Source organism: Amphiura filiformis, chromosome 19, assembly GCF_039555335.1.
Source record: "Amphiura filiformis chromosome 19, Afil_fr2py, whole genome shotgun sequence".
NCBI lineage: Eukaryota > Metazoa > Echinodermata > Ophiuroidea > Amphilepidida > Amphiuridae > Amphiura > Amphiura filiformis.
Genome location: NC_092646.1, coordinates 55,036,946 through 55,162,312, shown reverse-complemented (window position 1 = coordinate 55,162,312; position 125,367 = coordinate 55,036,946). Strand labels below are relative to the sequence as shown.

Here is a 125,367-nt window from a genome sequence, read left to right as displayed (position 1 = left end):
CAATAGGCAATTCCAGTTGAATTGCATACACCCCCTAAATCAATCTTCCACACAGGGTGTGTAGATTTCAAATGGCGTCGCCCATTCAGGTAACCGTATTTTGAAATACTGGCAGTCAACAATGACAACTGTCAACCATCTGTTTGGTTGACGTGTGTCGCCGCATCTATGTTGATCGTTGCTAGAGGGTGTGCATTATAAAATAGTTGTTGAATTTGTTGTTATTTGGGCAATGCTATTAAACATGGTATCCTAGCGGATAGACTCGATGCATATCACCCATGTAGATGAAAAAAGTGTACCTCCAAACTATTATCACTGCATGCACTTGCCGAATTTTGATTTTAATGTGTGTTGGTGTGATTGTAATGCATTGTGGTGATTACACGGGCTACTAAGCAAAACATCTGTAAACTTTTGCTCATGCATGCGTGTGGCTGCAGATTATCGCTTGGTTTCAGGCCCTTACCGAAAATATGTCTTGAGGTACACTTATTGGTCCCCAAATATGACAATCCAGGATGGTTTTTTTCCCATAGCATGATGTATGGCTAGTCTAATTTGTTTGTCAATTACGTGTGTCACCTATTGTCCACATGTATCTGATTGGAGGAATTAGGTTTTACTGCAATTTTAAAATGAATTTTAAAGACTTTTATATGAATGGCTAATATATGTAATGAGTACAGTATGTGTAAGTATATTGAAAATGTGTTACAGTGTGTAATACATGTGTTGATCTCTCGGTAGCCTTCCGTTGGATTTTAGTAATATAACTTATAATACTGCAAAATGTAAAAGGGTTTTATTAATATTCTAACCGTTGTATAATTGTATATAACATTGTTATTGCAACAAACACCAAAAGAAAGAAATGATTACTAAAATAAGTATGATTACTGAATAGGATGCAACTTGCTAGACTTGAGTCCAGTCCTCGTTTACGGAGTTGGGGTTTAGGGTTGGGGTAGAGCAGTCTTGTAATAAGACTATAGAGTTGCATCCTATGCGGTAATCGCTCCCCAATATATGATATTGACTGTATGAATGGTAATGTCAAAATGGGCTGTTCCAGTTGAAATCCATACACCTACTATGGAAGACATGACCTTACTCTTCCACACAGGGAGTTTGAATTGTAAATTGGATTACCATTTGAAATCTACACCTCATATGTGTGGGAGATTAAGGTCATACATGTATCTTCTGGGGTGTATGGATTTCAACTGGAATATGCCAGTTGCGACCCATCAAGTCAAATCATGTAGGCCTATATGTTCAAATTCTTAATTAACCATTTTGTTTTAAATAACATCTCACTCATCGCTGTTTGATGTCGATTATTGATTTTATATGTGACAACTAGACAAATTTTTTATGATTATTTTTATTCTTTCATACATAAACTGGGCTCAAAAGAAACTTATAATTTTTCACAGGGTCATATCTTCAAAATCTGTTAATCAAAACGAACCAAAATTGCACAAACAGGATTATTTCAATACTCTACTCTAAATGACATGTCAATATCCAAACGGTTGCCTTACTGACACAACTGAAAAATGCACTGGCATGGAACCGCTGTATCACATGTCACAGCCTGGGAGTTTCGGCAACAAAGAGTTTAAGGCATGTGAAGAAGTCAAAACAAATGAAGGTATTTGTAAGATAGTGTTGGGGCGCACGGGGCGTATGTGTCCATGTTCGCCTAGCTATATCGCGGTCTGTTTATGTTTGTTAGGTAGGAGTGTTATTTTTATGAGGCAATCCTGAGACAGGAAAGTCCACATTACTTGTACACAGTTGCTTTACACACATGCACATCAAAATGGGCTGTGACATGTGGTCCAGGAAGCTGTTCCATGTCATGTGCATTTTGTGGTTGTGTCAGTTGGGCAATTGCTTGGTTACTGACATGTGTGTTGAGGAGTGCATTGAAGTAATCCTGTGTGTAATCATGCGTGTATATTGAGGGGGGTGGCTTTAGGGGCGTGAGCCCCCTGAAGTAAAAGCAGGGGGCGACAAAAAGGAAAGGGCAGCAGAAGAGAAGAAGGGGCAGCAAAAGGAATTATTAAAGAAAAATTGTAAACAATGTTTAAAAATTGTGAAACAAATGGAAATAATTGCCCATCCTAATTTGACTTTTAAAACATTTAGCAGACTTCTACAGCCTATTAGAGTTTAGATAAATGTTGCTGTGGCCATATTTTGCATATCTGAAGGTCCCAGTTGAAATCCTACACTGTTTATGGAAGACATGACCTGTAATCTCCCACACAGGGGGTTGTCGATTTCAAATGATGTCACACATTCAGGTAACCCCATTTGAAATTCACACTCTCTGAGTGGAAGATTAAGGTCATGTCGTCCATAGGGGGTGTATGGATTTCAACTGGAATAGCCCAACAGCCTTTCTCAACAGCTTCAATTATAGCTGTTGAGGAAGGCATTCATTTTGTCTGTCCCAGGAGCAAATTCCACATCCAAAATGACGGGCAGATGCCTGGCTGGCTAGATAAGACACTCTGTATTTTCAGCTATGCATTGCTGTGTCAAACTATTGTATTCTGTTATGTTGCACAAATTTGCAGAGTTGTAACGAGTCAAGTCATTTCATGGTTGAGTCGAGTCATTTCTTGCAATATCTCGAGTCGAGTCGAGTCAAATGACTCTAGTCACTGTACATGTACAATCTCTATGGGGAAAATTTGAAAATCCGAGTCGAGACATTTCATTTTTGAAAAGTCAAGTCTCGAGTCATGACACATTACAAGTCTGAAAATTTGCAATATAATTCACAAAATACCTCATTCATTTGCTATATAATGTCAAAATGTCATTAATAGCCTAGTGGCTGTCAGTTTCTTTGGAAGAGGGATCCTTAAATTTTGATCCACTCTTAGTTTCGTTACAGGTGGGAAGGGAGGGGGCCGGCTATGAAACCAAACTAGTTACACAACAAGATTCTTATTTCAGCCACCTGCACAGGTACACCTTTGCCATGGTACCGGACTGGTGCACACAAAGTACCTACATAGTACCATAGTGCTACTGCACAGGACCTACCAGCAGTAGTAATGCACTGGTGTACTGCACAGTACCAGCCTTGGCGGAGGTGTACCTGTGCAGACGACCCTAATAGGAATCTTGTAATGAAGGTTTGAAACATCTGTTCTTGGCTTTTTATTTCCAGACACAAGAAATAATTTCTTGCATCCTTCATCCTCGATTAGATATTTATAATCAACATGTTCCTAATGTGCCAACCCGGCCAAGTGCTTACTGCTTATTATTAAGTGAAATTGGTTTTAACTGATGAAAATATAGTAGAATTTTAAAATGTTTGTTTTAATTGTTGTTAAAGACTGTATAAATGTTGTGTTTGAACATTAAAAAATGTTTTTACAATAAAATAAAATCATGTCTGTCATTTTGTGTCCTTCATATCTTGTACAATCGGTCATTTCAAATGTTTAGTTATAGTTTTGGTTTTGGTCACATGGTTTCCTATTATCCTGCCTAACCTCTTGACTCACAAGATATTTAACTCATTGTTTCTACCTTTTGTTAAAAACTGAACATTTGTGTCAGGTACTTTCGGTTTTCGTTTCAGTTTCTTATATAAAAAGTGGTGTGAAGAAGAAAATTATTTAATTTGAAGTTACCTACTCTAAGTATACAAAAGAAATGTTTAAATTTCGCAGTGCAATATTCACGAGGAGAGAAATCGAGCATGATAATCTACATTGAAAGACGTGGTTTACAAAATCGAATAAGCCTAGGCTATTTCACCTGTGAAAAAATATAGACCATCGAAATATTTGCATTCGACATTACAAAAGCGGCGACTAAGTTGTTATAAACAAAATCCATGTCCTTAATCCCATGTACCAGAATCAATGGAAGGCTATTATATATATATGACTTCCAATATAAGCTAATGACTTTTACTGAAGCAATTTTTACTGGAAATTAAAATTAAACAAGAGAGTGTGTGGGGGGATGTAAGGGCAGGGAGAAAGGGAAACAGATGGGAGAGAGCATTGGAAGGGAAGGGGGAGGAGAGCTTGAGATAGAGGAGATCGAATGATGTATTCTTAAAGTGTATGTGGCTGGGAGGAAAAGTCGACGATCAATTGAAAATTTTGACCTTTCATATTGAAGATATGGATTTTTCCCAAAAAGGCCTAATTTTTGGTGTTTTGGGAAAAAATCCATATCTTCAATAATGAAAGATTAAAATGTTCAATTGATCGTCGGCTTTTCATCCCACCTACATACACTTTAAGTATAATTCATCAGATTTATAAAGTTTACTTCGAGTTCTGTTATATATCAAAAATATCAATTTTTAATCATTTGCCATAAAATGTGTATTACATTGCAAATGTCAAAAAATCAAAATTATTTGATATCAGAAAAGGACATTCTTCGTATTCAGAATGCAATTCAATATGTCTGATGTGCTCTAATGTCCCACAATAAATACTGTCCAAACCCCACCCCTTAAGGGATGTATGCTGATCTGAAGGAAAAAGCCTGAAAAGTGTGTGAATCTGGGCCAAAAGCCTCCAAAACGGGCTGAAAATAAAGAAAAGTGCAGGAATTAGGACTTCATGAAAGCAGGAATTCCTGCAAAAATCCCTGAAACTCCCCCAACCTTTAGCTAAAAGGAAATTGGCACAAAATGTTTAAAATCAAGGTTGTGGCAAGTGTGGCAGGAAAATGCACAAATCTTGTGTGGTATAGGAAATACTGTTTGCCATCAAGTGTGCAGATCTGTCATTGTTTTTTTCATGTCTGATAAATCATAAAATAAAGAAAAATAAACTAATCACCATAGAATTTAAATTTTGCCAAATATTCATTGATGAATACTTTTTTCATCAAATATTTGCTAAAAGACAACGGCTTGAAACATTGAATAATGAATACTTCTTAAAAATATTTGATATCAAATTCAAATAAAAATAAACCAAACTGGGAGATAGCAAATCAATCGCTCCTGGAAGTTGTACATTAATTATTGATGGCATATTTAATATTGTTGCATAAGTAGTCACTGACAATCCAATAAATTTGTATGAGATACAACTTCCTCAGGGGGCAACTTGGGAATTATGTAACTAATAGGTTGCAGAAATTGAGACCACACGCCCCTCGGAAAAGTATTTTCAGGTGGAATCTGGAGTAAAGAATAGATGTCGATGTATTGTAAATTCAACGCTTCCTGGATCCTTTTTTCAGGGCTCCTATCCCTCGGAACCACCAGGCTGGGTACACACCTGTGCATTTGTCGGAAAAGTAAAAACTATTGTTCAATAGAAGCAACAAAAAACACCCATGTTCTACGGGCGGAGGGACCTTTCAAGTAGGGTTGAGTGGTCAGGCAGGTTTTTTTTATTAGCAAAATAACTCTAAAAATCACCAAAATCTATAGGCCTAAATAAATAACATTTTTTTTCAGTCAAAATAAATGTTCTTTTTGCCCCAACCAGCTGAATTTACATGCATAACAATTTAAAAAAACCCAGAAAATCTGGGTCATTCAGGCCCATTAGCCTTTTTGAGATATGGCGGACAAAATAGGATGGCGCTGCACGAAGTGGGTAAAGTCTTTTGAATTTGCCGGGTTTTACCCAGATTGAAGACTGCCCTCCTTTTGTGTACACCATACTTTGAAAATGCTAATAGAACTTTTTTTTAAATATTTATAATAATAATAGTAGGGATGCCCACTGTCCATACAGTTTCCACTAGAACGATTTTTCATTTACTGTGTGCGTGCACTCACACACGTATTGTCTATGGAGAAACTGATCGATACAAGAAATCCCAGGCCTGTTAAATGGCGTACATACTTGTTTTTGATCCAAATGTAGGCCTATATCAGGGTGTTTCAAGAAATTCATAAAAAAAAAAAAAAAACATTAACCAAACTTTTTCCTGATTGGTCAGTAAATAGAGAGGACCTTCCTCCATGCAGAGATCAACTTTTTTTTATGAAAAATTTAATGAGATGAGAACTACAACAGGTTGAAGTGACACCATTCCGTGCATCAGGTGTTCAAACGCACGCAATTATTTCCGAATTTGGAGTGAATCAGACAAGCAAACTTACATAGTCATAAAATGTAACTATTTTTGAAGACAAAATGTACAGGATGTTAAGAAATTTAAGAATGTGTATTGCTCAATGTATTAAAGATAACCTTTGAGTTGGAGCAAATTTCTCAAAATTGGTAGTGATTAATATTACCAAACTTATGTCATGATGAAATATAATAATTTTTGAAGATAAAATGTGCTGACCGTAAAAGATTGAACAATGTTTAAGACTACCGCCATTCATTTGAAATAATGCACTTATTGTTCATCTCCTCTATGGAGATATTTTCCATGGCGACCATCTATGATCATGCTTGCGGTTTCACCAAACAAACCATGGGTTTTGAGGTCTTATATTTTTTGTTGTATGTCAACAAAATCGATTAAATTTTCAGGATGATCTTATTTTCATGTTGTTATAAGCAAATATAATGTTCCAGATAAAGCTAGTTAATAAATACATTAAGAAAAAGTACCTTAAAATTGCACTTTCTGTTAGTAATCCTTTTTGGACTTTAACTTTTTAACATGTTCTAGCAGCCCTATATAAAACCGTAACACTCAAAAGGCCATATCTCTGGAATGAAACGTCCGATTAAGATTATTTAAACGCCAAAACGTTTCTTTCATCAATTCCAAGCCAATAAGTTAGGTCTGAATCAATTTAAAAGTACTTCAATTTTTAGTGGACATGCCTAATAATAGAAGACTGAAAAAAAAGTATCTTACACTCTCAATATATTCTTACTGTTCAAGTAACTTATTTATTCAAAATCTGTACAAAGTACATACATAGTATATAATTATATTCCACGTAGATAAAAAAGGTTTTCTTCACAATTAGCCCTTCCCTCCCAAAAAAGGGTATGATTAACGAATAGGGTGCAACTTGCTAGACTTGAGTCCAGGCCTCGTTTACGGAGTTTATGGTTTATGGTTGGGGTAGGGAAGACTTGTAATAAGACTAGTCGAGTTGGACCCTATTTGGCAATCGCTCCCAAAAAAGTAAAACAATGTCATATTGGCATCACAGGTTGGAACAATTAAGGTAGGTGGGTCAAAGGTTAAATATTTGTTATTTGACATATTTTAATGCCACAAAAACACCCAAATTGTGTGATTTTGGGTGCATAAGTTCTCAAAATACACCCCAAATTTACCATTTTTCCTGACCTTAATTATTTTTTCCTCCCAAAAATTAAGGTACATAGGTCAAGTTCCACCGATACAACACTTTTTTTTTTGGTTAGCCTTAATTGTGACACTGAAAAAATTATTTAAAAACATAACATGATTTTAATAAGCTGTGATCGAGCAAAATGAGTCGAATAAATTGTACAAAATTAGGTGGTTTTTTTCATTGACCAATTACTGAGTGCCACACCTAAAAATCCCATTAAAAATTGGCCTTGTGGTTCTGGAGATCTATCTGTATGTGATGCAATCAAGCAAAATCAGTCGGAACTCTGCAATCCTAGTGAGATATATGGGCCAAATAATTAGACTTCTCCGTAGTCACCACTTGCCCATTTTGCATACTCTGGCTATTACATTTAAGCATAAAATGCTGACTTGTATTAATTTGTGTGCAATTGGTAGATTTTCACATCTGATATTTTCAGTCACTGTACTCCCTCTGTTTGTTAGCTTCCCAAGTGGACTACTTACTTGCAGTTATGATTCTTAACACGGGACTCTATGGAGAGTTAGGCCAATTTCTGGCTTAACTAAAATTGGCCATGATGCAATGCATCTTTAAATGCATCTGGCTTGTGATTGGTCGCCCAGATCTCGCTATGGTTTAAATCTTCCGGGCACGTGCTATTACCATTAAATACATCGTACACAGCAATCTATGGAATTTGCGGCACGTTTGATCCGGCGCGAAAATTAAATTCTCAGTGGTGTGTATGGACGTACATTTAGTGCGTCTTACTACCATGCTTGGTACTTGCCGTCAAATTGGATTGATAAACAAGTATGATTGACAGTGTTTTAGAGACCAAAGTCCTGGAGTAAAGTTCTGCTTAAAAGTCAAAAGTACATAGTCAGATTTTTTACTCGGGCTTTCGCGATCAATAAACTGGTAGAGTCCAAAATCAGAATTGTTCAATGTTAATAAGTAAGCAATTATAATTATGCAAGATATGTTGCATTCCATATAACTTTTATTGTCACTAATCATCTAATTATATAAACTCTTTATGACCATTTTACTATTGAACACTTTAATTCTAATAAACATCAGTATAATTTTGAGTTCAACCGAATGCGTTCATCATGATTAATAATAACATATTTTTTTTTATCAAAATTCGACTATGGCATAGTCTACCAAATAATGTGCGTAGGGTGGGAAAATCAAAATTGCCTTTTTTTGCAAAAATGAAAGGGAAAAACCTTCTTTCACATGAAAATATTTGTTGATGAAATTACGAAGAGAAAATGTTAAAAAAGTGACTTTTTTTACCCCATATGAAATTATTCCAAACCCAGCTCGGATTAAGCGTTTAAATGCCAAATTTCGTAGGCATATCTTAAACTACAGGTATCATTGCTAGATGTACATGTATTTTAGGTGTGACTCAATTAAAGTACTCCAACTTTAAACTTGATTTTCTTTGTTTCTTTGTTTATAAAGTATGTACTGGCGTTCAAATTGTAACTTTGTAAGCAAAGGTCGTACTGACATGTGATTTTCACTAATGTGGAGCTTTGAATACGCTGAAAATGAAAATGTAAGAATCCAAATATGACCTGTGCCTACTTCAGACTGATTTTGCTTTATGATCGCATCACATATAAAGAATTCAGATGCAAAAACCGTTTTTAAGAGCATAGGAGAAATGTAAGTATAGAATGGGCGATACACAAAAATATTTCTGATACCCATCTTCCAAAAACCTGTAGTTTTCACTCAAATCAAAGAATCCATAATGATCTGCAACACAATCCATGTTAAAAAAAAAGTATAGAAAATAGACTGTCACAAAAAATTGCAAGAAAATATAGAAGAAAATAATATTTGTTTAATATTGCAATTCGAACCTTTTTTGGGAGAAAAATCACGCATTTGGAAAAAAATGTGCCAATTGCACATATTTTCAAAAACTGGAGTGTGTATTTTGGCTCCCCAAAATCGTGCATTTTCCCTATGCTAGAGAAATGCAATCAAAAATTTGAACACCCTCCATCCTTAACAAAACCAGTTTCATTCATATCAACTTATCATGCTGTGACATGAATTTGTTTGATCTAATAGACTATTCCATTTTAAATCCACACTACCCCTGTGGAAGATTTTGTCCACAGGGGAGAATGAATATCAAATGGAATTAGCACATTAACTAGTCTCCTCCGCAGCCAGTTTGGTTACGCTCCCTCCACACAAACAGTCTACCAATGACCACATTTACGCCGTTTCTGATTAGCTAAGAGGGCGACAATGCAAAGAACCTGATCAGAAACGATGCATTCGGGAACTTGATTGCCAGTGGGTTGAACTCCTGGCTGAATAGATGTACGCAAGCAGCACGTGCTGGATGACATCATGGGAAAAGTGCTAGCCAATCAAAAAGAATTTGTTCGTTATCATTGGCAGACTGATTGTGTGGAGGGAGCAGAACCAAACTGGCTGCTCTGGAGACTACACATTAACCAACTCTCTTGCTCATCCTCTAGCTCTCTCTCTCTCTATGGAAGATTCAAGTTAAAATCTTTTTCAGAGGGTCTATGAAATTCAAACAGAACTGCCTGATGTGTTCATTCTATTTGAAATTTATACTCCCCCTGTGGAAGATATTTCCAAAATCTTCTACACGGGTAGTGTGGAAGAGTCAAATTAAAATCTTGGGTGTATGAAATTCAAATGGAACTTGTTCATTTCATTTGAAATTCATACTCCCCTTGTGGAAGATATAAAATCTTCTACATGGGTAGTGTGGAGCCAAATCAGTTTGATGTCACAGATGAAATTAAGATACATGCCAAAATGGCAAGAAAAAGTAGTAAACATGCAAATATTTGTCACAAAAATGATCATCATTCTGCATTAAATTGGACATGCTAGGCCCATGAGGTGTTAAAACATAAGTTCATCCAATAAGAAAAGTACTCAAATGTCACAATTTTTGACACAATTTGATGAATGAATGAAATTAAGTCATATTTATGTTGTTTGTGATATTTATGTTCTTCAATTGTGCAACGTTAGGCTGGTTCCAACCACTCAAGACAAATATCGATTCAAAAGGTTGATTGAACAAAGTGTCTTCCAATAAGTGGATCCTGGGTTACTCTTAGTTTGACCGAAATTACCGTCATTGCATATCCTGGAACAACCCTTACCATTCTTCAGACAGGAGCGCGTACAGTACGCTCTGCTGATCATGTTTGTGAGGTGCAAACTGATGTGCTGCTCGCACCCTGCATATTGTATTGAGGAAAAGAATATCGGGAATCTACATATTCCAATTCCAATCTAGGGCACTGCTCTTCCATTAAGTGCAAAGTTACTGGTTCCGTAATGTTCTACTGACGGCCAACTGGCCACAACTGTAGCTGCCATGTTTCCAATTCAATATAGCTGACAAAGCTGATGAATAACTCTACAGTGGCCCATGACTGAGCACTGTTCTAGCTTCCATAGTGCAAAGCTACTGATTCTGAGCTGCTCTACTAACAGCCAAGGCCATCCAACTCTAATTGCCATGTTTCCAATTCAATATACCTAGACAATACCTTTATGGCCATCATGACTGAACACAGCTCTTCCATTAAGTGCAAAGTTAGTAGTTCTCAGCTGTGACGGCCAGCCGGCCGGCCACTCAACTGTATTATGTAATTGCCATGTTTCCAATTCGATATAGCTAAAACAAGCCGATGAATATCTCTATGGAGGTTATGCCTGAGTTACTGGTTCTGAGCTGTGATGGCCACCTGGCTACTCAACTGTAATTGTCATGTTTTGTGTATCATCTCCTTCATATCTTTGAGACTGATATCCTGAGACAGACTGAGTGCATGGTCCATGGCATGCAGGTTCACTAACATTTTGGTGATGGATTTTATGCCCATTCTGAAAGAATAAAGAAAAGAATAATGTGTTAACACAAACTACTGTACTGATTTCATTTGAGGGAAGAGAGTGCAGTATATAGTGTTATGCATGGAGTCTTTAGCTAGATGCTTCCACTGGAGCTCTAAATAATAGGGACATGTCTCAACTCTACAGAACTGGAGCAAAATGCAACTGGGTGGGAGTAATATTAAGAACCATAGTATGTTTTTCCTCAGGTTCTGAAGCACCAAACAAACCAAATAAACTACTGTACTGATTTCATTTGAGGGAAGAGAGTGCAGTATATAGTGTTATGCATTGAGTCTTTAGCTAGATGCTTCCACTGGAGCTCTAAATAATAGGGACATGTCTTAACTCTACAGAACTGGAGCAAAATGCAACTGGGTAGGAGTAATATTAAGAACCATAGTATGTTTTTCCTCAGGTTCTGAAGCACCAAACAAACATAAGTGGACTATCATCAGTGAATAATCCCATCCCTACACTGAGAAACCTAATTTAAAAGAATTACGACATGCACTCAAAGATGCTACAACAATTGCAAATTTATTTGAACTTATCAAGATCCAGATTCCATTATTGAGCTATTTCAGTTGAAATCCATTTCAAATGGAGTCACCCATTCAAGTTATTTGAAATTAACACTCCCTGTGTGGGAGCTTACAGTAATGTCTTCCATATAAGGGGGGGGGGGGGTAAGGATTTCAATTTGAATAGCTCATTAGCATGGCTGAACTCTTAGCAGCTATCAGCAGCCCATGTTCTTAATTCCCCTACAAATTTTAACACAATAGCATTCAAGTACCGCAAGTTAAAGCCACCCAAGATACCGTAAAGATTCGTCTAATGGCGCATGAGCTATCTTGATGTAACTGGATTTTTAGGCACATACCTGGACTTATAGGCACAAACTAAAAGTTCCCTCCTGTAAAAATCCCACTAGCAAATAAGGGCACAGACCCTTAATTCTTGTCGAGATTTTCCAAGGGAGCTCTCTATTTTGTATGTGAACTTTACCCTAAGGCAAGGAGCCCATGTGTGCCATAAAGCGAATCTTTGCGGTAGTATGTGGGTAAATCCATATGAAATCAAGGAGGCGCCCCACCTGACCCCCTCAGATTTGCTTATATTTTAGTCATATGTTGTACCTGTAAAAATATTAAAAACCTGCAAATTTGAGGTCTGTAGCTCTTACGGATTTTCTGTGGCAGCCATTTAAAGTTGGAGTAGGGGGTCTAAATTTGGACCCAAAAGTTACCCTTTAAATAAATTTCATCTTTGGGAGTATGTGCCTTCTTTATAAAAAGAGAGAGGGGTCTGAAACTTTGTATACACACTAACTGCATGCCCAATTTGTCCAAAAATAAAAAATAAAAAAATTCTGTAATTGCGCGTTGTGTCACTGGTCATTAAATATACAAGAAAAAATGCAATGTTTTGTAAACTGGCAAGTTTAGCCCCCCTAAATTCACATTTTTTGTCAGATTAATTATTTTTTGTTATCACTGATGCTATATATAGGATAAATACAATGCATATACGTCAACAATGTGATTCTCTGTGTAAATTTAGCGGGACAAATTTAGGTCCTAGTCTGATTGCCACTGTACACAAATTTGAGGATGGACTTCAATCTCCAGTAGATCTTTTCACTGATCAAATTATATTTACTACAGCTAGTCAGAGAAGATATTAAACTTTCCATAATGCATTTCTCCTATTTCTGTACTGATTTGCTATCTAGTGCAACATGGGGTCAATCAATAGTGATGAAATGTACCTCAATGAACAGAGCACATCCAACTAGTTCTTGAAAAATATGTTCATTTCCATGTTAAGCCAGTCTATTCTCAAAATGAAAACAAAGGGAACCTGTACAGAGTAAAGGGATTGTCATTTGATGAAATGGGTGATGTATCATGTTGCAAAGGATTCTGGGAAGGGTAAGATGTCTCTGAGAGCTAGTTACTTACTTAGCTCTTCTCCTATCCAGATCTGCAGTTGATGATTTCAGTACAACTTGATTGAGTGTGGTTGCAGCATGTACAAGATATCTACAGAATGGTTCTAGTTGTCTGATGGTGGAATCCCCTTCTAAGTCTTTGAACCAGCCAGTCGGGAAAGTTGACACAATCTACAAAAAATCAAAATATTCAAGATAATTACTGCTTGAAACATTTAACATTGGGCTATTCCAGATGTATTCCGCACCCCCCCCCACCCCCTATGGAAGACACTTCCGAATTCGGGCTAAATTGACAGCCGAATTCACATGTCAGGAAAACCCCATGGAAGACCCTGCGAATTGTGGTAATATGGCCAGCCGGAATTCAAGTAAATGTAAATGTCTTCCATAGGGTTCCAGCTGGAATTAGAACATTTTTTCAGTTTCCAGCCAGAATTCAAGTAAATTGTAAATGGCCCATTTCACGGTTAGGCGCCACTTTTTGATTTTCAACGTATCTGGCCTGGTGTGTAAAAAATAATGGGGTTACAGAATTGACTGTTGGTGATTTTTCATTGTCTCTGTATAGCCTACCTCCACTAGCTTAATCGGCCTTTCTGCTTTTATCTTTCCGGGCGCACAGGGGAAAAAAAAAAAAAAAAACCACATTTTACTAGCAACCTAAAACAGACATTTATTTTCCAATGCTGCCACTTTTAACTATGTTGAGCCTACCAGCTGCTTTTGTTGTTTTTATGTAATGAACAAGTTGCACTATACAGCCATACATGAACAAAGTATTAGTTGTCAGTTAAACTAGCATGAGAACCATTTAAATTTCTGAATTCGGATGTGACATTTTCCGTTCACATCTATGTACCTTATTCAATGTGGAATAGATCGACTAATACTTTACATGAATGGCAAACTAGTGTGTTTTAGTAAAGTTCAGAGTCTTGTTACTATTTGTTGAACAAATTACACTTGTTGCTCTTAATACGTAGATACAGCGATATTTTGAATTTTTGCCAACAAATTCCGTTCACAATTTTGTCACATCCGATTAATTTTCCAAATAGTATAATTTATTAACAAATAAGTGGCAGAATTTGTTCTCCTTAATTTTAAAAATCTCCTGCTATGAGCTATCTAATGACACCATTTAATGAAAACTCCTTCATCAACTTAGCTTGCAGATGTCATTTCAAAGTTTCCGTTCACATGTGTCACATCCATGGTACCTGACTACCTGTCACATCCAAAATAGTTTCTTCAAAGAACTAAGACAGGAATGGGACTAGGATGCCAGTTTGAAGTTATTTCATTACAAGTTTGTGGGGGATCAAAAGGCACAATAAGTTTTTAATTCAGCATGCCTTCTTTAATTGTGACAGGAGATTCAAAAAGCTTCAATTTCCGCTCACATGTCACATCCTCAAAATTAGTAGTTTTAGGCCAAAATACTTAAACAACATGATATTTGACTTTCTAAAATACGTTTATTATTTCATACATGTCACATATGATTATTTCATGGCTTTGTTGTTGTCTTTTAGGGGACAGTTTTGTATACAATTTACAGAAGCGGATGTGACATTTTCAATTGTGAACGGAATATTTCAGTATTATAAACATTTTGCTTGGCAAAAATATAAAGGGTCAGGAAAAACATTTTAGCATTGCTCAATTCAATAGTATCTTTAAAAATATATGTGTTAGAAGTGCTTTAAAGCTTATATTTTGACAAGCAAACTGTTTATAATAATGAAATATTCTGTTCACAATTAAAAATGTCACATCCACCTCTATAAATTGTAAACAATGTTTTAAAATGAACACTAACACAGGTTAATATGTTTCAATATATCCCATTTAATTTACTGAGTGTGTGAAAACTCTTTGAATCATTATTTTCTGAAACATACTCTGCTTTACAATGTGTGGTTTCCGTTCACATTGACATCAGTCACATCCAAAATTGCACAAACATAAGAATCTTGAATTTGACCTGTGCTTTCAAACTGGCTGATATTATTTGTGAACATTACCCATATTATGACCATCAAAGCTGTGAAATATCAGAGTCATTCATTGATTATTAAAATTGTTGAGTAAACCTATTCATGTCAATTTCCCTTTTTTACCACAAAAATTACATGTAAGTGCCATAAATTTGTCATTACACAACAAAATTTGCCCAAATTTGGTCAGAAGAGAGCCTATGACATACTTGTTTATTTTAAATATCTATTATATATGTATTGACAGTAAAAGTATAAATATTCACTACTCAATATTTATCAAATTTGTTAAAAAATTACATAACATGAGATAATAAATTATAATTTTCTTCAAGAAGTAGAGGGATTTCAGCTGGGAACTGTTATTTTTATGAACATCTGGTCTTATGTGGAAAAGAAAACCCCAATTAAATGAAATTTAATCCATTTTGAAAATTTCAAGTTTTTTTCACCAAAAGTGGCGCCTAACCGTGAAATGGGCCAAATGTCATTCATAGGTTAATCGAGATGGCGACCATAAGTAAAGATCCTGCCGGAATTGGAGCATTTTTGACCATTTTCCAGCCGGAATATTAAGAAATATGAATGTCTTCCATAGGCACATCATGGCCTTTCACAATCCCCACTCTTGTTTTTTTGTTAATTTTAGCAGCCAGAATTTCACCTAATCTCAATGTCTTCCATACCCTCCAGCCGAATCTGTGTTAAAATGACTGCTGGAATTCTAGACACATCTCAATTCCAGCTGGAATTGTATTAGAGAATAAACGATAGGAATTTTTATTTTGCCTATCCTCTACCGTGTGATACACGACATGCAGGTCCAATATTTTGAGTAGTGGATGCCGGCGCAGCAGGTATCCACTACGATAAAAATATTGGACCTGCCTGTCGTCTATCATAGGTAGGGGATAGGCAAAATAAATATTCCTATCGTTTATTCTCATTCTTAGTCAGTTAAATATTATCTTAATAACTGTAAACTATTTTTTAAAGCAAAAATTAAGTTACCGTCATAAAAACTCCCCTTTTTTTAAACTTTTTTAAACTTGTTTACAACTTCACATCTTTTTTATGCAGACACTGCTAGCGCCAGCGTGCAGTATTCCGCACTGCGTCTCACGCATACAACGCGATACATACGCCAAGCACCTCTATGAGCGTGTTACGCATTATCAACACTCATGATGACGTGGGGTCGTCTACAGCCTGATAGACGACACCCAAAATCATGCGATTGTCCAATCAGATTATGTGTCTACTAATAGACCACTCCCACTGACTAAGAATTTTTTTTAAATGTCTTCCATAGGGGGGGGGGGGGGGCGGAATACATCTGGAATAGCACATTGCTCATAGTATCATAGTAGACATACTATTCACTAATTATGGGATAGGTTTTCAGTAAGTTTTTAGTGGGTTCGCTGTCCCACGGCGAACCCGCTAGAAACTAAATGCTATTCACTATTATACCAGACATTCTTTGGTTTTTTATGCCCTTGTACATTGTATAAGAAAAAAGTAAAATAATGAAATTGTTTTTTAAAAGTCAATTGATCAATTAATTTAGCACAGCTCAAACAGTAACATTGAATGCAAATGCATAAATCCAGTTTTTACACAATAATCCTCATAGGCTATCTTAATCTAATTGTCGTCTCAAAGCCCTTCACAAGTTGAAAACCTAATGCGGAATGCTTTTTTTTTAAAGTTTTTTTTTACTTCATTTTATTTTTTTTATCTGTAGGACAAGCTTTTTGCCAAGAATAGACCACCTTTTCATCTGTCAAGGTTTCCTTGTGGTCAAGATGAAGAATTTTATTATGATTTACAATTTAGGCTATTTTAACATCTGACGATGTCAGACGAGATATTTTTATGTGTTGATTTGGCGCAGGGGCTTCTACTTATGCATGCGGGGTCTTTAAGACGAACTTTTATATAAAGATGGCCTTATTAGTAATTGATACTAAGGTACGAGAGCGTCATGTGAGAACATCACACCTGTGCGCCGTAAGAGGGTGTCTGGTAACTTTTCAAAATGAAGCCCCAATTGAAGCCATTTTTACCATATTATTGGTTATTGTAATACCAAAATGTAGATTTTATTGAAATCGGCAAAGCTGGAATGTTGCCGCCGACGCTTAAGGGCGTACTACACCCATATATTGGTTTGATTGGTCTAAAAAAATATTTTTTCATTTATAGCTAGGCGATATATGCACGGATCATGTGAAATTAAAAAAATTATGAAAAAACATCGTTTTTCACCTATTTGTCTTAAAAGTTGATTGGTTGATAAGGACGCTTATTCATCCCTTTTTAAGGGATTTTTTATTTAGCGAGAGTACGTAGTCAATCTTCATAGGGATGGCGATACCAGCTTTTGGTACCCATTGTCGAACTAGAGCAGTCAGGGGGTTTGGGTCGAATTTGTAGAAAAAATAAAACAAAATGAAAAAAAAATGGTCATGGAGCGCGCTTATTGCGACGCGGGGGTTGTCTGATGGGAGGTGTTCCCCCCTCAGAAAAAAAAAAAACGTGGGCAAAATGATCTAATTGAAGCGATTTGGTGGACAATTTTGGCACTATTATGCCAAGGCCTATAAACTAGTGTAAAATTTTAGTTTGGCGGCCGAAAATTTGTGAGAGCCTTTCGTGGACAAGTTTCAATTCCCTATTATCGTAGGCCTATAAATTGTTTTAAACATAAATCGGCCCGAAAGCAGAAGCGAAAATGGCCACTTGTATATCGATTACGCAGGGGAGGGTAAAATGAAGACTGAATTGAAGTGATTTGGTGGACCATTTTGGTACTAGTGTGTAAAATTTAAAATGATGGTCCATGAAACCTTCCTTGGACAAGTTTTCCCTGTAAGCCTATACCGCAAATTGGGCTTAAATTTGCAAATGTTGGAAGAAGAGCGAAAATGATCATATGTTTATCCACTACATGAGAAGGAGTCTGAGGGGATGTTCCCCCTGAGAAGTTTGACAAATTTGCAAAATGAAGGTCGAATTGAAGCCATTCGATGCATTGTTTTTACACTACTATTTGAATTTTGCTTTAAACAGAAAAAGGGCCCGAAATCAATTTGCAAAACTTGAGATTGGCAATTACTAAAGCATGCATAAATCGATGAAGTCGTTATGGAGTCCGTCTTAATTTTTGACTTTGGTGGCAAAATGTGAGGGGCCCTGCATATCGGCGGACCCGCAGTAATTTTCACGTGCTTTTAGGACGAGGACCCGCCTTCAAGCAATGCCTAGTCGCTACTTCCAATCGTCCCGACTGTGCGGTTATTTACACATGGGCCTACTCAATTACGTGCAATTTAGTTTCTCTCCTCCTTTCCTCCATTTTCTTCTCTTTTTCTCCTTTCTTCCCTTCTCTTCTCTTTATTTATTTATTGGGGGCGTCAGCCACCTGAATCAGCACTTAATTGAGTCCATGTGTAGGCCTATGTTGGGGATTGGAGGGGGTACTGAGGCCTACCACATCTAATAACGAACTTACTTACTCTTTGTGGGATTTCGAATCGCAACACAGGTAATAATAAAACCAGTAGCAAACTTCACTTTACCAACAAGATACAACAACTTTACAACTTTCTTTTTAATTAATGAAACAAAGCTTATTTTTGACTCAGAGTTTAAATTTAAGATGCTAGCGAAGTCAATAACTTTGCACATTCTTCGGGTTCCTTTGTTTCCACTCATGTTAAAAGAAGACATAAAACCTGATGATCAGCTGACTCTTTCTGTTGACAATTTAAGTTTAAAACATTATTAACACAATTTTTGTGTTGAAATTAATTGTAAAGGGTACATGCCACCAAATAGCTTTCCATAGACTTTACGTGCAAAATAGGGGTCACGTTTTTAGGCTATAAGTCGAGTTAGGCCTTACTTTGAAATATATATTTGATATCATCTTAATCAGAACAAAATTCTGCATAACATATCTGAAAATGACACCATATTTTAGGTCTACTTTTTGAGAAAAATAGCGCTATATAAAAAGGCCCGATTTTCCCGTGTTTACGTCCGACTGCTAACCGCGTTTTGACCTCGTGTGTTCATGCGCTCATCATCGTAAAAATCAGTCAAATTTTCGCGGTTTCTGTTCAAATTAGTAGAGATCACATTCACAAGTTCTAGCAAAACACGATTTGCAACATTAAAATTGTTAATATTGTACCGATTTTGCACAATTTTTATGCAAAGTTGGGACTATAGTCGTGATAAACTTTTACCGAAAACCGCTTCACACGCGGATTTAGTGGCATGCACCCTTGAAGAGGCTAAAACATTGTTTTAGGCCTTGAAAATGATTTTGTTATCTTTTTCACTACATTTTAAATTAATTGTAAGAAATTTTGGGTTATTTTCTTTCATACTTTAGACAGGGTGTCGATTTCAAGCACAAGCATGATAGCCGACAATTGCCATTTTTCGTCATTTTGATGCACATGAATGCACAATGGTTGCTGATTTGCTATTTTCATGAAGATATTATTTGATGTTAAGAGTAAACGTTCTTTGAACATCTTTTACAAGTGCATAACTTCAAAATTAAAACATTCTCAGTACCTGCAGAATATTTAAAAAGACAAGAAATGTCAATCAAGTAGGCCTACCCCCCCTCCAGCGTCACTTTTAACCCGCTTTTGTCCAAAAAGCAAATGTAATGAATGGCTATTTGAAATTGAATATTAATATAAATTAAACTTTGAATGTTATAACAATTTAAAATACTGGACAGTGGTATAAATAAAGCAAACTAGAAACTTAAATATCTTAAATCTAATATTTTATGTAATTTTATTAAAATTGAAGGCCAAAACTTGAATTTAAATGACAAAAAATTGGTTAAAAATAACAATGAAATTGAAAAACTTCTTTGTAATTTAAACACCAATAAACAATGTTTTTAATATTTTGAAACTCTTCTTAATTCATATCAAAAGGTTTCAAACTTCTACCAAAATCGGAACTTTCATTAAATTGGAAATAAAAGTAGGCCTATTCATGCAAACGCACATACAGCGAAAAACCTGGCGGCGTCCATAAACGCGCTTGTTGATGTCCCTCCTCTTTTCTTCTCGTGCATTTTAAAAAGATAAAGACGCGCTGAAAACGCATGGAATTGCTCCTTAAAGGGTACATGCCACCAAATAGCTTTCCATAGACTTTACGTGCAAAATAGGGGTCACGCTTTTAGGCTATAAGTCGAAGTTACGCCTTACTTTGAAATATATATTTGATATCATCTTAATCAGAACAAAATTCTGCATAACATATCTGAAAATGACACCATATTTTAGGTCTACTTTTTGAGAAAAAATAGCGCTATATAAAGAGGCCCTATTTTCCCGTGTTTACGTCCGACTGCCGCGTTTTGACCTCGGGTGTTCATGCGCTCATCATCGTAAACACCACTCATTTTCTGTTCAAATTAGTAGAGATCACATTCACAAGTTCTAGCAAAACACGATTTGCAACATTAAAATTGTTAATATTGTACCGATTTTGCACAATTTTTATGCAAAGTTGGGACTATAGTCGTGATAAACTTTTACCGAAACCGCTTCACAGGCGGATTTAGTGGCATGCACCCTAAACATTAAACAAAACCAATACATTGGCTATAGTTTCAAATCTTTCATAACATATAACCGTGGTGTTTGTAAAATATTTTGTAAAAGATTTGCAATTAGGCCAACTTTGATTGGATTCGAACATTGCAACTTTACAATGCTCAAGAACACGAAAACTTCCGGTGTGTGAAACATTGTTAAAAATTGTATGAAATGAGGATTCCTAGCGTAAACTAGTTTCTATACACTTTTAAATGTGAATGATAGGAGGTCTGTAGGCTAAAGGGGCCCATAAAATTTTTGTGATGAATTTTTTTGCTTCAGCCCCCCCAGCAAGTGTTTGTGAACGGTCGACGGTCCCTATAGGCCTACCACACACAATTTATTGGCTACCTGAAGTCGCTAATAGAGAATGAAAGATTTTTATTTAATATTTGTTTTCAATTTTCAATAATTATTTTTGTTTTCAATAGGCCTACGCTCCATAAAAATAAAAGTATTGTATCGAAATTGACCGATACCAAAATGGTATCGAATCGCCCACCGCTAGAAAAACCAAATCATGGCGTCTGTACAAAAATGTATGCGGAAGTCTTTCGGCAAGCAATTATACAGTGAGTTTCATGGATTTATACTGGATTTATAATGGATTTTCTTAAAGTGGAATGATTTCAGCATGCGGTACAGGTAAGTGACGAAACTGTTAATACACGTGAACTAGTAGGGTGTCCCATTTAGCTGTTATCATTGTGAACATACCGATTCACATTACAAATGCATTATAAATCATGTTTTGTAAGCTTCCCGTATTTCCTCAGAAAACTGAGCAAAAATTCACCTAATACTGAAAACCAAGGCATTTACTGTTCTTTAATTTCAACCTTATCAAACCTGAAACAAATATGCTGCCTTGCGAACACAAATTTTGCATATCATTGTCAACTAAAAGGGGGGGAAATACGTTTAATTTCATTGATAACATGAAATTGATGCATATTAATGTTTTCAAAGCTGTGCATAATTAATTAATTTCCCCCAAAAAATAATTTTTATACTTTTAGCGCCTGTCACAAATGCTTAACAAGTGTGAGTGATTGGATTAACGGTATCAATTCTGAAATTCTAAAGAAACTCGATTTTGTGAATCGAGGTCTATGTACCTCTTCCGAGCTTCTACCTTTAAAAGCATGTAAGCTACATTGATACCGATGCCACCAATAGAACGAGAAGATTTGCCCCTTCATTTTGCATACCACTTTGACCAATTTTTTTCTCATTTCTCCACAAAATGCAGAAAACCCGCAAAAAAATCCAATGGGTGTAGTACCCCCTTAAAGACTTGGTAGTTCCATACCCGCTAACTTCAAAAGTAGAAATCACATTTTACACATCCAACTTGTCCAAAAATCAGCAGTAATTCAAGCAATATTTTTACCTCTAGCAAAAACAATGATCAGCATAAATTCAAGCAATATTTTTACCTCTAGCAAAAACAATGATCAGCATAAATTCAAGCAATATTTTTACCACTAGCAAAAACAATGATCAGCATAAATTCAAGCAATATTTTTACCTCTAGCAAAAACAATGATCAGCATAAATTCAAGCAATATTTTTACCTCTAGCAAAAACAATGATCAGCATAAATTCAAGCAATATTTTCACCTCTAGCAAAAACAATGATCAGCATAAATTCAAGCAATATTTTCACCTCTAGCAAAGACTAGCTTACCATTTGTGCTTTGCCTATACTGTCATCATTAACATGTGAATTCTGCAGTGATAATAAGAGATATCTATTGAGTAGACCATCTAATGCTAGCTCTCTCAGCGGGTCACCTGCTACAATACCATGCCACAGTAACAGGTTACCTAATAACTGTAAAAGGAAAGAGCAAAAAAATTAGTTATTTTTTCTCATCATTATTTTCAGATTAACACAGCATGCTATTTTTTTTAGAAATATAAAGTACCTTAAGGTCCTTAAGGGTTGGGGTATGAACGTTTGGACAGTATTTATTTTACGACATTAGAGCACATCAGACATATCGAATTGCATTCTGAATACGAAGAATGTAATTCTGATACCAAATAATTTTGATTTTTTGAAATTCGCAATTTAATGCACATTTTATGGCAAATCATTAAAATTGATATTTTTGATATTTAACAGTACTTGAAGTAAACTTTATAAATCTGATGATTTATACTTAAAGTGTATGTAGGTGGGATGAAAAGCCGACGATCAATTGAAAATTTTGACCTTCAGTATTGGAGATATGGATTTTTTCCCCAAAACACAAAAAAAAATAGGTCTTTTAGGAAAAAATCCATATCTTCAATATGAAAGGTCAAAATTTTCAATTGACCGTCGGCTTTTCCTCCCTGCTACATACACTTTAAGAATATATCATTAGATTTATATAATTTACTTCGAGGACTGTTATATATCAAAATTTGAAAATATCAAATTTTTATAATTTGTCATAAAATTTGTATTATATTGTGATTTTCAAAAATGAAAATTATTTGATATCAGAAAGACATGCTTCAGATTCAGAATGCAATTCGATAGGTCTGAGGTGCTCTCATGTCCCACAAAAATACTGTCGAAACGCAATAAACGCTCATTTTAGATCCCTTAAGTTATTTCATGTACCATATATTTCTAAACAAATAACAAAGTTATGCTGCAAGCTTTTTGGATAACTTCATTATCATGTTATTGCGGCATTTTGCCATGCTTTAAAAAATTGCACAGATAGAATTTTAATTTCCACAGATGAATTTAAAGCCAAAAAAAATATTAATTTATTGGGCCAAAGCCAGGCTAAGCCCAATAGTGCACAGAGGCTACTAAATTTAAGGGATGTCATCCGGATATGACGGGACAGGGATATTGGAAGAGGTCCATCTGATTTTAGATGCAGGAGGAAAACTGGAGCACCCGGAGAAAAACCTGCGAGGACGAGCATGGATCGGCAACCAAACTCACATGTGGCACCGTGGGGAATTGAACCCCGGCCACAGTGGTGAGAAACGAGTGAGAAGACCACCACACTAACCCGCCCTCCCACAAACTATCTAATGTAACCAACCGACTGCATAAGTGTTTTACATGTTGCCAACATTGAAACAAATGAAAAAGTATGTGATATCACATACCCCGGGCAGAGGAGGCTTAAAGGCATTCCTACAATGCACTATGATTGGGAAATTTGATCAATATAACCTAATTTTAAAGGCAAAGTCCCCATGACCACACACACAAAATGGTTATTTTAAAATTGCAGCCAACGAGCTAATAGTTGAGACTTAATCAAATTAAATTGGATTTTCTTATAGCAAACATTCTTAATGTCCCACTACATTTATTTTATTCATAAGTCTCAATGTTTTGAATGTTAAATAAAAGGAAGAAACACCAGATATTTACACACAATCCCAATACAAGGTATGGTCAACTGTGCCACATGTGTACAAAAGCCAGACATACCAAGGTCAGAAACCTCATTGGGTTATGGGAATGTCTTTATACATCCTCTGGACCCTGGGTATGTGTTTCACAGACGGGTCTGTGAATTCACAGTAAGAGTCTGGCATGTGAAATCACAGCACCCCAAATTGATAGTAAGTGATAAGTGAAGTACCCCTCTACAACCCATGCATTTTGCTTTCTCATAATTGCCTTATAAACTCACCTTTACACAGCACCAAAACTGTCTCTGTAGAAATATGTACGGTCCTAGAGATTTGTTTTCTACCATTCTGTAATTTAACAAAAATATAAAGTAAAAAAAGACTTACATTAGGGATGAAATCAAAATTCAACCAGCGGTTGACCGGCAGTTTCGTCCGGTTGCCAATGTTTAGAACAATAGCATCCGGACGGAACCGGCAGTCAACTGTCCATCGAGTTTTGATTTCATCCCTTCCCATTTATTTTAAATGGGAAACAGTTTCACCCATGAGGCCAAAGGGCCATAAGTCAAAAAAGGGTTCAAGTTGGGGTTTATGGCATTTTAGGTTAGGATTAAGGTTAGTGAGAAGGTTAGGGTTAGTGTTAGAGATAGGGGTCAGAGTAGGATTAGAGTCAGGGTTGTTTAGGTTTAGGGTTAGGTTTAGAGCATAAGTTGTAGGTTAGGCTAGGGTGAGGTTATGGTTATGGTAATGATTAGGGCATATAACTAAGTTATTGGGTTTGTTTTTCGGACTGATGACCAGGGTGCGACGATTTTCGCGGCGCTAAATTTTACTTTCTCCGCACAATGTCATTTGCTCCACGCAATTCACTAAGAAATGTGAAAAAAAATGGTCTGTTGTTTGTCTGTATTGAAATGTTAGCCTTGTTTGAAGCGTCACAGTCATGTAACCATTTGCTAATCTGTCTCGTACCAGTGTTGCTTACTTTCGCGTATTTACCAGGGCAGGACATCATCAGGGCTCAGTTGTCAAGGGAAGCCACAGTAACATTGGGCTATTCCAGTTGAAATCCATAAACCCCCTATGGAAGACATGACCTTAATCTCCCACACAGGGAGTGTGAATTTCAAATGGGGTTACCATAAATGGGTGACTAAAATTTTAAATCAACACCCCCTGTGTGGGAGATTAAGGTCATGTCTTCCATAGGGGGTGTATGGATTTCAACTGGAATAGCCCATTTCTCCTGGTACGCAACATTTTGGTCCATGTGTGTTCAGTGGTGAAAAAATAAACACTTTTCATTTTTTTGTCAAGCATATCTAGGCATTAATAGCTGATATCTGGGAGACAACACTGACAAACTTCAGTCTGATACAAGTAACCTGGTGGAGGGGGTCACGTAGATAGCTGGTCGGGCATTTCCTACAGGACAGGCAAGTGTAACCAACAATTGGATGTATAACCCAAATTGTGGGTCATCTGCCCGGTCTTTTCCAGATGAGCCACAGGGAGAGCAGATTCAAGTTTTTTGGTCCTGCAGAGATTTGAACCCTGAACCTCTCGCACCAAATGCAAAGAAATTAACCAGTATACCACGCCACTCTAACACTTGGCAGTCTTAAAGACCTGCATCAAAACTGACATTACCTGAAAGCATGCAAATATTGCCCATAATGAAATTTAATTTTGCACACTGCAATATTGGTAGATTTCTGCCAGGTAATCCAGATAGCCTGCCTTGTACGAGCTATCTGGTGGGGTCGTAGGTACGCTAGATTTTGATTTGCCATTCATAAGTGGTGGATTTTCCGTAGCATTAACTATGCACAGGGCTATATATAGCTCTAATAAGCTAATCTCTTTAAGGGGGTACTAAACCCCTGCCCAATTTTGTGCCTATTTTTGCATTTTTCTCAAAAATTATAGCGCATGGGGACAAATAAGATATGTAGGCCTATATTATAGGGGCAAGGACTACAACTACTGCGCTGGAAATTTTATTTCAGCACAGACAACAGTTGTGGAGTTACAGTCAAAAATAAGGGAAAACCAATATTTGATCAATAAATCAATAACTACTTGCTTTGAGTTGCTGAATTGTGGGTCATCTGCCCGGCCTTTTCCAGATGAGCCACAGGGAGAGCAGAATTGATAGTTGTAGTCCTTTCCCCTATAATATACATATCTTGTCACCAATGTGCTATAATGTTTTAGAAAAATGGAAAAATAGGCACAAAATTGGCCAGGGCTGTAGTACCCCCTTAACCCAAACAACCTTTAACTTCACTTACGATTTAGGAAAGAGAGGCATGAAGACGTCATCGTCTAAGGTCTTTCTCATGCGTAACACAAGAGCTTCCAGTAGACCCTGTCAGAAAAACATAAAGATAAGAACAGATGAATCTTGCAAAAATAGAACAGATGAGGAACATTATTGAAGAGGTTCATCAGATCTGTTAATTAATCAGTTATATAGAGTTCTTTGTCAAGACCACAGGAAAAAACTTTTTTTGCCAACTATTTTGCCAAAAATAGTCTAGTAGACTAAATAGTCAATTGAAATCCTGGTAATATCACATTTGCAGTGGATTTTGGGAAGTCCTTCATTCATCCTTATTACCTATTTCATACATGAGAAAAAAATCCTGTACGTTTTGCTATTTTTAAAGCAAAATATTCACTAAAAATGTCGGAACTTAAGAGCAAATATAAATATGTATACCTCTATTTCAAAGAATATAAATCAATCCTACATGACGTGAACGCATTAGAAAACATGGTTGTAATAAGAGCGTAAGGCTCTCACCATTTCCTGGGTACCCGAGTTCCCTCCCGTTCTTGGCCTATCCAGGTCAAAATTCCAGTAAGGTTAACTAAATTTTTTTTTTTTGGTTTCCAACCTTGAATAACAAAGAATTTAGGGTCTATAACTTCTAAAAATGTTTTTTTGGGTGATGAGAAGGAAAGAACAGTATTTACCAACCCAAAGTGTTATAATTAAACAAGCAACAAATAAACACAAATCCCGACCGGCACAACCAAACTTGAAAAAAAAAAGCATGGGAATGTGCGGGCATGGCATTCGAAACCATAACCTTGCAATCTCTAGACATACAGATGCCCAATCCATTAGGCTACCAGCTCCTTTTTCGGGTACCCGAATTCCCGCCCCGAAAATTCAATCTCGTACCAAGTACATAATTACCCGTTAGATGAGAGCCTCATCATAAGAGAGTATAAATCTCTAAAATATTACCTGTGTGTTTTTGTTGAGTGCTGATACTGTTGGGTAGTCTTCAGCAAGTTTGTGTACTAGCGTGACTAATCTGTGTGTTTGCGATGCCGACACCGGATCCCAAACATTCTCTACAAGATCTATAAGAGAGGAGAAAACATTCATGTCAAGTTGTAAATTGTGAAGGAAAAAAAGATACAATTGCATGGACAAAACTTCAAGAAATATATTTGCATGAAAATGCCCTTACAAAAATTAATGCAATTTTGTAGTGATGTTACTTTTACGCATTATTAGCGATAATTTGTATCGCCACTACGCCACCATTTTGGATTAGAAAACAAAAAATCATGATAAAAATAGAGCATCATGCAACAATTAAGAAGTAAACAGAAAGCCAGTTAAATTTCACTGATTTGTAAGTTTACAAACCAATTCATTCATTCAAAATGTGCCTTTGATAAACACCCTTTCAATGCCCCAGGCTTTTATTACAGAAAATAAGGTACCATATAAATAACATTCAAATGAAAGAATACAAGTTCTCCCTTTCTTCTGGCAACTAATCAAGCACCTCAGGCTCTTTCAAAATTAGAATTCAATTCCACTGATGTGGACTTGTTTTACTGATGTGGACATGTTTGACCATTTCAGTGCACTTCTAGTATAAAATTTTGGAGATACTGCAGTGGTGAATCAATAATAAATAACCGTATTATAATAGACTTCTTCGCACACTTACATGACAGCTTAGGAATCAACACCTTCTCAACAAGACTGGGTAGGAGTTTAACATCAGGGTCCTCTGGGTCTAACCCATCCATATCCTGGAATCCATAGAACAACAATGACTCGTACCATGGCATGTCTTCTAACTCTGGGCAGTTGGACTGTCAAAGAATAAAATCACAAGATTTATTGTAGGAAAAGTCTCGGAAATACATACAATAGAACTGTGGCACATTTTGCCAATGCACAACATATAAACCATTTAGCAACAATCAGTTTTTTTTTCAAAATGAAAAAATTCTCAATATTGATGAATATTTTAGGGTGGTTTGGTTTGGCATATCATTGATATTCCCTATTCTGGATGCAAATTATCGACCTCTAAGACCTATTTTGATTGGTTACATATTGAGCCAATCACAGCTATGATCAGAAGGGCTGAAGGGGATTAAGCTTTTAATTGCTAAGAGATATAGCTCTATTTTGATTGGTTACCGAGATGATTATATCATCTAATTAACCAATCAGGTGCACTGTAAGAATGTTGCAACTTACTTGTAATGGGTTCCAGTCTAACAACTGCAGCCGTACAAACGGAGCAAACAGTTTGGGTAAACACAGCCCAATGTAGGCATCGTTGTAACTCTCTCCTTGCAGTGTCTTCCACTTCTGAAAGCGTGATTGGATGAGAGACAGGGAATGGAAATCTTCCACTACTTCTTCAAATACATTGGCAGATTCTGACATGATACGATCTGTGTGAAAACAAAATGCGAGAGGCATGTTACGTTGCATGTGCCTTAAACAAAGTTTGCATATTCCCCGATGTTTGTTATCCTCAAGACAGTGATATCAGTGTTTGATTCAGTGGGCATAGTTTGTATTTTTCAGCTCGCAATATGAATTCCCCCTCATGTTTGGTATTTGTCACTGAGGTGACCACACAAACAGGCAGTATGTGACCCAGATGGGTCAATGAGTTACATAGCTACATCCTATATAGTGCATTTGACTTTCTCCGGACAGTGACAATGCAATGTGCATAGTATTTTTAAATAGGCATGTTGACTGAAAAAAAAATCGGTGTGCCTACACATGCACGATCAAAGGCGTGCATCTGTACAAGCATGAACTGCAGCAAACTGCTAATGTCTCTCTCACAGGTAAGCCAAATGGACAACTATAATGAACCATCATCCAAGACATTATGGTTGGAACATCTTGGCAGTGTCACCACATGGGGTATGGCACAGGGCAATGTTTGACTTATGAAATATTACCATGATTGCTATGGTTAAAAAAAGGCATTGAAATACTATATACCATATATTCTCTCTAATTAAATGTCCCCCTGTAATAAACGCCCCATCAAATTCTTCCAAGGTCCCATACAATACCCGTATTTTCAATCATCGCCTGCCAATTTTACTTAAATCCATGTGGCTCGCCATTGTTATTGACGGCTGCGCCATTGTTATTGACAGTGTTTGTGAAGTACTTGTAGAAATACTGTTTGTTTGTGGAGCCCTGCAGCGCTGCCAAATGGTAACTAGCAATGCTTTTAATGGTAATTATTTAAAAAAAGACCATCAACTATGCCAAAAAAAAAAATGGTTTGTTTGCCCTTTCCAAAAAAAAAAAAAAATCACTATAATCTTGGGTCGCGTTTTATTTTATTTTTCCTTTTATAACCTCAAAAAATTGCAAAAAGAAAATCATTAAAAAATAATTTATACTTTTATAAATTTATACTTAAAGATACTTTTGAGCGTTTTGAAACCAGACTTTGGCAAATGATACCTCATGTCATGATTATGTTTCCATGACTGTTCTCATTTTTTTCTTTGTTTCTGTTTTGTAAAAAAATAAATACAAAATTCAACCTACTGACCCTCCTGATTTTTTTTCATGAAAGGGCAAACAAACAATTAATTTTTCTTGGCCTTATTACCCCCCTTTTGAAAATACAACCCCCAGGGCGTTAATTAGAGCGAAATCTGCAAATACGTTATTTATTGCCATTTCAATGCCATCTTGGGTGATCAATCACACTGGAATTGTTTGCACACTTCTGATAAGTCCATCTGAAAACCAACTTGATGGAGCTGCTTTAAAGCTGGAGTCATGCTGTGGAACTTTCTAGTGCAAGTGACACTTCTGACTGCTGTGTTCTGAGCACACTGCAGAAGTCGTTAATTGTAAATACAGATTCAGTTGTCTTTCAAGTTGTTTCTTACCTCTTTCTGTTGTAAATCTTTGGAGTTGACTCTCAATGAGTTCATCATCGCTAGACATGCCCTCGTAGTGAGTTTTGTCTTGTTTGCGGCCTTCTCTAGCACGCCGCCTTCTTGCCCTGAAATGAACATATAAATTATCAGAATAATTTGATTGTTTCTTTTAACAAATACCAACTGATTCTTATAAAATCAAAGATAATCAAAATTACACGCTGCTTTGTTCCAGATGAAAAATAATTATGCTAACTTTGTTTTGGCACCACAGGCAAATTTGCTTGGAATTGACCGTCGATGATGATCTGATAATTATTAATTAATGAACTATTGTCTAATTAATCAAACATTAATGGTAAAATGCTATTGGTCAATACATTACACATATATAACATTAAATTTTGTCATAGTTAACAATAACAACATTCTATTGATCAATATTTCATAAATGATAAGGGTCAGCTATGCCTTGACAGTTGATTGTAACTTTGTTCATGGTTCAAGAACCACTACATCATGGCCGTCCTATAATTTTGCTCTAATTTTAATCTCTTGGCCACTCTCCTCTGTGTAGTATCATCCAGTATACATCCACTTTATGTTTCTGTTAAAAATGTTGATCCCACGCTATCCCTTTGCCTACTTAGTGTTATAATGAGTTCTTGTTGTGCCAATTCAAGTACCACTACATCAAGGGCCACCCACCTTCTTGCTTCTCTCTCAGCCGCTCTCCTCTGCGTAGCATTATCCAGCATTTTTCTGCCTCTGTCAGTGTCCAAATTTGGTGCAGCCGCCGCCCTCATCATTGCGCCGGTGAACTCTGCCGACTGGTCTCGGATGTCAGCTTGCCTCCTTTCCACGAGTTGCTGGGCTCTGTTCTTCAATAACAGGTGCATAGATGCTTCCAGGGTATTGACAAGAGGTACCTAAATTGGAAGCAAGGGATATACAAATGCGAGTGTTAGCCATGGACAGTTCATAGGTAGGGGTGATTCAATAATTTCAATGTTAAAAAATGGGAACAAAAACTTTCTTTTGGGACAAAATATAAAACAGGAGTTGAACAAAGTCTTTTCCCAGATCAGCCAGATAGGTAATGTAACCGACAATGTATCTACTCTTCTAACACTGACATCAATAAATCACCACTGGAGATATATGGGTGTTTTTTTTATTCAGACACATAGTAGATAGTACACATTTCAAGAGATGGTATTTTTCTTCATAAGTGTTTATAAACACTTCTCCGAGGGAACAAAATTTGTTCTCTCCTGTATGTTCAATGAAAGAAAAAAATATTATATTTATGAAAATTAAAATGCAAAATAAAAAAAAAACTGAGAAACTTTTCTGATCTTGATTTGAAATGGTCTATTCTAAAACTTTTATATAATGTAAATAAAATATTAATTGCACTACTGGGTGACTCTAAATAGCCAAACATGAATCAGAATTATTATTTCTTCATATTGAAGGGGGTATAATATGAGCTTACACTGGATAGGAAAGATATGGACATACAAATAAGAAACATACACTACATGTCTGGTGCTATTTCAACACTAAAAATCTAACACTGGCACATATGTGGGTTTACTCGCTAACTCTAGCTTCAAATTTGTACACGATAGCTGGCATTCAAGGCTAGAGTCCAAAGCTATTGTTTTTTGGTAGATCAGCGTTGTAATTTTTTGCAACGGATGTTAAATATTTTGTTGATGTTTAAATTTGGATGATAGTTATTTATAATCAACTGTTGCTTATTTAGAATAATCTAAAATCGAGTTGAAGTACAATTTGAACAACATTTTTTTCAAATTCCTGTCGGCTGTGTTTACTGCCATTGCTTTACACAGTGTCATGCTTCACCAAATTCTATTCGATTTTGATAGCTTTCTTTGGACTCTAGCCTCGAATGTGAAGCTATCGGTGAGCAAATTTGAATCTAGAATTCTCGAGTAAACATGGGTACACTTGTGTGCACCCCATACATGTGCATTGACACACACATGTACAAAAGTATGTACAATCAAGCACAAGAAAATTTTTAAAAATAACAGTATATTATTTGCACACGCACACAGAGGTGCTCACACTCTCACAACATCATATACATTTGCAAGAATGCATACATTCACAAGAACACACACATATACCCATACAGAGAGAGACATCACACCACGCCCACACATCCAAACCACTCACACCCATACAGACACCAAGACGCAGGTCAAGCAAGAGGGGGTTGCGACTTCCGACAACCGGCCGCACCCCCTCAATAACACGCACCTTTTCATTGAGACATTCGACCAAGTCTCTAACATACCCCCTCATCTCTTGATAGAAGCCATATTGGCTTGACACGCCCCCTGGGTGTCCTTCAGATTGATATTGGAACTCGCCGACGACCGCAGCCGATCATCCATACTGTCGTGTTCCCGCTCGTGAGCCCTGTGCACCTCTTGGATCGACTCCAACCTGTAGTTTGTGCAAAACATTCACAGAAAATATTACGCTAGAGAGTTCTCGTCAAGAAACTACTTTCACCCTATGAAGGAGACTTTTTGATATACATGTAGTTGAAAGTTCATCATTAAAACACCAGGTTGGACCAAATAGATTCTTCTTCTGATGATGACGATCCCCATCTTTGGTGGAGTGACGAATAAACTGTAGAGAAACATCGGGGTAGTTATCGTCTGCTTTTTGTACTGTTTGTTTTCACTTTATCCCGGCAATGGTAACCATGGTAACATCTGACTTGCCAGAGTCCTGTGAGAAGTGAAAATATTTAGCACTATAGTTACAAGATATTTAAAGAAAATAAGAGACACACCATTGTACCAACATTGGGTTTATATTAACCAAAAAGTTTCCAACTTGAAGCATTTCAGTTGCGCAAATTTGTATAAGTTTCCAAATTTTGATCAATCAAAAGTTCTCTCATGTTATTGCACTGTCAAAATGTACATACAATTTTCGGGGAAATTAAAATTGAAACAAAATGGCATTCCAGAAGCTATTATGTAAAGTAGTGCTTGTCATCAAATATGTATACATGAAACTTGGGAGTACTGAATGAAGCCAATATCTTTGCAACACATTTAATGCTCATTTTAATGCATTTATCATGCTGATTCCGGAAAAGGTTGTGAAAAGTTTTAAAATATTTTCTCAAAATATCAAGAGCTATCTTATGAACTACTGAACCAATACTAGGCTTGTTTGTATTCATTTGAATGCATTTTTCATGCTGATTCCACATATGGTCATGAAAAAATACATTTCTGAATTAACAAAAATTTGAAACATGTCGCCTGCAGTCGACACCCACATGAAGAGAGTTAAGTCAGCATAATTGTAGCACATCAGTACAAAGTAATGAAAGCTGACAACATGTTTAATTCAACTCTGAAGTAAAAGCCTATACTATGAGAAGTATGAGAAAAGAAAGTAAACCAATCCAATGAAAATGTGACTTACCTTTCAGCCAATTTCTTTTTCACCTGTTCCATATTAACAGTAGGCAAAACTGTTGGCACCGAGGTTGCCGACGGTGCCTGCATCATAGCCTCCCCCTCCCCCCTACCCACATTATAACCCCCACCCACGGGTAGAGCTGACACTGAGGTGGCATAGCCATACTCTGGTGCTTGGGATTGTCCATAGAGGTACTGTTGATAGTCGTATGAGGACTCCTGAGCTGATGAGGTGCCGCTGGCTGGGGCCTGGAGGAATGAAGAAAGAAAGGATTTGCGTAACAAAGTGCATTGACATTTGAAGCACAGTACTTTGGCATGTGGTCATCAGCACAATGAGTTGAGTTGTAATGATATAAAAGTCACAATGATTCTGCCTTAAATATGAGAAAAATGATGGATTTAATATTACAGAAAAGAGAAATTTTGAATTTGCATCTTCATTCATAAAAAAAACACCGCTATCCACTAGAAACACTGTAAACATGTCAGAAGTACATTATCAACATTTTGTGAAGTAGCAAAATTTGACATGTGTGTACATTGACAGTACAAGCAACATACAATGTTTTCAGTACAGCACTGTAAGGCAGAGGTTTCAAGCACCAAGACTCAAAATTGTCCGCTTTCAACTCCAAGACCTACCATATAGTACCAAAGATAGGATCACTTATCATAAAATTCATGGAAAGTAACAATGTGACTAATAATCCTACAACTGCATCCACTGTTTTGACAAATCCAAAATATCTGTGTTTTTTATCTTTGAAAACCAAACATTTCATCCTAATATACTCAGAGAAGAATATAAACCATACTACCTTCCTGCCCAGCCAGCCATTTTAGGACCATCACATCTCGGCTACATACCCAAACAAATTAATCTGTCCTACCTGTGCTACGCTCACAGTCCCTTTTTGATCTGTTCTTGTTCCCATCGTAACATCTCTTCATCGTGTTCACCATCACCTTCGCTGGCCTCGTCAGATTCCTGGGCTTCTGAAAGATGAGGGAGAGATGGCCTGTGTAAGAGCTTGCTTAGAGGTTTCATTGAATTTTCTTACTATACACAATTTAAATATGTGAAGACTGCATTTTTAGGGAAATAAATTCATAAATTAGTGCAGAAATATATTCAAAACACATTTAATTAAAAAGGGGTTTAAATGTGTAGCTTTTTTTTTACTATGGAATTTTAACTGTAAATAATTGTGCTGATATGATTGCAGCCTGCTTTCAATCGAGAATTCCTTTCTTACAAAATCGCAGTCATGTTCTCTAAAATTTCAGTTCCCCTACTTTAGATGAAAAATCTGCTTTAGATGAAAAGATGCTTGTACAGTCGTCACTTCCATTTTAAAACTTTTCGCCCCCTTGCGATGGGCAAGAAATGAAACAAAACTTCATTTCCTTGACCGGGGATTGAACCCGGGACCTCCCGTGTACAAGGCGGGTGCTCTACCAATTGAGCTATCAAGGACTTGGGTACTAAGGAACTATTTCATAGCCTGCAAGTATGCATTGAATCTAACAATTTCGTGGTAACATTTGACCACTCAAGTGTTGTTTGTAATTCTCTTCAAATCTCTCGATGACTTGGTGTCCCAGCTCTGCCAGAGACCCCATACATACTTCGATCCAATGCTTCTCTAACGCGTTGTCGGTTGGTTGTATGCTTGACGGTGAAACTCATGCGCTCCTCGTCATCGCCGCTGTCGCTACCACTCCGGTCGTTGTCATCTTCGCGCACCATCCGTGAATTCTCGCTCTCGAATCGTTTGGTGTCGCCCAAGGATGTAGTCGCCCATCTCGCGTGCTTTCGTTGTCTCACGTTTCCTCGCAGCGTGAATCATAGCTGCATCAGGAATCACCCCTGTTGGATAATGTAAAACAAAACAATTACTGATGTGTCAATTTCCTGATTTCATAAGTTTGTTAAAATTTTATCCAAACAAGAATTTAAAATCAAATTTTGATTGTTCCTTTTCCATACTGTAGCTTGATCAAATGAGATCATGAAGCCTTTGGTTGCCAACTTAGTTTATGAATGTTTTACCTGGAGCCGACTTCGGAACCTCTCCACCAAGCATGTCTCTTCTTGATAGATAGCCAGGTTTATAGCATCACTGGTCGGCACCAGTCACAACAAATCAGGCTTACCAACCAGCACACAAGGGAATTTGAGGTGTTACTGACTGACACAAAATTGAGCATAGGTACATTTTGTTCCTCAATACAGCTGCAAATGCCTGAAATATGCCTCAAATGATTCAATTGTTTTCAACTGGCACTAAACTTTAGGCTGGCTATAACACTACAGAAAGCTGATGAATATCTTGCCCAGAACAAGACTTGGGATTGGGAACTGCTTAGTTGGGGATGTAAAAAGGCTTAGTTGGGGATAGAAAAAGGCCTAGCTAGCCCCCTCTGGGATTATTGACGATATTTTTTAAGTGCTAAGTGTTTCAATTTCAAGATTTGACATGTTCCCAAAATTAAAAAGTGTCTAAAATGGGTGTAAGGATGGATTAAACCTCATGACAGCTAGCTAGCTCCTGCATATCATCTTGTTCCATACTCATTAGCCTTCTTGAGATATGGCGGACACAATAGGATGGCGCTGCACGAAGTGGGTAAAGCCTTTTTAATTTGCCGGTTTTTACCCAGATTGAATACTGCCCTCCTATTGTGTGCACCATACTTTGAAAAAGGCTAGAATTGTGTCAGGTGTGTGACCAGATTGAATCATAGGATATAATTACTGGATCAATGAATCATATGAATGTCTTACCTGGTGCCAGACTCGGGAACTTCTCTCCAGCTAACTCCTGTTTATCATCTTGTTCCATACTCATTGCTTCAGCTGCTTGACCAGATAGAATCATAGATATGTGTTTCTCTGATCCTTTCTGTGGCTTCAGGCTGGGCTTCTTCGACTCCTTCTCTTCAATTTTCACCCCTAGATACAACGTAACAAGTTAAAGTAAATAATATCACCCTTGCAAACACTAGATGTGACCTGCTACTTACTGAAATGAGCATAATATGCTCATTTTGTTATGAAATCGTAAGTTGGTAGTTTTGAGACATCCTGACTTGAACAGGTGAGTGTGAAACAAAGAACACCAATGCAGCAGGCAAGATATCTCGAAAATACCAACTTGCAACTTTACTCTCATATCGGTAAAAATAGGACGAAATGCAAAAATATGATTTACTTACTTCTTTAAATAACAAAATAATATTGATTGATTTCAAACCCAAAAGTGAGATGTATTTTGCATGATTTTCCACCGATTTTAAGCTTATCTCAGATTTTTTTTGAAAAGTGTAATGGACATCAAAAAAATGGGAGTGACTGCCGAATAGGATGCAACTCTAACTAGTCTTATTACAAGACCCTACCCCAACCCTAAACCCTAACCCTAAACTCCGTAAACAAGGACTGGACTCAAGTCTAGCAAATTGCACCCTATTAGGTAATTGTACCAAAAAACGCAATAGACTTCAAAACAACACAATTTTCTGTGCACATAACATGATCGTGCGAAAATCCGAGCCTTGCACTTTGACCTCAGTATAGTGACCATGAACACCACCAATACAGTGTTCCCATATAGTGCAGCTATGACAAAGTTTTAGTTGAACTGTAGGGGTTCATATTAGGCAAATTTGAACCAAAAGTCTTGGCTGACACACAGATACATGGATGGACATTCACACATGACTCATAGGTTTATCCTTCAGACAACCTAAAAAATAAACACAAGTTCAAGTTTCACTTTATTTACCTGCGCCCTGTGTTGCAGGAACACTCTGAGGAAGTTGGTCATCTTTCTTCAGCTGCTTTTGGCGTTCTCTAGCCTTTTTGGCCATCTTTTGCTATGACTTGATTTCTTGATTTGGAATACTTCACCTTCACCTGTTGGTAGGAGACAAGTACAGAATTAATAATAGCTCTACCTCAACATTGGAGAATTGGACTTTCAACAACTCTTTACACAGGGAGCCAAATATTATCGGTAATAAATCTACACTTCTACTGTAGCCAAGGCTTATATTAACCAGGCACCCAGGCTTTTTTTACCCCATGGTTGCCCAGTTTTGGCTCCTGGTGCATCCAATATTTTACACTACAAACTATAGGACCAGGAGCCATCTTTGGGACCAGGAGCTCATTTTAGCTCCTGGTCCAGGCATACTTAATATAAGGCCTGACTGTAGCGTATACCGTACGCGAACACAAGTTAATGGAAGCGTGCATATGCATTACGCGTATCCAGGGTTTTCCTCCCAGCATAATGTTTGCATCGTAAAAACTGCTATGCACTATTTGTTTTGTATAGCAATTCTCAAATGTGCGTAGCAGTTTTTTGTATGCACTAAAATTACGGTACATATTGTATTAAAGATTCTCAATTTAAGTACCGTACCCAAAATAATGTGTCTGTGTCCATGCTGTGTCCTTTCTTGAGATAATTTCAATTTAACAATAAAAAACATTGATTGCATAAATTGCTCACGGGCCGAAGATTTAATCCCCATGAAAACACTCACGAAAACGAAAACACAACCAGCTCTCTTCTACCGATTAATTAATACTAGCTAATAAAAAGTTTCTAACCAATACAGAGATTGGATCATCTGCAATCTACAACATGATAATCAGCCAAATGTGAGCCAATCACATTCTGGCTTTTATATAACACAAAGGCATTTATGTCATCAGGGAAATTTTTTCAGGGTGCACACAACCAAATGTCTACATTTACTTTTAATTGCAACTACCTACCATGTGGCGTAATATGCCAAACGTGAAGAGATTTTAGTGTTGAGCTACCTGTAGTATGAATTCAAAATGGCGCTGCACACAAACCACGATATATTTATCGTAATTATCGTGACATTTCAAGCTCAATTTACAGCAGTACTGATTATTTAACCTATTCCCCTGCGCAACCACACAGTGCGCTCTGTAAAACACAGTTTTTAAATTGTTACTATTTTTTGGGGATCCCAAATTGAAAACCGTCTTACATAGTCTAGATGTATGTTGCGAGCGCAGCGAGCATGAAAATTTAAGCGTTTCCGTACTGTTTTCCCAAGCCATTTTAGAGCGTTTTATTAAAAAGGCGCCCCATGAATGCGTTCCAAAAATCGCTTGGGGGGGAATTGCTTGCCCCCCCCCCCCCCAATTTTACCCTCCCCCAGGGCTCATAATTATTGCACAGCCCCTAAGGTGTAGGCCTATCGGCGGTGGGGGTCATAAATTTTTTGTTGCCGAAAAAAGGGGGGTCGTAATTTCATTGTCACCGACTTTTTTAAATTTCGGACCACCCTCCTTCCGAAAGCAGAAAAAACGTTGTGTTGGATCTAATACAAAATTTGTATTTTATGAACCGACATATTGTCATGGGAAGTTATTTTTTATTTTGTTATTTTGTATTTTAATCAGTAGGCCTATTGGACTATTTTCGAAGTTTAGAACTTCGGATCATCTACCCATTGCCATTTGACCGTGGACAGGTACATGTAGGGGCCTACCCATTTCTAAGGATTTTCAAAATATAGACCCATGTCTAAAGTTTTCTTTGAAGCCTATAGACCCATTTTCCCCGAAAAGATCGAGATTTACGGTACGGGGGTTTAACGGACCCATAAGGATTTTCAGCAAAAATAGGGACCCATGTCTATAAAGATTATTTGCAAAAGCCCAATCCCTGTATGCATTTGGCAGTATGGGATTTCCCCCCCTGCCGGAGGCAATAGGCATGCCCATGTCATTGAATAATGATCAATAGACCTACAACAATATTTGGCTGATCATTTATAATAATCATTTTTGTGAGCCCCGGGTTTCAGTAAATCTAATACGGCTCATATATCTTCCATAATATGTTTTCACAGCACTTCTTGCATGCCCGGACTGCATGCAAAACAAAACACTGTACTGCAAGTTACCGGGCCCTGCTGGGCGCCCGGTTTAATATCTCGATTCCCGTTCGTACATCCCGTTTTGCTATTATGCCCAATTTGACGAGTTTGCCGGACTGACGTTCTAATCGGAAACGCTTCAACTTGAGAGTTAGTCTCCTTCACAATCGGTTTATGCTGTGGTTTACGTCGTTCTAAACACACGTCGTTCGTCCTAACAACATGCAGTCTGGACTCGAAACTAAGATAGTAGTTGGTGCATACCATGGAGCTTTATATAAAATGGACCTCACGCATTACAATCGGAGTTTGTTTTCATTAGCAACGGGAGACAAAATAGGGGGAAATTACACATTGGCACTTTTTTTTCAGGATTCATGTTATTTTATGAAGGATATATATACATGTCTTCTTGTCAAAAATAAAATAAAAAAATTTCCCTACTACATGTATGTCAAGGTCATGACCCAAGAGAATGTACCCTTAATAATAGCTTGAATTGATGGTTTATACAGTTATTACACTGGTCACTGGAACCGGAACTACTGCCAGCATATTTTGCAAGCAAAGACCTTTCCCACTCACATTCAACCTGCGACCCTGCGTCACGCGATGCTATGCAGATTGATCGGTCAATGACGTGCTGGTGACATGTTTCAATTTGGCCAATCGCGTGGAACAAAACTTCATGGTTTGGACTTTGGACTTTGGTTGCCAAATTCGAAACCGTGTCAACATGACATGATGTAGGTAACCTAGGCAAACCTTAGTTAACACATTTACTAGTCAGCTTAATTCGCCGAGACCGGGCCCCAACACAATGCATATTTACATAGAAATTTGAATTTTTTTTAGAGAATAGGTGGGTGAAGGAAACCTACATAAATATGTTTTCTATACTTCACTTGACCCAAATATATGAATTTTTATGGTGATAATCAAGTCGCACATGGAATTTTAGAGGGATTTTGATAGCAGTTCCATTAAAAAAGCTGCTATCGCCATGAGACTAAGATCTAGAAACACCCCGAAATGCCGTTTTGGGGAATTTTGCTAGCTGAATCTTTTTGATGAAAGTCAATCTTTGACAAGATGTAACTTTGCTACGGAAAGTGCTATGAAAAAAAGGTTGTCAGTTTTGGCTTAGTTTACTCAAGGCCAGGGCTTTAATTTGATATATAAAATGATGCAATTTGATGGCAAATTTGAATTCACCTAGCATACCTACATGATTCATGTTGTTTTTTTGCATGGAGTTTTTTAATCACTAGGAATCACCTACCATCATCATGCTCATCATGGTCAAAACTAAGAAGTGTCTTTCCCTTTTCACCACTAGATTTCTTATCTCCATTCCCAGTTTCTTTATTTTTCTCTTTCTTCTTTTTCTTTTTCTCCGATCGTTCTTTCTGCATATCGCGTATTTGGGCATGATAATCGAGCTCCAAGAACGGAATCAAATCAGATTTTTCGGGCTCTTCATCACTCTCAGCCCTTTTCCTGAGGTTTCTGCTTTTCTTCATCATTTTGCCTTCCCTCTTATTACCGATCAGAGGCAAATATTTGGATTGTTTTGACACCTTTTCCGACGGTGCAAAACATGTTGGATGAAAAAAAAATCGCAATTGATCAATTTTAGAGTTTCTAGTTCATTTTAGCCATTCTTGTAAGTTATTTTTTACCTGTGAAAACATTCATTCAAAACTAATTTCACAGGAAACAATAATAAAATAAATATTTACATTGTTTAGATAGATATTTAACTGCAAAATCATGTAATAAATGATTAATGAACAATAACACAAAAACAATTTTAATATAATGTTTACACTTTTTAAAATACCTCTTAGTCTCGTTATGGTATTTCTTGTTGCTCTATCATACCAGATGCACTGTGAGAAATAGCAACTGAAAATGAGGGACGCACCATGCACCATCCAGGGGTCTGTTTGTTTGTTTTTATTGTCGCGCCATCTGAGCAACAACAAAATTGCTCTACCTTTAAGGGATCTAAAATGAGCGTTTATTGCGTTTCGACAGTATTTTTGTGGGACATGAGAGCACCTCAGACCTATCAATTGCATTCTGAATACGAAGCATGTCTTTCTGATATCAAATAATTTTCATTTTTGAAAATCACAATATAATACAAAATTTTATGACAAATTATAAAAATTTAATATTTTTCAAATTTTGATATATAACAGTCCTCGAAGTAAATTATATAAATCTAATGATATATTCTTAAAGTGTATGTAGCAGGAGGAAAAAGCCGACGGTCAATTGAAAATTTTGACCTTTCATATTGAAGATATGGATTTTTTCCCAAAAGACCTAATTTTTTTTTAGTTTTGGGGAAAAAATCCATATCTTCAATACGAAAGGTCAAAATTTTAAATTGATCGTCGGCTTTTCATCCCACCTACATACATTTTAAGTATAAATATTCAGATTTATTAAGTTTACTTCAAGTACTGTTAAATATCAAAAATATCAATTTTAATGATTTGCCATAAAATGTGTATTAAATTGCAATTTCAAAAATCAAAATTATTTGATATCAGAATGACATTCTTCGTATTCAGAATGCAATTCGATATATCTGATGTGCTCTAATGTCCCAAAATAAATACTGTCCAAACGTTCATACCCCACCCCTTAAGACCTAAAAAAAATAAAAATTTGCTCAACTCGACGGACCAGAAAAAAATAGGCATGGGCATTATGGAGGGGGGGCAAAAGTTTATCTTCAAATGGGGGGGTCAGAAAAGTTTTAACCAACATCAACATTGATTTATAAAAATCGCCCGCTTCGCGCGCATTTAAATATAGGCCTATTGATAATTGAGAATTATATTATGAAAGTCCCGCGTTTAGGCCTATAAGGTACCAAATTTAACCTTTGATTTTAACCAAATTGGTACCGGTATAGCTCATAGCATTCATGCAAAAAAACTCCGCACACATAAATTATTACAGCAACATTACATACTGCAGTTACTGTCCGTTTTCCTATACACAATACACAGTGCTCTTTCCCATTGACGCGTGACCTTTACAAATAGCCTTACGTTAACAGTATGGGGATATGACTAGTTAACGTCGCTGTGTGAAAAATAACCGGCCAATATTAAAAGTACTCTTCTAAAGTTCTAGAAAATATAGTTTTTTAACATGTCCTAAATTTTTAGCTAATTTAGATGTTTGGAAATATTCGTACTTTGGTGTTTTAGTTAATGTTATAGGTAATAGTACATTGCCTAGTTAACGTCGCTGTGTGAAAAATAACCGGCCAATATTAAAAGTACTCTTCTAAAATTCTAGACAATATAGTTTTGTAACATGTCCTAAATTTTTAGCTAATTTAGGTGTTTGGAGAGGGTCGTACTTTTGTGTTTTAGGAAGGACATGTAAACGACAGATAACACCAAAAATGTGAAGAAATTATTTCCGAACCGTGTTAAGTCAACAATCATTATGTTGCTCATTTTCAAGAATGCTGGTTTACAAAAAGCACGCCATTGTCTGATTTCGTGAACAAAGCCACACATACCATTGTTTCCTTTCGTTTCCTTTATAATCGGTTACCCAACTGAAGCTATGAATACCAGCTTTATTGCGATATCGCACATGAAAAGAGACACTTGTAGGCTACTTGTGCACAACCAGAGAAGATCCGATTTAATCAGTTGAGCTGTTTCAATGAGTGTTATCTTGGTTTAATAGCTTTTAATGGGGTTAAGTCCTGCAAAGGTCGAGATGAATTCTACTGTAGACATGACTGCATCATGTCCTGCCAGCAATGTTTATGATTTTAATGCTACGCTACAATTTGTTCAATTTTTTTCGTTTATTTATTTATTTATTTATTTATTTATTTATTTATTTATTTATTTATTTATTTTTGTTTATTTATGTAAATAATTTGATATATTTGAAAGAGGTATTTGAGCAATTGAAATTTTGATTTTATAATCCTATGGGGTTATTTTGAACCCCAACCCCTCCCAAATTGCCAAACGCACAACACCTATGAGTTTGCATCATACTTGTCATCATCATAAAAAAAAACAAAAAACATTCTATGTATACCTGACGCCGGCAACTACACTACAATACAAAAAAAAATAGTATCACATCTTTCCTGCCCCGGGTTTCCTGCTCAATCAATATATTATAATACTTGCAAATAGATCATAGTTTACTAATCTAATTCTGTAATATAGACCTGTTATACGCTGGCGAAGTTACGTAATTAATCGGATTAATTACCATAGCAATATGTGAAAACAATTTTGAACATATCGCGCTGCACTACAAGCAGATTACACTCATCACCTGTGTATGTCAGCAATCATAGATTGAATACAATACTGGTCTTTTCAAAGATACTAATCTTACAGGTGCAAGTGTACAGTATGATATGGTTCAATGCAGAGGTATCGCGTGAACGTATCAGTGCAGCGCGGTATATTCAAAAATTGTTTTCACCTATATTGCTATGGTAGTTAATCCGATTATTATGTAACTTCGCCAGCGTATATCACCTGTAATATAGGTGACTATTGTTTACATGGTTTGTTATGGTAAGGATTAGTGTCCGATCTCTGTAATGTAATGTAAATGAAGCATATTGATATGCAGGAAGAATCGATCAGGGCGCTATCTGTTAGGGAAAGATAAACACTATTCAAAATATCAATAGACAAGAAGAAAGGGATGTAGAGATTTGTAATTGAGTCATGCATGATTTAACAGAAGGTTCTTTCCAAAACCCAAACGTAATGTGAATCCAAGAAATACGTAGCTTTGCAATATAATTTAATTCTTATTTCCAAATACGACAACTCAATTGCTAATATTTAAAAGTAGTCCACTTGCCCATATTGTGCGTCTGGCTATTACATTATGCAGAGAACTCTGATTTGTATTAATTTGTGTACAATTGATAGATTTTCGCATTTGATCTTTCCAGTCACCGTACCCTTTCACAGTGTCATTATAATTAAGAAGCAGTTGCCTTATCAGAGCCTTTAATAGTGAAAACTTTATTGCACCACTTATTAATTTAGACAATACAGACAGTATATTATGGATATCATATACATTCTTATTCCAAATAGGAAATGTAAGATTGGTTGAATTTGCACTATATTTCTTATATATTTTAAATGCGTCTAAAAAGTACACTGCAAATAATTATTACTCAACTGTTGAGTAAAAAGGGAACATACCAACACAACGAGTGAATTGAACACAATGTTGATTAGATTGTACTCATGGTAAAAATATAATCAATATTGCATTCTATTTGACTCATTTTGTTGCTCATTTCCCTTTACTCAACATTGAGTAGTTTTACTTTTTATTTAGAGTGTAGGTATACCGTTCCGACCATGTTTTACTTGGAATGCTTTTGCAAATAGTGTCTTCCATGCAAATAGAGCATGTCTTTAACATTAGAAAACTTTAAAAAATAGAAACATGTGTCTACGCTGAAGACACAAAGTAAGACACTTAGAACACAAGATCAAGACTTGTCTAAAAACCTCTTTCAAATGACACGTCCTGTACATTTTAGATGTGTCTCGGATGTACTGGAGGGCATTGTTGTGTGAGATGTCTTTTATATAGACGTTTATTTTTTTTCATGTCTGAAAACCGGTTTCACATGCCATGTCCTATATTGGGCTATTCCAGAAAATAGGTGCACACCCCCTATAGAGGAGTAAATTTTCAATGAAAGAAATGTCCGGATTTCCAAGTCTGCTTTCTAAAAACGACTGGATTTCCAGTTGCCAATGTCACTGGAAAAAGCTTGGAAATCCAATCAAATGAAGGAAAAATCACGGAAATGTTGAAAATGAGCTCTCAAATTGAGGATTTCTGATTTTAAACTATTTTTCTGCCGGATTTTTTTGCCTTTGAGTACTTTAAAAGTCTGGATTTCCAACAGTCACGACTGGACAAAAGTCCGGATATCCGAACTCCTCTATAGGGGTGTGCATCTATTTTCTGAATAGCCCATTGTGTCTTCTGATACACGTTTATATTTATGTTGGTAAGTGGTGGAGACATGTCTAAACGCAAGACACCATAAGAATTGTTTGTGTTTATCAATCGGTCGCATAATTCCCTATTTGTTCCATTACAAAAACATGGTGCTGCAATTCAGTAGACAATAGAAAACTAGAGATATAATTATACCAAATTAATTAACCTTTTCGGCAAATCCCATAATTCCTTGCCGTTAGACCCGAGATGTCGTCATTTGACGTCACGCCGACTTGCAAACGATGTCTATCCGCAAGAAATTACGGGATTTACCGAAAAGGTCAATTGATTACAGAAATTTAGTAATTACCTAAATATTCATCAGTAGAGAGGTTGGGATTTCCAAACGCCGTGACAAGACCAGATGATAATCTCGGTTCCAGTAAGGAGCATAATTCAGCTTGGAACCGAGGTTATGTGTACACACGTATGAACGCCAAATAAACTCACGGGCCTCGCAGGACTCAAGGAACATCGCAATCTCTTTACTATCTAGCAATATACACTATACGGCAAGTATATTTTAGTTTTCAGTATATAAATCGTGTCCATATTGTTAAACGTAGTATAAATGAACTATCTATGAAAGCCCGGTATGAAAGACAATCCGATCACCCACACAAAATGTCTGAATAGCACCGCGACGTGTTTAACTTTACACTACCAATCTATACAACTATAATAACACTGTTTAGCGGGGTAGTATGAGACCACCATGGGTGAAGTGAGAGTTGGGGTTAAGGTACCGAGTCTGATCGAATGACACTGGCTGTTTTTGACAGTTTTCAAGTGGACTTTCATATTTTCACTTCAATGGGGACGTTCGGAACCCTAAACCCACACATCCCGTGCACATTACGTGACCCAATCTGATCCAACTAAACCTCAGGAGGCAATTTTAAAAATTTATTCAATATCATCATCATTTACATAGCAACCAATATGCTCGTGCTGTAACCGTACATCCCTGACCAGTGCTAATGTAATTGGTTACAAAATTATGAACTTTTACAATGCAAAAATTGCTTATTGTTTGTATTAATCTATGGTTTTTCGCTCATATGTTTGCATGTATCTCAATTTGACAAATTGTTACCTTTGGTCTGATTGGATCAGATCGTGTCACCTATGACGCTACACCCACTAGCATTGCTGCTATAATAATGTATTAAAAAGAGTTTTAATAAATGCTATATTGATCCACCAGAATGCATGGGTAGGCCGGGAGTGTCCCAACCCACCCTCATGTCCATATGATGATACGCCACTGGCACAGCATCGCCTTTATACAACCAAAAAATGTATCATCAAGAGTCAAAATATTAAAATGGTTCTACTGGAGCATCCTTTGTGAAATGCAAAGCTAATCTCTCAAACTGTGGTGACGGATTCTCTATTACAGGCGCTGACAGCATAACATGGATAAACTTAGCATCGCCTTCACCAATGTCCACCTGTAATGAATAACAGAATAGCTACAACAATGAATATTAGGGTAAAATTATGAAAACAGTCTATTTTGGATACCCTTATTCAATTATCAATCAACATTAAACAAACAATCACTTATCAATCAATTATCTTGATCAGGGAATGCTTTACACTAGCTGTAGTCCCGGGGCAGTACAATGCGAGACACACGCAGCTTCAAATTGCGAGCGTTCGCTCAAACGCGTTTCAAGCCACACGCAACAGCTGTCTCGACACATTGACTTCACATACTGCAGTTACTGTCCGTTTTCCGATACACAATACACAGTGCTCTCACCATTGACGCGCGACCTTTACAAATAGTGTATGTTAGAAGTATATTGCATTTGCCTAGTTAACATCACTGTGTGAAAAATAACCGGCCAATATTTAAACTATTCTCCAAACTTCTAGTAAATATATTTCTCTAACATGACCTAAAATTACAACTAGGTTAGATGTTCAGAAATAGTCGCACTTTCTTAGAATATGAGTGAGGGCAAAGCATAGCTAGCTCATAGCTAGCCAACTCCCCGTGTTAATTGAATGGAGATTTGACCGAAAATATTGAGCTATATTGGTAACGGACCGCTCCGTTCTGACGGATGCCACAAAAAAACGGTACAAGCTACATTTAAACTATTCTATGAAATTCTAGAAAATATAGTTTTGTAACATGTCCTAAATTTTTAGCTAATTTAGGTGTTTTAGGAAGGATATGTAAACGACAGATAACACCAAAAATATGAAGAAATTATTTCCAAACCGTGTTAAGTCAACAATCATTATGTTGCTCATTTTCAAGAATGATGGTTAACAAAAAGCAGGGCATTGTCTCATTTCGTGAACAAAGGTCCACATACCATTGGTTCCTTGCGTTTCCTTTATAATCAGTTACCCAACTGAAGCTGTATTATAGCACCTCATAGCGATACCGCACATATAAAACAGACACATGTGCACAACCAGAGAAGATCCGATTTAATCAGTTGAGCTGTTTCAATGAGTGTTATCTTGGTTTAATAGCTTTTAATGGGGTTTAAGTCCTGCAAAGGTCGAGATGAATTCTACTGTAGACATGACTGCATCATGACCCAATCGCCAAGACGAAATATAGCATTGTGCAATCAGCATGCAATGACATTGCACGTCCACCGGGTGCTACAGGTATATGATTTTTCACCCGATGTACCGTACCAGCCTAAGAAATTATGATTTAAATTACTCTTTGAGATTCGGGCAAAGATTTGGGCAAAGTGGCATAATAAATTTAGAGAGCGCAAAAATCCGGAGTCATATCGGGAATTGAACCCCGACCGGGCCTCACGATTGTCATTAAAGGCACTACCTTGACAACGTAGAGCTGTTACGTGAATATTTGAAATAGACTGATACCGGATGGGTAGTTTTTAGCTTGATAATTATGCTTATGAAGTGACCTTTGCCCTGTGAATAAGCATGATGGTCTCAACTTTTCCTCCGTAAGCAGTTATATTAATTTCTCGAGATTGTCTACGTGTAACACGGGTGATAGAATGCAGTTTAAAATACCCTCCAAGGCCGCATCATCTCACATTTTAGGTGAGATGGAGCCGACGGGAACCCAGCTATGGCTGCCATTCAGGTGTAGGAATGCGTGAAATTGGATTCGTCTATAGTTGGTCCATATTTTCGCGAGGGACATAGGAGCTAAATTGTTTCTTTAAACTTCATAGCCGGGCTTCATAGAAAACAAATCAACTAAGAAAACGAATCTTTGCTCTCACTGTCACGGAATTGCTATAGATGAACCTACGAATATTCGGATAATCTATTATACTAAAATAATGAGCGAAGTCTGCCTGTGGGGGTGTGTGTGTGGGGTGTGTGTGTGGGGGGGGTCTGTCTGTCTGTCCGGCTATGCGTTTCGCCGCGCTGTGACGCAACGACTCTATTTCGGATATGGATAGGTATCGGGTAAAACACTGTTGACCGGGTGGTTTCGAAGGGCCCCCTCAAGGTAAAGGTCATCTGTGGGGGAAATTTTAAATGATTGCCTCTTAAGTGGATAACATGAATCAGTCAAGAGCATAAGTCAAGTGCATAAAAAGAAGTAGATGTGGCCACATACTGCAGTTACTGTCCGTTTTCCTATACACAATACACAGTGCTCTCACCATTGACGCGTGACCCCTACAAATGATCTACGTTGGAAGAATGGGCACTTGCCTAGTTAACATCACTGTGTGAAAAATAACCAGCCAATATGTTAGCTATTCTCCAAACTTCTAGCAAATATATTTCTCTAACATGACCTAAAATTACAGCTAGGTTAGATGTTCAGAAATAGTCGCACTTTTGTAAAATATGAGTGAGGGCAAGGCATAGCTAGCCAACTCCCCGTGTTAATTGAATGGAGATTTGACCGAAAATATTGGTATCGGACCGCTCACTTCTGAAGGATGCCACAAAAAACGGTACAAGCTACATTTTAACTATTCTCTGGCAATCATTATGATGAGTTTCTTATATAGTATGCCGAAATTGGGTACTGTAGGTGATTGACAAATGGTCGCACTTTTCTGATAAATAAGTGACAGTGAACATGAAATATCAGCGCCCATAAACCCAAGTTAGTAGCTAGTTAGTGGAGGCCGTCACGGACTGATTATTGATTATTGAAGTGCCTTATTAATAGATACGCACGATTTAGGGCAAGAAAAACAAACCGGGACACTTTTGGAGATCATCATCATCATCATCATCATCATCATCATCATCATCATCATCATCATCGACATCATCATCATCATCACTTTCTACATTTTTCTAAACAACATAGGGCCTACCGTTTTAATAAGATTTTTTCTTGAAATGCATGTAACTATAATTATTGTTTAGAGCGTGATGAAATAAAACATCACGATTTTCATCACAAAACAAATATAATGCATAAGAAATCGTTTGTTTTAGAGCGTGATGATGAAATAAAACATCACGATTTTCATCCCGAAACAAAGTAATACATAAGAAATCAATTTTTCGTGAGTGATGAAATAAAACATCAAAATTGTCATCACGAAACAAAGTAATACATGAGAAATCGTTTGTTTTAAAGCGTGATGAAATAAAACATCACGATTTTCATCACAAAACAAAGTAATAGGCCTACAAAAGAAATACATTTTTCAAGAGTGATTGAATAAAACATCACGATTTTCATCACGGAACAAAGTAATACATAAGACATCGTTTGTTTGATTGCAATCAACCGCGACAGTTCGTCTCACACACATAACAATGCACTGCGATCAAATAGGTTGATGACAACATTTGATTGAATGGACTGCACTGCGCCATGATTACGTGCACCGGTTCAAATCCTTTGTTTGGAGCCAATCAATAATTTCACGTACAGCCTCTATGCAAATTAGAGTTTACACACGCTGCAGCTGGGGTAATCGACCGAAGCTTGTTGCCGTTAGTGATCGAATGCATGAGCTTATTTGCTTTACTGAATCGATTTACTGGATTAATTTCCTGTTAACTGGGTTTAATGCCACAAAGGTCGAATCGCCTTTGCCATGGACCATGACTGCATCATGATCTGCCCCAAGCTGTCAGAGATTTGTGTGAACAGTGAACACCTCGCGCAATGTCTACCCAGAATTCATTGCTGCAAATTATTTTTGAATTTCAAACTTGTCCGATTGGGCTTAAACTTGGTGGATGGAATCCTTGATACGAGGGGAATATGTGCGCGAAACAAAATAGAGGTCAGCCAAGGTCAAAGGTCATAGATGGGCTAAATTCAAACTTCGCCCGATTGGTCTTAAACTTGGTGAATGGAATCCTTCATATGAGGAGAGCACATAAATAAACCAATCGAGGTCATCCGAGGTCAAAGGTCATCCAGGGACTAAATTTTAAAATTCGCCCAAAATCAAACCGAGGTCACTCGAGGTCAAATGTCATATGGGGGTCAAACTTTAGAATATGCACAATCGGGCTTAAAAGTGGTAAAAAGAGTCCTCAATATGACGGGAACATGTCAAAAAGTCAAAAGGGTCACCAGGGGTTACGGGTGAACTAGTATCAAAAATGTTAGCAGTCAATTGATTTGACGTACCTTTACGGCGTACCACACAGAGCCAGTACCGCCAGGTGTGCCTGAACGAAACGAAACTGCGTCAAACTTTTTCAACTTTTTCGGCCATTTTACTAAGATTTCTGCCACTTTGTTCTTGACCTGTATTATAAATGGAAAGTAAAACATGGAAATTATACTAATATTAAAATATAAAAATTCTATTATCAATTTAGTCTTGTTATTTGTGTTTCTGTTTATTTAACAACAATAATAATAACAACAACAACAACAACAACAACAACAATAACAATAACAATAACAATAACAATAATAATAATAATAATAATAATAATAATAATAATGATAATAATAATAATATTTTAATAATAATAATAATTATGATGACATATGTTGAATGAACTTGATAAAGGTAAAGCAATACTGTTGGTCTTTCTGGGTCTTTCCTCTGCATTCGATACAATAGATCATGATATTCTCTAAAAAGAAACAAAAACAAAAACAAAAACGACAAAACAAACAAACAAACAAACAATGGAAAAGCAAAAAACAAAGACATACATAGGCCCTAAACAACAGTAAAACAAATGAAATCTGTACGGGACTAACTGTACACTATTATAGTTGTTTTAGTTTACAATATTTAGTCACGTCTCCAATGAGTCACTTCCGACTATCACACTCGAATCACTCAGGGTCGTTTAAAAAGTTGTGGAACTCAAAAAACATAGTAGGCCTAAACATATTTATTATACGACTTGAATCATTTTTCGAAAGAGACTTTATGCATTTGGGGCTTATATACCACTCATTTGCATTTAAGCTTTTACTAAAATATATTAATGACATATAATTTGCAATGAACGTGATTTTACAACTATCACAAAGTACTGATCATTGTCACTTTGTCAGATATTTCGTTGACATTTTGATGTAGTATGATAAAGGTTAATGCAAGTCCATAATATGTTAATGAAGTATTATTGGGAACAACATTTTTTAATTAAATAAAAGATTATTGACAAGTCAACCACAGCAAACCAGCGTAGTATAGCGTTTATCTCATTGTCTTTTCAAATAAAACAATCTACTATATAGCATGCACACTCTGGTAATATTTATTATCATATTTTGTATAACTCATTTTAGGGGTTGACGAACTTTTTTTATTTGTTGCAAGTGACCCTCCTTTAAAATCACATTAATTTGTAAAACAAAAAATTGTTTTCACTCATTTCTACCAAAAGCCAGACGGGTAAATTTTACATGCATATGCCTATCGGGAAAAAATTGCCAATTTGCACATGATTATAACCAATCAATGAACAAGAATATGTTAATGAAGTATATAAAACATTTATATCCTACTTTGCATGTTGGCCTACTATTTTTAATTTTGTTAGAATATGCCAATTTATAATTACATTAATTAATTGATTCGAAGTCTATAGGCCTATAGAGGACATAATTCTATTCTAAAGTATTTATACATTATTATTTGTATTATTTACAACACGAACCTGTGTAGTATATCGCTTAACATCTTCAGAAGCATCCTCAATTTCAGTCCAATTCGCTACATCTGTTTTAGTAACTACTTCTTCGGAAGCCATTTTGTCTATAAAATCACCTTTTTTACAGCTCTCTATAATATTATACTTCAATTTTCGATAAGAAAATGATGAATGAATGAACGTTTAACACAACTATACGCCCCAGACTCGAAGCTGAACCACCCTCGGAAATGTCGATTGTATGACTAAAATAAAAATATAACGCTTACCCAGAATGCATTGTACATCTTTTCACCGAGAGCTGCTTTTAATATGAGTGGAAATGTGGGTACGGAGATTTATGGACATTTGGGTACTGATAGCATTTTCAGCATAAAGCTATTGTGGTAGTTATATGGGGTGCATATTTTTAATGAAGCTCGTACAAAAGTGTTGCTTTTCCATCCAATAAGCTTCTGAAAAAAGCCAATGATGGTTTCATAATCCAGAACATTCACAGGTTGTCTCAATAAAAACACTATACCCAAATTTGGCCACTTTTTTCCCACAGGCATATTTTTAGTCAATGGTCATTATTCTTTTAAAATGTTTGCAGAAAAATTAGTGCAATCTTGTATCGTTGAAACATAACAAATTTAATAATAAAAATTGAATCCAAATATAAAGCATGTACATTGGGTTTAGCTTATTTATGATTAATTCACTTGTTCTGCGTCACAAACAATAATATGAGCATAAAGTCGATAACTGCAGCTGGTAATGAAAATGTATTGCAGTTGCTTTGGAACACAAACATAGAACTACATAGGCCCTACATTGCAGATATAAACTATGAAAATTACATTTTGAGATCAAATTAATTTGAAATCATAACAGAAATTTTGATTTCCTCATTTTCCCACCAAAATCATGAAAATAATATTTCCAAAGACATCACTTGTTACTAATACATGCATGTATAAAAGTTTTGACTAGTAGCTATAGGCCTATAACCCGAGAGGAGCCAAAGGTAGGTAGTGTTTTTATTGAGACACCCTGTATGTTAGGTCTCTTTTTTGTGAAATTTGGTTTACTTTCTGTCTGTTAGAACTTCCACCCTACATCCTAATCCTCGAGGAAGTACGACGAAACCAAGGAAATGACGGGAATGTGCAGATATAATATAAATATGATATGATACTATATAGTAGGCCTATATGGACAATTTTGATTTTGAACCCATTTTACAGGTGCCGAAATTTAAAAATGGGTAGGCCTATATTGTTAAACGAAAATTGCAAAAAGTATAGACCTAGGTCTATATTTAACGCCGATTCAGCGATATTTCAGTGACATGTGTTATGCTTCTGAATTTTGATGATTTTTAAAAAAATCATCAAAATTCAGAAGCATATAACACATGTACATGCGTAGACGAGTGATCAGGTCCGTAGGCCCCCTACGCAGGATTTAGGGTTTTTTTTTTGGGGGTGCTGATTTTGAAAAAGTGGCTTTCAGGGGGCATTTTGTGAAAAGTGCAGACTTTCTTCCCAAAATTTGGACCTTTCTTGACAAAAAAGCGTAAAAAACCTGTTTTTTTTGCTATCTACGCTCGCAAATTGTGATATTTTTGGACTTTTTGGATACCTTTTCAAATTTGGTGGTGCGACGGTACCCCCCCCCCCTTGCGTACGGGCCTGCGAGTGGGCCGGGATGGAAGAAAGAGCTCCATGGAGATAGTCTAACCGCGGAGAATCACGGGATAGCGTTATTTCCACCTCATGACCATGGTAAAGATTTGTTTTGTTGTATGCCTTAATCGTTGTCATGGTAACGGCGTATTAGTCAACTGGCGTTGTAGCTTTAATATCAATTTTGGGATATATAATAGGCCCTATATATGATTGAGAAGGCAGTGCATTAAGCCATGGAAGTAATCAATATATTAATTAGTTTTATGATATTCCACTGTTAGTTCTGTGTTTCAGTGGGTGAATTTTTAATTAGCGGACCTATCATGATGGCTATATGGGGGGGGGGTCACACTAAAATATTTTGGTGGGTAGGGGCCTAATATAATAATTAGGAGCTAGCGCGTACCAGTAAAAGCTGCGAACCAGGGTGCAAACAAGTAAAAAGCTGTAAAACATGGGACTTTTAGAGCTGCGAACAGTCAAAATCAATTATCTGTCACTCTTGGCTTTTTGGTTGAAAATCGCCAGAAAAAACTAGAAATATGAGAATGAGCAATTTTGGGGTCTTCAGCTGTATTAATCAAGGGTCTTTTGGAGCTCTATTTTGGTCAAATATAGAGGGTCTTTCGGAGCTGCGAAATCTAAAAAAAAAGGGGGGGGGGGGTCTTTCCTGGGGAGCATGCATAGCCGTATGGTCATTCGTGTTAAGTGCCACCCGGGGGCTATATAAACCGGAGGATTCGCGCAGGCCGCGCCCGTAGCCAAACGGCCCCAAAAGTCCCCTTTTTTGACCAGAAAAGTCCCATTTGCGTAGCGATCAAAAAAATAGAGGTTTTTTATGCCTTTTTGGTCCAAAAATGTCCAAATCCACCACCCCAGTCCAAAAAGGTCCAAATTTTGAAGGTCCACTTTTTCAAAATCAGCGCCCCCCCCCCCCCCCGAAAAAATAAATCCTGGCTACGGGCCTGTATATTCGTGAGACTCAATATAATGCGTATTACCAGTTCGAAGCTAAAATACCGGTACAAACTTTTTGACCCCCCCCTTTACCCCTCCATAGACATGCAACATGTAATGTACGTAGGCCTACGGTAGGTGGCCTACACAAAATTCATACAAGTAATTATCTTATCCTTAAATGCATGTTTGGATTGGCCTATGATCACTGAGAAAATAAGTTCTTGGCAGTACAGAAATTATGCAGCTATGTAAATAAAGTTCAAAATACAAAATAACAACGGTGCCTCAAAATCAAAACACAACAATATGATCACATCAAATTAGCACCAACTGCTGCGAACATTTTGTTTGTTTGTTTGTTTGTTTGTTTTATTTCTTCTTTAACTTTGGACACTCAATCAGTTGAAAACACAATTTATTAATTATTTGTTCTTCTATGAGGCCCAGGTATCCAGATCTTTCTATATTCGGCCTATTGTCGTTTTCATCTGACACAGGCCCGTACATCGATCTGAATACCGAGCTTTACCGAGTTTGCATTTTTGCGAAGCTCGGTATTCAGATCGATGTACTTTTTCATAAAGGGACTCTCATTAAATATGATTCCTCTGTGGATCTTGGTTAATTTGAGTCCAAGGTCTAGACATTGTTTCAAAGCCGTGTGGTGAATGACGTACTTTTTCTTATCTCCAAGATTTGGAATGAGTTTTTCCACCCTGTTTACGGTGACTCTCTCAGGAGCTAGGGGATAGTCGTTATGGAGGTCGTGTAGCTTCTTAGGGTATTCCAGATCCACTTCAAGAATGCATGGGATTTCATCCCAAGAGTCTAGCTGTTTTGGAGTCATCCACTCGAAATCTCCGGTTGGCAATGGTTGACTCATCGCCCAGCCATAAAGGTTATTAGCGTCAAGGTATTGGATATACTTGGAGGGCTTGCTCGGATCGTAATCGGATCCCATGTATTTGTTATTTGCTTCTGAATATCTGGTTGAAATCATGGATATCCCACCTCTAATTCCCTTCTCGATCATCAGAGCCATATCAATATCCGTTAAAAGATCTAGTTTGATTCCTGTTTTCTTCAACATGGCGTCATAGGATAGGCCTGGGGCTGTGTAGTACCAGCAGGGGTCAAGCTGATAATTTTTCAAGCATACTTTTCTAAAACTCTCAAAACATCCGCTAGAAGAAGAACATCTGACTTGAGATACAGATCGTGATACTCCCTCATGGTTTTCATCTCGAAGGCATTCCAAACATTCTGTGCGTGCTGATAATCCTCGTTAGAAATTTCTGATTCGTTGAGTTTGGAGTAAAACGCTTCTTTAGAAGGGAGACTAGTTTCCTGAAGTTTCTTGAGAGAGTTGACGTGATCATAAGGGTATACTCCTTTTTCAGGAGAAGCTTAAGCTGATCTTCTTCAAAAAATTTTGAAATTTCGGAAAATGAGTCCAAATTTTCGACGAGTTTACCCAACCCAGCAGCCATGAATTTGAAACTATCGATAAATCTAAGATCACGCTTAACTTCCACTTCTTTTCCTTCCTTATTGGTAAATGTATCAACCAATATCTTCTTGGTGAATGAGATGTACTTCTCTTCATTGGAAGGAATACAGTCGATCTCTCCCTCGGTCTTGCCAAGATTCTTGATGAACAGATGAGCATCATATCCGGCTAGATTATGGAAAATCACGGGAAAAACTTTGGTTTCCTATAATTCATATTACAGATATTGTGGGCAGCTCCTCTGAATTTTCCAGTAAAGTGGCAGTGGTCTCTGACGTTGTAATTATCTTTATCATCGGAGGTCAGTGGATCCTTACAGATGTGACAGTGGGTGGATTTTTTGAAGATCTCTCGCTCTTGCTCCCCGAAGATCATTTTCTTTTGGAACTTGAATTCTTGATAGATCTCTTTGATGTTTTTCTCTAGAGTTTCCACAAAATCTGAGCCACATCATCATCCTCAGATTTCTTGGTAAAAATGACTGGTTCTTGCGTGTACACAGAGTCATCAAAACACTTGATGTAATAACAAAAGCCTGAGGGTTCGTGCTTCTGGTACTTTTTGGTGTAGCTCTCTTTTGGGTTTGGTTGACAACTTTGAATCGGTTTTGTAAAAGATTCAAAATCGGCGTACACGACAAAGGGAACGTTCTGAGACTTGAAATGATGTTTAAAATACTGAGATGAATCCTTCTCTGGATCCGGCATTTCAATTTTCACGGTTTCATGCAGATTGCATAGGTCTTTATGAACGCCGAGACGCTCTTGGGAAGTAAAGGAAGAGTAGCAGTTTCTGCAGTAATATCGTTTCGCATGTTTTTGATAATTTTGTCCATGCAGAAGTCTGCTCAAGCTTTTGATGACACAGTAATGCTGGGTGTCATAGCCATCCTTATTTTTGCCCGATAATAAAAGAAGATCAACTTCGTGCTCTCGATTGTTAGCGTTAGGACTCGTTCTAAGCGGATAGACTTCATTTTTGTACAACCTCTCGGATGAATTTTTTTCGGCGTATCCCGCAACATTGGCAAAAATTGATGGATTATTCATCTCAAATTTGTCAATATCTTTAAGGGAGGTTGGAAAGGGGATACCATCCCAGTTGAGCTCTTCCGATTTTGCTTTTAGCTTTTTGTCTATTCGCTCCGGATGAATTTTAACTGGTTGTATAGCTCTGGTGACGCTCCACTTGAAGCATTGGTCGTCCTCATTTTTAGGATTGATGATCGATTTCTTTTTGGCTAAATCTTTTGGAAGCGGAATGTATGACGAACCACTCATCGGTTTATACTTCACGGTATGAATCTCCAGAGCTACGATGGACTTGAATACCCATCCGCTTCCACTGTTTTGAAATGTCGCAATGTTTTCCAAAATTCTTTCAGACCACCTTTTGTATAATTCATCAAGATCAGTTGCCTCCAGATTAACATCCGTAGTGGGGGTAAATGAGGCTTCTTTGATGATAAGTTCTCCCGTTTGGAGATTCGTCTTTTCCATCATGCAGCGAAAAACTAGCACAACCTTTGTTTGACGATTGTTGGTTAAAAGGTTCACAACAGGTTGTTTAGTTGCTGCTAAAAAGGTTCTTGGTTCATAACGTGATCTTCCACCAATTTTGTATTGAGTAGTAAATCGATTGAGAGCAGATTCGGTTTCTTGAATTTCAAAAGGTTTTTCTTTCTGCTTGTACAGTTGTTTAATTTTTCGTTGAAATTTAGTCCGTCTCAAAGGTGGTTGAGGTGTGTCCAAAAGGACCAGTCTTGCGGTTGTGGTCTTTGTTGCGCTTGTGGTTGTGTTGATGGCATGTACGGCGTTGGTTGAAGGATAGGCGTATCGATATTTTGTATCGGAGCATCCAGCTGATCTAAGACATAGTTTTCTTGAAGAATTTTATCAGATCGGTTTTGCGGGTGTGTCTCCAATCTCCTTGCAGGCCAGCATTTTTCGCAATGGCTCGTAGATCCTCTACCGTATATTCACTCTTGATTTTTTTAAACGCTCCCATTCAGCGAACGATGAAAATATTAGTATTCTTCTCATCTTCTTTTATTATATACAATTTTTTATTTTCTTAAATAGATTTTTATTTTTCCAACAAAAAAAATCCTCGTAATATCAAAATTATCGCGAGGATTTCATTTTTTCGTAATATTTTTTTGAAGCCATACAATACTTCTCTCTATTTTTTTGGTAATAAGCCGAACTATATTTTTTACCCTTATTTGTCGGAATTCCCAACTCTTTACATAGACCGACATTATAACGATTCTGCAATGTTACGGGTTTGTAAAATTTGTTTGGATTTTTTTGACTAAGTTGAACCCACTGGTTGTTGTAAAATACGAACAAACGGTTATTTTCTACTTTTGATTCGAGAGTTATTTCTTTTTTAACGTTGTAATGATTTTTGAATGATTCCATTTTTTTATTATATTTATTTTTTCTAAATATTTTTTTCTTAAATGAATAAATATTTTTTTTAAGGGGATCAAAGTGGTGCACCCCTACTGAAGTATTGGCTTGAGGAGGAGTTTTTTTTGTGTAAATTTTTGGGAATCGATGTGGGAGTGTTTTCTTTACACAGAAAAATGAGGGGAGGTTTAAGATTCTGGTGAATTGGTGGATAAAAAATCACAGAAGTTACACAGGTTTCTGTGATTTTACTGTGATTTAAAGAGTGGAGGTTTACACAGCAGTTACACAGCATTTCCGTGATTTTATGTGTAATTTGGGTGGGTTGGGGGCGATTTACACAGAAAATCACAGAAATGTCCTAGTAAGCCCCTTACCCTACTACTGTCTGTTTTATTTTGTTTTTGCTTTTCAGTTTATTTTTTGTTCGCTTTGTATGCAGGGTTTCCCTTTAATTTAGTGCTCTTTGAGCACTATTGGGTATTGCCTGTGCTTTTTGCCAAATGTAATTATTAGTTATTGGTTGCTGACCTGCGCAGTGCGGCATTTTTGGTCTAGTTGACATGACGTCATAGTCTTTTTAATTTGGTCTTTAATTGTAGTACCTGCTTCCTTGATCAGTGTAAAACAGTGTACATGAACATTATTCAATTGTTCGTCACCATGAAGGGTTGCTGGTTTATAGCTGCAATAAGCACTGCAGTGTTGGCAACAGTGCTAAATGTGGTATGCGTTAGTACAACGTATTGGATTCAGATAAGCCCAGGTGATGCAGGTGCGGGTTTACATGCTGGGCTGTGGAGATCATGTGTCACTTTCTTGGGAGACGAAGTTTGCGCCCCGAATGATTCAGGTATATCTGTATATTAAGTTTTATAATTATTCTGATATAAATTGCTTTTCAAGTTCATTACGTAGCCTGGGTGTGTTTCTGATTTTAAAACTTGAATTTTATATTTCGAAAAAGAGACTTCCAATTGGCCTGGACCTGTTTTTCGGATTTACCATTGAAAAACACCTTTAGTTTTTGAAATGCTGTTCGTGTATAAATGGAATGTATTCCTACATCCATGTGTAAGCCTAACCAATTGTCAAATGTATTGCTGGTAGTTCTTTCCAGTACCGTAGCCAGGATTTTAGTATGAAGGGGCAAAGCCAAATTTCCATCCCCAAAATTGTGTGTCCCATTCTTCATGTTCTTAGTCATTTTAAGGACACTTTACTCTGGCTTTTTTTTTCTTTTTTGGCCATCAGCCCCATTTTCGTAATTTAAATATTTTGCCTAGATGTACATTAGCAGCATTCCTCCTAGAGCAAAATACCATAACTTGGTCTAAGAATAACGACTGTGTGCAATATAAGGTAGGCCTATGCAATATTTTGTCGGGTACAAAGTGGTTTAGATTTAAACACGCGACCAAAATCCAACATGTCTCGAAATTATTTTACGGTAGGCATAACCGTGACAGTTACTCATTTTTTTTTTATAGGCTCGTCATCACAAGGTGCAGTCAAAGGTCTGGTATTAGTTTCCATAATCCTAACAGTGTTTGCAGTGGCGTCTGCTCTGGTGGCATATTTCGTTGAGAAGTATGAGGGATAGGCAACCAAGGTGCAACTGGAATAACTGCTCTGCAAGGTAAATAGCCTATTCGGAATTAGTGATGTAACAGGATTATTTACCATAGCAATGGGTCAAAACGATTTTTGAATGTATTGCCCCGCACTATAACATAAGCAGGCTGCATTCTTTCCCTGCCATGCCTGTGTATGTGTTACGGTGCAATCACAGATTGAATACAATGCCGCTCTTTTCAAAGACATTAATCGTACAGGTGCGAGTGAAACGTACATGGACTCGGTATAACTTGTGAAATTTCTATCACGATCCAGGTCTTTATGCATATTCTTTGATAATCTATGGTACAATGCACAAGCATAATATAGTACATTCAGAAATAGTTTTGATCCATCGCTATGGTAATTAATAGTGTAAAATAGCGGTCCGTCCGCACGTCCGAGACGGGCTACTTTGTCTTCGGCATGGGCGTCAATCCCGGGATGACAGGGCCCAATTCACACACAGACACACATTTCAAGCCGGATTGGCGCTAATGATCTTCGGACGTTTATAATATTTTTGTTTTTCCTCTGTTCTAGGAATTTTCTTAGCAATCGGGCTATTCGTATATCTGGGAGATGTCAACAGCAGCCTCGGCGACACCGGTGGTGTGCTTGAATACAACTATTCATGGTCGTTTGCCCTCGGTTGGGTTGCTGTCGTAGGTTATGTTCTGGCCGTTATTTTCTTCATAGTTGGGCTGAAAACGCGCCAATCCGGTCAGTGATCACCACCACCGCGAAAGCACACATCTAGCATAAAATATTTGAAATTAGTAGAAGAAATAGCTTAAAGTGTAGCCCTGTACACCCAAAAACTCCTCAACAAAGGTTTGGGAAGTTTTTTCAAGCATCTATATCTCCCATTATGTCCATATCGTGTTGCATATCAATGAAAGCAAACACAACGTGCAAAATTGACCATTATTCTGTGCTCAAACAACACTTGTTACTAACCTCAGTAGCGGGTTGAAAAATCATACGCAGCCACAATAGCCTGACAACTCCTCCTCGTGCTGCTCACCAGCCTGATCACATGTTGCTGTGTGGGACGGCATTTCATTCTTCAACCAGGCTTCGACGCAGATCATTCAATGTGGTTTCATTGGCTACTCTGGTACGCACAGCACGACCAAGCTGGTCACATTAGTGTTCAGTCGGGTTGAGGTCTGGGCTGATGGCAAGCCATTCCATTCTCTCTGGGCCTACTTCCATAGCTTCCCATAGTTTGTAGGTAGTCTTTGAATACCCTGGTTCTCTGGGGGCGAGCGTTGTCATCATGGAGTATTGCATTTAGGCCCAAGATTGCGAAGATATGGCATCATACAGCTTGCTGAACAGTTGTCAATTTGGCGCATTGTGTTAAGACATCACTATATTCACAAGACGTGTATTCAGCTCTACAAACATGACAAAAAGGTGATTGGTTCAAATGTGGCATCAATGTAAAGATGCATAACTTAGCTTTCCATTGATATGCAACTCGATATGAATATGTCACAAATAATCTGAGATACAGTTGCTTGAAAAAAAACTTTCCAAACTTTTGTTGAGGAGTTTAATTTATATAACATGTATGAGGTCCGTAGTTTAACGTTTTTACAAGGTACTAATAGGTGTGTATGTTTTTATAGGGCCTAGTGTATGAGGAAAAAAGTTACTTACATTATGGAAACCAGTACAAGTAACAACCAGACAGTTTCAACCAACCCTTGGCCTATCGAATTTGACTTACAAGCTATTTCGTAACAATTTTTTTTAATAGAAAACATTACCTTATTTGGACTTGTTATATTTTATTACTGTACTTGTTTCTCGTACTCATCCCTGGGATTACATCACTCTTGTCATGCCTATGCTTCACAAACGGGTTCGCAAACATCACTGACTACCTGTTAAGTATCGAATCATTCTTCTATTGACTTTTGCAACATAAGTTACTACTTCTTATGGACTCTTTGCGCTATGCTTCTTCTGAACTTACCTAATCATAATTATGAAAGACTCTAATACTCTTAAACAATTTAAATCCGTAATAATTGATTTCTCATGTTTTTTGTTTTGTACATATAATTTTGTTTGTTTATTGTTGCTTGTAAATTGTTTTCTTTGCTATTAAAGCACTATAGGAACAGGGTCAAAAAGTCCGATTACGTTGGTAAAAAAAGCGCTTAACCATCGGTCAAAGTTGATCTTATTTAAGGATTTAATATAGAAAATATGTCAAATTATAGTATTTACCCGGGGGGGGGGGGTTCTTCCTGGTTGAAGGTATACGGGGATGTGCCACGGTTTTGGGGTACCTTTTCAGCGATTTTGGTATATCGATGGGTGGGTTTTCAGTGGAGACCAATGCGCCCAATTGGGCGCATTTTGGAAAAAGTGCCTTTAAAGCGCCCAATTATGGCAAATTTGGGTGCTTTTTGGGTGCTTTTTCTTGAAAATTGGTATGCTGATGGGTAGCAAAAACAGCCAAAAGTAGGTATAGAGAAAGTCAGCATCCGAAAGTCTGCGTGGCACACCCCCGTACAAAATTTTTCGAAGAACCCCCCCGGGAGTATTTAATGCAGTTCGACATTGACGCGCCACAGTGGTTGCATCAAAATGATTATAAATCAAATCAATTTTATCATAATAATATTTGAAATATATGTCCGCCAGATATACTGATTTGTAATAATATTTACCATGCTTTGACTGAAACAGCACATATTAAACATGGAAAGAAATGTAATTATAGACAAAAGGGAAGTTCTTGAGAAGTTCTGAAGTTTTTTGTTTCAAAGTTGGACTACTGTATTCCAGTTGAAATCCATGCATCCTCTATGGAAGACATGACATTCATCTCCCACACAGGGGTGTGGATTTCAAATGGAGTCATCTATACATTTAGGTGACAATACGCCGGGAACTTTAAAGCTAAGTTCATACTACTTCTCTGAACGATTAGTTTTGAGCCAATGAGGTAGAGCGCTTTTGGCGAAAATAATTCAAACTTATATTTCATCAATTTTGTATATTCAACAAAATGAACGGTGATGCAGTGAGTGTGAACAAGTTGTTAATACAGCTTGCTTTCGTCATGTTGCTAATAGTAATAGTTGGGTTGCAAATGCAAAAGATGTTTATGAGAAAAAAGCACCGGTTTACTTGTAACTTGCTTTAGATCAGGTGTGGGCAAGTGGCTACGGCCCGCGCCCTGTTGCGATGTAATCGCAATTGTTTTCTTATTTCAATGTCAAAAAGTTCCTACAGAATATTCAATGGACTATATCGGGCAAATAAACATCTAAAAAAAGTAACTAACCCCCCTTCAATAATGACAATTGATGATTGGATGATTGTATTACAAATCTATCAAATGCATCGGAAACAGAATTTATTTCTGCACATTTTGACACCTCATTTGTAGCAATTGACTAAATATTGACATCACAGCGTACATTTAAATCAATGTAGCCCAAGATTTGAAAGTTGCAGTAAATTCTATTGATTTTGCAGTCAGTGTAATGGAAAGAAATGACATCCGAGTGTTTTTGTATTGTAAAAATTTGTATGTAAGTGCAACTTTCAAAATGACCTCACTACATTAAATTGACCGGTGTTTTATTGTTTTCTGGGCTATCGTATCAAATGAGGTGTCAAAATGCGCAGAAATAAATTCTGTTTCCAACGCATTTTACACATTTGTAATACAATAGCCACTTTTTGAATAATGGCCATTAATTATGGGGGGTTAGTTCCTTTTTTTGAGATGATATGAATTTCACTGCATGCAATCCACTGACAAATAATATGTAAATTGTTGACAGAGAATGACTTGTATGCAATTCATGTGCATACATTTTGTTCAAAATCAAAGGTTTCCAGGATACTTGGTTTAGAAGAATAATCTCCTTTGTATTTTAGCAATGAACCAACGAGTTTCTGTATAGCTAAGAATTAAGTTCATTACTGGTATAGACCTATGACTATTAAATTTGGTTGCGATAATATAAAATAATATAGAATGACTTCCTCTTCATTTTTTTGTGTGTGGTTTAACCGTTTTGTACAGGTACCAGAGTGCCAGCACAGAGCCCGTGTTGGTGTCCGGGAGTTGAAGGTAGGGCCTATACCTTTTCAGCGATTTTGGTATATCGAAGAGTGGATTTTCAGTGGAGACTAATGTGTCCAATTGCATGGGCGCATTTGGGTGAAACAACCCTTTAAGTGCCCAATTATGGCAAATTTGGGTGATTTTTCGGTGCTTTCTGTGAAACATTGGTATTACTATAGATTACAAAAACAGTAAAAACATTGCATTGACCTTTTCTTCGACTGAGCCCACATAATCACAGCGGAGTGAGCGTTCACTTCGTATTGAACCCGTAACAAAAAGTAGCAGAAATCGCCTTGAAGAGGGAACTATCTAAATTTGTCAATTTTGAAACTCAACCATTATATGATATGAGTATAGCTTAGAATAAAATCGCATAGTGCCGAATAAGGTATCAAAGTAGGCAGAACAAAATTCTCCATCTATCGACTTATTTATTTTGCAGCTTAGATTTAGTGTTTGTTCTAATGTTCGGATACTTTCTGTGCGCTATATCTTATATTATGTAGTGTGGTTTGTTCTGTTTTATTTCGCATTTCGATTCTGCCATTTTTATGGGACAACCTAAAACTGATAAACGCACACCACTCTTTTATTTTAATCATATTTAAACCAAATTACATTTTTGATTGCTCTGGAAAGTTCGTTAAGTAAGCATGTGACCCTTTGGGAAAATGGCTAAATAGGGCTATTGCGTGATAGTTTATGATCATGCAATGCGCATAAATATTATCGTGTTTTATTTCTATACCAAATAATTCATTGACTCTGGAAAGTTCGTTAAGTAACACGCGCTAAGCATGTGATCATTTTGTAAATTTGCATGTCATAACAAGCTAAATAGGGCTATTGTGTGATAGTTTATGATCAATGGTTTTGAAAGGATTTCAAAACAGTTATTTGCGTCAAAAATGTTGCCTATTATTCATAGTTAAAGGTGTGCCCATGGTTGAATAATTATTCTTACAAATTGGTTTCGCGTGGGATACTGACTATTCATGCTAAACTCATGCAATAACGTGTGGAATTTCAATTCCAAAGTGCGTAGGCCTATTATTTTTTTGGGGTCCCCGTTTTACAGATTACCCTAGGTCAATCTGTAAAACGGGGACCCTAAAAACGGGGACCCCAAAATTTTGTATATTGGACAATTATATAAGAAGTGCTTACTACTTTCATAAATTACATTTGTAATATTAGTATATCCATGGTGAATATTTTGTCGAGATTTGGAGACTCATCAGTCCTAAAATAGAGTGAAAAAATAGGGGTCCCCGTTTTTTGGGTCCCCGTTTTCACCAGTACCCTGGGGAAATCTGTAAAACGGGGACCCCCAAAACGGGGACCCCCTAGAAATTTGTCAGAAGCTTTATGGGGTGATTTTAAGGGGTCCCCGTTTTGGGGTCCCCGTTTTACAGATTACCCTAGGTCAATCTGTAAAACGGGGACCCTAAAAAACGGGGACCCCAAAACTGTGTATATTGGACAATTATATAAGAAGTGCTTACTACTTTCATAAATTACATTTGTAATATTAGTATATCCATGGTGAATATTTTGTCGAGATTTGGAGACAAATAGAGTGAAAAATAGGGGTCCCCGTTTTTTGGGTCCCCGTTTTACAGATTACCCTGGGTCAATCTGTAAAACGGGGACCCCAAAGTTGAAAAACGGGGACCCCTAGAAATTTGTCAGTAGCTTTATGGGGTGATTTTAGGGGTCCCTGTTTTCGGGTCCCCGTTTTTGGGGTCCCCGTTTTCGGGGTCCCCGTTTTATATACTCCCGTCAGAATTCTGCGACTTGAGTGATTGCCAAATAATGAAGTCCATCCCAATTACAAACGATGTATCTGCTATATATATTATGTCCTTGTAGATGCTGTATTTTACCCGACTCAAATTTTTTTTAAATTTCAACTTTAAAAAAGTATACTCTAACCAATGTGAAGTAAAATTTTCTAAAGACCTCACAAAACGTAACGCAGCCGTTACAAATATGTCTTCACAATATTTTAACATAGAAAGACGGGTATGTACGCGCATTTTGATATCCCATTCGCCCAATTTCGTACAATATTACATAGCAGTATTTTTAAAGAAAAAAAACCGCTGAAATTAGAAGTTGCAGTAGGCTTACATTGTATTGATTGAATTCAGCGCGAAGATAATGGCAGGTTTTACATGCCACAATGTTTGTGTTTAATGGTTGTAAGTGCAACTTTTTGTATGGGCGGAGCCATAGGCGGAGAGCCATACTTTAATTTTGTTTTGCAATATTGTTCGCACGTTTAAGGGTTTATCTAGCCACTGTGTAGATTGAAAGTTGCAGGGTATATAGTATGTAATCGAATGAAGAAGTAGATAGATTTTCTATAATAATATGTGTTCAGGAGAGGAGATATTTAACAAAAACAAAAACACCCAAGTCCGTCAAATGCACGAATAAGAATACGTGTATAGTATAGGCCTATCCACCATTGGGGAATTGCCGCAGCTGATTAGAGTCGTTCATTTCGTGCGGTACATGATTAGAGTCGTTCATTTCGTGCGGTAAATAGCGGGCAATGGGTTTTTTGTTTGCTTTTGTGCTGCCTTTTGGAAACACTCCCCTTCGCTATAAAGTCGTTAATTTGTTTGCACAGACCTAGTCTCCTACACAGCCAATTTGTGTCGGGCGATCCAAACAAACATCGTGATAGCCACATACAGTCTGGCCCGAGGCACAGACTATCAAGTGTTTGTTTACCAGTGACCTTCAATAAAATCGATACTGTAGTACAAACATGCTATATACAGGGTGTCCCTGAAAGAACTGTATCGTCAGAAACTTAATTGTTTGGGTATTTTAACGCCAACAAAACTAAATACTTGGTGTGGTTGAGCAATAAATCAGCTATCACATACTTTTTGAATTTTGACAAAAAGACGAAATATTAAGATTAGAAATTTAATAACGTGGCATAATCACTGCGCATCATAATTTTTACTTAATTTACTGTATAAAACATACATCTTTTGACTCATTATGACACCAGATTTTTTTTCTTTTTTGAGAAACAAAAATCCTTCCAAACTTTACATAGAGCCACAAATTTACAAGATTAATTTTTTTATTTTGGCATAACAATTTAGGGAATTTTGTTTTTCTTTGTTAACGTTTGTTTTAATACGCAATCACTCGGGCACACCCTTTCCAACGAAAAATGAAAACTTTAATCTCAACATTTAATTTTGAGCATGGATAAAGGAAATTTTCTTCCCCATTTTCCACTTCTGTTTTTCTTCTCTTTTTTTTCATTTTGCTTTTCACCTTTCCACATTTTTTCTTCTCAGACAACCCTTGTTTACCAAAAGTAATAAATTGTATTTAATTAATGACGACACAGCATTCTGTCATCCCTGTCTAGCCCCGCTCCAAAGGTTTGACCTGGTTGTTAAACCGGCGCAGGCCAGATGTCAGAACTGCAAATCAAATGCAGCAAGGTAGAGGTTGTAATATCGTGCACATAGCTACATATACCTTGCTGTGTATAGTGAACAGAGCACGTGTATTTTGCTCACTGGCAATTGATACAAACAGAAGGTATCAATAAATGGGACAGTATGAATGGATCATTTTCGAAGTTTATGTTGTGATGAAGATTGGAAGTCAACATGTGCGATGATGCCGAGTATTAGGGAACAAACCAAAAGATCAATGACGTCCTATAAACGAGTTTCGTTTAGGGGTGAGGGGGTAAAAATACTCGATTACGTTTGTACAAAACCATCGGTCTGAAGAATGTGTCATTATTATTATTATGTCAACATTTTCAACATTTCATTATTACGTTTCTGGCAGGGAGGGAGGGGTCGGCTGAGAAATGAAACTAGTTACGTTTATAGGACGTCATCGATCTTTTGGTTTGTTCCTTATAGGATCTACAGGGGTTTTAACAACATGGTGTATCGCCTAAACTTGGTCAGTTGTATTTGTAGTTGATGTTCTTACAGAGCTGAATAGATTTCGGGGTCATCCAAGGTCACCCAGGGTTCATCTGAGGTCAAATGACTAAAAACTGTCATATGGGCACGAAACTTGGTGGGTATAGTCAACACTTAAGAGTAACATTTTTGGAAGGTCATTTCGGGGTCATCCGAGGTCACCCAGGGGCATCTGAGGTCAAATTACTAAAACTGTTATATGGGCACGAAACTTGGTGGGTATAGTCAACATTTAGAGTCAAATTATTGGAAGGTCATTTCGGTGTCATCCGAGGTCACCCAGGGGTCATCTGATGTCAAATTACTAAAAATTGACATAACAGCATGAAATTTGGTGAGTACAGTCAACATTAAGAGTCAAATGTTTGGAAGGTCATTTTGGGGGTAATCCAAGGTCACTTAGGGGTCATCTGAGGTCAAATGACTAAAATCTGTCGTATGGGCATGAAACTTGGTGGGTACAGTCAACATTGCTAGAAAACTGTCTATACATACAAAAACTTCCAACACACGGCTCGGGTTGTTTTGGTAAAGCAATACCAACACCTGTTGTGAACTCGACACCACGAGGGGATATCCCATATCCCAACCCGTGCTCTGGGCATCTTGTAAAACATAAACATTACACAGCTGTGCGGCCTATTTCCATAATATTTCTTTAATCACACCACACTCCCCATCCACCATCCAGGCTTCGCCCATACAGGGTTCTGAAAAGAAACTCACATCTAAACACAACCACTACCATACCATCACCCAACAACCTTACACACCAACCGCGTATGCCGAAAACCGCGCAACCCGAGAACCGCTCTAGTTAATTCTAAAATCATACTGCTGTGTTGTTAATATTAAACGAAATTCGACGAATGGGGTATCAAAATGAGCGTACATAAACGACCTGTCTTTCTGTGTTTAAATATTGCGCCGATACGATTAGTAGTTCTTAAGGGATGGGGTATGGACGTTTGGACAGTATTTTTTGTGGGACATGAGAGCACATCAGGCATATCGAATTGCATTCTGAATACGAAGAATGTCCTTCTGATATCAAATAATTTTGATTTTTTGAAATTCGCGATATAATACGCATTTTATGGCAAATGATTAAAAAATTATATTTTTGATATTTAACAGTCCTCAAAGTAAACTTTATAAATCTAATGATATGTACTTAAAGTGTTTGTAGCTGGGAAGAAAAGCCGACGATCAATTGAAAATTTTGACCTCTCGTATTATATGGAATTTTTTCCCCAAAACACCAAAAAAAATTAGGTCTTTTGGGAAAAAATGTATATCAATAATATGAAAGGTCAAAATGTTCAATTGATGGTCGGCTTTTCATCCCAGCTACATGCACTTTCAGTACATATCATTAGATTTATAAAGTTCACTTCGAGGACTATTAAATACGAGGGCGGGTTAGTGTAGTGGTCTTCTCACTCGCTTCTCACCACTGTGGCCGGGGTTCAATTCCCCGCGGTGTGAGTTTGGTTGCCGATCCATGCTCGTCCTCGCAGGTTTTTCTCCGGGTGCTCCGGTTTTCCTCCTGCATCTAAAATCGGACCTCTTCCAATATCCCTGTCCCATCATATCCGGATGGCATCCTTTGAATTTATATCCTCTGAGCACTATTGGGTTTAGCCTGGCTTCGGCCGAATTAATTAATTAATTAAATAAATAAATAAATAAATAAATAAATAAATAAATAAATAAATAAATAAATAAATAAATAAATAAATAAATAAATAAATAAATAAATAAATAAATAAATAAATAAATAAATAAATAAATAAATAAATAAATAAATAAATAAATTTTAATAATTTGTCATCAAATTTGTCATATATCACGAATTTCAAAAAATCAAAATTATTTGATATCAGAAGGACATTCCTCGTATTCAGAATGCAATTTGATAGGTCTGGTGTACTCTCAACTCCCTCAAAAAATACGTGAAAACGTCGCTATAAACGCTAATATCCCATTCCTTAAGCTATAGGCGCACCACTCCTCCCTAAGCCATATACAAATTCTCTCAGCCACATTTCCCTATAAATAATCGTACTTATAAAATTTAAAAAAAAGGAAATTGAGTTCGGCAGAGGTGGGGTTCGACCTCACGCCGCACCGCTATCATGATTCGGAATGAGCCTAGCGCCTTAGCCCGCTCGGCTATATAAAACATCCACATTAGACCCCAAATTTTATTTCAGGAAATAAACGATTAGATTACCATAAAAACGAAACAGTAATCTTTGGCGGGGTCTAATGTAATTTTTACATAGAATTTTCAACGTTTTTTCTATCGTTATTCTCACTAAATTAAAAAAAATATTGTGGCGTATATAAAATTGAAATTAAATTCTCTGCCTCTTAAACGACATCAAATGTCCCACAATTGGGTATCACGAATCGTTATATATGATGTGCAGTGCAGTTAATATTCATATTTTCTTTTATACAGAGGATGCTTCAGTTTTGACACAAAAATAATTTAATTGAAATCCCTCTCACTCGGCTATTTCAAAAAGGTAACCATGCGTCCTTAGAATGTGCAATAAATTAGCATTAAATTTTTTTCTTATTTTAACACCATTCTAGAAACTCTTGGCATTTCGTGAAAAGAGGAGTGGGGCTAGGTGTAGGCCTATCTGTATTTAACAGCTGCGTTACCTTTTGTGATGTCTTTATTTAAAGCCTATCAAAATATAAGTGGGCGGGTAATAGTTGACCAATGAATTTAGCTATCGGTTTCTAGCCAATCATATAGGACTCCTTTTCTTGCGTTCGGAAAGGCGAGGTAGGGGCCTACCTTATTGGTGAAATGCCAACCGCCCGTCGCCCACCAACGGAGTATAGGCCTATATAGTTCAGCATATTTTGTAAATGGCACTTGATGGCGTTATTACAATTCCACGTGATTCATGCTGGGAAAAAAGAATTATTAACCTGTTGTCGTCGTTGTTGTTGTCGTCGTTGTGCGGTCCGGACTTGTCAAATCAGTCAGTCAAGTTTCAGTTTCATTTCGCTAATTCTTTTTAAAGTTAAAAATAAAGTGTTTTTTAGTTTCAAAAATATGTTATTTGATGTATAATTGCTAACAACCGGCCATGCACAACAATCACATTAATGTGTTTTGGTTTCACCAGTCCCTGGTTTCACAAAAGGCTGGTGGTTTCGTAGATTTTTTTTTTTTTATTTCTGTTTTTATTGCCTGTACTTGGAACTGGTGGGTGGAGAAAGATACATCGAGATAACCACCAGTCCCCTTCTTTAATTCAGCTACATGACAACAACATTAGAGTGAAACTATTAATTGCAAAGCATTCAGATAAATTGCAATGAGAAATATTATAACAAAGGTAGGCTAATTGATTCCCACCACTCGTAAAAGATGCTGTGATATAGGCCTATAGCTGCAAACGCTGAAGCCAGGACAGATGAAACAGCGAGCCTATGGCAAAAGGACAACGCAAAAGCTAAATGTCTAGCTAAGACACATGAAAAAGGCCATCACATTTCGTAGATATTCTTGAAATACATTCTATATATTCAAATTGATTTCTGTTGACAGTAACTTTGAATCCACCAAAAAAACGTTGACAACGTAAAGAAAGCAGCAAGTTTAAAAAGCCCCCACCTCGGCTCACTTTTTGAAACTTGGTCCCATTTGTAAAAGATACTGATTTAAACTTTGTCATAATTATCAACTTAAAACATTTCCAGAAGTGTTATGTATCTTTAATGTGCCGATACGATATTAAGTTGTTAGCATTCTCAGAAAGGTTATTATGTTGTTCTTGGCCAATATCCTATATATGTTTTGTTTTATAATAATCATTAAGTTCATGATCAATGATTGAATTAAACGAATAACAAGTAGGCATGTTAATGGCAATGATGCTATTGTTTAAACGTTAACATGGTTAAAAACACCGATTTGCTGTTGATATTCAAAATGGGACCAAGTTTCAAAAAGTGAGCCGAGGTGGGGGCTTTTTAAACTTGCTGCTTTTTTTACGTTGTCAACGTTTTTTGGTGGATTTTCTTTCTTTTCATGAATGTAGCCAAGCAGCTCTAAGCTTGGAAAGTCATCGGGTTACGAAGTACTCCATAAAACGAATAAAACGAAAAATAGATGTTTGAAATTATGTTATCCTTGATTTATGACAGTAAATAATTTAATAAAACTTTATCAGCCGTTTATTTTTAAAACTTGCTGGTCACGTGACCAGCTACCGCGTGACTGTAATGTTAATAGGGATACATATACATTTTAATATACTTCAATTATTCAAGGCAACTAAGAAAATGTAAATATGAACAACACATACCCGTACCCAATATTGACGATGGCAGCGAGACACAGAGTCAGTCCGATTTACTTCAAATTGAAACTGAGAAATGCGCGTAAAATTATGTAGCAATACTACGGAAGCGTCTAAATGCCACGACTCAGCAAGATAATTATGTTTTAATGATTGTGGTTTTTGTAGCCCTGCGGGGCAATCTAGTTGGATATCCAAATTTCGCGGTTGATAATTCTTTGTAGCCATGCGGGGCAATCTAGTTGAATTTCCCTATTAAGCGGCGGTTGTTGGCGGTCTTTCGCGGTTTGTAGTTTTAATTTCCCTCATTCTTCATGCCCTACCCTCTATCGGAGGTCAATTTATAGCTTAAGGGTTCATACCACTAAATCCGCCTGTGAAGCGGTTTCCGGTAAAAGTTTATCACGACTATAGTCCCAACTTTGCATAAAAATTGAAGAAAATTGGTACAATATTAACAATTTTAGTGTTTAAAATCGCGTTTTACTAGATTTTGTGAATGTGATCTCTGCAAATTTGAAAAGAAAATGCAAAAATTTAAGTGATGTTTACGATTATGGGCGCATGAACACACGAGGTCAAAACGCGGTTAGCAGTCGGATGTAAACACGGGAAAATCTGGCCTTTTTATATAACGCTTATTTTCTCAAAAAGTAGACGGAAAATGTTGTGTCATTTTCAGATATGTTATGCAGAATTTTGTTCTGATTAAGATGATATCAAATATATATTTTAAAGTAAGAGGTAACTCGACTTATGGCCTAAAACGCAACCCCTATTTTGCACGTAAAGTCTATGGAAAGCTATTTTGTGTTATGTACCCTTTAAGGAGCAATTCCATGCGTTTTCCGCGCGTCTTTATCTATTTAAAATGCACGTGAAGAAATGAGGAAGGACATCAACAAGCGCGTGCATGGACGCCGCCATGTTTTTCGCTGTACGTGCGTTTTCCGCGAATAGGCTTACTTTTATTTCCAATTTAATAAAAGTTCCGATTTTGGTAGAAGTTTGAAACCTTTTGATATGCATAATGAAGAGCTTCAAAATATTGAAAACATTGTTTATTGGTGTTTAAATTACAAAGAGGTTTTTCAAATTCATTGTTCTTTTCTAGCTAAATTTTTTGTCATTTAAACTCAAGTTTTGGCCTTCATATTTAATAAAATTGCATAAAAAATTCGATTTTAAGATATTTAAGTTTCTAGTTTGCTTTATTTATACCACTGTTCAGTATTTTAAATTGTTATAACACTCAAAGTTAAATTCATATTAATATTTAATTTGAAATAGCCATTCATTACATATGGTTTTTGGACAAAATGGGTTAAAACGGACGCTGGAGGGGGGGGTAGGCCTATTTGATTGTCATTGTTTGACTTGTTAAATATTCTGCACGTACTTACAATGTTTTAATTTTGAAGTTATGTACTTGTAGAAGATGTTCAAGTGACTTTTACTCTTAACATCAATTGATATCTTCATGAAAATGACAAATCTGCAACTATAGTGCGTTCATGTGCGTCAAAATGACGAAAAATGGCAATTGTCGGTTATCATGCTTGTATTTGAAATCGCCAGTGTGTCTAAAGTATAAAAGAAAATAATCTAAAATTTCTTTAAATTAATTCAAAACTTAGTGAAAAAGATAACAAAATCATTTTCGAGGCCTAAAAACGATGTTTTAGCCTCTTCAAGGGTTCATACCACTAAATCCGCCTGTGAAGCGGTTTCCGGTAAAAGTTTATCACGACTATAGTCCCAACTTTGCATAAAAATTGAAGAAAATTGGTACAATATTAACAATTTTAGTGTTTAAAATCGCGTTTTACTAGATTTTGTGAATGTGATCTCTGCAAATTTGAAAAGAAAATGCAAAAATTTGAGTGATGTTTACGATTATGGGCGCATGAACACACGAGGTCAAAACGCGGTTAGCAGTCGGATGTAAACACGGGAAAATCTGGCCTTTTTATATAACGCTTATTTTCTCAAAAAGTAGACGGAAAATGTTGTGTCATTTTCAGATATGTTATGCAGAATTTTGTTCTGATTAAGATGATATCAAATATATATTTTAAAGTAAGAGGTAACTCGACTTATGGCCTAAAACGCAACCCCTATTTTGCACGTAAAGTCTATGGAAAGCTATTTTGTGTTATGTACCCTTAAGCTTGTTGGATAACTATACTTCGCGGTGTGTGGTTCTTTGTAGCCCTGCGGGGCAATCTAGTTGGATATCCAAATTTCGCGGTTGATGGTTATTTAGATTTATAGATCTAGTTGGATTTCCCTATTAAGCGGCGGTTGTTGGCGGTCTTTCGCGGTTTGTGGTTTTGATTTCCCTCATTCTTCATGCCCTACCCTCTATCGGGGGTTAATTTATAGTTTAAGCTTGTTGGATAACTATACTTCGCGGTGTGTGGTTTTTGAAGCCCTGCGGGGCAATCTAGCTGGATGTCTCTATTGAGCGGCGGTTGTTGGTAGTCTTTCGCAGTTTGTGGTTTCAATTTGTTGGATATCCAAATTTCGCGGTTTGTGGTTCTTTGTAGCCCTGCGGGCCAATCTAGTTGAATATCCCTAGTGAGCGGCGGTTTTTGGCGTTCTTTCGCGGTTTGTGGTTTTAATTTCTCAAATTTTAGGCCCTGGCCTCTATCTAATTTGTCTTTTAAACTGGTTGGATATCCATATTTCGCGGTTTGTGGTTCTGTGTAGCCCTGCGGGGCAATCTAGCTTGACATGCCTATTGAGCGGCGGTTGTTGGCGGTCTTTCGCGATTTGTGATTTTTAATTTCCCTCATTCTTCAAGCCCTGACCTCGGGGGGGGGGGTAATTTATAGCATAAGCTTGTTGGATAACCATACTTCTTTGTAGCCCCGCGGGGCAATTTAGGTGGATATCCAAAATTCGCGGTTTGTGGTTCTTTGTAACCATGTAGGGCAATCTAGTTTGACATCCCTATTAAGCGGCGGTTGTTGGCGGTCTTTCGCGGTTTGTGGTTTTAATTTCCCTCATTCTTCAAGCTCTGCTCTCTATCGGGGGTTCCGTGTGTCTGTGGTGGGGACAGTCCCTCCTTTTAATAGGCATTTGGGTATTTTTGCCGCTTTGCTATTATTTGTCTTTACGTATGACTTTAATGGTCTTCCATATTTGGTTGTCTCCTTTTGGATACGTTTTTGTCCCTGCTGGCCTTCCATACTAGTGGAACAATAATTTTTCACATCTATAGAGTGTATGCAATAATCCAACCGGAACGGTATAACAATTGAAATGACAGTCATGTTGGAATACAGTACTACGATAGCTGAAGATGACAGAGGGACAGGTCTCTAGATCGATTCAACAACCATTCATACATATCACATGTTTTATTGTCCTATCATCATGATCATGCGAATCGCCCCGTGGTAGGACAGAACTAAAAATGAGAAAAATATTGGTAACCTGATCTAGTTTCTTGTGTTAATCAGATTTAAATAAATAAATAAATAAATAAAAAGATTTCTTTTATTATTTGTTCTGCTAGCTGCTGCACTATTAATACATAGGTTGTTTTTAAATAGGCCCTTAATATAATAAATAATATCCCTGAGAATCAAACATCTTGCTTTGATAAAAAAAAATAATATCATAATAGCACTGGATGATTAAAATTGTGTTATCCTTGATTAATGACAATAAAATTATTGTTTAATAAAATATTGAAAAAAATAAGTTGGTCATCGGATTTCGAACTAGAGTCCCCGGAATAGGAGTCCAATACTTTAACCATTACACCCGGGACTCGGCTGTGAAATAGCGTGTCGATGTACAATATCTATTATATGAATTGATGTGTCGTCCGAAAAGAACAAAAGAATTGTGAAAAACTTGATTTTGTTGGCGAATGGGGTTCTGAATTTGTATGTTCGGTATTTCAGAAATTGCTAGGGTATAATTGGAAGTGAATCTGAAAAAGTAGTTTGAAAGGTGATAACCAGGTAGACCTGTAGCAGTGTCTAAAAATTATGGATCAGTATGATTTGCCACTAATTTTCGCTATGAAATACCGCGTGAAATGGAAGCAAAAATATTTGTTTATTACGAACAATGATTGACTGTAGGATTGGTGGCCCTTTTTGAATTAATGAGTTGTCAAGATATTACACCTTGGACTGTAAATAACATTTAGCATGGTTTTAGATACATTTTATACCCAGCGAAAAATAACATCGAACAATTACAATAGAAGTCAAGTGTTTTAATGTTAGGTGTAAATATAGTCTCGCGGGAGCATCTGTTATTAGTCTTCTTTATCAGTCTTTTTTTTTAAAACTTGCTGGTCACGGCTACCGCGTGACTCTAATGATAGATTTACCTATGAAACCACATGATACAAGGTGTCCCATAAAAAGGTTAGTGTAGAATATTGACAGCATTTGGCGATGCCATGTCTGTAACAAACCAATGTCATTTTTTCTGATCATTTATTCTTGTCAGTGACGTAGCATGGGTCATCACATTGGGGTGGGGTGGGGGGGGCACCGACCATGATGGGGGGGGGGCACCGGGGCTGGTGGGGGGACAAGTCGTTTTTCGGCAGTTTTCCTATGGGATTTTGTTTTTAATTTTAGATCGATTAGCTGCCAATGATGAAATATGAACATTGAAGGAGACAAAACTTGTAATTTGAAAGTGGCATTTTGCTCCCATTAAGTTTCTTTGAACAACTTCCACACGAAATTTGCAATTCGAAAGTAGCAACTTTTGCTCCCATATTAATTGAACTCATTGAAACAAACTCTGCGCGAAGCGCGAACAAATTGCCGATGTTATATGATCAAATAATGAACATTTAATGCCACAATGTGCGCGAAGCACGCGAAAATTTGCAATTTGTTTTCCACGATTAATCTACGTTTTGATGAAGGCGACTTTGCACTGCTGCTGCATGCTGTGTCTCCTGAAATCAACATAATTATAATTAACAATTTGTGCATTTTAGGCTTTGTTTGGATTTTGTTGAGTTAAAATCGCTGTTGTGATATATACTGTAAGAATATTGTTGATGCTATATGAACTATTGAAATAAAACTTCATAAGTGTTATTCTCTGATCATCATAGGCCTACTGCATGGCTGCGCCCAGTGCCCCACCAAATGGACGCTGGTATTGTAAGATGCTTGCTTATGAATGCGTGGAGTACGCAAGTGGGTGATAGGGAGTTCAGTAAAATAAAAAAAGGGGGTCATTGGGTGAGAGGTAGTTGAAAAATGGGGGTCAATGTGGCCGCACATCCCCATTTTTAGTGAGTGCCCCCCGGGTGAAAAGTACGCTTAGGGGAAAGTGGGGTAATCCCGGGCACCTTTCGTTAAGGCTACACAGATACAAGATTAAATAAAGTTCATCAGTGAAAATCATATCAATGCAAAGTAGGAGTAATGTTCTAACTAGTAAACAGTTTTTAATAACTCAACATCTATAGTTAATAAGTTATAATTAAAAAACAAAATGGTAAAAAATGATGGGGTAATGCCGGACACGGGGTAATCCCGGACACATGATTGTTGCTACATAGGGCCTGCACTTTGGCTCGACATTTGAAAGGGGTGTGAATTCATTTTTGGATACGCCCCTATTATAATTAGGTAATACTCGAACACATTCCCTATATGTATATACATGTACCACATGTAGTAAATCTGTCTGCTTTATCTGTATTGTGCCTTTCTTAAGCAAATAGTTAAACACGATTTCATCAAACATTATAACAATAGCTCTTTTACAGTGTGAAATCATCCCGGGCAATAATTGGGCAATAATAGAGGATGTGCGTGAAATTATTGATTAGCTCTATACAAAGGATTTGAACCGGTGTCCTTCACCGTAATGGCGCAATGCAGTGCATTCAATCAAACGTTGTCGTCAACCTATTTGATCCTATAGTGCATTTGTTATGTGTGTGAGACGAGCTGTCGCGGTAGATTGCAATAGCTTGTAATCATGCTTTTGTTGAATGAATTTGAGTACTCCGCCATATTTACGGTATGAACGTCATAATCTAGGTGATTATTTGCATTGGATGTCTTGAATACGCTGGCGAAGTTGTGTAATAATCGGATTAATGCTATAACAGTAGGTGAATACAAGTTTTGAATATATCGCGTTGCAAAGCCCCATTCAGTGATCCCAGCGAAAGTGAAAAAAAATCAAATTGTTACTTTTATAAAAAATTTTAATGAAAAAAATGGCAAAAAAACCCAAGAAAACGGCAGTATCGACGAAGTTGAAGCCCCATTCAAATAGGCCTACATGTAGCTAATTTATATACTGTCAGTATTTAAATTCAATCAGTTCAATTCACGCCGAGTGTCCTTGACAGGTTTGACTCTGCTTCAGCGGTCATGAAAGAATTCAAAAGATAACCTCTGCCCCAACAATCCCAAGCAATTGTCTGAAACTGCTCTTCGGATGATGATAGTCATATAATGATCAAAACATTATTACTGACTATATCATTGAAGACTGAGTTCCGCAGTCTAGTACAAAATCTGAATTTTGATGATTTTTACGATCGTCCAGATGAAAAAATCACTGAATGGGCCGTTAGTTCCCTCCACTCCTTACCCTCGCAATATGAATCAAAGAAAAATAAAGAAAAAATTAAATAAAACAAGAAAAAAAAAGACAAAGAAAAAGAAACAATAAAAGAAAAACAAATATGAAAAGTTCGAACAATATTTCGTTTATAAAATTAATGTGACCGTGATGAGGCTCGAACTCACCACCTTCCGATTTAAAGTTCGAAGCGCTCGTGTACTAAATTCTGACGCCTTACCAAGTGAGCTGTGCTCCTGAGATACGAAATAAAAATAAAATAATACACTGTATACCTACTTGTGTCGGTAATTTATTTGCTCAAATTCCATAATGGTACAGTGCAACAGAGCAAAAATGCCCAAAATTTAAAAGCTATATAATTTATGAACAATATACACTACACATAAAAATACTAATACAAGGGAATTTCAACATAAGAATCCAAACAATTAAGTACCAACATGCACAGCTTTGTCCTTATATCACATTTGGGTTTTAACAAAATGTTATCAAACCTCTACTGTGATTGGCAGCTGCACAAGGCATCTCTTTGATAGCTGATAATGGCCATCCATTCAGCAAGTGGCTACTAACTGACCTTGACAGGCTTGAATGAGCACTGTCATCTGCTACAAAACCATCACACTAATTTACTCGGGAATTTACTAGTCAACATTCGCATAGGAACCGCATAGCCGGAGGCAAGGTTCATTATTGATTGGAGATTATATACGTATTTATTAGTAATAGACAAGTAATATTATATATATCGTGTGTTTGCGATTTATTCCGTAATCAATAAGTATGATGAACAAACGCATTTCTGGCAGAAGCACTCACAGCGTAGTGGTATTCGATCTCGACTGTCAAATAAAAGGTTGTGGGTTCGAACCCTGGTAGAATTTTAATTGGAATAAATTTGTTTTTCTTTTGTTAAGGGATCTAAAATGAGCGTTTATTGCGTTTCGACAGTATTTTTGTGGGACATGAGAGCACCTCAGACCTATCGAATTGCATTCTGAATACGAAGCATGTCTTTCTGATATCAAATAATTTTCATTTTTGAAAATCACAATATAATACAAATTTTATGACAAATTATAAAAATTGATATTTTTCAAATTTTGATATATAACAGTCCTCGAAGTAAATTATATAAATCTAATGATATATTCTTAAAGTGTATGTAGCAGGGAGGAAAAATAGACGATTTTTTCCCCAAAAGACCTAATTTTTTTTGGTGTTTTGGGAAAAAATCCATATCTTCAATACGAAAGGTCAAAATTTTCAATTGATCGTCGGCATTTCATCCCACCTACATACACGTTAAGTATAAATCATCAGATTTATAAAGTTTACTTCGAGTACTGTTAAATATCAAAAATATCAATTTTAATGATTTGCCATAAAATGTGTATTAAATTGCGAATTTCAAAAACCAAAATTATTTGATATCAGAATGACATTCTTCGTATTCAGAATGTCCAAACGTTCATACCCCAGCCCTTAAGTAAGAGGGAATAATTATGGCAATAAATCCGCCGTATAAAACTGAACACAGCTCAATCCAGCCTCATATAGGCCTATATCATGTAAATGTATTATGTGATGCAAATGTTGACTAGGGAAAAAAATATCGCGACCTGGTCACTATAATGCTACAGGGAGCACAGTACTTTGACAATGGAGTGAAAGACTATTATTATTGATTAGGCGCGGATTCTAAAAGTACAGCTCCTATGCGTGTGTAGCAAAAAATTGGAATAGAATGTTTGGAATCATGTAACTAAAATACTAAATGCATTCTGCAAAATGTGCTCTTACCAATTTATAAAGCATTTCATTAGCTTTAATTTGAGATATTGTTTGACATGTTTGGAATTATGGTAAATCATTAAATAAAATATTTATTAATTAATCAATTATGTCAATTAATAAACAATTTAATGCAAATATGCATATTTTCTCTGACAGAATTGTAGGATTTGACAAGAGCCATCTTTCTTGTAAGTTTGATTCTTATAACATACCGGTATCGTATTGCGTCCCGTTATAGTTGCAGAAAAATACGCGTGCAGGACACACATACGCACACCCCCCCCCCCACACACACACCCAGAGGATCGTACCGCTTTACAATCGTATAACATTCATTGGTAGTAGTAAATTCCAATTTTCTTTGCTTTACCTCACTTGTTCTGCTCAAAATTAAAAGGGACATATCTGACAGTAAAAGCTTACATTTTATGGAAATTATGTTTAAATTTGCTTAAACAGCACAAAACAGATAAAGCAGACTAATGTACTATACATAGGCCTATACATGTGAAAAATATCAAATTTTAATAATTTGTCATAAAATTTGTATTATATCGTGAATTCCAAACAATGAAATTTATTTGATATCAGAAAGACATTCTTCGTATTCAGAATGCAATTCGATATGTCTGATGTGCTCTCATGTCCCACAAAATACTATCGAAACGCTCAAAACGCTCATTCCAGATCCCTTAATTTGGTTAATTTTCTTTGTCTTTTTTTTTTTCTTTTCTTGTTTTATTTATTTTTTTCTTTATTTTTCTTTGATTTATATTGCCAGGGTAAGGAGAGTAGGGAACTAAAGGCCCATTCAGTGATTTTTTGATTTTTTTTCATCCCGACGATCGTAAAAATCATCAAAATTCAGATTTTGGATACTAGACTGCGGAACTCAGTCTTCAATGATAGTCAGTAATTTTTATATTTTGGACATTATTATGACTATCATTTGAGGACTGAGTTCTTATGATCCGAGGAGCAGTTTCAGATAATTGCCCGGGATTATTGGGGCAGAGGTTATCTTTTGAATTCTTTCATGACCACTGAAGCATAGTCGAACCTGTCAAGGACACTCGGCGTGAATTGAAAGACCACGCCACAAAAGAATGTCAAAGGTCATAAAAGGCCTATGGCTGATTTTGTACCTTTCGTCATTGTCATAGATGTGCTAACATAGCTTGCTAGTGTAGTGGTTCAGCCGAAAGCCGTGTGTCTAAGACAAAAAAAATAATGCATTTACCTATTGACAGTATATAAATTAGCTACATGTATTTGAATGGGGCTTCAACATACATCATCATTTTATTTCATTCAAATCAACATACAAAATATATATAAAAGACACAAAAATTTGAATGAGGGGATGCTCAAAAGGCCCAAAGGCCTGAAGCGAGCACCCCCTTACACTACCCTAAGTTACAACATACAAGTACACAAACTTAACAAATAAAAGAAAAAGAAAGAGGAGAAGAACATGCAAAGAAAGAACCAATATAAATATTTATAACATTTCAATAAATAGACATTCCAACTTCGTCAATACTGTCGTTTTCCTGTTTTGTTTTTTTTGCCATTTGTTTTCATTAAAAATTTATACACGTAACAATTTGATTTTTTTTTCACATTCGCTGGGATCACTGAATGGGACTTTGTAGCGCGGATTATTCAAAACTTGTTTTTACCTACTGCTATATAGTATTAATCCGATTATTACATAACTTTGCCAGCGTATTCAAGACATAGGTTATGTAAGGGATAAACTGTACATGGGTATATAGGGTATAGAGGCCCTGCATGCTTTTATCGATTGGCTCCAAACAAAGGATTTGAACCGGTGTCCTTCACCGTAATCACGGCGCAGTCCATTCAATCAAATGTCGTCAGTGTGCGAGACGAACGATGTATAAATCTGGAGGTCACATCATCACTTATCATGCTTATTGTAAAAGGTTTGTCCAATGCATATACTGTGTGTATTGTTCCCGGTATTGTCAATGCAGTCAAGCAAACAGGTATTATATTTTGAAAAGGCCGCTATAGTATATTCACAGGGGTGTCTTGAATGGCCAATCATATGGGACATAATCAAATTGCAGTGACTGCTTCCTTTGTTACCACATGTCAGTCATCTTGTGATTATTGGACCATGTAAACCTGCAAAAAACGAGCCAAAGTGCAGGCCCTATGAGAGGGAAAGTGGAGTAGGACGATAATCCCCTGAATGTATTAGGTACTTCTGTTACCTCAAGCATACAACTATGGGGGCTGTTGTTGTTGTCTATATTTTCGAAATAACAAGTGTCCGGCATTACCCCATCTGTATAGAGACGCATGTGTGTCCGGGATTACCCCTTACGGTCCCGATTTATTTTTTCAGTGCTTGTTCTACTAATCCATTTTTAAGATACCAAAATTCATACATCCAGCTAACAATCAAGTATCAAACATAATTTTTGTCCATACTTTATCTGTGTCCCTTGTCGCATTAACTGTCACCCAGCTAGTAAATCACTTTTCAGATAAAAAGTCAAAAATGACAATATCTTTTTTTCGTAATTTTCACAAAGAAAGACGAGACCCAAAGCGCTGGTAGTAGTACACGTGAGGTACACCTTGAGGTAGCTAATACCCTAAGGTAGTATAATAGTGCCACCCTTCTCCGTTTAGCTGCAATCGATGTGTCCGGGATTCCCCACAGTCCGGCATTACCCCACTTTCCCCTATATTTTGTTAACATTAAGGGGTGTAAAGAGGGCGGGAATATTACTAACTACTTACTAATCTACCAAATAAATAAATAATTCAGTAAATAAACAAATAAAAAAATAGAAATAAATAAATAAATAAATAAATAAATAAATAAATAAATAAATAAATAAATAAATAAATAAATAAATACAGAATGCAGCTAGTATTTTAGTTATAAAATTTCACACATTCTATTATTTATGATTTTCTGCTATACACGCAAATGAGCTGTCCTTTTAATATTGGCGCCTAATCAACAATGGGTCTTTCACTCCATTGCCAAACTACAATGTTCAATGTAGGATTATGCATTGACCAGGTCCCAAACAACTCAGTCGTAAACTGTATGCTTTATAACAGAAGACACTATCCAATCAACCCTATAACAAGGTCAGTCATTGGCCGGCTTGCTGAATAGCAGAGCATTATAAAAAGAGGTGCCAATCACAGCATAGGTTTGATAACAGTTTGGTATATCCCTGGTATAAATCAAGGTCAAACAACGTATCTAAAGCAGTATAGAGTAGACGATTCTTATATAAACCACCATGCGCACAGTTTCCACCTCGATACTCCTGAGCACACATTTTCGTCCAAGAGCTCTCAAGCAAGCAGTGAATTGTCTCCGCACAGTCTTTGATTACACTACACGGTTGAGTGCATAGCAATGTAAGAGCTGTGGAGCTTCTAGCTGAAAATGGGCCTCTTTGATTGGTTTTTGTCGAAACCTCAAGTGTTCCCTTCATCCAATAAGAATTTTTTTTATATCAAACGAAAGTTAGCACTTCCCCCTAAAAACACTTTTCGTCACTAGATCAACAGATAACCCAGCAAACACAAAACGTTTTCGACATCATTCGCAAAAGGTTATAAAAGGTTGTCAGAAAACGTTTAAATGTCGGGTTATATAAAGGGTATATTAAGAGTATAAAACGTTTTCATAACCTTAAAAAACATTTTTTGATAATCTACTGCTCAGCAAACAAAAATGTTTTACAGATAATGTTTAAATGTCGGGTTATATAAAGGGTATAAAAACGTTTTAATAACATTCCAAAAACATTCTTGAAAACTTGATACAAAACATTCTAAACAGAATGTTATTTTAGGAGTTGAAAAAATATTTTGCGAAAAATGTTTGACCAAAATATTTTCAATAACGTTTTAAAAACAATTTCATGACCTTTATAAAACCCGACATTTAAATGTTATTAAAAGGTTATAAAAAAAACATTTTAAGAACATTTCTGTGTTTACTGGGTTCAAATATTTTAACATAATGTTATTTAAGTATTGACACAATATTTGGCAAAAATGTTTGCAAAAATAGTTTACAATAACATTTTTGAAAACATTAAAAATATTGTTGTGGTGTGTTTTCATACAAAACGTTTTAAAACGTTATCATGACCTTTATATAACCCGACATTTTAATGTTATTAAAACGTTTTTACCTAAACCAAAAGCCAAAATATAACTTATTTAAAACGTTTTTAAAACGTTTTTGTGTTTGCTGGGAATGGAATTCAATGTTATATAGCAAGGCGAATGTGGAAAATCTGTTGAAAACTACGTATCCACGCACATTTTTTTATTATTTTGTAGGTTTTAAAAGTCAAAACCTCAAGTGTACAATATTTTTCAAATTTTATGTCATTAAATGAAAAAGCAGACTTATATTGTCCATATACTAGCGTCACTAGAATGAACAATGGCCAATTCTCTTTAAATTGTAAATCTTGTGCAAAAAGTTACTATTTTCGCCTGTTTTGTCATACGGTTGTAAATTCAATGAACTATGAGTTTCCTAAAAGAGCGCTTACAATTTGATATGGCTTTTGCGGGAAACATATAATCGCCAGTCGTGCCCTTTTTATGAGATTTGATACGGCACCGAAGACTACAGCTGTTCCGAACTCAGCCAGAAACCCTGTTTCCAGACGAAGATTTGGATGTTATTACAATGAATTCAAAGTAATTATATCGTCAAAAGACACACTTAGAGTAATACAACATCTATCCTAGCCAATCTGTATTTTGTTGTCTGACGATGCTGACGATCAAACATGAATTCTAAAAGGAGCATGTTCAGATATCAGCGTAAATTTGCGTTAATTTCATGATAAGCTTAAAACGCATTGAAAACGCCAAATTGCATCCACAAAATATATGATGTTAGTAAATCACCAAAGCGAATGGTAACTTAGGTTTGTGAACAAGAACTTTATTAACAATAACAAAGTATGTGCCCAAAGATTTGTTTTTGGCATGTCGCTTTTTTGAAATATTGTTACCAAAAATATCAAATTTTGGAAAAACGTCCCAAAATTTAAAACAAGCACGAACCTTCCAAAATAAATACATACTATAGGCGTGTACCCGTATTTCGCGATTCTCGGTTGTCAATGGTTATTGGCTTTTGCAGATCTCAAAATCAGGGTGTGTCTTTTAGTATTGGCTGGGATCACTGTCCTCACCGCTGAGTTCAATTGCAGCATTTTGCAATTTGACCTGACTTTCGCTCTCAATTTGAAATTTGACCTGACCTTTGACCATGGATGACCTAATGAATGCAAACCTGAGCTAGCTTGGCCAAAGTTACACCCACCCACCAAGTTTGAGCTCCATGAGCAATTTCAAATTTTTATGTTTTATGACCTATGACCTCTTAACCGTAAGTTTGACAAAAAGATTGCCGTGGAAACTTTTGTTTGTTAGTCCAAGGTCCACCCGCCCAACAAGTTTGAGTTCCATAGGGGCAATTTGAAATTTTTACCTTTTTGACTTAGGACCTCTTAACCATAGGTCTGACAAAAAGGTCGCCGTGGAAACTTTTGTTTGTTAGTCCAAGGTCCACCCACCCACCAAGTTTGAGCTCCATAGGAGCAATTTGAAATTTTTACCTTTTTGACCTATGACTTCTTAACCGTAGGTTTGAAGAAGGGTCACTGTGGAAACTTTTGTTTGTTAGTTAAGGTAACCCCACCCACCCATCCACCAAGTTTGAGCTCCATAGGGGCAATTTGAAATGTTTACCTTACTTGACCTATGACCTCTTAACCGTAGGTCTGACGAAAATGTCACTGTGGAAACTTTTATTTGATAGTCCAAGGTCAACACAATGGCATGGCTAGATTTGCTATTTAAGTGTTTTAAATAATTAGACTTCAATTGAACTTGACCCCGTCCTTGACCTTTGACCTTAAAAATATATACTCGTTCTTCCTCATTTCAAGCTGCACCCACCCACCAAGTTTGAGGAACATGCGACCCCTAGTCTCCGAGAATATAGGCGGACAGACACACAGACAGAACAGACACCCGTGACCCGACACCCAGACAGACAGAGGCACAGAGTCACAGACTACATGTACCAGTATTATTATACATATTCGCACTCGGCGGGCCAGTCACTACCTGCCGCTGTGATTTGGGGTAACTCGTCGCTTCCCCTCTCCAGTTACCTGTACTTTAAGTTTGTCCATACTCCAGACCTTAACTTTGATTAGTTTCAAAAATCTACATATAAAGTTTTTTGGGACACTCGGTATATGCATGCGTTCAGAATGGTTTGGGTTGAAATATTTTTATTGTATTACTAGTAGTAGGCCTATAAGTCATGGGATGAAATTTACTTGAGCTAATTTGTGTGGAGTTTTTGATGAAAAGAAAAACGTTACATGTCTGCCATGTAGGCCTAAAGGTCATGAAAACGTCATAGGCCTACAATGGTTTTTTAATGAAAAAACACAACAACAAAATTTTAAAACTGATGTCAAAATATATTGCAAAATATCTTTTTTCAAACCTTTAAAAATTATTTTACAACAATTAAATATAACTTAACCTTAAGGCGATATAATACCCTCATTTTCATCAGTACCCATCTTCTTTTTTTTTGTTGCAAATTTATAAAGTATATAAATATGTTCATCATCTCATGTCCTGAACTTATAAAATATCTCTACATACAAAGTGGTTTTAAACCATTTTAGAAAATCATTTTAGCCCTATATATTTTTTTGTTTACTGTATCCTGGTAACTGAGATGTGTGTTCATAACAAACCATAATTTATTCTATTGAATATGTCCAAGTAGAATACATGAATAGAATACATTAAATCTTTTGTTATACTATCTATAGAAATGTACTCACTGATTATAACACTGAATAAATTAAATAGGCCTAATCTCTTCCACATAGACAATTTAATACTGCGCCATGTATGTATCTTCTATAATGTGTTGTTAGGAAAAGAGATTAAAAAAAGGCTATAAGGTCATCAAAGGTCAGGTTATAGGTCAATTGGTTCAGGTCAAATTCAGGCATCAATTTTGAATACATGTGATAGTCTGTGATATCATACATGTCATAATGAGGCATCAATTTTGATATTTTGTCTGTTACTGGATATATAATGGAAATGTGTGAGGTGCATACTAAAATACCTTGGGATGTAAATGGTGAGTACAATTTAGATTGCCTAGTTGAGATGGATTGGGCAAATAAATATAAAATAGTTACCAAAATCACAAAAATGAAGCTTACGGAAAACTACCTAATATGGTGGTATAGGTGACAAAAAATACAATCTTTTTCAACATTGCTGCAGTGTGGTTGTGGTAACCTGTTACCTATGGCTTAATTAAGTTTCGGTGACATAGTGTCGCAAGTTCAAAATACAAAATATAGCTCAACATTGAAAATAGAAGCATTTTAACCGGTTCGTTTTTTGATAGTTGTGGAGCACCAAGTTCATGAAGTCATAAAAGAAATCAGGGACCACTTATTCCCATTTTACATATCAACATTATTTCCCTAATGTGTTAGCAACACATATCCAAAATTTTAACGAAATCCGTTGATAGTAAGCTTTCCAAAATGAAGTGAATTTAAAACATCAGTGATGTACCACTTTTTTTTTTTACCATTAGAAGCATGCATGTACGCGTCATTGATACTGATTCCACCAATTATTGAACGAGAAGATTTGCCCCTTCATTTTGCATACCACTTTGTCCAATTTCTTTTTCTCATTTCTTCACAAAATGCAAAAAAATGCAAAAAAAAATGCAATGGGTGTAGTACCCCCTTTTAAAAGTATATTGTTAGAATATTTTATAGCAACTTTTAAAAATGGCTTTATTATTATATTTTAACAATCCGGCATTTAAACGTTTGTGACGAGAGATAGGCTTAAGATTCAATATAGGGGGAGGGGGCACTCATGTATAAAAGTTGTAGGGCCTAAGCATCCGCGTGAAAGAAAACGCGGATTTAGGGTGGGTTTTGAAAAGCAAAACAGGGATCCGCGATTAGGGTCTCAAAACACTCATTTTACTGGAAGAAGTAGTGGTTTTTTTAAGGATGATCCTCGTTTAGGGTAGTTTTTTAATGACCCAATTACCGGCCATTTATAGTGGTGACATATTTATATTTAGGCCTATTAAGTTATTTGGCACAAAAGAGTGGTTTCCGAGCGATTTTACAAACCAGATTTTTAAAATAATTCTGAATGACACTCATTACCGACACACGCCGAATATCTATTCTTGTTTAGGGGCAAATTTCAAACCAAGGGTGTTTTTATTTGAGTAAAATCCTCGTTTCACTGCACATAAATACAACTTTTAATTTAACGATACTAAAACTTACAAGTTTTAGTATCGTTAAAATTAATGTTTCCCTTGTCCTTTGATGAAGAATAGTACATTAGGCCAATGAAAGTCAATTCCTTAAGTTGTTTCCCGTTACACAATTTTTCATGACTGTGTAGGTGACCATTTCATTTTTCATTATTCACTTATTTCATACCATTTCATTATTGCATCTGTTACAGGTGTAAACCAATAACTACCCCCGGGTAACTACCCATGTATACATGTGATAAATCACAGTTTGTAGTTGTACAACTAATTATCAAAAGTTTCACAATATTTTTTACGGCATGCTCCTACTGCAAGGAAAATCCCTGAAAATCAACTGAAAGAGATTTATGATATATATATTTAAAACCACAATCTTTTTACTGGTATGTTAAATTTTGTTAGAAATCAATGTTTTATTCAAAATAATGAAATATTTGGCCAGCAATTGGTTTTGAGCGAAGTAGGGTAACGGGAAACAAGGAATCGACTTTCATTAGCCTTATAAGGGGGGTCAAAACATTTTGTACCGTACCGGTACCTAACATGAGGGGGGGTCAAAAAAGTTATGGGTTCACGAAGAGGAGGGGGTGGGTTAAAAAAATCCACGCGAAAAAATATTTTCCAGCCCCCCTCCCAAAGTATTTCTGAACACTCCCTTAGACGTGTAGGTTACGACACCGTCCACCTGCTACATAAATATGAAAAAAAAAATATGTAAGAGATTAATTTTGGGAGAACCAACAACAAGTCACCGTTATTTTCTCAGCTAGAAATATATAATTAATTATATTTTATGCAAGAAAGGTCAATGGAACTCAACCTGATTTACCAATTACAATCTTACACGGTCCCTTGACTTTGATTCGAAGAAGTAAGCAATATAACATGATGTAGTGGATGACTATAGTTGGAAATCTTCAAAAATTGATCAGACTAAATGAAAGTCAGTTCAGTTTATGTAAGGTCAAAGGTTAATTGATCAAAAACAAAACAAAGTCATCAGGTGATGATGAATCGGCATATCGGGCTTCTCATCAACAAAAATTACATTAATTACCATCTTCGCTTGTAGTTGCAGATCTGTGGAACATTGAATTGTGCATGCAGTTTTAATGAATAATATCTAGTACTTCGATTGAGGACTGCACGTTTACAGGGCTTTTTTTGTTTAGTTTTGTAAATTGTATGAATTAATTTTTAAGCTTAATAATAATACCCGCACCCCCAGGCCAGGCTCCAGTCTGCAGTAGTTAGAAGAGTCATAATAATTTTTAAAATCTCAGAAAGACGATAAACACGATGGCTGGAATGTGTGGAGGAATGAAATCACCAGAGCCTGCTTCCAAGGAGTGCCAAACTTATGTAGATCAGGTAAGCTTAATTAATTATTAATTGTAGGTATGCCATATACCTGGTCTCATGTACCCATACCTAGTGTATGGGTACATGGTATTACCAGGCATTCAAACAGGCACGGAGAGAGCTGTCAAAGAGTGTATATTTCAAAACATGATAACTACACCAGTTATAAAAATTCCTGTATACCTACCACTTTCAACTTACATTAAAAGTCCTTATTCCATGTCTGAAAAATATGATCCCCAATTTGTACTCACTTTGTTCAAGAAAGTTTAAATATCCACAGTCAAATTTCAGCTGTATATGTTCAATGTATATACTCCAAAACATAACCCCAAATCATGATTTCCAATTATTACACCTCAATACAGCCCAAGGCAGTGCAAGCAATAAAAAAGTCAGTGTGTCCACAGAGCATTTAATCCATAGCACCCCAATGTGTGCAGAAAGGCATGAAATGGCAACCCTTTCTAAATTGCCAACATGTTAACTCCTCATTGGTTAATGCTTGCATGCTTGAGTGGAGGGTATTTCAAGACATAGCATGCCATGCATGTGCAATGATGTGTGCAATATTGCATCATTATCTGGAACATGTGTGCATATTATCATCATATTGAGGCATAGTTCTTATTCTCTGCACTAGATGGTATTGAAGAATAGGTCAGCCAGTGCAAGGAATGAGATGGAAAAAAACATCCTATCCTGCATTTGGGAAGAAGCCATCTCCCAATGAGTGTGGTTGGGAGTTGATATGGCAATTGGGAGGCTTGGCCAAGCACATTGTCATAGAGGTCAGAACATGCTATGATAACATCTCTGATCAATTCATGAAAGTTGGACATTTAGGAAGCTGCTGCTGGGAATATTGACATGAAATTGTCATTTTGAAGGAACATACATGTTGAAAATGGATTCTATAAATTCTTCACCATGTGCTGGTCAAGCTTGAGCAAACATGAAATGGTAAGTGAAACATATTTGGGAGAAAATTACAGCTGTACATCGAAGGTGGCATGTTTTAGTAGTCCATTGGGAAAGTGAATTAGTATGATGTTCTGAACATAGGTATGCCAGGCAAACCTTACATGTAGTTAACACATTGCTAGTCAGCCAAATTCGCCGACAATGTCAATGCATATTTACACAGAAATTTAAAAGAACAGGCCAGTCAAGGAAACCTACATAAATATGTTTTCTATACTTCACTTGACCCAAATATATGATTTTTTATGGTGATAAGACAATCGCACATGGAATTTTAGAGGGATTTTGATAGCAGTTCCATTAAAAAAAGCGAGCACTGTCATAATGAGACTAAGATCTAGAAACACCCCCGAAATGCTGTTTTGGGGAATTTTGCTAGCTGAATCTTTTTGATGAAAGTCAATCTTTGACAAGATGTAACTTTGCTATGGAAAGTGCTATGAAAAAAAGGTTTTCAGTTTTGGCTTTGTTTACTCAAGGGCTTTAATTTGATATATCAAATGATGCAGTTTGATGGCAAATTTGAATTCACCTAGCATACCTAGTCAAAGTTAAAATTGCGATCCCCAACCCTTTGCTTACCTTTGGACGAAAGTGTCAGACTCTGTGTCGAAAAATGCCCGGTACAAACATAGAAATGGCCACATTGCTTCAGTCCCGTTAATGAATATTTCTTCCGTACTCCAATGGTTCCAACTGGGTTCCAACGTGGGTGTCACGATGATAGTCTCCTACACAACTAGATTGTGTCGGCCTGACGCTTGTCAATCCTAACAAACCCGTGATAGCCACATACAGTCTGGTGGCTGGCCTGAGACTATACACATGTGATATGCGATGACATATCAGCCAATCGTAAGCCTTGTTTATGTCCGTTTAGCTGCACTACTCATGCGTCATGCCGATCAGCGGCAAAGTGACATGAAACTATTAACCAGCATTAGAGCCGCCATTTTGCACATGTGCATTTAGCCTCGGTTAGGGCGCTAGGATAGTGTTTTTTTTGCTTGTTGATTTATTCATTTTCTTTTTTTTTTCTTTCATTTTTCTTCTTTTTTTTTCCCTTCTCGATTAATTTTTATTCTGATCTCTGTAAGTGTTGTCCACCTACCTCTGCTCTACTTTATAATAAAGTATATCTAATCGCCAGTGGTCCTGCTTGTCATGATTTTAACATGCAGGGATGTGACTACAATAATAGAGAAAATTGCCGATCCCAATTTTTATCACTTAACTGCTCTCAACTACAAGAGGTTCTCAATCTATAACAGGCTCCATCAAGCCTCGAAATAAGCAGTTCTGGACCAGGAGCCACACATTTGGAAAAAGTGGCTCCTGGTCCTGTGATTATCTAGTGAACCAGGAGCCATTTTTAAAGAGCTAAGAGTCATTTAAATGTTAATTGTACACATAAAATACAAAACCCGCTTTAACTACCAGACCCTATTCTTAAAAAAATGTCGAGCCTGGTTCACATGATTTTGGTGTGGACCAAGAGCCAAAATGTTATGACCATTGGGTAAATGGCTCCTGGGTGCCTGCTTATTTCGAGGCTTGGGCTCCATTAGTGCTCTTTCTGGCTGCCTCAAGACTAAGATCACTAAGTAGTAAGCCCACCTGACACAATTTTGTCATGTGCGCTGTCGGTCGGTATGCTTATCTCTCATATTTAATCGACAATTGGTCCATGCTTGTCGACAAGCAGGAAAATTGTTTTGTCGACAACATTTACTGCTGTTGTACATGTAAATGTATATAGGGGCTAACTGAGGCATACATGTATAATGGAGTCGTGCTAAATCTCTCCTTTTTTAATGCTTACTACAGTTTGCCAATTGGGCTGGACCAGAATTACTCATGAAGATGTTCAAGTATTTAATTGCCTTTAATGTTGGATTGATTTTGTTCATGTACTACTACTACTTTGTCTACAAATAAAATGGGTAATTAATAGGATTGTTGGTAAATGTTGCACCTGTAAAAGTTCTCAGTGAGGTGAAACCAGAGAGTACTGACTTGTCAATGTTTGTGTGACGCTCATGAAGTGCAAAATAGTGTACAATCCAGAAAACATCTCGATTTAAAAGTGTGTGGTTGTTCTTCGTGTACAGCATGGCGCCAAAAATGTGCTATATCATGCGGTAGCTAAGCACTGAATGTTTTGTAATGCATTTTGGGCTATAGTCGATAATTACCAGACGTACGCTATTTGCCTGAGCAGCTTGCTAAACTGTTGGATTTACATGTAGCATTTCACATGGGGCAATTTTGAGTTGGTACTCTTTAACCTAACCTCTTTGAATACACTAGATGTTCAGTTTTGTCTGGTAGTGGTATACAGCAAATTTTAAAATTATCATTCATGTTTGTTCAAGTTATACTCAATTCAAGAATTTAGAAATTTTGATTCACCTGGCAGCCTGGCAGGTATTATTAAATTTGGGAAAACTATAATTGTTTGGTTCCTGTAACTTGCTGAGAAAGTTAGGTGTGATCTGTGGTTGGTTGTTTTTGTTTGTTTTGTTTTGAATATTCGCTTGTTTCAAACAATTATGTGCATACACATACATACATTTAAAAAATCACAGTATGGACTGTATTGTGTATGTTGTAGTATTGTTGTTTTTAAAAACATGGTAGGCTTTGATGTACAAATTAGAAAACAGAATATAAATCTTTAAATATCAAACAAAATGCAGGGTGGTTATTGGTGAAACCTGTTGTTTTATAGAATGGGAAGTTAAGAACAGCAGTTTTAAAGATTACTTACCTGGATGTGATTTGTAATGTTAAGTAGCCCTTTGAGAAATTTTTAATGCACATTTTGATACCTCAACCAATTTTATACAACATGTAAGTAAATAAGCCATCTATGGTCCGGGGGGTAATGATCATACAGGGACGTGCCGCAAATATGGGTAGCATTTTCAGCCTTTTGGTATATCATTGACCCCTTTTTCAAAACCTATTTTGGTATATGAATGGGTCTTTTTTTCAAAATTTTCTCAATTTTTTCGGAAAATAGCCCAATTTTTCCCTTATCTAGCCAAAATTTTCCCAAAATTTTAGGAAAATTTGTAAAAAATAAGACAATTTGGCTTAAATTCGGCCGAAAATTTTGATTTTTGGTATATCAATGGGTCCAAATTTCCTGAAAAATTGGTATATTTATGGGTCCACTTTCAAATTCTCAGGGGCACGTCCCTACCAAAAGACCAAACTTGAGTACCCCCCGGGTCTATGGTAGTAGTCACAAGTTCCCGACATGGTTGACTTTAATTTGACTCCACTTGTAACCCTATTACTGTGGATCATAATCATGATAATGTATTGTTCTTTATTATGCTGAGTTATTGCATGCATTGTGGCTGTTTCTTTGGCATCATTATTATCTTGTGATAAAGATTATTTATTTATATTGTTAGATCAGGGAAGATGAGAAGAAAATATTTCTTCTCATTTCTCCCGATACTACCCTGAAGCTGTGCATAAAACAGAGTTCAATACACATCTAGTAATAAGTAAGGGGTATGAAGCACTATTGATCTTTTTACCAAAACCAGGTTCTCCCTGCATGAAAACATCAGCTGGAAGTCGGAAAAATCAGCTGGAAGGCGGAAATATTGATTTTGAGATATAGCCAACAAAATAAATAAGTATTTGCTTTTGTTTCCTGTTGTTTTGGAAACTCCTTAACAGCTCAAATCTTTTGAACTGTGTTGTCATGTCCAAATTCAATGGAGTTTTCTGCAAAATATAGCTTGCAAATGCTGTTTACAATCCTAGAAACTGAAAATATAATGTCCAACTTCAGACTGATTTTGCGTGATCACACCATATGTGTTTCTCATGCTTTTCTAGCTTTTGCAAAGTGTATGCTGTAATTTAAAGCATGCATATGAAAGGCACATGCACACAAAAACACCCCCCCCCCCCCCCCATTTGGGGTAGAACCTTGTGTTGAGATGACTGCAAATTAAGGGTCATTTGAGTTCCATATTGGGTTATATCTGTCAGTTTCATACAGCACTGCATGAGCCACTGAGCCAATGCTAGCTACATGGTAGCCTAATGAAATATGCACTGTCAATAATGTCATCATCACTGATTGCACTGATGTACAAAAATGTTGTATCAAACTGAAACAAGATTGTTTCCTTTTCTTTCAAATTAATTTAATATTCTCTTTTTCAATATTTGTATATTTCAGGTTCGGGAACCAGCTGAGGCCAAGGCAGGTAGATCATTCAGTAAATTTGAAGCCAAATTATGTGCAACTCAGCTGGTTAATGGAATCAATTACTTTGTTAAGGTATGTATGTCACATGATTCTGCAGTGATTGCTCTAATTAGCATACTTGCCAATAGCTTTGCCCCAAAGCCGACCTATTTTCCACCCAATAGAAAGAAAAAATGAAAAACCATGCCATATCCCCTCTGACACACTAGTGAGGAGAGGGCATGTCACAGTCCCCTATGCCCTGAACAGGTGCTACCATGAACCAGGTAGTATATATACAAAGGAGGCACAGGATATCTACCCAGCAAACACAAAACGTTTTCGACATCATTCGCAAAAGGTTATAAAAGGTTGTCAGAAAACGTTTAAATGTCGGGTTATATAAAGGGTACATTATTGGTATAAAACGTTTGCATAGCATTAAATAACATTTGTTGGTAATTTACTGCACAGCAAACACAAATGTTTTACAGAAAACATTTAAATGTCAGGTTATATAAAGGGTATAAAAACGTTTTAATAACATTCCAAAAACATTTTTGAAAACTTGGTACAAATCATTCTAAACAGAATGTTATTTTGGGGTTGAAAAATATTTTGCAAAAAATGTTTGCCCAAAATATTTACAATAACGTTTTTAAAATGTTTTCACGACCATTATATAACCCGACATTTAAATGTTATTAAAACGTTTTGTAAAAAACAACATGTCTGTGTTTGCTGGATGCAAATATTTTAACATAATGTTATTTAAGTGTTGACAAAATATTTGGCCAAAAATGTTGTAGTGTGTTTTCATGCAAAACGTTTTAAAACGATTATCATGACCTTTATATAACCCGACATTTTAATGTTATTAAAACGTTTTACCTAAACCAAAACCCAAAATATAACTTATTTAAAACGTTTTAAAAACGTTTTTGTGTTTGCTGGGTATGTCCTTCTTTAAAGTTGGAAGGTGTGTAGGTGGTTAGATCCTGAAGATGTGTACTTGTATGAATACAAATTGTAGGTTAGCAGGAGAATTTTTTGCAATTGATGATAGTGATGTTGAATTGGAAGCCATTGAAGGACTTCAAGAACAAGCAATGTGATACCAAGAATGGAAATTGAAGATTATAGTATGTCTCATCTCAAGTTGAGAGTAACGCCATGTTGGATTTCACAGTGGCAGATTCAAATTGCACGTTATCCTAATCCCATGGGGTGTATATACACACATAGAAGGGCAATTTGTTCGTATGCTGGCGACACAACCGCATTAAACGCACTGATTAGAATCTGCCACTGCAAAATCCAACATGGCATTACTCTCAACCTGATAGAAACACACTATAGCACATAGCAGGAGAATTTTGAAATTGATGCTTTGTTGAATTGGAAGCCAATGAGGGACTTTCACTTTCTCCCAGCGGGTCTCAACTGCAGATGACAAATGTTCATGACCATAATTGGAATGAGCATGAAAAATGCATTAATATAAGTACAAAAAAGCCTGGTATTGGTTCAGTGGTCTTAAAAGATAGCTGATACTAGTGATAGCTCTTGATATTTTGAGAAAATATATCAAAATTTGGGAGTTTTTATGTTGATGTGTATATGGCCAACACACAGAGCATTAATACAAGCAATGTATTTGCAAGATCTTTTGAAAACATTTGGAATATTTTGAAGCTTATTTTAACCCTCTGAGCACTACCTGCCGATCTAAACATTGCCTCTGATTGGTCAATTACATGATATCTTCAATTTAATCACCAACTAGAATTAAGCTTTGCAAATAATTCACCCCAATTTTTTTGTGTGGTGAAATTATTCTAACAATGTTGCTGATTGGTCCAATTGATAATGAAAACTTCTTTTAAAGCCAATCAGCAGGTAGTTCTCACGATGGAGTTAAATACAATATCTTTCTTCTATTTGTATTCAATCTTACAGGTGGATGTAGGAGACAACCAATTTGTGCACATTCGTTTTCACAGATCATTCCAAGGAGAAATCTCCTTTCACAGTCTACAGGACCAAAAGTCTGAAGCAGATGCACTAGTGCACTTTTAAGGAATAGTTTGTAGTATGTGTACAAATGTAGATTCATAGCCAAGTGAAACTCTTCTCATACTCTGATCAGGTTAAATCTACATGAAATAGAACCAGGCTAATGCATAATGTTATTTCCTGGATGTCATGGATATTGACATGATTTGATGGTCAATATCACCAGTTTGTGGTATATATTTGTTTCAAACTGATATTTTATAATTTAAAACAAAGAATTTTATAATTTAAAGGACAAGATCTCATAAGTGATCTATTAATTCTGATATTGTATCCTACATGACATATTTTGATATGTGTTAAGAAAAAACAAAATACATTATAGACATTTTTAATTTGTGAGCATCTTTGTAATAGGGTATTTACATCATGGCTTACATGAGTGCTCACTGAGGATATTCCCTCAGTCACTGAGGATATTCCCTCAGTTTTATTTCAGGTTTGGAGTGAAAAACAAGCATTTTGATTTTCATAACATTTTCACAATATGTGCTTCAAACATAGAGGTATGTCATGCAGTAGTTCACTTATGCAACCTTTGTTCTCAAACAGTAAAGTCCTATAAAGTTATCCCATATTTCCAAGACTATCCATGCCTTCAAGGTGAAATAAACCGATACTTTGATCAGCTCCTAATCGGCAGGAATTGTTAGACTTTTACCACTATGCCGAAAAGTAGACACGTTTAAAGTACACAAAGTATTATAGGACTTCAATTAATACTTTGTGATGCTTCTGGCTTGATGTCACAAGGCAATTCTCAAAATAAAATATATTGATATTAATCCGCGATGTTATAAGGCCCGCCGATTACGAGCTGATAAAACTACATTGTATACTCATGGTACCTTCTGGTCATGGTCTGGCTTGCTGTCAGATCTTGCCAGGGAAAGTTGACATTGCAATCTTCCCTTTTAAGATGGAAAGTCATGGGTAATTCCAGAGACATATTATGGTGAATCCAGAGGAGGTACACCATGGGTATTGGTACCACCTTGGTTATTACACCAGGAGGACTTGGAGGGCTATAGAGTTTGGCTGTGTTAACTTAATGCATGTTTTTCACTCTAGACTATTTCCAGGTAAAATAATATACAAACCAAGGAATTTAACATGGAGAATAAGGAATTCCTGTACCCAGATACATATCAACTATTATAGGAGATGATACAAGTCCGATGTTGACCATGATGAATGACATAATAAATATGGTACATATTCTCCAGTTTAATTCCTTGGTACTAACCTGAGATGAATAATTATTTGTATCAGGTACTATGAATAGTAAACGTGAAGTTTCTGCCCTTCCAAGTAAAAACACAGTATTTGCTTTTGTTAATTAGACCCTCTAAGAATTATTTTGATTGGTTAAAAGAGGAGTATCTTATGTATTGAGCCAATCAGAGATATGGTAAGAATAGTCAGTAGGGCTGATGAGGATTCACCTTAAAATTGCTGAGAGATCTGAAAGCTCTATTGATTGGTTACTGAGATGATTATATCAAATAATTAACCAATTAGAGGCACTGTAAGATGTAACAAGGCAATAGTGCTCATGTGGTTATTTGTTTATAAAGCAGAAACTGCATGTTACTTTGGGAGCAGACCAATTCAAAATGCTATGCCTCCCATGTAACAATTATAGGTTAATGCGTATCACTTGCTGGAAGTGAAATTGTACAAATAATGCAGGCGTATCTAATGCATGAGCCCAGAGCTCCAAAGGGGGGAGTGCATTAGACGCATCAACATCTCAGTACAAGTGCATTATTTTGTACAATTTCTCAAGGAACAAGTGATATGCATTAACCTATTTCATACACAAGAAAAAAATTCCATGATTTTTGCTATTTTTATAACAAAATTGTCACTAAAAGTGTTGTGAAAAATACAAGCAAATATAAATACATCAACCCGCAAGAAAAATGAAAACATCCGAAAGCACTACGCGGAGTGCGTTCCTGTGCATATATACACAGTCAATGCATGGTTTGGATTTTTCTAATGCTTGCTCTGATTGGTTCTCGCTATCTAAGATTGTATGAAGGCAGCATCTGTAATGCCAATTGGTCTTAACCCTGGAATTACGGAAACTTTTGGGCCTCATACCTGCCAAATTGTTGGTCTAAGGTTGATAAAAGTATACATATTTAGAATGACATTTTGCTCAAATTTGACCTCACAGATGTTTTTGCCATTCTAAATATGCATACTTTCATATACCTTAGATCAATAATTTAGCAGTTATTAGGCCCATAAATGTCCATAATTCCAGGGTTAAGACCATCCTTAACATGGCCGGCTAGTATATGAGTTAATGGGTGATGGAAATGTTGTTTTAGTGTGGATAGAATCACTCACAAATTGTACAACTCTTAGGGCAATACCTATTTTAAATGTACACAGTTTTTCTAATTAAATCACTTTCAATTTGAGTTGAGACCTGCACAGTAATTATTTAAAATTCATTTGCAAAATGACAAGAAAGTAGCTCTGGAAACACAAGTGCTGAAACATGAATGATGGTGGGCTCAGAAACATAAAGTCTTTATGTCCATGTTAAACCATTTTGAGAAAAAGGTGATTGAAGATTTGGTTGTACTATAACCGCATGATAATAAGAACTTGTTTAACGACTTAGAATTTTGAAAAAGGTGTGTTATAGAGAAGGGACTGTGTTACTGGGAAGATAAATTTTTTCTCTGAAAATGCCAAAATCTTATTTTTAGACATGAGGCCTTGTGTTTCTGAGTCCTTGATATTTTCATGCATGATTGACATTCAGTGAATGACAAATGGGCCATTCCATTTAAAAGCCATATTCTGGGGAGAACATGACCCACATAGGGAGTTTGAATTTCAAATGGTTACCTGTACCTGAATGGGTGAATCGATTTGAAATATGCACCCCCTTTCACACAGAGAGTTTGAATTTCAAATGGTTATCTGAAAGGGTGACTCCATTTGAAATATACACCCCCTGTGTGAGAGATTAAGGTCATCATGTCCTCCATATGCATAGGGGGTGCATGTATTTCAACAGGAATAGTTTAATGACTGGTCAGTACTTTGGATTGAATAAGGCCAGGAGTGTGGGTGTTTAATAACTGCAGGGGGTGAAGGTGCCTTTTCTGTAAAATTGGGCTTCTTATAAATAGATTGGCCTGTCCCAGAAAAAAGTGCCTTTAAAACATGAGCATAACATACACATTATTATTTTTTCTATTGAAGAGACATAATATCTTTGTTTTACCAAATGATTGAAAGCCACCAGGCCTCATTTGTAAATGCAATGTCAATATGGGACCTGCTACCACGAAATGAGCGTAAAGTGGCAAGTTGGTAGTTTTGAGACATCCTGGCTGACTGATCTTGATGTTCTTTGTTTGCCATGCACCTGTACAAGCCAGTCCTTCATGAATGGCCCATTGCGCCCCCATTCACGAAGGACATGCATAATATACTACTGGTTTGAACAGGTGCACGGCAAACAAAGAACGCCAATGCAGTAGCCAAGGTATCTTTTCATGGCAGCAGGTCACATATACGTATACATTTTATATTGTACATGTGAGCACTGTATTAATTGGGTGCAAAATATGGCAACTTTGTTTTGTCATGTATGGGCCACAGTCCATTGGTGGATATCTGAGGTGAAAACGCAAACATTTAAGGACATTTTCCTCACAGCTTGGAGTTATATCTGCCCCTCTAATAGACCGTATCGAATAAACTCAAGCGGAACGGTATAACAATTGAAATGGCAGCCACGTTGGTTCTAAGTTTTAAGTGACAGAGGGACAGGTGTCTAGTTCGATTCCAAAACCATTCATACCTATCACATGTTTTATTGTATTAACGTGCGAATAGCCCTGTGGTACCTTATGGTGGACAGAATTTTATTTAAATTATTTAAATGAGGACGAGTGACGTCCCTTACCAAAGTGTCAGGCCTGAATTAAACCTGAATTTAGCTAGAAATCAGGCCTGAAATAATGACTGAATTCAGGCCTGATTCTAACCTGAAAAAGGGCCGAAATATTTAAATGAGATAAGCCAGAAATGTTAATTTCAGGCCTGAAATTTTAGCCAGAAAAATTTAACCAGAAATAATAAGCCAGAATTTTAGCTAGAATTATTAAACAGAATTATTAGCCAGAAATATTAACCAGAAATGAAATCAGGCCTGATTCTAACCTGAAAAAGGGCCGAAATATTTAAATGAGATTAGCCAGAAATGTTACCGCTGAAATCTTAGCCAGAAAGATTTATACAGAAAAAAATAAGCCAGAATTTTAGCTAGAATTATTAAACAGAATTATTAGCCAGAAATATTAACCAGAAATGAAATCAGGCCTGATTCTAACCTGAAAAAGGGCCGAAATATTTAAATGAGATTAGCCAGAAATGTTACCGCTGAAATCTTAGCCAGAAAGATTTATACAGAAAAAATAAGCCAGAATTTTAGCTAGAATTATTAAACAGAATATTAACCAGAAATATTAATATTTAAATTAAGTGCGTGTATGTCTCTGGCATGGTACAGAAGATAAATCCCCCAATATTTTACAAGGGGATGCTCCATACAATCACCCCCGAATGTTGATGCCTGAATATGGGTTTCTGACCACATGCCCCTCCCCCAATCGATTGCAAAATTTACAAAATCCCATAGGAAAATTGCCAAAAACAGCTTGTGCCCCCCCAATCAGACCCGTGCCCCCAATCATGGTCGGTGCCCCCCCCCAATCGGATGACCCATGCTACGCCACTGGAATACACCCAGGTGAAAAGTGTTACTGATGTTCTTCGGGTGTCATTTGGAGAGTTCCAATATGGCGAGTTGTCAATTGGAGAGTTCAACTATGGTGAGTTGTCATTTGGAGAGTTCCAAAGTGGTGATTTGTCACCTTGAGCATATTGGAAGTTTTGTTTGTAAAGTTGGGATATGGTGTGCTATGTCTATGTAATGGGAAGGTTTCTATTTTGAAGTGGGGAGGGTAATTTAGAGAGTTCAAATATGTATAGCTACCTTGGCATATTGGAAGAGTTTATGTTTACAAACCACATCCTAACGGTACTACACAACTCTCCCAATATGCAGAAGATGACAACTCACCATATTTGAACTCTCCAAATAACCCTCCCCCACTTTAAAGTACAAACATCCCCAAGACATAAACATGACATATACATTGCAACCTTTACAAAATATAACTCCTGGATGTAGGTGATAACTTAGTGCTCCCTGGTGCACTAAACTCTCCAAATGACCCTCCTCCCATTTCAAAGTATATACAAAACTCCCAATTTATGCATCAACAGAACACACCACACCCCAAGTTTACCAAAGCACTTCAAATTTGGTGATGGTGAAAACTCACCACATTTAAACTCTACAATGACCCTCCCCACTTCAAAGTAGAAACATCCCCAATACATCAACATTGCCCGAAAATCATCCCAACTTTAAAACCAATAAACATACCACTATGATGTGACAACCTTATTTGAACTCTCCCAATGACAACTCACCATATTTGAACTCTCTAAATAACCCTCCCCACAAAGTACAACCTCCCCAAGACATCAGCATAACACCCCAACAACATTCAGTAACACATTTCACCTGGGTCAGCCAGCATCAACCCACATAATTATTACAAATAAATGATACATGCATAATACATGCATGTCTGCTGAATTCAACAACCTTTATAATAGGCAATGTTTCCTGGGGAAAAAGAATGACAAAATACAGACTTTGAAACTTACGAACAGCTGATCTTCCTTCCACAGACATAGTTGGTATGCTCCCCATCAACTAGACACCGTTAAAAGACCCTAAAATACCCTTAAAACTGTTAATTTTTCAAAATTTGTGTCAGTTTCTGAGGAGCCTCAGTATATCTGCTTCCTTACAGTTGGTGACCTATGACCTAATATCATGTGACCATAATTAGCCTGAAAAATAATTAGCCAGAATACCAAATCTGGCTAATATATATATATTTTTGATTCTGGTTAATGTTTTAACTAGAATACAAAATCTGGCTAAATATCTTAGCCAGAAAACTTTTCAAGTTAAGACTTAGCCTGAAATTGGATTCAGGTTATGATTTCTGTTTATTAAATAACCAGAATTGATATTTTGATTAATTTGTTAACCAGAAATTGATATTCTGGTTAATTTATTGGTCGTAGAATAATTTCTGTTTAGATTCAGGCTAAATTAACCAGAATGTTTGGTAAGGGGTAGTATTCGATAGAGTCTATACCTTCAAACTTGTTCAATCTCTTGTATATGTGTAGTACTGTTCCTATGGTATATTTGATTCTTGGACATGACATGTACATTTGAAAGCAAGAAGTTCATCCCACAAGCACATGATGTTGTAAACTTGAAAAAATTAAACCAATAGTGCTGCGTAATGTTATTACTAAGGGAGCGATCGTTATTTATGGCAGGGGGGGAATGGGTAAATTTAGGGGGGGAACACGAAATTTTTTTGTGGTCTTGAGGGGGGGAACCTGAAATTTTTAGTTGAACCAGGAGGGGGGGATTGTTAAATTTTAAATGGAGAAAATTGGGAAAACAAGGGGGGAACACGAAAATTTTGAGCGGACGCGAGGGGGGAATGCGAAATTTTTTGTCGATATTTTTGTCAAAACACCCATTCCCCCCCTGCCGTAAATAACGATCGGTCCCTAAGCAGTCAGTAGCTACGGTCGGGGTGTCTGCATTGATGCCGTGCACATCATGCACCTATGTCCGAGAATTAAATATATTAATATGGCAGAAAATGGTCAATGTTTCGTCCAGAATGGCAATTGTGTGCAAATCTAACTTTAACTGTAAAAATGTGGGTATTTTCAATTGAAATGTAGGATACATCAGTATGAAGAACTGTGATTTGATATTGATTTAAAACCATGTACCTCACAGAAATTAATGTTTCACTTTCATTTGATAGAAATAATAATCTTTATGAATATTTGAAATGGTATATATAGTACATATAGATGGCCTTTTGATAACATTTATTACCTTTGTTTAATAATGTATGTAAGGTGAAAAAAAAAACCTGTTCTATGGGTCGATCCAATTGGCAACTTCTGTATTTATTTGCTGTATTATGTATGTAAAATCAGCAATTGGTTTGTCCAATTAAGTGGATTGGTTTTGATTGGGGGAAACTTGGACAGATTTTAATTGGTGATTTTTTTATGGTTATTTGCCATCCGCCTGTAGAATAGGGTTTTTGTTGTTGTTGAAAATAAATGTTTAAAGGATAGGATTTTGTACAAAAATCATGTAATACCGTAAAAATTCGCCTAATGTAGCACTTGGGCTTCTTTGTCTTGGGGTACATTTCATGTACAAAATTATAGACAGCTTTGTCCTCTGAAATGCCAACAAGAATTAAGGTTCCGTGCCCTATTTGCTGGTGTGAATTTTACAGGAGGGTACATTTTTTCGGTGCCTAAAAATTCCACTTATGTCAAGTGACCCCATAGCACCATCCCGGGAGCACCATTAAGTGAATATTTACGGTATAGCTGTTTAAACTAAAAAAATGTATAGGTTTTAAAAGTGAATGAATAGGTCAACCTTTAGAAGCATCACTGATATTGCACTCTTGTAGAAGAACAAGTAAATGTATTGCAACTCACATGATGTGTCTACAACTGTCAAAATGACCATGGACATGACCATGGGCAAGTGCTAAAGTTACACCCTAGAAATAATGTTGACAGATGCAAAATAATAATAACACTTCACAGAATATAAAAAAATATGAAAAGCTTCTTTCATTTTGCAGTGTGTATGTGCACTTCATTCACTCGTCGGTAATTTCATGAGGTCTCTGTAAACACTGGATCTGGGCGATGAGAAGGACATCATGATTAGGGTTAGAGTTAGGGTCAGAGGAGGTTAGGATTATGGTTAGGAACCTGAAGTCCTTCTCATCGCCCAGATCCAACGCTTATCATGTACAAACGGTTATGTGGAGATGTGCTGCTGAAATGGGTCTTATTTGGTAGGCCTATGAGTCTTTTAAAAGACAAATTTGACGAGAAGTTGGCCCATTTCATAAAATTTAATACAGTTTATTTCTGCAGAGTATAATCACAGTGAACTTATAGGAAGTGAGTCAAGGAAGCCACAGGTCGCTTTTGTGCGATTTTGGCCCGATAATATTGTCCTGCACCATATGGTACAGGAGCATGTTTGACTTATAAATATTTTCAATTTAAGTACATGTTCCAGGAGCATGTTTGACTACTTAGAAATATTTTCAATTTAACTTAACTTAATTTTGACATAAAATGCTCCAGGAGCATGTTTGACAGACATGCACCCATATTATGGGACCAAAATCGCACAAAAGCCCACTGGTTGCATTTATATTTCCATATGTAGGCCTATTGCAGTTATGAGTTATGACAAATAATTGCCACAACAAAAGTTTTCGCTATTTGTCCCCTCTGATGAAAAATCATGCACATGGGGGGCACACCGACATCGCCTGGCTAATAATTATTGGGTGCAGCAGAGACACTAAAATGAATACACGGGATCGATACACGTGAATTGCTATGCACGATTTTGATATCAGACTAAATTCTTCGGATACTGGGTTAGAAAATGATGAATATCTCCCGTAAATGATTTCGTCTCAAGAAACCAGATGTGGTCTCATACACTTGAAAATATGTGTTGAACAGATATGATAGTCGTTAGCGTGCGCTTTGAAAATTGGCCGTGCGCTTTGAACTCAAAATCGGACCAAAACTCTAATTTTATATTGCGTTGGTCCTGTATGGACTACAGCGCGCAGCAGGCTATAGCTGCACTCACTACTCAAGTGGAGGCAGTAGGCCTATAACCATTGACCGCAATGTCGTATACAAGCTTACTCACACAGCGAGAAATCAATTACCCCGGCTATTGTCAGTAGCCTTAGTCAGGTCACTTCGCTAATTATGCATCTCATAAGGTCCGAATAAAATGGCCATGGGTGGCTGTGGATTCAACCTACCATGGCGATTTCTACCATGAAGATATCGGGGCGATGTCACTGTGTGGGGGAAAATTAAAAGCCATATGACCGGTGTGATCTCGCGTATTGAATCTATACTTTTCCCTGTGAGTTTGGGCAAGGAATCCAGTTATTACACTGGAAGTTCAGTGACTCAAGACAAGCGGTATGTTATTTATGATATTAAGAAATGAGGTACTGCTAGAATGTACTTCATTTCTTAACATAATGAACCACTTGTCTTGAATCACTGAAATTTCAGTGTAGTAGGCCTAATTGGATTCCTTGCCCCTATAATATAGGCCTACATAACTTTTGTTACCAGTACTAGTTATTTTTTGAGAAAAATGCACAATATATATTACACAAAAAATGGTTACACATATGGACCAAATTTGCATCATTTTTACTATTTATTTGTGGTCATCAAAACAAATTTGAGGACCTCACTCAAATATAATACTAGTTCTTGTCAGACTTCAATATGTTTTCAGTAGACCTGTTCTTTGTAAAATTATTACAAAATACTGGAAATCGGTATTGTTGGCAGGTCTGTTATAAAATGTGTTTTGTAACTTCGACGAGTATAAGACAAATGTGCCTTCATTTTTTTACCATATTTCCTTCACACTTTGTTAAGGATGAAATCAAAGGGACGCACCATTTACTTCTCCCACACCCTGAGAATCCAATGGTGCGTCCCTTAGCGTGAGTAAGCTGAGCTTTTATTGGGGAAGGGGGGTTGTAAGAAACGTATGATTTAAAAGAGCTAACCAGAAAACACAAAAATGTTTTAAAACATAAACGCGTGTTGGTTGTGGTCAAAAGTTTTAATAACGTCGGGTTATATAGGCCTAAAGGTCATGAAAACATTCTTTTAAAAAACGGTTTATATGAATAAACTAAAATAACATTTTCAAAATGTTGTTAAAACATTACTGCAATATATTTTTTGCAACCTTTCTAAAAATATTTTGTCAACACTTAATAACATTATGATAAAATGTTTTGCATCAAGTTTTCAACAAATGTTTTCTGAACGTTACATTTACGTTTTGTACCGGCCCATTATAACCCGACATTTTAACGTTTGTGTTTGCTGGTAACCACGGACAAAGTGAATATTTTTCACTTTTATTCAAATTTATAGTATAATTAACTTATTCTTGAGACCTTTTCTCAGATATCTTTTCCACTTTGAATAAGCTTGAAGGAAAGGGACTTTTATAATGTTACTAATATGTAAAATAAGTTTGAAATAACTTTGGAAAGTAAGTAAAAATCTCTGTCACAGGGGGATTTATTGTTATGGATTCGTCAGAAATGCGAAAGATGAAAAGATGTCTGATATCTCTAGAACAGTACTGCTCAAAAACACATTAACATGATATCAATATAAAAACATTAAATAACTTACTTACTGTTGTTAAATATAAACACATGAAACACAAACTTTACAAATGCCACATACATGACATAGAATAAATTACAGCAAAATCGATGTACTGTAGCAATATTTTACATCGGAAATGTTGATTCATATTAGGGAACAAACCAAAAGATCGATGACGTCCTATAAACGAAACTAGTTTCGTTTAGGGGGAAGAGAATAAAAATTCTCGATTAGGCTACGTTTGTACAAAAACATCGGTCTGAAGAATGTGTCATTATTATTATTATGTCAAAATTTTCAACATTTCATAATTACGTTTGTGGCAGGGAGGGAGGGGGTCGGCTGAGAAACGAAACTACTTACGTTTATAGGACGTCATCGATCTTTTGGTTTGTTCCCTTAATGAAAAAATGTACACTTCGACCCATTAACAAGGAAGGTCGAAGTCCATAATGCCATTGACGTCACACTCACCCCTAAATCCCTAATTACATAATATAGCGCGGGTGTGGGGTGTGCGGGGGTCACTTGTGTTTCAACATAAAATATCAACCGTGGCTACGGGTGGCTATGTTCCCCCGGAATTCGAATATGATGATGGGTCTTATTTGGGAACCTACGGCGTACCGGTAAAAGGGCATTTCGGAACTGCAAACGGCCAAAAATTAAGGGTCTCTCTTGGCCTTCTGCTTGAAAATCGCCTGGAAAATCCACAAATGTGATAGAGCTGAAATTATCCAAATCAAAGGCCTTTCAGCGCTATGTTTGAGTAAAATTCAAGGGTCTTTCGGAGCTGCGTGGTCCAAAAACACTTTTCCGGGGGAACATGTGGTAATTTGTGTTAAGCTCCGGGCCGGGAAATACAAGTTCGCCCCTTCCCTGAACTTAAAGGTGATTGGCTCGTCCAACAAAGCTATCCTGGTCGTTTTCATTTTTTCTTGACGTACGCGTAAATTCCAAACGGTACCAAAATTCCACCATACGAAGTAACTCCATTCATTAGAAGCTATTAGAGCTGTAAAAAGTTGAAAGTTTGAAACAGTTAATTGGCTAGTATTTGCAACATCCAACATCAAACTGTTCGTTTTTGTCCTTTTACCACAATCATTGTGATGCGTTTTGATTCAGTAGACTACCCAGCAAATACGTTTCTCAGAAAACGTTTAAATGTCGGTTTTATATAAAGGGTATAAAAACGTTTTAATAACATTCATAAACATTTTTGAAAACTTTATGCAAAACATTCTAACAGAATGTTATTTAACTGTTGACAAAATATTTTACATAAATGTTTGCCCAGAATATTTTACAATAACGTTTTAAAAACGTATTCATGATCTTTATTATAACCCGACATTTAATGTTATTAAAACGTTTTTCGCAAATCACTGTAAGCTACTGTAGTTCTAATTGTTAATGTCATCATTCTTATCTTATCATTCAACAATACATGTTACATGTATAGACGAATCCAACGAGCCAAGTCATGGTCAGGATTTGGTCGGCCATATTTGGGTACCCGCATGTACCGAACAGGTGTTGTGAGTACCCAATTGGGTGGATTAAACCTGCTTAAAATTCGATGTTAGATTCTTTTGTGTTGTAAACTGTCATCATTCTTTTGTCTACGTGTTAGGGTGATAGAATGCAGTTTATAATACCCTTCAAGGCCGCATCATCCCACATTTTAGGTGGGGTACCCGTCGCGACTAATGGCTGCCATTGAGGAGCAGGAATGCGTGAAATTGGATTCGTCTATACAATTCAAGCTGGTGAATGTGACTCAAAACCAGGTACATCGGCAAAAACTGGCAAAGGTAACTCTAGAAAAAGGTAACTCAAAATGTAGCACGAAGTTTTATCACGAAGTAGTTGAACAATGTTTTGTTTTCTGGAAAATCAGTGCTCTGTGCACATGGACTATTTCTATTTCTGTAACAAGAACATGGATAACCTTCTCTATAATTTCAAAAGGGTGTTGTCACAATCTGGAAATTTGCAATAACCATAGCTTGTCAGTGTTTGTCAGCTTGGTATGCCCCCTCCATGGAATCATGTCAGAGCATGATCATGGCATTGGCAACCAATCTTCTGGACGATGAACAGGCTGTATTACAGTATTATATAGTAAAGATTGCGATCCAGACACACAGGCCTACTACCGCCCTCACAAGATGCCAAGTCTGCCTTGAAGCTCTATCGTCACAGAGGGCGGCATCAAAGTTTTCACGACGCTCACGCTAATTTTCGTTTTCCAAGCCACAAGCTGACAAAGCGGACATATATAATGTGCGATCGCTGCCATAATTGACGAAATCGACATACGGACTGTTCCTTGATTGTCAAGTCTCTAGTCATCCGTCGGCTAACGACTCAAACATCGCACCTGGAGTAGAATGGCACCATCAAAACCAATAGAGATCTTTGCTAGTATCTTGTGCGTCTACTGCTGATGTACTGGCTAAAAATAAAAATAAACAAACAAAGTAATTAATCATAATGATAATCAAGTCTTGATTTTGAATAAGCTGAAAAGCGATGGTAAAAGCCAGATAAATCGTACGAGAATGTCCTTCTATGGACCGAACAAATAAAAGTGTGTAAATTCCGGTAAGGCGACGAAAGAAACCCTGTTCTACCGTCCCGACTGACCCAGTATTTGCGCCAGTTTTGGATATTTTTTTAAAATAAATTTATTTTGCTAATGCAATGCACGAAGCAGGCCGGAACGCGAACAGTATACCACACCATAAATGCCGCAATGAAGCACCGCGTACCGGTGGAGGGGGTGGGGCAACCTTTGGCTCACCATGGATCCCCTATAGGATCAGTGGAACTTCTGGTCTCCACTTAAAACCCACCCAGCCACTTCCCTGGATATACCAAAATCACTGAAAAGGTAGGCCTACCCCAAGCCGTGGCACATTCCCCGTACACCTTGTCACCTTCAACCAGTAAGAACCCCCTACCGGGCGTTCGCGGGTGATTATATGTCCACGGTTTATCAGAGGATACCGGGAACAAATCCACGTTTGCTGCACAAACTCGTCCTATACACATCCCCTATACACGCCCTCAAGTGTAACCAATTGTGTAACGTCTAATTTAACATTTTAACTTGCCAAAAATAATTGACGTATCACTTGATGTCCCGAACTTGGAGATTTTAAAGTATTACCTCATGATTAGGCTTATAAAAAGAAGGATTTAGGTGTTACCAAGAAAGTGTATACGACATGTCATGAACGGCAATTGGCTAACACACCATGTTCTTTGAGCTTCTTTGTTCAGAAAATTGGAATCGTTTTGTCGGCAATTACACTTCGGCACTTTGGCTTCATTACGAATCACTTCGTGATTTATATATGGTCTCTTACTCTCTTTCATAAAACCGTATTTTCTTTGACTGCTTGCGAAAGGATTATTGGCACCAATGATCCAGCAAAAAAAAAACCGTTTTGCAGACAACGTTGTCGGGTTATAAAGTGTATAGAACACTTAAACACCCCCCCCCTCAAAAAAAAAATCACCAAATGCCCAAAACGTCCCCCTTTTTTTACCCCAAAAGTTCTATTTTCGAGCGTAGCGAGCGCAAAAATAGGGGATTCTTATGCCTTCATTTAAATGTTATTAAATCGTTTGGAATAAATAAAACTAAAACATGTTTATAACACGTTACATTTTTGTCTTTTCTGGGTATGACTGTTCGTATTTCTTTCTTTCTTTCTTTCTTTCTTTCTTTCTTTCTTTCTTTCTTTCTTTCTTTCTTTCTTTCTTTCTTTCTTTCTTTCTTTCTTTCTTTCTTTCTTTCTTTCTTTCTTTCTTTCTTTCTTTCTTTCTTTCTTTCTTTCTTTCTTTCTTTCTTTCTTTCTTTCTTTCTTTCTTTCTTTCTTTCTTTCTTTCTTTCTTTATTTATTTATTTATTTATTTATTTATTTATTTATTTATTTATTTATTTATTTATTTATTTATTTATTTATTTATTTATTTATTTATTTTAATTTAATTTAATTTAATTTTATTTGTTTTTTATTTATTTAATTATTTCTTATTTATTTATTTAGACAAAAAAATGTGAATAAATAAACCCCATACAGATGGACCTGTACTGTATATACGTAAGTTAATGACCTTAAACAGCTCGTTTGTTTTAGACCGTTAAGTGGCAATTTGTAAAAGCTCATTCATCCACGACACCTTTTGAAGTTATGCGAAAACACGTGTCCATGGTGTGTTTTGGTGTTAGTCTTAATAATATGTTGTCATTCCTGACACGATTTGTTACACTTCAAGTGTTAAGACAATTCCTTCAATTATTTGCCGCTCTTTGGCGTGGACGTCTGCGCTTTATATTAGCGGGAAGGACTTACAGACTTAAATGTTTCGATGAAATGTCTTAAGAGCAGCGGCGTATAACGACTTTGTACTTTTCTACTTTCCCCAGATTAATTTAGCAAAATCAACTAGGCCCTATAATCAGTCGTGTGTATACAGGTGGTTCAACGGACTTCAGTAATTTAAAGATTTCTAAACTTCTTATTAAACACTCAAATTGGGGCTTTCATCAATGAAGCGTAGAAAAAAGTTATAGGGAATTGCGCTTATATTCGCCACTTGCACGGTTCCGCCATTATGCACTATGTGCGGGGAGAGCCTCGAACTGGCAGCATACATGAATGGGAATTGAACCAGTCATATAACATTCTGTGTAAGGTTACGTAATTCTTCCTTTCATGTATGCTGCCAGTTCGAGGCTCTCCCGCATATAGTGCATAATGGCGGAACCGTGCAAGTGGCGAATACAGAACTGAGTGGCGCGGCGTACTATTAGCATGTTTAAAAAGACTTGAAATGATGCTTAAAACATGCTCAAGTGTTCAAGCTTGGATTGGCGAATATATGTTTAAATTTGTGTAATATTAATAGTGGTTCTCGGTAGCTTGTACGACAAAATGCAAATACGTCTATAAAAAAAAATATAACACAACATCCACAGTAATCATGGGGTATACGATCTCTTGCAGTTCTGAGATGCTTCGATAGACGTTCAAATGTCCTGGTAAAATCGGAACATGTTCGTCTAAATTGTAGTGCTTAGAACTGGCACTGTCGATCTTATAGTAGACCGGGTAGTAGACCCCTTATGTATAAACCAAAACTTGACCACTTGAGTGCACACATGCCCACCTCACAGTATAAGTTTGGGGTCTCCAAATTTTGGGCTGGCCCAGGGCCCAAAAAAGGTAAATCCAGCCCCACTAAGAGTGATAGGTTACCAAACTTAATGGACAGTGGAAGGAAACAGTGCCGCTGAGAGCCATTACGGCATGTACGGGCGGGCCCGGGGGTAAAATGAAGACTCGGTCCCCTTTTTGCGGGGCCCTTTGCTTTGCTTTTATGGGCCCATTAAGGTATGCTTTCTTTATATTTACGGGTCACCACCCCTAGCAGTAACGTAGCCAGCAGGGGAGGGGGGGGGGGCAGAGTGCCCCCCTGACAAAAAATGAAAGAAAAAAGTGCCCCCCTGACGAAAAATAAAAGAGAAAATCAGGAGGGCAAAGGAAAAGAAAAAGGGCAAGGAGCCATTTTCTACCAAAAATACAACTTTTGCGCGCTACTCGCGCACATTGTAAAAATAAAGCCCGTTCTATCCTGATAATGGGCAAAAATAGTGTAAAATACCAAATTATTTCGCGCTACACGCGCACATCATCCCAATAAAGCCTTTTGTCTTTATGTATTGTATGATGCAACTGTAATTTTTTTCGTCTGTGCCCCCGAAATTTTATTTTGCCCCCCCCCCCACCAAAAAAGCTGGCTACGCCCCTGACCCCTAGAACCCCGGGGCTGGGGTATACGCATCCCTAACCCTCTTGTCGGCGGCACTGGAAGGAAAACAATTATTTGACGAATTGCATTTGAACGTAAATGGTATAAGACAGAAAATATCTAGGCTATACATAAAGTTTTCAGGACTCATCCAATGATTTTTGGCAAGACATTATGATTGACGTGAAGCAAGTAACACGTCGTCACCAAATCCATGTTGAGTATTTATTATGACATTTGAATCTCTATACAAATGGTCCGTTTGTTAGTGAATCGTAGAGATTTTGGCGCCTAAATTGATCCCTAGCTTGACAGATATCCTGGCTGACACAATTTAGGGATCGCTTCCCTTTCGTAGGATTTCAAAATGTAAAAACAAACTTATTAAAAAAACTTAATTGTTTCCTTATCCCACTCATCAGACCCCTGCACTAAAACGCTCAAAATATTATAAGCCATTGAGGGTGGTCTTAACAACCCTCGAGTTATGCAAACTTTTAGGTCTCATAACTGCTAAATTGTTGGTCTAAAGTAAATAAAAGTATATGACTTGATGAATCCACTGCACTACTTTTGGGCCCGGGGGTACTCAAGTTTGGTTTTGGTAGGGACGTGCACAGGGGTTGATGTACATAGACCGCTTGATCACTTGTTCAAAAAAGTTCAAAAAAAGATAACTAAGTCGAAGCCAACCAATTTGCATGTACTATGAACGATAATTGTACAAGGATTACTTGGCGACTTCAAAATTTGAAGAAAAAAATCGACTTCGGCTTAAAAATCCGGTAAAACTTGAACATTTATGAAAATTAAGGTCAAAATCCAAGATGGCGGCCGTAAAGTGAAAATTGTCAGAAGAAGAAAACTAAATCGAAGCCAAGCCACATGATAGGTAATTGCATACAGATTAATTGGGGAAATTAAAAAATGAAGAAAAAATTGGTCTTTGGTTTCAAAATGCACAAAATGGCAAAAATCCAAAATGGCGGATATACGAATAAATGATCAGGGTCAACACCTGTGCGTGCCGCTGAGAATTTGAAAGTGGACCATAAATATACCAATTTTTCAAGAAATTTGGACCCATTGATATACCAAAAGTCAAAATTTTCGGCCGAATTTTAACCCAAATTGTCTTAGTTTTTACAAATTGTCGGGAAAATTTTGACAATTTTGGCTAGATTAAGGAAAAAATTGGGCTACTCTCCGAAAAAATTGAGAGAATTTTGAAAAAAGGACCCATTCATATACCAAAATAGGCTTTGAAAAAGGGGTCATTGATATACCAAATGGCTGAAAATGCTACCCATATTTGCGGCACGTCCCCGTATAGTCATTTGTACTGAGTACCCCCCCGGGCTTTTGGGCCCTGCTTTCAGAGGGGATGTGTCAGCAAGTTCGCGCTCGCAATGGCGCAGCAAATTAACCAAAGACGATTATAGTTCTGAAGCTGAATTTATACTTCATCGCTGATTTTGAGCCTATATATGAGGTAGAGCGCTTTTTGTTGCGTTGGCAAAACCTCGCTGCCTCATTAGTCAAAATATACCAATCGCTCATCGCTCAGCGATGGAGTATAAATTCAGCATTACATCTTCTCCGTATTAACCAATAGTAGCATATTATAGATTCTCGCTTTTAAAGGTTCCAGGTTCAACTGAGTATAAAACGGACATTACAAACTTCAACTTTACTCTATTAATTGCTCGAACAAATTAGACATGACACGGTGTGGAAAAGGGAAAAAATCGCAAAAATTGCTAGGAATTTCTGTCGAGACGGTTCGAGCTATCGCATGGCGGTGTTCATTGCCAATTCATATGGGCCGATTACCCCGATTACCGTGAAGATTATCTAGTGATGAGAGAGCAGACATCGAATAGTGACGGCAGCATTGTTTGTTTAAAATAGAGGCCAGGAAATTATCTCTTTCCTAGATCCTGTCGTGATAAGGATATACGGAGAGTATAGAAAAAGAGTTCTTCACTTAGAAAAAAAGTTCTTTACTATGGTGTATTTAGAACCCTCAAGAGAAAATGGTTCTTGAAAGGTAAAATACCCCCCAAAATGGTCGTTTCTGACCTTTCCAGAACCTTTTTCAGATCTAAAATCATGAAAATTGTTCTTTATAGATTTCCAGAGTCCTTTGTGGTTCTGCATAGAACCACTTAAGGTTCTATTATACATAAGACAGCTTAAGCGACCTTTTCAGATTATACTTGGAACCTTTTTCTCTAAAGAGTATAGTGCCCGATTGTAGTGCCCGAATTGTGTAGTTCTGTCATAAACAATCCACTTTTCTCTGAGCAATATAAGGGATATCTGCATGGGAAAATGGTCTTTTGAAACCGTGTTATTATCCAACGCCCGATACTATAGTTTGACACAAAACCGAACTTCAAAATGCTAGCATAAAACGAATTTTCAGCAAAATCATACGGGGGCACTCAACTTTAGAAATGGTGGTACAGATTTTTGCTAAAAATGAAATTTGGGAATATACGGTAGCTTTTAGAATTTAGGTTGCCGATGATATTCTGATAATATTCGATTTAGCCGATTAACCGAATAAATAGAATTATCGGTAAAAAAAACCCATGCACCTTAATCAGATATCATGTGCATCTTGCTTTTTTTCACATCAAATAAAGATTAATCGCAAAGAAAAATCTGCAAAACTTAATCTTTGATAATTTGCATGGCTTGTATAATTATACATAATGTATTACTAGTAGTATACAAGTTTTTTCAAAAATAAACTTTGTCTCGAGTTTCTTGATTTCAAAAATTGAGCTCCCTTAATGACAAATTGGTCTGGTGATAGGTATAGGGGATATGATATGTCCAAACTATTATGTTGATAAGTTTTATACAAAATAATCACAATTTTGAGAGTAGTTAATGTATATCCCGGTCGCGGTATAGTATTACGATGCCATTTTGCTGCTTCGCATACTTTTTAAAAAGACAAAATAGATAAAGACATTAAAGGGAAGGTATTCACTCGCTTGAAAACAGCAACGTAGAGAGTGCTAGGCCCATTCTAACATTACACCAAAATCGTATTTTGAGCAAATATAACTATTCCATTTGAGATCGCAAAGCGTTTGCAAACGCACTTTCTTTGATATTACAAAATATATGGCAAATTGTCGATGGCTGTAACAATATCGTCACCACGAGAAAGGCATTTGAAATTCCAGGTTTGAAATGCTCGGCATTTACATGGTTGACTGCAATAGGTGTCAATCGGGGTAAGCAGCGTAGTACGCAAAGCACGCGACCAACCCAGGGCTAAATCATCTCAAGCTCGCGACATAACTTAATAGGATAGGTACACATACCACGCGAGTTTTGAACATTTTCAACAGTTCAGCACAGAGGTAAATCGTTTACTTACACCACAATGATGTTTCTGGTATTTGGAAATGAAAGAAACGCGGGTGAAATGTTTGGTATTTTCACCCACAGTGTTGCAATTCCACAATGCCAGGTATTTCAAATTAAACAAACATATTCACGAGTTTCAAATTGTGAGGTTTCTGATACAAGGCACTTGTTTAACAAACACTTAGCAACAATCTGCCCCATGCATGTTATACAGTATGTGTGCAATTTTAGTATTTTCCAATAAGCTGAAAACTATTTCGGCGATGTTTTATAGAAGTAATTCATAGACACCATATTTAAAAGGGGATTGTTGGGGAACAGAGCAATAACACTCGAAATCTAGTCACCGTGAGTGGAGGTACAAACGTGGAATATCGGAATAAAATGATGAACATTGAATTCGATACAGAGATGAATTAAATTATTGAATGGATCTAAACTGCATGGGATATATAAATTGTTAAAGAAAGGCAAGCGGAAAATACTGGAATGGGACAATATTGCTATTTTTATACGAAAAAAAGATTTGAAGAAAGAATTCTAGGTAAGATTACTTAGACAGAGAGCTATATTTGCATGGAGAGAAGTGCTGCTATATGGTCATAAAGTATAACATTAGATTTGAAGAAAACTTCTTACCCGTTTCGATACCGTAACTTTGCGGATTAGTTGTCGATCCATGTGCCGAATACGTTGCCGGCCAATCCGTTGCACTCTTTGGGTAGTCGCACTGGCTCGGCATTGTGGGTAATCGTCCCGGTCTAACAGGCGGTTGAATTAGCAAGGAACTATATCTTGGATTAAAAGCGCTCGATGGAGACATTCCGTAGCTTAAATCATGGATCGAGCGATGGGAATATGTGCCTTGCGATGAGCTGAAGGGGTAGTGATGCCAATGATCTGTGGCGGCCGCTGCTGCCGCGGCGGACCGGTGGTGTAAGGAGGAGGAGTAGCTATCGCCAAAGATACTATCGTGATGCATACCGTGTGTGAAACTGTAAAGGTAAACAAAACAAACAAACAAACAAACAAACAAATCATGATATTGCTAATTACAATTATTAAATAACAGTTTATTTTTTTATCGTACAGGTAGACATAGATTGATTAAATTCCATTTGATTATCGTAGGGGCCAGAATGATAGGCCTACTGCGCACAACTGCATGAGACGAAAATACCCGTTTCGTCTCAGGCGCACTTAAAACAAAGGTCATTTTAAATCTAATATATAAACCTAAATTACAAAATAAAAGTGGTTGATAGATGAAGAATTTTGTTCTGCATATTTAACACCTCATTCGGTACGATGCGACTTTATTTCCCTAACTTATAGCAATTTGAATAAAAAAGGAGCTTTTCAAAAGTGACACAAATTTACAATGACTTTACCGGTTTCCCTCGAAGCACGCAGATATTAAACACATACAACAAATGGGTATAAAAAACAGTTGATAGTTGTAAATACATTTTTAAATAATAAAATAACATACTAAATAAGAATTAAGGTCTATTGCAGTTGCGCGCTTAGTGACTGGACAGGGTTGAAATATTGGTGATCCGTGTGGTGGAAAAACTACCTTGCACAATGTACGCCCTGTGCTTCATTTAATTAACACCGTTGATCGAATGGGACCAAAGTTTATAGCTCCAAGTTTTCACATTATTTTGCTATAACATGACAGTATATGACGTCATACGCAAAATACTATTTTGCTGTCGAACTGCTGTTGCTGTTGTACTGGTGTTTTGTACTGTTGGGATTGTCGTACTGTTCTTGATAAAATTATATTACTACTGTAATTCTGTTGGTATATACTGCATGTTGTTGTTGTCGTACTTGTACTATTGTTGTTGCTGTACTTGATATTACTGTCCTAATGTTATTGCTGTCGTACTGTTGCTGCTGTGAACTGTTTTTTTATATTTTGTTGTTGTTATGTTTTTTTGGGTTTTTTTGCATATATGTTATTTGTAGGTATGCAACTTACCTTGTTGACGAGGTAGGGTAACCGACACTATTGCTGTTATTACTGTTGTTTACATAGTTACTGTTCCAGAAAGATGGCGGGAAATTTCGTTGACACATCGGAGGCACTATATTATATAGAAAAACAAAATGTATTTTAAATCTCGTGAAGACATTATATGACAAATGTATGACATCCCTGCGAAAGCGTTAAATATTTCAAAATGTGTATTCAAATTATCATTTACCTGCAGCTATTTCTTATTTATGTGATTAATTTGTTAAAAATCGGGTCAAGAAAGCAGCAAAACTGAATAAATACTGTGACAAATTTGTCTCAGATCAAATAAAGTGAGGTATCTCCATGTTTGGTACTATACCATAAAAACACGATAGTTAGCACATGTGCTTATACTATCAAGCGCTTTTGAAACATGCAAACATGAAGAGCCCCATCAAGTTTTAAGGGTTTTGAGCAAATCATCAATACACATAGATATACAAACAAGTAAACCTGAAAATTTGTGTCTCAACACCTTTAGCTCACTAAAGCGCCGGACTTTGGTATACAATTTCATGTTTTCAAAAGCGCTCGATAGAGCACACATGCTAACTATCGAGTTTTTATAGAGTTTTTATACGGTGCACAAACCAATATAAAAGAGTCATGCCGTCTTACGAAAGAGGGGAAGGGGTGGGTTGCGAATGCCAATTAAGATGCATGCTGTCATAGGCGGCGGGGGCCGAGGTGTCCCTAAATTTTTCCATGTGAGTTTAGACTCCCTCTCCCCCACTAAAAATCCTAATAGAAGAAATAATAAACCAACAATTATTGACCTGTGCGTCTTCCTTTTTAGCTCCGGAGCACCGTGTTGGACAAATTAATAGTGTAAACGTGTTAATGCGAATTTTACGATGTTGTGTTGACCCACTTGATTTCTGGTTTGGTAGAGACTGGGAGGGGGAGGGTACCGGATGGGGATCATCTACGTAACCAACCTATGATTTATACATTAAGTTTAAAACACGGCTTCGATAAGAAAGGGCAACGTTTTCATGTCAGCAAAAATAGCCCGAAAAAGTAAATTTTACATGTTTTAGCATGTTTAGGGGCATGAAGCAAAGGTCCACATTTTGGAAAAACCTCATCTCTGGCTGTTTTCTATCTTTCTTTCCACGCCGCTCTCTCAAAAGGGAAGATGAAACGGAACACTGATATCATCCAACTAACATTTAAAAAACATATTTGATATTAGCATCACTTTAACTCCAATCTCTATATGATTAATGTCATGGCCTACTTAAATGTATAGGAAGGGGCATGATATGACCTCTCGACCCAGCTCGGAAGTACGACTTCATGTTTTATGTCAACCTATGCATAACGTAGCAAGTTTTGGATGTTTTTATGGGCCATCGGGGGCGACAGCGAAAGTAGGACGGCTTTGGGAGGGGTAAAACATTCGTAGAATTTGCTGTTATGTCTGGTAGAGTTGTTCTACATGTCGTCTTGGTTTTGTCAAACACGGATAAGCAGGAACATACAATGATTGTCACCTTTAGCCTGTTTTATATAGTTAGGATTTCAATTTCTAAGTCTGCAAAAGACAAAAGAAGGCGGGTCCTCAATTAGCGCTATTATAGTAGATTGTATATGATGTATAATACATTTTTATTGATAAAAAACCACGCAACTTCCAATCTCCGGCTTCCAATACAAAAATTATTTTCAGCATATCAAGTGGGGGATAGCCTACTTTAGAATAGCGCTCGCCACCGGTACCCCAGTCAAAATGCTAACCATATAGGCCTACTCTCCAACTCATAAACATAAAACCTGTAAACCTAATCCTATACTGACCCTACTATAAATAGGGTAATCAATTAACTATCAGCAATGGCTCAAGACCGATGTAGCTGGAGGAAACTTGTAGTCGTCTGCTCCGCAGCCGAACGATAATGATGATCAGGACCTCAGATTCGACGAGAATCACATAATCGATTCTCCTATCCTAAGGGAGTGTTCAGAAATACTTTGGTGGGGGGGGGCTGGTAAAAGGGAGGGGGGCCAAAAAGTTTTGGACCTTAAAAGAGGGGGGGGACCAAAAGTTTTAGGTGGTAGGAAAGGGGGGACAAAAAGTTTTCCCCTTCAAAACCTGAATTTTCGCGCTTTGCGCGCATTGAGAGCCTCTATATCACTTTTAACATGGACAAAGTTTGGGTTTTCAGTGCTTTTGTTTGAAAAAATGATGGCACTTAGTGTACACATATCAATTAATTATATAACGTTAAAGATGATCAGCAACATGCAACATCTGGGTTGGTATAAGAAATACTGGCACTTTTATCATAAAATTTTATATCTCTTCAAAGTAGTTACAAATATGAATATGTACCAATCCGGGTACCAATCTGATCAAAATACAACTAAATCAAGAAAATATTGCAAATAAATTGGATTTCTTTGCACGTAATTTGCACACTTCAGTTTACTATTTCTCCTTGCAAAATTATTTTGTATACATAGGCCCATGGTTAGATTTACCATAGGACAGAGTGGGCACAGGCCCAGGTACCACGGTCTTTGGGGACCAAAACTGATACCCGTGTACATTTGCGTGACCAAATTAATCTCACACTTGACCATTTAGCTTTTTGCATAAATTAGTTCCAATTTTAAAAATATTTGACCATTCAAGCTTCAATATGGCCAAATTTTTATTTGCGCGGCTCGCGCGCATTTGTACTAGGCCTATCATAATAGCCACGGATCCAAATTATGCTGATGTGCCTATGAACCTCCAAATAAATCCTCTATTTCATTTATCCCTGTTAAATCAGATAAACACCCTGATTTGGGACAAATCTAAAGTAAGTATAAAATGAAAAATTCCTTGTGTTGTGCTTCTATTTCATGCGCAATTGTTCCACAAAAAAAAAAAAAAAAATTTGCCTCCCTCAATGACATGTGACCCAGATACCACACCACTGGAAACAACACTAGGGGCCCTATTAGTATTAAGTATGTTTGTTATATGATAATGGGGGGGGGGGGTCAAAAAAGTTTTGTCTGTCAAAAGAGGGGGGGCAAAAAAGTTTAGCGGTCCATCGAGGGGGGGGGGGGGGGCAAAAAGTTTTTGAGGGAAATATTTGAGTTAGACCAGCCCCCCCTACCAAAGTATTAATGAACACTCCCTAATGATTCTTGTAAAAAGTTGTTGCGAGAATCAACTTCTTTCATTGAATCATGCAGTAAGTAAAGCGACTCCAATGTTTTTTGATTCTCACAAACTGGAATGAAACCGAGGCCCTAGTGATAATAGCGGTAAATCTTGTGTTGTGATGTAGGCTATATTATTACTTAAAAGGGCATTTTGTGATCCACAGCATCATCCCCCACTTTTCTCATAAAATGTTGAGATTTTTAATACACTGTAGGGCCTATAAACGTAACATAGGCTGGCTACATATATGTTTATGAACAAAATATTTCTTACAGATGATTTCGTTTAGCAAAAATATCGTGAAATTTGAATTATGTTCTGGTATACTAGAACGAAATTACAACACCGTCATGGAGCAGTTAAATACATATTTAAACTCAAACGGGAAAATCGAAATCAACTGAAATTTTGAGAATAAGCTGTTTCTACTGAAAAAGTCATAAAAAGAGGATAGGATGATCACGAAATACTCCTTTAATTGTGCGGAGTTCTCATTTCCTAAAAAACGAAAGAAACTGCAGAGAAGCGAAACAAAATGACAGCCTGACACTTGCGGTATAACCAAAACCCCAAATGTTTCATAACCTATATGTGTTAGAACAGTTGCGTAAAACTTGACCCAACCCTGGGTACAATATAAATAACCCTTTTGTTGGGTAAAATATCACTCTTTTGTTGGGTATCTATTTAAACTTATTCTTTGGTACAGATGTCACCCTTTTGTTGGGCAATTAGTTATAACTATTCTAACTTATCCTCACCCAAAATAAGTTAAAATAGTTAAAATTACCCAACAACCCCAGAAATAAAATAACACAACAAAAGGGTGATACCAAAGAATAAGTTTAAATAGTTACCCAACAAAAGAGTAACATTTTACCCAACAAAAGGGTTGTTCATATGGCACCCAGGGTTGGGCAAAGTTTTAAAATCTATGGTTTTACCCAACCGCCCCAACCGTCTATATCAGTGATATACACGGGCATATTTACTGCGATTGAGGAGGTATAAATAAATTGTTGTGTGGGATAGTTTATGACCCGGAATATAACGTTAGTCTGGCCTACTTTCTAGTTTACATCTGAAATGAAATAATATATTATGTGAATGAAGCATGATTCATGTGTCATTAATGTTTAGCAACTGTTCGTTTCATGTCTCTCTGGTATACCAAAAAAAAAAAAAAAAAAACTATGCCAAAAGGCCAGAGGCACTTTTTACATTTTCATATACGATAGAAAAGTCGCGCCTTGTTTTGCACCTACAAAATACAGCAATGTTTTATTTTTTATTTTGTTTAAAATCTTCATTTTACATTGTTTTAAAGTGTTGTGCATTTCATAACATCCATCGCTTGCCATTAGATATGCCTTGCTATATCTTCTTTGTTTGTTCATGTCTTTTTGTTTGACATATTTTCCATATTTTACCATTGGGCTATTTCAGAAAATAAGTGCACATCACATCACCCTTAGAGGAGTGAGGAATTTGGCCCTCAGTATAGAAACACGCAGAAAGAAATGTCCGGATCCCGGGGGCCCGGATTTCCAAGTCTGCTTTCTGAGAACGACTGGAATTCCAGT

The 125,367-nt window shown here is 36.7% G+C and overlaps 4 protein-coding genes, 1 long non-coding RNA gene and 1 other non-coding gene across 6 annotated transcripts in view; 2 read left to right on the top strand and 4 right to left on the bottom strand.

Annotated features, from left to right (window-relative positions):
* Positions 1–6,847: 6,847 nt before the first annotated feature.
* Positions 6,848–41,423, bottom strand: LOC140140658 (PAX3- and PAX7-binding protein 1-like). The gene is given in 20 exon segments (XM_072162414.1): positions 6,848–11,185; positions 13,162–13,322; positions 22,487–22,633; positions 24,456–24,522; positions 26,472–26,548; positions 27,437–27,555; positions 28,158–28,305; positions 28,700–28,899; positions 30,382–30,497; positions 31,081–31,301; positions 32,665–32,741; positions 32,744–32,853; positions 33,859–34,176; positions 34,763–34,850; positions 35,436–35,647; positions 35,649–35,727; positions 36,646–36,813; positions 37,646–37,735; positions 37,738–37,776; positions 41,071–41,423. Coding segments are annotated over 20 exon segments (2,799 nt in total). The 5' UTR covers positions 41,315–41,423; the 3' UTR covers positions 6,848–11,067.
* Trnat-ugu (transfer RNA threonine (anticodon UGU)) lies at positions 35,262–35,334 on the bottom strand. Its single transcript has one exon. It is a non-coding gene; the product is annotated as a tRNA-Thr (tRNA).
* Positions 41,424–46,225: 4,802 nt separating the features above from the next.
* Positions 46,226–53,145, bottom strand: LOC140141513 (uncharacterized). The gene is made up of 3 exons (XM_072163397.1): positions 52,920–53,145; positions 51,421–51,540; positions 46,226–47,296 (listed from the first exon to the last, which is right to left on the bottom strand). The coding sequence occupies exons 1-3, from the start codon at positions 53,010–53,012 to the stop codon at positions 47,165–47,167; spliced, it is 345 nt and encodes a 114-aa protein (XP_072019498.1). The 5' UTR covers positions 53,013–53,145; the 3' UTR covers positions 46,226–47,164.
* A 6,957-nt stretch (positions 53,146–60,102) lies between these two features.
* On the top strand, positions 60,103–65,093 carry LOC140141512 (uncharacterized). Its single transcript, XR_011857426.1, has 3 exons — positions 60,103–60,323; positions 60,961–61,109; positions 61,631–65,093. It is a non-coding gene; the product is annotated as an uncharacterized lncRNA (long non-coding RNA).
* A 26,100-nt stretch (positions 65,094–91,193) lies between these two features.
* LOC140141511 (cystatin-B-like) lies at positions 91,194–101,489 on the top strand. Its single transcript, XM_072163396.1, has 3 exons — positions 91,194–91,666; positions 96,852–96,953; positions 98,820–101,489. The coding sequence occupies exons 1-3, from the start codon at positions 91,595–91,597 to the stop codon at positions 98,937–98,939; spliced, it is 294 nt and encodes a 97-aa protein (XP_072019497.1). The 5' UTR covers positions 91,194–91,594; the 3' UTR covers positions 98,940–101,489.
* Positions 101,490–111,515: 10,026 nt separating this feature from the next.
* The window catches only part of LOC140140796 (transcription cofactor vestigial-like protein 3), a 31,937-nt gene continuing 18,085 nt past the window's right edge, over positions 111,516–125,367 (bottom strand). Inside the window, exons 5-7 of the mRNA XM_072162554.1 lie at positions 120,583–120,688; positions 119,232–119,587; positions 111,516–111,834 (exon numbers count right to left, since the gene is read on the bottom strand). Coding sequence (XP_072018655.1) covers positions 111,779–111,834; positions 119,232–119,587; positions 120,583–120,688 — 518 coding nt within the window. The 3' untranslated portion in view covers positions 111,516–111,778. The remainder of the gene's footprint in view (positions 111,835–119,231; positions 119,588–120,582; positions 120,689–125,367) is intronic.

What these genes read in the sequence shown, in the direction of transcription:
- LOC140141513 (XM_072163397.1), bottom strand. Translation starts at nt 53,012, where the DNA reads ATGGCTTCCGAAGAAGTAGTTACTAAAACAGATGTAGCGAATTGGACT. An exon ending in TTAAGCGATATACTACACAG is followed by an intron (nt 51,541 to 52,919) that starts GTTCGTGTTGTA and finishes TTTATAATACAG; the next exon opens with GTCAAGAACAAAGTGGCAGA. An exon ending in CTGTGTGGTACGCCGTAAAG is followed by an intron (nt 47,297 to 51,420) that starts GTACGTCAAATC and finishes TATTCATTACAG; the next exon opens with GTGGACATTGGTGAAGGCGA.
- LOC140141511 (XM_072163396.1), top strand. Translation starts at nt 91,595, where the DNA reads ATGGCTGGAATGTGTGGAGGAATGAAATCACCAGAGCCTGCTTCCAAG. An exon ending in GCCAAACTTATGTAGATCAG is followed by an intron (nt 91,667 to 96,851) that starts GTAAGCTTAATT and finishes TGTATATTTCAG; the next exon opens with GTTCGGGAACCAGCTGAGGC. An exon ending in GAATCAATTACTTTGTTAAG is followed by an intron (nt 96,954 to 98,819) that starts GTATGTATGTCA and finishes TCAATCTTACAG; the next exon opens with GTGGATGTAGGAGACAACCA.